At 42.5% G+C, this 144,179-nt stretch overlaps 3 protein-coding genes across 6 annotated transcripts in view; 1 reads left to right on the top strand and 2 right to left on the bottom strand.

Moving 5' to 3' along the window:
- MCEE (methylmalonyl-CoA epimerase) overlaps nucleotides 1–19,493 on the bottom strand; it is a 22,369-nt gene extending 2,876 nt beyond the window's left edge. Inside the window, exons 1-2 of one of the 3 annotated variants that reach the window (XM_009237201.4) lie at nucleotides 19,375–19,493; nucleotides 13,246–13,421 (exon numbers count right to left, since the gene is read on the bottom strand). In XM_009237201.4, coding sequence (XP_009235476.2) covers nucleotides 13,246–13,421; nucleotides 19,375–19,414 — 216 coding nt within the window. In that variant the 5' untranslated portion in view covers nucleotides 19,415–19,493. Of the gene's footprint in view, nucleotides 1–13,083; nucleotides 13,422–18,911 lie in introns of all 3 variants that reach the window. The other 2 variants (XM_002811916.6, XM_009237200.4) reach the window with 2 other exon arrangements.
- A 20-nt stretch (nucleotides 19,494–19,513) lies between these two features.
- On the top strand, nucleotides 19,514–39,110 carry MPHOSPH10 (M-phase phosphoprotein 10). Its single transcript, XM_002811915.6, has 11 exons — nucleotides 19,514–19,948; nucleotides 22,093–22,774; nucleotides 23,137–23,294; nucleotides 23,813–23,984; nucleotides 27,528–27,669; nucleotides 28,826–28,893; nucleotides 30,249–30,386; nucleotides 33,462–33,572; nucleotides 37,009–37,116; nucleotides 38,233–38,463; nucleotides 38,876–39,110. The coding sequence occupies exons 1-11, from the start codon at nucleotides 19,860–19,862 to the stop codon at nucleotides 39,023–39,025; spliced, it is 2,049 nt and encodes a 682-aa protein (XP_002811961.2). The 5' UTR covers nucleotides 19,514–19,859; the 3' UTR covers nucleotides 39,026–39,110.
- Nucleotides 39,111–71,390: 32,280 nt separating this feature from the next.
- Nucleotides 71,391–121,839, bottom strand: PAIP2B (poly(A) binding protein interacting protein 2B). Of its 2 annotated transcripts, none has more exons than XM_009237189.4 (4): nucleotides 121,644–121,839; nucleotides 90,827–90,975; nucleotides 78,526–78,702; nucleotides 71,391–77,211 (listed from the first exon to the last, which is right to left on the bottom strand). In XM_009237189.4, exons 2-4 carry the CDS (start codon nucleotides 90,962–90,964, stop codon nucleotides 77,155–77,157), a joined length of 372 nt encoding a protein of 123 aa, XP_009235464.1. In that variant the 5' UTR covers nucleotides 90,965–90,975; nucleotides 121,644–121,839; the 3' UTR covers nucleotides 71,391–77,154. The 2 variants fall into 2 exon arrangements, with proteins under 2 accessions (XP_009235464.1, XP_054404048.1); XM_054548073.2 differs by having other exon boundaries at nucleotides 121,679–121,834.
- Nucleotides 121,840–144,179: the final 22,340 nt, after the last annotated feature.

The following is a 144,179-nucleotide window of genomic DNA, read 5'->3' as shown; positions in this document are numbered from 1 at the left end:
TATAGGCATGTGCCACCATGCCTGGCTAATTTTTGTATTTTTAGTAGAGGCTGAGTTTCACCATGTTGACCAGGCTGGTCTCAAACTCCTGAACTCAAGTGATCTGCCCGACTTGGCCTCCCACAGTTCTGGAATTACAGGCGTGAGCCACCGTTGCCCCGCCTGGTGTGGTTTTCTGTTTGCCCTACTTGGGGTTGCTGACTTTCTTGAAACTATAGGTTGATGTTTTACATCAGATTGGTAGTGTCCTTGTCAACTATTTTTTCAATTATTGCTTCTGTTCTATTTTCTCTCTCTTTCTTTTCTGGGACTCCAACTATATTCTGCTAGAACTTTTGACTATGTCCTACATCTGTCTTATGCTCTATTCTGTTTTCTTTTTCTTCCATATTTTTTACCTCTTGATTTTGGAATTCTAGTTTCTAGAACTGTGAAAAGAATAATTTCTGTTTTAAGCCACTAAGTTGGTGATCATTTATTATAGCAGCCCTAGAAGACAAATACAACTACCACACATCATACCAAAATTGAACAACGAAGTAGATGGATGGCTGATAGTGGGAGCTAAGTTTCTCACTGTTGGAATGAGAAGATAAAGGCTAGTGTGGTCTATGTGGTAATGGATTAGAGCTGGAGACGTCAGTATGCACTGAGGAGTTTATGACATTTCATGAATTCTATAATATAGTTATATATAGAAATGTGTATAGATATGTGTATATACACAGTATACACACATCTCTCCCTGTTGTCCTGGCTCAGTAGGCCAACAACCAATGACACCCCCAGTAGCAATAAGCACACTTAGAACCTAGATCTTGGCTTCTAATACCATTCTCCAGTAATAGGAACCAGGGCCCCTAGATGAAATGTCTAATTATATGGCTAGGGAAAAGAGTAAAGAAGATGAATTTGGAGCATCTTATATAGAAGATGAATTCGGAGCATCTTACAGTGCCAGAAAAAGAAAGGAAGTGCTTAAAAAACAAACACAAAACCAAAAATGATGGGGGTATGTCAAAGGGACACAAGAATCAACTGAAAGAGCTCCTAACAGCCAAAGCTGGAACAATCTGAGGGGAAAAAAAATAGTATTAGATTGTAATGCAAGTCATAAAATAAATATCCACAAGTCCATACTCATATAACTCTCTATTCCTTAAGTGTGGGCCTTGCATAATGACTTCTTTCCAAAAGAGGATAGTATGGAGGAGAAAAAAAAAACAGCTTTCCAGTGGAGAAACCTGACAACACCTCCTCACTTGGGAGATTGAGGTTAATATCAACAATAAGTCAGGTTGATAGTATGAATCCTTGATATGATGTGATGAGAATGACACTTTACCTCTATGGTCTTTCTCCCCAAAATCAATAACATGAGTCTAATAAGAAAAATATCACACAAATCTCAACTGAGGGACAGTTTACAAAATAACTGACCAGTAATCTTCAAAAATGTTAAGGTCATCAGAAACAAGGAAAGGAGATCCTAGAAAAAGGTTAGAAAACAAAACAAAACAAAAAAACAAGGAAAGTTTGAGAAACTGCCACATGCAAGAGGAGCCTCAGCAGATATGATGACTAAATGTGATGTGCTAGGGGAAGGGAGAGCATCAGGATAAATAGCTAATGCATACAAGGCTTAATATCTAGGTAATGCATTGTCAGGTGCAGCAAACCACCATGGCATACGTTTACCTATGTAACAAACCTGCATGTCCTACACTTGTATCCTGGAACCTAAAATAAAATAAAAAATAAAAAATAAATGTGATGTGAAATCCTAGATGGGATCCTGGAATAGAAAAGGGACACTGGGTAAGAACTAAAGGAATCAAAATAAAGTACAGACTTTAGCTAATAATAATGAATCGGTATTGGTTCACTAATTGTGATAAATGTATCAAACTATTATAAGATGTTCATAATTTTTTTAAAGCGTCTGACGAGATTAACCACCGTTTATAATGAGTGGATCTTGCTTTTATCCTGATTAGGGCAAATCAACTATAAAAAGACATTTGTAAATCAATCTGGGAAATTTAATTTATGAACTGTGTATAGATGGTGCCAAAAGATTTACCTTTAATTTTGACTGAAGTGCCAGAAAATAAAGATGATAATGTCACCGTGGTTATTTTTGTATTTCTTAGAGACCCAAACTGAATAAGGGTGAAATGACATGTTGTTCATTTAAAATAATTTAAGGAAAAAAGAAAAAAAGATGACGTGTAGCAAGAGCTTGAAAACTGTTGAACCTGGGTGATGAAAGTACTGACATGATTTTTTTTTCTACTTCTCATATGTTTGAACAATTTCATGATATAATCATGACTTTTTCCCTAGTGCCCTTTGGGATACTCCTATGCTACATGTGATTATATTTCCATTTATGGAACATTCTATCCAAGTACAAGTATCTATAATTTTGACATTGCAACCCAATGTTTTAGTATACTCCTTCTTCAATATCCCTCAATCATGAATTACTTCAAGGCTGGGCACAGTGGTTCATGCTGGGCAGAGTGGTTCATGCTGGGCAGAGTGGTTCATGCCGGGCAGAGTGGTTCATGCCTATAATCCCAACGCTTCAGGTGGGGCCAAGGTGGGAGGATGGCTTGAACCCAGGAGTTTGACACCAGCCTGGGAAACATAGTGAAGCCCCATCTCTGTAATCAATCAGTCAGGTGTGGTGGCACACACCTGTAGTCTTAGCTACTCAGGAGGCTGAGATGAGAGGATTGCTTGAGCCCAGGTTGAGGCTGAAGTGAGCCATGATGATGCCACTGAACTCCAACCTGGGTAACAGAGTAAGACCCTGTCTCAAAAAACTAATAAATGTCTAAATGACACTGCACTAGCATCTATTTCTAGTTCTGTTACTATTTCTATCACTAACTTCGATTTTAAAGCTCTTTTACCATATTTATCCTTCTGTTAGTGTTGCTATACATTTCATGATTCTTTTAAGAGTACTCCTAATGCTTTGTTTGGCAGTAATAAAAAGAATAAAATTAAAATGTCTTAATTTTCTGAATTGAAAGCAGATGCAATAGTTGTAAGAAATGCAGGGCAATTTGATTTGGGAAATTAAATCAGTCCCTCTAAGTAATGAAAGTAACACATCAGTAATAACCCATATTTTAAAAAAAGGGAGGTTTTCAAACACTGCATGTTCTCACTCATAAGTAGGAGTTGAAGAATGAGAACACATGGACACAGGGTGGGGAGTCACATACCGGGGCCTGTTGGGGGGTGGGGGCAAGGGGGGGGATAACATTAAGAGAAATATCTAATGTAGATGATGGGTTAATGGGTGCAGCAAACCACCATGGCACATGTATACCTTATGTAACAAACCTGCACGTTCTGCACATGTATCCCAGAACTTAAAGTATTAATTTAAAAAAGGAGGGGGTTATGGTTTTTTAAAACTGCTTTTATAGTCCTTCAAACAATTACAGAGTGTACCATATAGTTCTGGAAGACTTTGCATGCCATTAATGAAAATCGGGGCTATTTACTTTTCTTATTTTTTTTTTTTGAGACGGAGTTTTGCTCTGTTGCCCAGGCTGGAGTGCAGTGGCACAATCTCGGCTCACTGCAAGCTCCGCCTCCCAGGTTCACGCCATCCTCCTGCCTCAGCCTCCCGAGTAGTAGGTGCCCACCACCACGCCTGGCTAATTTTTTGTATTTTTAGTAGAGACAGGGTTTCACCGTGTTAGCCAGGATGGTCTTGATCTCCTGACCTTGTGATCCACCCGCCTCGGCCTGCCAAAGTGCTGGGATTACAGGCGTAAGCCACCACGCCTGGCCCTTTACTTTTCACTTCAACTTCTTACCAGCTATTTCCTTTCTCTTTCTTTCTTTTTTTGGTATTTATCTGTATCTGAGAGTTTATCTTGATTTTGCCCTGTCACCTGCAAATTAAGAGTGACAATAACCCGAATAAAAAATGTTTGGATTGTCACAATCAGAATTCAAAACTTTTTTTTTGAGACGGAGTCTCACTCTGTCACCAGGCTAGAATGTAGTCGTGCGATCTCAGTTCACTGCAACCTCCGCCTCCCAGGCTCAAGCAATTCTCCCGCCTTGGCCTCCCGAGTAGCTGGGATTACAGGCGCGTGCCACCATGGCTAATTTTTATATTTTTAGTAGAGATAGGTTTCACCATGTTGGCCAAGCTGGTCTCCAACTCCTGACCTCAGGTGATCCTGCCTCGGCCTCCCAAAGTGCTGGGATTACGGGCGTGAGCCACTGCACCCGGCCAGAATTCACAATCTTCAGGTATATCTCACAACCTCTTTGGTCCTCAGCTTCCCCATCTGAAAATGGCAATACAATCTTGTTTGTTTGAAGCCAAGTAATTGGGCTAAATAACTCTAACCTTAAGGTATGTAATCCTCAATAACCAAATTTTATGAAAAAGTAATAATGTACCCCTCTTAATTGTGCATGACATTTGGACAGATTTAACAAACATAAGCTTTTATTTTATATAAAGTTGTAACGGTGCTGATATAATGAATGACTTCAATCCTCAAATTGGTATAAATCCATGAAAGTTAAAGTGAAAAGTCTGGATTAAATATTTGTTGTACTTGTTCCAACTGTATCTCCTCAAAAGCTAAAAGCTAAGTGAATTATGCAAGCCTAACACTGTCTCACTTTACATAGGGTTCAGATGGTTCCTGTCTTCTTGGATTTATTTCAGAAGGGCACATGTTACCTAAGCTTCCATACTGGCTATATAGTCTAGTGGGGGCTATGTGGAGTATCCCTCAAATGCTTGTCTCTGCTGAAATTTTCACAGTTGATAGTAAAATATTTTTTTTAAGTCCCTAGTTTATTGTGAAAAGCCAAAATGAGAATAAAATTTTTTAAAAAGGAGAATATTTTCCTTTCTTGATCGAAGAACAGACATTACCCAGTATGTAGGAAATGAGTTACCTCACTAGCCTGTTACTTTAAAGTTATAAATTTTTTCTTTCCTAAGGAATATATGCTGTTAAAAAAGATCTGCCAAACATATAAAAGCACAAACAAGAAAATGAGTCATCTATTGTCTGATCACTCAGAAAATAAAACTGTTACAATTGCTGCATTTCTCTACCTTTTGTCTTTGTTTTAAAATACTATTAATATTTTTCTCATGTGCTTTTCCCCAGCAGCCTGCAACAGTAATTTCAAGATTACCTTGAAATCAGATCCAACATCCCTGTCTGCCACTGGGAAGCCAGGCTCCCACGATCCTTACTACCTACTCATCTAACCAGCCCCTTCTCTGTCACCGGTCCCTATGGTTCTGCAGCCCCTCCCTCAGCCTCAGCACTGCACTCATCACCCTCCATGTGCTCCAGCCGCAGGGCTGCCCTCTTCATCCCATCTGAGCTCCCACTCACGATTTCAGGCCACACCACCCCTGCACAGAGGCCTGTTACCCCATGTGAGCTGGGCCACTCCCTGTGCTGCAGTCCTCCTTGCCTTTTGTGGGACTCAACATCCCGCCCGGAAGCATCCCAGTGGATACACATCCTCCTCACCCTGTGTGGCTCTGACTCCCCATACCTGCCCCCGACCCCATGTGAACATCTGCCTCACCCTTCTCAGGCCCTGCTCCCATACCAGGCCACTCCCTGCGAGGACACCCAGCTTATCCCACCTGGGCTTCAACTCCCCACATTAGTCACCATTTTCCCCTGCAACGATGCACTCCCCACGGGACCAGCCCTGACCCTGTGTTGGGTGTGCCCTCCCCACACTGTCGGTGCCCCTGCCCCCCACAGGACCAGCCCTGACCCTCCATGCTGGGCATGCCCTCCCCACAGTGTCGGTGCCCCTACCCTGCTCTGGCTCTCCCACTCCTTGCTGCCCCTGCCCCCCGCCCCTCAGATGGACGCCCTTCTCAACATCCTTGGGCTCCAGCTCCCTGCTCTGAGCTGTGTCTCAGTCCATTTGGGCTGTTAGAACAAAATACCTAAACTAGGTAGCTCAGAAAAAACAGAAATTTGTCAGTTTGAGAGACTGGGAAGTCCAAGATCAAAGTGCTGGCAGATTTAACATCTGGTGGGGGATTCGTGGTTCACAGACAGCACCTTCTCACTGTCCTCCCGTAGCGGAAGGGGCAACGGGTGTCTCTGAGGCCTCTTTTATAAGGACACTAATCCCATTCATGAGGGATAGGCCTATTGCTCATGAATCATCTCCCTAAGGCCCCACCTCCTAACACCATCACTTTGGGGGTTACGATTTTGACATACGAATTTTGAGGGGACATAAGCATTTAGTTCTAAGCTGGCCTCCCATGCTGATGCTCTCCTCACTCTGACACTGCAAGCCAAGATGCTCCCCTGGGCACAAACGCACAAACCCTGCTCAGACTCGGACACCTTGCACTGGAACTCCCCACGCATGGGCACTCAGTCTCTGGCTTCCCCGTGGCAGGCAACTCTCACTCACGGATGCCCTCCTCACCTTGCCAGGATCCCAACACCCTGCTTTAGGCCAGTCTGGTTCTCCCCATCAACATAAATGACTCTTCTGCTCTGTCCTACCTGAAGTCTTCAGGAAGGGAAGGAATGGGGAGGAGTCATAGGTACTCAATACTGTTTATTTCCCTTTTTGTTTTTGGTAAGTAAATACAGTCATGTGTCACTTGATGGGTACAAGTCCTGAGAAATGCATCACTAGGCAATTTCATTGTTGTGCAAACATCACCACACCTGGATGGTGGCACCTACTACACACCTAGGCTATAGGGTACAGCCTATTGCTCCTTGGCTACAAACCTGTACAGCATGTTACTGAAAACTGTAGGCAAGTGCTGTCTAAACACATTTCAACACAGAAAAGGTACAGTAAAAATACAGTGTTATAACCTTATGGGACCTCATGTGGACTCATCACTGACTGAAACATTGTTATGCGGTGTGGGACTGTATTTGGCTAAACTAGTAAGGTATGCTAATCATCCCTCATAGTTCCTCTTTGTTTCAACTAGCACTATTACTTCTGTTTATCCTTTTGTATTTTGTAGGCTGTGTTTTAGTCAGTCACCTTTAATCCTCTCTGGAAAATGCGGAGCATGTGTGAATAAATGAAGCAAGCAGGCAAGCTCTGGGTAGACAGGGACTTTCTACTTGTTCAGCCACATATCCCCAGCACCTTGTACAGTGAAAGACAGAGTGATACCAAAAATACTTAACAATCAGGAAAATACAAAGATACTCATCAGATAGAATTGTGCGGCTGAGCATGGTGGTTCATGCCTGTAATCCCAGTGCTTTGCAAGGCTGAGGTAGAAGGATTGCTTGAGCCAAGAGTTTGAGACCAGCCTGCGCAATATAGCAAGAATTTGTCTCTTAAAAAAAAAAAAAAAAATTAGCTGGACATGATGGTGTGCTGCTTGTAGCCCTAGCTACTCAGGAGGCTGAGGTAGGAGGGTCGCTTGAGCTCAGGAGTTCCAGGTTACAGTGCGTTATGATCGTGCCACTGCACTCCAGCATGGGTGACAGAGTGAGACCCTCTCTCTGAAGGAAAAAAATTGTAGAGGGAGAAGGGTGTCTGAAGGGTCCCAGAAAAGGGTCCTTCTGGAAAAGGAATGTTACTCGGGGGTTACAGAGCAGCAGCTGTTTACCAACCCGCAGGGAAGCATTTAAATATTTTTACAAACTCAGTACAAATTTGAGTAAGTAAGTATTTCCAGTGGCCCTTAAAGTCGTCACTGTGACACACTGTGCTGTCTGGGTAAGCTCTCTAGAGAAAGCATGGCCAGCTTTGTCTCCTCAAGCAGAGGCACGCAGAAGGCCGGGAAGGTGACCCCCTCTTGCCATCGCAGGCAGCAGGTTAGGAGCACAAACACAAGCTGTGCCAGAAAACAGTGCGTGATTCAGTCCATACTTGAGCAAGAGAAGACATGGGACAAGATGCCCTCTAAACTTCCTCTAGTGAGAGGCAAAGACACACAAGAAATATGGGTAAACCTCACAAGAGAAAGTAGAAATCAACTCAACCTCGACAGAAAAATGCTAATTAACTAGTGGGATCGTAATCCACGTATGAGAAAGGGACATTTCGTCAAGTGAGTCAACAAAAACTATGGAGCATGCACAAACAGATATATGCTAAGTCGGAGGTTTTATAAGATCCTGGTGAAAAAGGACAAAAAGTATCCCTGTGATAATTACAGAGGGGAAAACCAATTATCTGATGAGTGGTTCAACATTTTTTTTTTTTTTCCTGAGACAGAGTCTCGCTCTGTCACCCAGGCTGGAGTGAAGTGGCATGATCTTGGCTTACTGCAACCTCTGCCTCCCAGGTTCAAACAATTCTCCTACCTCAGCCTCCCGAGTAGCTGGAATTACAGGTGTGCACCGCCATGTCCAGCTAGTTTTTGTATTTTAGTAGAGATGAGGTTTCACCGTGTTGCCCAAGCTGGTCTCGAACCCCTGAGCTCAGGCAATCCACCCACCTTGGCCTCCTGAAGTGCTGTAATAAGCATGAGCCACTATGCCCAGGTGATGCACCACTTTTTAAAAATCACCAAGCGTGGCATCCATTGATGGCCTCCAGTACCTTTCTCCTTTTCCTCCTTTAATTACAGCAACCCCCAAGTTTCAGCAGGGCATATAACTGCCTAGCTAGAGACTACATTCCCCAGCCTCCCTTGCAGAGGAGTGTGTCATGTAACTAAGCTTGGGCCAATGGGATAAGGACAGAAGTGATCCTAGAGCATCTCCTTAAAGGCACTTGCCAGGTATTCCCGCTCCACCTTCCCTTCCCTTCCCTCTGGCTGGCAAATGGTGATGCCTGGAGCAACCTTGTAAGTCATGTGTCACGGACAGCAGAGCTGCCCATCAGCCTGGGATAGCTAATATTAGACGGAAAACAGGAAAATAAAATCTGACTAAGCCACTTTATTTTTTTGTGGAGGGCAGAGAATGATGATGGGGGTGTTATACTAAAATAGCACCTAACTAACCACTTTTCACACCTTTTTCTCTTACCTACCTTCATTTTATACCCAATACATTTGCATGTCCCCCTTCTAATCTCTGCTTTTGAATCTGCCATTACTGAACTTCCACTATTCCTTACTTAACTGAACTTCTAAATCACATAGCCAGCCTCCTTTGAAGGCATGGGCTCTCTTGATGGAATACTGATAGTGCAGTGTGGGAGAGAAGGGAGTGGATTCAAAGGTCCTGCTTCTCATCCTGGGGGGTGGGGTAGGGCTTAGACAAACCCTCAGGTCCACTGACAAAGACCTGCAGCCAAAAGTAACTCCCTAAAAATAAAATAAAGGCTAATATTAGGCCTTGTTTAGTTCCCTGCTTAAGGTCTTATAGCTTCCCCACCACAAATTTAAAACTCAGTTAATATAATGAAGGCAACTGGCATCATGGGTAAGAGTGCAGACCCTGGAATCAGAACCAATCTGGGTTTCAGCCCCAGCCTCGCTACCTGCTATTGATATGACTGTGGGCAAATTAACTACTCTGTCTCAGTTTCCTTTCCTGTCAAATGGGGATAATAGGGCCCTCACAGGGTAGCTATGAGAATTCAAGAAAATAGTATGTGTTGAGTTACTTTGTAGACATACTACTAGAGGACTCACTAAATGTTAGTTCTTTTTTTTTGAGACAGGGTCTCGCTCTTTCATTCAGGCTGGAGTGCAGTGGCGTGATCACGGCTCACTACAACCTACACCTCAGCACTTCCTGGGCTCAAGTGATGCTCCCACATCAGCCTCCCAAGTAGCTGGGACTACAGGTGCATACCACCACACCTGACTAGCTTTTTGTATTTTTAGTAGAGACACGGTTTTGCCATTTGGCCCAGGCTGGTCTCAAACTCCTGGGCTCAAGCAATCTGCCCACCTTGGCCTCCCAAAGTGCTAAGATTACAGGTGTGTATTAGTCCATTTTCACGCTATTGATAAAGACATACCCGAGACTGGGCAATTTACAAAAGAAACGGGTTTAATGATTTACAGTTCCACATGGCTGGGGAGGCCTCACACTCATGGCAGAAGGCAAGGAGGAGCAAGTCACATCTTACATGGATGGCAGCAGGCAAAAAGAGAGAGATTGGGCAGGGAAAATCCCCCTTATAAAACTGTCAGATCTTGTGAAACTTATTCACTATCACAAGAACGGCACGGAAAGACCTGCCCCCATGATTCAATTACCTCCCACTGGTCCCTCCCACAACACGTGGGAATTCAAGATGAGATTCGGGTGGGGACACAGCCAAGCCATGTCAAGACATGAGCCACCACACTCAGCCACTAAGTGTTAGCTGTTATGATAACTCTATGCCTTTCCATATGCAATTCCCTCTGCCTGAAATAACTTTCTCCTTTTGTTCACCTAGGGAATTCCTTCACATTCATTGTAACTTATGCTCTGTGAGGCCTTCCCAGCAACTCAGTCTGCCAGGAGCAATCAATCTCCTTCATCTGTGCTACTGCGAAGTCACATATATCAATTCTGCTTATCATAGTATATTGCACTTGGGTGTTTAAATTTCTGCCCCTCCTCACTATGGACATGACTCATGTCTTATTCACTGCTAAATCCCAAGTACTTGGCAGAATACACATTGTAGGGTCTCATACATGTTTGCAATAATGAACTGAATACATCCTTGAATTCACTCTAGAATCAAATGACCTCTCCTCTGTATTAGAAATTTGGCCTAACAGGCTGGGCAAGGTGGCTCACACCTGTAATCCCAGCACTTTGAGAGGCTGACGCAGGTGAATCACCTGAGGTCAGGAGTTTGAGACCAGCCTGACCAACATGGTGAAACCTCATCTCTACTAAAAATACAAAATTAGCCGGGCATGGTGGCGCATGCCTGTAATCCCAGCTACTTGGTAGGCTGAGGCAGGAGAATCACTTGAACCCAGGAGGCAGAGGTTGCAGTGAGCCGAGATCACGCCACACTGCACTCCAGCCTGGGTGACAGAGTGAGACTCCGTCTCAAAAAAAAAAAAAAAAAAAGAAATTTGGCTTAACAATTATGTCATTCTATCAAAAGAATTGTCCTAGCAAATTAAATCAATGCATAATTGTCATTGCTGATATTCTAAAAGGCAGTTATCTGAACATGAACATCTATAGAAATGTTCTCTAATGGACTTTTCTTGTCTAACATTTCTTCACATTCCTTTAAAAATTGTTGGCAGGTGCAATTCAGAAGATCTTAAAAATTACAGTAATTGAAAATGTATTGACTTTGTAATAACGAAGAAGTTATTAGCATTTTAAAGAGAGAAAAGAGTTATAAAGAATACTTAGCATGTACATTGAAAGCTTTAAAGTCTTTTCATTGTTTCTCCTAATTGCCTTGTGACAGTGAAAACAGCTGTCTTCCTGTTACATAGGAGGTCAAACATGAATGCCTTGTGACAGTGAAAACAGCTGTCTTCCTGTTACATAGGAGGTCAAACATGAATGCCTTGTGACAGTGAAAACAGCTGTCTTCCTGTTACATAGGAGGTCAAACATGAATGCCTTGTGACAGTGAAAACAGCTGTCTTCCTGTTACATAGGAGGTCAAACATGAATGCCTTGTGACAGTGAAAACAGCTGTCTTCCTGTTACATAGGAGGTCAAACATGAATGCCTTGTGACAGTGAAAACAGCTGTCTTCCTGTTACATAGGAGGTCAAACATGAATGCCTTGTGACAGTGAAAACAGCTGTCTTCCTGTTACATAGGAGGTCAAACATGAATGCCTTGTGACAGTGAAAACAGCTGTCTTCCTGTTACATAGGAGGTCAAACATGAATGCCTTGTGACAGTGAAAACAGCTGTCTTCCTGTTACATAGGAGGTCAAACATGAATGCCTTGTGACAGTGAAAACAGCTGTCTTCCTGTTACATAGGAGGTCAAACATGAATGCCTTGTGACAGTGAAAACAGCTGTCTTCCTGTTACATAGGAGGTCAAACATGAATGCCTTGTGACAGTGAAAACAGCTGTCTTCCTGTTACATAGGAGGTCAAACATGAATGCCTTGTGACAGTGAAAACAGCTGTCTTCCTGTTACATAGGAGGTCAAACATGAATGCCTTGTGACAGTGAAAACAGCTGTCTTCCTGTTACATAGGAGGTCAAACATGAATGCCTTGTGACAGTGAAAACAGCTGTCTTCCTGTTACATAGGAGGTCAAACATGAATGCCTTGTGACAGTGAAAACAGCTGTCTTCCTGTTACATAGGAGGTCAAACATGAATGCCTTGTGACAGTGAAAACAGCTGTCTTCCTGTTACATAGGAGGTCAAACATGAATGCCTTGTGACAGTGAAAACAGCTGTCTTCCTGTTACATAGGAGGTCAAACATGAATGCCTTGTGACAGTGAAAACAGCTGTCTTCCTGTTACATAGGAGGTCAAACATGAATGCCTTGTGACAGTGAAAACAGCTGTCTTCCTGTTACATAGGAGGTCAAACATGAATGCCTTGTGACAGTGAAAACAGCTGTATTCCTGTTACATGGGAGGTCAAACATGAATGCCTTGTGACAGTGAAAACAGCTGTCTTCCTGTTACATAGGAGGTCAAACATGAATGCCTTGTGACAGTGAAAACAGCTGTATTCCTGTTACATGGGAGGTCAAACATGAATGCCTTGTGACAGTGAAAACAGCTGTCTTCCTGTTACATGGGAGGTCAAACATGAATGCCTTGTGACAGTGAAAACAGCTGTATTCCTGTTACATGGGAGGTCAAACATGAATGCCTTGTGACAGTGAAAACAGCTGTATTCCTGTTACATGGGAGGTCAAACATGATCAATTCTAAAGCAGACTCTACATTGTGGCTAACTTTGGTGGCACTTACAGTGGTCACTGAATCCAGACTTCAAAAAAATACATTAATATTATATGTTAGAATTTTCTAAAGGGAAAAGAAATGTATGTAAGGATCCACCTTTGAGGAGGATGAATATTATTCTCCTTAAAGAACTTTACAAAAGTTTCTAATGACAGTGACCATAAGTAGACCTAAAAAGTAAAAGACATTTTTTAAAAGAGAGATTTAAAATACCAGGAATTAAAATAATTAAAATACCTCGATGCAGATGTGATGCATTCCTCCAGCCTTGTTTTTCTGCAGAAAACCTGCAATTGGACTGTCACGTCCCAATGGATGAAGCAGTTCCATCTTGGTATTTCCCAGGTTGACAAAAACAACAGATACTCCATGTTCAGGAAGAGGGACCGCTTCACTTACCTGGGCCCCCAGAATATTCTTATAAAATGCTGCAGCCTTCTCCAAATCTGGTACTGCTATGGCTACATGGTTGAGTCGACCCAGGTTCCACACAGAACCTGCCACTTGTTCCAAGGGCTGTGATGTGGAAGAAGCTCTTACTGTTGGAATGGGAGCTTGCAGTCTGGAAAAAAGCCCTGAAAAATTCAACAGCCATTGATATCCTTCTTTTGAGAATTAATGCACTTCTAAATTGAATTTTAAAAACTAAACAAATAATGCATGCAAAAATTCATTATTTATATATCTGTTCTTTTTAATTATTGAAATGAAACCAGGAGATAAATGGAAAAACTTACATCAGAATTACTCTGCTCTGCCCATTCAAATAACTGACTGGAATAAAAAAGCTAATTCTGAGCTGCAGTTAGATTTAAAACACAGAATAACATTTTTTCATAACGATTCATATTTACTGGTAACACTTAAAGAATAGTGGCATATTAAGAATTACTTGCTATTCTCTGCATTTCACAATGAAACAACATATATTTAATAAGAGCAAGCAATTTCTCTACCTGTACCCAATTTTTTGTCTTACATTTTGTAATAAGTTCATTAAAGGTATAAACATACATTAAAAGAGCACATACAGTACTCTTTAATGCTCTGTTGCCCAGGCCGGAGTGCTGGAGTGCAACAGTGCGATCTCAGCTCACTGCAACCTCTGCCTCCTGGGTTCAAGTGATTTGCTGGCCTCAGCCTCCCAAGTAGCTGGGATTACAGGTGCCCGCCACCATACCCAGCTAATTTGTGTGTGTATGTGTGTGTGTATATATATATAAATAAATAAATATATATATTTATACTTTTTTTTTTTTTTTTTTGAGACGGAGTCTCACTCTTTCGCCCAGAATGGAGTGAAGTGGCGCGATCTGGGCTCACTGCAATCTCCGCCCCCCAGGTTCAAGCCATTCTCCTGCCTCAGCCTCCCGAGTAGCTGGAATTACAGGCGCCTGCCACATGCCCGGCTAATTTTGTATTTTTAGTAGAGATGGGGTTTCGCCATGTTGGCCAGGCTGGTCTGGAACTCCTGCCCTCAGGTGATCCACCCACCTCGGACTCCCAAAGTGATAGGATTAGAGATGTGAGCCACTGTGCCCACCCTAATTTTTGTATTTTTAGTAGAGATGGGGTTTCACCATGTTGGTCAGGCTGGTCTCAAACTCCTGACCTCAGGTGATCCACCCACCTCGGTCTCCCAAAGTGCTGGGATTATAGGTGTAAGCCACCATTCCAGCCAGCTTTTAGCATTTTTAAAATTCACCGTCACTGTGTCCTCATCAGATAGTTTCTTGATCTCCACAGATAACTCTGCATTCCATTCATTTAGCAAACGGTCATTGCATGTCATTAACAAGAAGAATGGCCTGAATTTACTGTGCACCTACTGTCTGGCACTGTATTTATTTTTTTACACCAACTATCTAATATTCACAACAAACCTACAAGTTAAAAACTTTGTAAGTTTCATTGTTATCATGAAATCCAGCCAGGCATGGTGGCTCATGCCTGTAATCCCAGCACTTTGGGAGGCCGAGGCGGGCGGATCACGAGGTCAGGAGTTCGAGACCAGCCTAACCAACATGGTGAAACTCCGTCTCTACTAAAAATACAAAAATTAGCCAGGCGTGGTGGTGTGCACCTGTAATCTCAGCTACTTGGGAGGCTGAGGCAGGAGCATTGCTCGAACCCTGGAGGTGGAGGTTGTGGTGAGCTGAGATTGTGCCATTGCACTCCAGCCTGGGCAATAAGAGCAAAACTCCGTCTCAAAAAAAAAAAAGAAATTCAAGTGGATTACAACCAAGTACACATATACATAAATATACAATTGAAACTAAATTGCAAAAAAAGAATACCTTGCACCTCAGCCTCCTGAGTAGCTGGAACCATAGGCATGAGCCACTATGCCTGGCTAATTTTTGTACGTTTTGTAGAGATGGAGTTTCACCATGTTGCCCAGGCTGCCCATGTTGCTCCTGGGCTCAAGCGATCCTCCGACCTTGGCTTCCCAAAGTGCTGGGACTACAGATGTAAGCCACCACACTAGGCCAGTGAAAATGTTTTGAAATAGACAAATGTGATAGTTGCACTAACCCAGTGAATGTAATAATTACTGTTAAACTGTACTTTATTTATTTTTTTTGATACGAAGTCTTGCTCTCTCACGCAGGCTGGAGTGCAATGGTATGATCTCGGCTCACTGCAACCTCCACCTCCCGGGTTCAAGCGATTCTCCTGCCTCAGCCTCCTGAATAACTGGGATTACAGGTGCGTGCCACCACACCCGGCTAATTTTTGTATTTTTAGTAGAGACAGGGTTTCACCATGTTGGCCAGGCTGGTCTCGAACTCCTGACCTTGTGATCTGCCCACCTCGGCCTCCCAAAGTGCTGGGATCACAGGCATGAGCCACTGTGCCCAGCCTAAACTGTACATTTTTAAAGGGTTTTGTTATGTACATTTTACCAAAAAAAAAAAAAAAAAAAAAAAGATCCAACAAGAAAAATCCAAAGGTGAAATTGTGTAGACCAAGCAAACTGGGTAGAGAACACTGAATAAAGGAGTTAAGATAGAGCTTTATATTTAATAAAAATGTGTTCCTGAAAAGTTTGTTGTGAATTGAACTCTTAATTATTATATTTCTCCTTTGACTTGTAGAAACTTTTTTCCAACTTGAGGTATGATGACTAATAGAAATGGTGTATCTTTAAGGTATACAATGTGATGTTTTGATATATGCATAAATTATGAAAATGATTACCAACACTGAAGCTACCTTTTTAAAGCTATTTTTATTTCAGGTTGCCCTCCAACTGGTAGGAATTCAACAGCTCTTTAGTTTTAGGTTTCTCTGCCTCCCATTTCAGAATAGTGCAGCAGAATTGCATTATTTTGAATTCTGTAATGTTTAATTTGTGATTATTCCAATAAAGGTTGCTTTGCATGAATATACTACAGTGTAAAACCATGTGCGAATAAATGCATAAGATATTTAAAAACAGAAGTGTTAATAAAAAATGCGTGTAAAGATGAATACAGATTTAAGAAACTATTTTCACATATGTCAGGAAGCTGGTATACAAGTAAAAGATCAAAATCGGATGTGTATGTTAACTCTCATTCCAATCTTCCTTTCGATATCAATTCTCGTTAATCACTTTTAGTGTCCTGATTTAAAAATAACACTGCATTTCTTTCAGTTCAGATTTTGCATTTATTTCAGATCACACTTTTTAGACACTGTCCCTGAATACATAAAGGTTTAGCTGCAAGGATCTATACTCAAATGCATTAAGAGTACTTACTATTTAAAGACATTAGATGTTAAATTTGTATAAAAAGTATTATAAAAGTGAATAATCACTTGTAATAGGTTTTTTCAACAGCTTTATCTCTTAAGAGTTTTTAAACAGACTTAAAATTTATATACCATAAAGTTCACCCATTTGAAGTGTACAATTCATTTCTTTGCATATTTGCAAAGTTGTGCGACCTTCACATAATCTAATTTTAGAACACGTAATAAGTTTGTTTGTTTTTTTGAAACGAGTCTGGCTCTGTAGCCCAGGCTAGAGTGCAATGGCGCCATCTTGGCTCAGAGCAACCTCTGCTTCCCAGGTTCAAGCAATTCTCCTGCCTCAGCCTCCGGAGTAGCTGGCATTACAGGAGCGCGCCACCACGCCCGGTTAATTTTTGTATTTTTAGTAGAGACGGGTTTTGCCATGTTGGCCAGGCTGGTCTTGAACTCCTGACCTCAGGTGATCCACCTGCCTCAGCCTCCCAAAGTGCTGGGATTACAGGCTTGAGTCACTGCGCCTGGCTGAACATAAGTCTGAATTTTCACATATCTGCTTTGAGGAAACAAACATACGTATTTAGAAAGTCATTCATTAGAAGTGCTTTCAAGTTAGTCTGGTAAGTTTTCTCTTAAACATTTGACCAGTTAATTTCACAGCGCCATATACATATCCTCAACTTGTTTCAGACTATGATCAATTTTTTTTTATTCATTACAGTAAGTAAACAGATTACATTTCTGTTAGCCCATTTACAGACGATTAATGACCTATGCAGTCATGTAAGTTGGTCATTCTTGTCTCCCACCTAACAGATTCAATTTCCATTTTCAGAACTTTTCTACGTGTTCACTCTGATTTTTCTGTGCTTTTGTTTTTCGGCGAAGTTTTATGTTCCTTAAAAGAGGGGCCATAACATAGAATTAGCATGTAATCCAGCAATTCCACTTTTTTTGAGCATACACACCCCCAAAGAAGCGGGAATTCAGAAGTATTTGTACACCCACGTTCATAGCTGTATTACAATAGCCAAAAGGTGGGGATAACCCAAATGTCTATCAAGAGACGAATGGATAAACAAAATGTAGTATACACACACAATGGAATATTATTCAGTCTTAAAAAGCAAAAATTTTTTTTTTTTTTTTTTGAGACGGAGTTTCGCTTTGGTTGCCCAGGCTGGAGTGCAGTGGCGCGATCTTGGCTCACGCCAACCTCCGCCTCCCGGGTTCAAGCGATTATCCTGCCTCAGCCCCCCGAGTACCTGGGATTACAGGTGTGTGCCACCACACCCGGCTAATTTTTGTATTTTTAGTACAGACGGGCTCACGCCTGTAATTCCAGCACTTTGGGAAGCCAAGGTAGGCGAATCACCTGAGGCCAGGAGTTCCAAACCAGCCTGGCCAACATGGTGAAATCCCGTCTCTACTAAAAATGCAAAAAATTAGCCGGGCGTGGTGGCGGGTGCCTGTAATCCCAGCTACTCGGGAGGCTGAGGCGGAAGAATGGCTTGAACCTGGGAGGCAGAGGTTGCAGTGAGCTAACGCCACTGCACTTCAGCCTGGGCGACAGAGTGAGACTCTGTCTCAAAAAAAAAAAAAAAAAAGGTACATTTTACTTTATGTATATTCAACCACACACACACACACACAAGTGGAGCCATTAAGCTTCAAGTATCTTAATAGGACAAATCAAAGGCAATCTTTGGAATACACTATCTTCATTTTTCCTTTATGCCAAGATGTGTATGTAAGTTACAAAACAAACACGCACCTTTATCTGTATTGAGTTCTTGCAGTATGTATATGACCTGTTGGAAGTCATACTTTTTCCCAAACTGTCAATCATTAAAGTGTGCAGTTCTAAAAATAGACATAAAAATGCCTTTTCCCAAATATTCACTTATTTATATTTTTACGTTCCTATTTTGTGTATCACCTAAGAGGAGGGTATGCCTTACGGTTAAGAATGTGGGCTCTGGTGCTAGAAGGATTTATCACGAATGTCCCGGAGTAACTCTGGGGCATTACCACTTGGCACCTTCTTCCTAATAGGGAATCTCAGATTAAGGGAAATACTTGCCCTCTCATAAAAGGAGGAGGAGAAAAAAAATAAAAAAGGATAAAAAGAGGAGAAAGTGAGAGTCAGAATACGTGACAATTATTACAGTTATTTCTGTCATAACTGATTCTATGTACACATTTTAAAAAAATGAAGGGGGAGAGAACTCAAGAAAGTTTCCAAATCCACATGCTTTTATCTGTGTACGCGATAAATATATTAGTGCACGTGGAAAAACCACTCCTTTTGTATTCTTTACACCACTGACCTTTGAGTGTTCCCAACAGAACGCTGGTCATGCTTGGAGTTCGGCCGACTAGTAGTTGTTGTTTTTACAGAACGTGCTCTCCTTTCTGGTTTCTCCCCAGTCTCTTTATTGGTGCGCGGTAAAATAACTTACCGACCCGCTTCTATTTACTTCTGTCCCTGCCCTGCCTGACCTGCCAGGCAAGTTCCCTCGACTCTCCCGCCCACATACTGGAAGGTGCAGAGCCCAAGGCGCACAGCTCTCGGATGGAAATGGGACTCATGCACAAGGCAATCCCCGCTACTAAGCGGTGGCGCTTCTGGAAGGTACCCTCTGCCTAAGCGCCAGCAGCGGCCGCGGAACGCGCCCCCAGGGGAGGACATTAGATCAAGGTGCTTTGGCCACGCCGAGGCCTCCTCCGCCCCCGACCGCCGTTCCCACGCGCCCTGCCCCATGGCGAAGGTCGCCGGTGCCTTGTATTCACCTACGGCATTCGCGGCTGCAGCCTTCAGCGCGCGCGCCATTTTGGAAAGCAACCCGCCACGTCCAGACTAGCCACGGATGGTGATAGACGCACGGCAGAGGGCGGGGCGGGAGGCAGAGGGGGCGGGGACAGACAGGTCAGGGGCGTGGCGAAGGTCGCTGCTTTCCTGCTACAACGCGCCTACTTTAGCTAAAACAGAAACGTAAGGCCAGGACGGGTCACCCTCTGTGGGCCCCTGAAAAATACAAAACGAAGTTTGGAGAGAGTCGAAAGGCGTTTGGGCTGACCATGGAGATTTTTGTTTCCCACCCCCCTGCGAAAGCGCTCGCGCTGCCATTGGCTCAGGCTGAGGGCGAGTCCGGAACCTGTGCGCCGCGGAACTTTCGGCTCTGAAATCCAAGTTGCGCTGGGCGCATCTTTGCACGCGGTTTCCGGGCGGCTCCCTTCCCTTGCATGCTGCATTGTGTCGGGAGTTGCTGACAGCCATGGCGCCGCAGGTCTGGCGTCGACGGACCCTGGAGCGGTGTCTGACGGAAGTCGGCAAAGCCACGGATCGGCCCGAGTGCTTCCTCACGTAAGTGCGCAGATCCCGGGCTCGGGGTGCGACCGGGGTCTCACGTGGACGCGGGTTGCAAGCCTCCGGCAAATTGTGGAGCTGGGGGAAGGTAAGGGGAAACGTAAAATCGCTTTTCCCCAGATTTCAGAGTTTGTGCTGTCCTAGGCTATCAAAATTTTAAAAACTGTTAAAATTTGTATAGCTGGATCTCTCAGTTGAGAGTTATTGAAATCACTCTAACCTCAATTATTAACGCCTAGAAGCTTCCCTTGGGCTTCTTACTCCCCCGTCTCTCTACACACAGACTGTTGGTTGCTCCTTCCTCCTATGTGCTCCCAAAGCACTTAGCGCTTAGCATACTTAATTGAAAGTACGAACTTGTCACTTGTCTGTCCACCCCCCATGACTAAGCTTCTTGAGAAATAGAACTTCCATGTCTCTTCCCAACACAAGCGTTTTATATGTATTTTGTTGAAGAATTTAAAATGTGATCTATGAAATTATTACTCATTTATGTTTCAAACCCAACCTCTCCCTGAGTTCCCAGCTCACAGCAACTACAGACTGAGCTTAGTCTGAATTCCGTAGCACACAACTGGGATATCCGCACTGTACAACTTTTAACGATTTTTAAAATTTTGGTACTGTCAAGCATCTCAAATTCACTGCGTCCAAAATAGAGCTGTTGTTTCTGTTTAATAGAATTCTTGTTTCTACCCACCTATGCTCTGCCATCCCGTGAAGTCCTTTTCCCATGCTCCACCTGTCAAGCGCGTCCGTGTGAAGAGACCACTAAAACAGGCTTTGTGTGAGCAACAAGGCTGTTTATTCACTTGGGTGCAAGTGGGCTGAGTCTGAAAAGAGAATCAGCGAATTGTGATGGGGAAGGGGTTGCTTTATAGGAGTTGGGTAGGTAATGGAAAATTACAGTAAAAGGTGGTTATCTATTGTTAGCAGAGGAGGGGTTCACAAGGTACATGGTGGGGAGATCATAAGATTTATTGTCCAGAAGAAGAATGTCACAAGGTCGATTGATCAGTTAAGGTAGGGCAGGGACAAGTCACAGTGGAGGAATGTTGTAATGGTTAATCAGTTAAGGCAGGAACTGGCTGTTTTATTTCTTTTGTGGTTTTTCGGCTGCCCCAGACTTCTTGGCTCCTGCAGGCCATCTGGACATATATGTGCAGGTCACAGGGGTTACAGTGGCTGAGCTTCGGCTCAGAGGCCTGACACCACCACGCAAGCCTTCCCTATTTCAGTAAATGGCACTTCTGTCTTTTCAGTTACTCAAATATAAAACTAGGCTGCTACTTTAATGTCTTCATTTTTCTCTATTCTATATGTAATTCTTTAGCAATCCTGTCAGTTCTACCTCCAAACTATACTCAGCATATTCACTGCTCTAACTCCAGTCTAAATCACCATTATCCTTTGGCTGGAATGCTGCATCAACCTTCTACCTTCTAATCACTGTACTTTCCTCCTCCTCCCTCCTCGCTTTCTTCTTCCTTCGTGTAAATCATCATTTCATCCCTCTGCCTAAAATGTTTTCTCTTTACACTTTAAATGACAAATTCCTACTCCTGAACCATGCATAATTTGGCTCCCATCAGTCTCTCCAGCTTCACCCTCTGCCTCCTTCACACTCTAGCCATGCTCACCTTTTTGTTCCTCAGGCTCACCTCTAGAGGATTTGCATCTTAGAGGATTTCTTCTGCCTGCAATACATGTTTCCCAATCTTTATAAGACTATCTCCTTATCTGTAGGTTTCCTCTCAGATGTGACATCTAAGAGAGGTTTTCCTTGACCACTGTAGCCAAAGCAAATGTTGATCATTGAAGGAATAAGTGAATGAATGAATGGAGTGGTATATAATGTAGCAGAATTGATAATTTAAGGTTAATTCACTGTATATCTCCAAGCAAATAGATTTGTAATGGTTTTCCTGCCTAAAATCTATACAGCCGATTCACAGATACTTGGTTGACAGGTTTTATGTATCAGTGTAGCTCATCAGCTTATATGTTGTTGGGGGCCAGAATCTATACTTACACTTCATTCAAATTTTATTTTACAAAAGAGTTGGGTTTTTTTATTTTTATTAAGAGTGCTGTGAAATTATTACCTATAATTCTAAATCTCACTTAATTCCTTCCAATAGGATTCAAGAGGGATTGGCATCAAAGTTCACTTCTTTAACAAAAGTGCTTTATGACTTTAATAAAATATTAGAGAATGGTAGAATCCATGGAAGCCCCTTGCAAAAACTTGTGATAGCAAATTTTGATGATGAGCAGATTTGGCAACAACTGGAATTGCAAAATGAACCAATTTTACAATATTTTCAGAATGCAGTTAGTGAAACAATTAATGATGAAGATATCAGTCTTCTCCCAGAGAGTGAAGAACAGGAACGTGAAGAGGATGGTTCAGAGATAGAGGCTAATTATGGGGAGGACCTAGAAGATTTAGAGGAGGAGAAGGAAGTGTCAGACATGGGTGATGATGATCCTGAAGTGGGTGAGAGAGCTGAAAACTCAAGCAAATCTGATCTGAGGAAAAGCCCCGTTTTCAGTGATGAGGATTCTGACCTTGACTTTGATATCAGCAAATTGGAACAGCAGAGCAAGGTGCAAAACAAAGGACATGGAAAACCAAGAGAAAAGTCCATAGTAGATGATAAATTCTTCAAACTCTCCGAAATGGAGGCCTATTTAGAAAACATAGAAAAAGAAGAGGAACGAAAAGATGATAATGATGATGAGGAGGAAGATATTGATTTTTTTGAAGATATTGATTCTGATGAAGATGAAGGGGGACTGTTTGGAAGTAAAAAACTTAAGGTAAAGTTTTGAGAGAGGAGAGAGCACTTTCCTCCTCCTCAAATTAGCTTTTCTTCTGTTTTTCTAGGAGAGATTTAATTGTAGTTAGAAGATTTAGTGATAAGAAATATTGTGCTCTATCTTATCAGTTATAAATGAATCTGTACTTCCATTCAATTTATGTTCCAGTTGGTTTTATAGTTTTCTGGTAGTGTTATTAGTTGCCATTTTCACCTAATAATTATTTAGTTATTAGTTATTAGCTTGTAGTGTTATTAAGTCAGAAAGTAATATATACATACAATATACATGCAAATCTATATGCATGTGTTAATATATTTTTCTATCCCTAATTAATAGTTTATAAAATCTTTTTATTTTAGTCAGGTAAAAGTTCCAGAAATCTGAAATACAAAGATTTTTTTGATCCAGTTGAAAGTGATGAAGACATAACAAGTGTTCATGATGATGAGCTGGATTCAAACAAAGAAGATGATGAAATTGCTGAAGAAGAAGCAGAAGAACTAAGTATTTCGGAAACGTGAGTATTTTGAACCATCCTTTACATTGTAAGCTGGAATTGCCCAATCATGTATGTGTACTCGTAGTTATCACATGTGTTTGTCTTAGGAAGTTGGATTCTCTAATATCAGATATTCTCAAGATAGCCAGAGGTAAGTCTCTGAATGTAAAGGGACATTAGAGATCACTTAATGAAGAAAAATATCTCTGGTAGTAGCAATCAAACCTTCCTTACCAGGAACTTTGATTTGGTTTTGTGTCAATAAAATCCTGTTATTTTTGTGAGATAAGAGATTTGTATTATAGATTGATGAATAATGTATTTTCTATATGTTGGACACTTTTTGTTCTGTTTCTTACATAGCGTTTTACCTAAATAATACCTTTTGTTCCTTAATAACAATGATTTTGGAAGTTCTGAGTATTTGGTTGCATTAGGTATATAAAAGAAGAACTTCATTAAGGGAAAATTTGTTTCCTTTTGTTTTTCTAATGGAAAGTAGTATATTTCTTTTTATAAGAGTTTTGGTATTGTAGGGATGAAGATGATGACCTTGAAGAAAATGAAGACAATAAACAACATAAAGAAAGCTTGAAAAGAGTGACCTTTGCTTTACCAGATGATGAGGAAACTGAAGATACAGGTGTTTTAAATGTAAAGAAAAATTCTGATGAAGTTAAATCCTCCTTTGAAAAAAGACAGGAAAAGGTAATTAGTAATTTAAGGAATTTTTAATATACTTGATATTAACCATCCTTTGAAAACTATTAACCATCCTTTGAAAACAAATATCTTGGCCAGGTGCAGTGGCTCACACCTGTAATCCTAACACTTTGGTAGTCCGAAGCAAGAGGATCACTTGAGCTCCGGTGTTCAGAACCAGACTAGGCAACATAGTGAGACCTTGTCTCTACCAAAAATACAAAAATTAGCTGGGCATGGTGATGTGTGCCTGTAGTCCAGCTACTCTGGTGTCTGAGGTGGGAGGATCACTTGAGCCTAGGAGGTTGATGCTGCGGTGAGCTATGATTGCATCACTGCTCTCTAGCCTGGGCGGCAGAGCAAGACTTTGTCTTAAAATAAACAAAAAACCAAAAGTCTTGCCATATGGAAAGCATCTGATGTGCAAAAGTCAGTGCCTGCATTTCAGTTTGGGGCCTGTGAGTAAAATAGTTGCTTCTGCTGGGCGTGGTAGCTCATCCCTGTAATCCCAGCACTTTGGGGGGCTGAGGCAGGTGGATCACTTCAGGTCAGGAGTTCGAGACCAGCCTGGCTAACATGGTAAAACCCTATCTCTACTAAAAAAAAAAAATAGCCAGGTGTGGTGGCGGGCACCTGTAATCCCAGCTAATCGGGAGGCAAGGCAGGAGAATCCCTTGAACCCAGGAGGCGGAGGTTGCAGTGAGCTGAGATGGTGTCACTGGACTCCAGCCTGGGCGACAGAGTGCAACTCTGTCTCAAAAATAAAAAAATTTTTAAAGATAGTTGTTTTTTTCTCTGTCCCTAATGTCTTTATATGTATAGCATGTCTCTCCTGATAAAGCTGTCCTGTGAGCATCTTAACTGTTTTGACTGTTTTGGAGGATTCCGCATATGTCTTTTTTTTTTTCTTTTTTTTGCGGGGGGACGGAGTTTCACTCTTGTCACCCAGGCTAGAGTGCAGTGGTGTGATCTTAGCTCACTGCAACTTCCACCTCCCAGGTTCAATCAATTTTCCTGCCTCAGCCTCCTGAGTAGTTGGGATTACAGGCGCCCGCCACCGCGCCCAAATGTCTTTAAGGTGCTCCGCAGATTTTTGTGAGTGCCAAATAGCCAGAATTTTAATTTATACCATCACAAACATATCTTCCAAAGTTGGTAAAAATTGTTTCTTTGTGTCATGATTTCAGACAAGTGAAATTTCATTAAATTTTTGTAGATGTAGTCTGGTTCTAATAATTTGGCTCTATCATTTATTTACCTTAAAATTTTTATCACAATAAAAATGAGAATAGGGCCAGGCACAGTGGCTCACACCTGTACTTTGGGAGGCTGAGGAGGGAGGATTGTTTGGAGCCCAGGAATTTGAGAGCAACCTGGGCAACAGGGCAAAAGCCCATCTCCACTAAAAATTAAAAAAATTAGCTGGGAATGGTAGTGTGCGTCTATAGTCTTTGATACTCGAGAGGCTGATGGGGGAGGATCTCTTGAGTCCAGGAGTTCAAGGCTGCAGTGAGCTATGATTGCACCACAGCACTCTAGCCTGGGCAACAGAGCTAGAGACTGTCTGAAAAAATAAAAAAATTAAAAAAGAGAATAGGCAGATAATAAAAGATACCAAGAATATCAAAAGAATTGTTTTTAAAATCTAAGAATCTGAATTAAATCCGTGGTTGTCAGATTGTCCCCAGAAGATAGAGAAATTCTAAGGGAAAAAAAGCACCATTATAAAATATCAATGAGTTAGTATCCCTCCACCCCACTCCTCCCGCCCTCCCCCAACAAATAAAGAAAGGTTTGGTTTTATTGTGAAATTACATCAGACCTTCAAGTTAAGTTTCAATAAATCACAAATAATTATTTCAATTTCCACATATAAAGAATAAAGTAGAACTTTCAACCTTTTTTTTTTTTTTGAAACTGTTAGGACATGAAAACCCAAACCTCATAGAGGTAGCATTAAAACAGACACACACACACACACACACACACACACACACACACACACACACACACACACACACATACATACATGCACAGAGCACAGAGTCTCATTCATGAACAGTGATGCAAAAATCCTACAGCACAGTGGAAAAATTATGCCACACAACTGCATGAACCTTATTCTCTTGAATCAGTATTAGGAGATCTAGTATGATTCCTGACTGCAAGACATTAAGGAGAAAAAATATATAGTCACCTCCATATATGTCAGAAAGACATTTGATAAAATTCAATATTCATTTCTAATTTTTTTTTTTTACTCATAGCGGAATATAAATACATTTAAGCCAAAACTGCTATCATGCATGATGCGTGAAATTCTAGAAACATCCCTTTAAGATCAGGAATAAGACAAGATGTCCAGTATTACAATTACCACTGTTGATTAACATTCTTTTAGACGCATAGGCCAGTGTAACTACAAAAGATAAAGTTAAGAGATGAGGAAAACTGCCAGGTGCGGTGGCTCACGCCTGTAATCCCAGCACTTTGGGAGACCAAGGCAGGAGGATTGCTTGAGCTCAGGAGTTCGAGACCAGCCTGGGCAACATGGTAAGACCTCGTCTCTACAAAAAATATAAAAATTAGGCGTGGTTGCACGCGCCTGTGGTCCCAGTTATTTGGGAGTCTGAGGTAAGAGGATTACTTGAGCCTAGGAGGTGGAGGTTGCAGTGAGCTGAGATCATGCAACTGCTCTCCAGCCTAGGCAACTGAGCGAGACTGTCTCAAAAAAAAAAGATTAGGAATACTGCAGATGTATTATATTCCACTAGGAGTGAAAAATGAAAGTGTTAGTATTTGGAGAGGAAACCGAATGGATAAACTGAATTGATATTAGGAAAACAAGAGAATTCTGTAAGGTAGCTGAAAAGGCTGGCATTTTATACACTGAAGTCATCATTGTTGTCTTTTAGAAGTTAGAGATAATGGCCAAGTGTGGTGGCTCACGCCTGTAATCCCAGCACTTGGTGAAACCCCGTCTCTACTAAAAAATACAAAAATTAGCCGGGCGTGGTGGCACACGCCTGTAATTCCAGCTACTCGGGAGGCTGAGGCAGAAGAATTGCTCAGGAGATGGAGGTTGCAGTGAGCTGAGATCACACCACTGCACTCCAGCCTAGGCGACAGAGCGAGTCTCTGCCTCAAAAGAATTTAAAAAAAAGAAGTTAGAGTAAGAATTTGAGTTTGGAGTCAAAAGGTTCAGACTCCATCAGATACTAATATTCTAATCAAAGAATTACTTGACTTGCAAATAGATAGATCACTTGAATAGAATAGAGCCCAGAAACAAACCCAAAAGCTTCTGGGGGAGTTTAGTATATTATAAACTTGGCATTTTAAATTAATCAGGAAAAGAAATTGTTTGCAGCTCACCCCACCATAGGCAGCAGAAATAGGAAGTCATTGACAGAATAAAAAGATGGCAAGAACAGAATTGTAGAACGGTACGTTTCTTGCTTTCCCACTTTTTAAATTATTTTTTGCTTTTACACAAATAGAAGATTTTTATTTTCTAAATGTATACTAATTATTTTATCTCTTTCTTAGATGAATGAAAAAATTGCATCTTTAGAAAAAGAGTTGTTAGAAAAAAAGCCGTGGCAGCTTCAGGGGGAAGTGACAGCACAGAAGAGGCCAGAGAACAGCCTCCTGGAGGAGACCCTACACTTTGACCATGCTGTCCGGATGGGTACGGTGCCCTCTTCTGTAGTTTTCATGTCTGTGCTTTTTCCATGGTTCCATTTCATACAAAGATTTGGGGTGATGTTTCTTTTCCCTCAACTTTTTATTTTAAAAACTTGTAAACACATGGCTTAGCATGGTAGCTCACACCTGTAATCCCAGCACTTTGGGAGGCCAAGGCAGACGGATCACCTGAGGTCAGGAGTTTGAGACCAGCCTGGCCAACATGGTGAAACGCCGTCTCTACTAAAAATACAAAAATCAGCCGGGTATAGTGGCGGATTACAGAATCCCATCTACTCGGGAGGCTGAGGCAGGAGAATCGCTTGAACCCAGAAAGGGGAGGTTGCAGTGAGCCAAGTTTGTGCTGGTGTGCTCCAGCCTGGGCAACAGAGCGACACTCTGTCAAAAAAGAAAAAAACAACTTATAAACACAGAAGAGTTGAAAAAATACTATAGTGAACACCTATATGCTATTCAATCGGATTCACCAGTTACCATTTTGTCATATTTGCTTTCTCTCCCTAGCATATGTAAGATTGTATATGTGCCCTTTTTTTTTAATTAAGTTGCCAATCTCATGGCACTTAACTTTTAAATACTTTTGCAGATATCTTCTAAGAACTAGGACATTCTCCTATGTAATCACAATACCATTAATCCACCCAAAAAATTTAACAATACACTAATGATACCTAATGTATAGTTTGTAATCAACTTTCTTGTAGTAATCTGTTTCGAAGGCTTGCATCCTGTCACGGTCTACTGATTAAATTTTGAATTTCAACCTGAAACCGTGGTCATCTCATTGACTTCTTTCTTGTACCCATTACATCAAAATGAGTTTTCATTTTATTTCAATGGAAGAGAGAATGGAAAAGAGGGGAAGAGTCCCTGGGTACCTTGGGTAAAGTATTAGCACTTACTACCATATGTATCCTAGTTTTGTGGTTTTCAAACTTGAGGGAGCATCACAAGGCTTGTTCAAGCACAGATAGCTGTCCCTCTTCCCCACTTTCTGATTCAGGAAGTATGGGGGTGGCCCAGGAATTTGCATTTCTGACAAGTTCCTACGTGTTGCTGATGCTGTGGGTCCAAGGACTGCACTGAATCAGTGGTCTAGTGGATATCTACCTAATGAATAAACGTTGTATATCCTTTAGCACCTGTGATTACAGAGGAAACCACCCTTCAACTGGAAGATATCATTAAACAGAGGATAAGAGATCAGGTCAGTAAGAATTAAATTTAACTTAATCAAAATGTCACTGAAATTTTTAGAATAATGTGAGAGTACTTTGAGAGTAGGACTATTGCTTTTTATTTTCACTTAGTGTTCACAAACCTTAAATCTAGGCTACCTAGTCAGCTTTTGTTGTGTGAGGTACTGCTCTTCAGTAGTACCCAGGAAAGACGAGTATTGTGCCTGAGAGGAGCAAGAAGCCATTATCCTTTCTCGTGAGTCTTGCTGACCTTTTGGGCGGTGCTCAGTGAAGCTGGTGGCTGACCTGTGATGGTTGCACCCAGAACCCTTGGCTTAGGCACAGTATCTGGTGTGGCAAATTATTCAGTATATATGTCTTAGTCTTTTTTCTGTTACTTATAACAGAATATCTGAAACTGGGTAACTTAAAAGGAATACAGTTATGGAGGCTGAGAAGTCCAAGTTGGAGGGGCCTTCTTACCAGTGGGGATTCTGCAGAGTCCCAAGGTGGTGCAGGGCATCACATGGTGAAAGGGCTGACCATGCTAAGATGCTGGCTCAGGTGTCTCTTGCTCTTCTTAAGAGCCACCATTCCCCCACTAATGATAACCCATTAATCCATAAATGCAACTGCCATTCATGAGGGCAAAACCCTGGTGATCCAGTCACGTCCTAGAAGGCCCCACATCTGAGTGTTGCCACATCAGGGATTAAGTTTCCACATGAGTTTTGGAGGGGACATTCAAACCCTAGCATTGTGGTAGTACTACAACTTTAAAACCATTTCTCAATGGTGTATTTTTTTCAAATGTTAAAAACCTAGTGATTTTTGTTGAAGAATTGATCTGATTTTGTAAACTTAGAATAAAACTTAGATATATGGCATGTACAGTAAGAGATGGCTTTATAACGTGTATAATGTTTGCCTACACTTGTGGGTCTAAAATAGAAAGGGTTTGAAGGGTGAGTATCATGTGCAGAACATCTTAAAATTTGAAATGAAACATGATAAACTAACTCAAGGCTTGACTTTTAAACAAACTGTGATGGGGAAATGTGGAATTAAAGTTGGTAACCAGATAGGAAGACTCATTTAAATCAGAAAAAGATATTTGAGTAATGCTCTCTTTGCTTTCCTAATGGTTATTCTTTATGACTTGAATAGTTATTTCAGGAGTTGAAAATTTTCTTTTTGCTATAATTTGCTTACTCTGTAATAATAAGTAATAATAAATATTTATTATAACAATGATATAATTTACTGTTAATATATTAATATATTGATAATATTTATTATAATAATATTCCAGAGGAAGATTCTTAAGTGAACCTAGAAATAAATTGTAGGTTTTGTTATGTTCTACCTGCACTTTATGTTTCAGGCTTGGGATGATGTAGTACGTAAAGAAAAACCTAAAGAGGATGCATATGAATATAAAAAGCGTTTAACCTTAGACCATGAGAAGAGTAAATTGAGCCTTGCTGAAATTTATGAACAGGAGTACATCAAACTCAACCAGGTGAGGAAGCCTGTAAGGCAAAGCCATTATTATTAAAGAAATAGAAGTAGAGAACTAGGCTTTTTGTGACTGTTGAAATCATGAAACACAAATCTTGAGCTGTTCGGCTACCTCATGTAAGTATGAGACAGAGCATGCTAGGAATAGAAGGGTTCTAATATTCCCACTGGATGTGAGGGGTTGAGGGGGGTTGCTTTGCAATTAGGCTTTGGTCACCTGATACTTCTACAACTCATTAACTTTCTAGCAATTATGGTGGTGCTACAACTTTAAAACCATTTCTCATTGATATTTTGAAGTAACTGATATATTTTACATGATTATGAATTCATTCTGATTTTTAGGTCTGTTTTTTCTTTCACTTAACTAAAATCTCTGGGCTGGGTATGGTGGCTCACATCTGTAATCCCAGCACTTTGGGAGGCTGAGGTGGGCAGATTGCTTGAGATCAGGAGTTTGAGACCTGTCTGGCCAACATGGTGAAACCCCGTCTCTACTAAAAATACGAAAAAATTAGACGGGAGTGGTGGCATGTGCCTGTAATCCTAGTTACTCGGGAGGCTGAGGCAGGGGAATTGCTTGAACCAGGGAAGTGGAGGTTGCAGTGAGCCCAGATCGCGCCACTGCTCTCCAGCCTGGGCGACAGAGTGAGACTCCATCTAAAAAAAAAAAGAAATAAAGAAATCTCTGGTTAAATACTAGGACAAGGTCCTATTCCTAGGAATATTATATGCTGATATAATAATTGAATTATTCCTTCACATTTGATTTATTGGGAATGTGGTTAATATGTACTTAGGGATCAGATGGCATTTTTCTTCTGCAAAAACCATTTACGATTCCCACCAGATTTTGTTAATGACTGCCCCTCAGTTAGCAACAACAAATTGCCCTGATGCCACTGTGAAATTGAAGAACTGAAAAGATTTGAATTAAAATTCTTCCTGGCTGCCTTGCAATCCAAGATGGTAGCTGAAGGAGGATGTGTACAGTTTCATTTGAATCTTTGAGGAGATTGAGTAGATACAGAAAGTATTTGGTGACCATGAGAATTAAAAATTAGATATGTAATGCAATAGCTTATGCCAGCTCTAAATGTTAGTTTCATTTCTCTCTTAGAAGTCAACAGCCAGTTCAGAAGTTTTTGAGGATGGACTTGGAGTTCTAGTAGCTAGGCTAGTTCTAGAAGTGAAATGATGGTAAACAGCACATGTAGGAGGAGCCTTTACTCACATTTGTGCATGTAATGTGGCTCAGAAAAATGCTGTATAGCCAATATATAGCTATATATTTGATTTTACAGATATTGTTACCTAGAATGAGGTGAAAGGACATGTTTAGGATTTTTTAAAGTGTGAGGTAAGTTAAAATAGTAAGAAGCAGTAGTAGCGTGATGCCTGACTATGGCTGGAAGGTGGGTGCTGATGATGGACATTGGAAACAGACCTGAATGCATTTCTGTCATCAGGATCAGGAGGCAAAGAGCCTATCGTTTCCTAGTTCTGGTGGGTTTCTTTTTTTCATGTCTTAATAACAAACAAACAAAAAGCCCTCTTAGGCATTTAGAATAAGCATTTGGGGCCAAAGAGGACAGAGAGAGAAGCATGAAATTTTCTTTTTCTCTTCAGTAGAATTAAAATTGCTGTCAATTTTTTCAATGTAATTTGTGAGAATAAATCTTTAACACATTACATGTAAATAAAAGAACAAAAAAGTCCCTACCATCCAAATGGATATTTGGATAATTTTATGAAGTCTATATTAACACTTTACTTCTTTTTTTTCTTTTTTTTTTTTTTTTTTTGAGATGGAGTCTTGCTCGGTCGCCAGGCTGGAGTGCAGTGGTGCGATCTAAGCTCACTGCAACCTCTGCCTCCTGGGTCCAAGCAATTCCCCTGCCTCAGCCTCCTGAGTAACAGGCGCATGCCACCAAGCCCGTCTAATTTTTTGTATTTTAGTAGAGACAGGGTTTCATTATGTTAGCCAGGATGGTCTCGATCTCCTGACCTTGTGATCCTCCTGCGTCGGCCTCCCAAAGTGCTGGGATTACAAGCATGAGCCACCGCGCCCAGCCAGCCACCATGCTGGGCCTTTTTTTTTCTTTTTAATTGATGTGAGATTTATATAACATAAAATGAACCACTTAGTGAACAAATTGGGAGCATTTAGGACAGTGTTATGTAACTACTAGCTCTCTCTAGTTCTCAAACATTTTTATCAGCCCACAATAAAGCCCCATATGCATTAAGCAGTTGCTACCTTTTCCTTAACTTGCCCCAGCCCCGACAAACCCCAGTCTGCATTCTATCTCTGTGGATTGGCCTATTTTGAGTATTTGATATAAATGGAACCATACCATATGTGGCCTTCCATTTCTGACCTCTTTCAGTTAGTGTTGTGTTTTCAAGACTGGCACTTGTCAGTGCTTCATTTCTTTTTTATGGTTGCACAGTATTCCATTGTGTGTATGTACCACAGTTTATCTGCTTATCCACTGGTGGACATTCAGGCTGTTTCCACCTTTTAACTGTTAATAGTGCCATGTACATGTATTTGTTTGAGTATCTGTTTTTAATTCTCTTGGTTGTACACCTAGGAGTGGCATTGCTGGGTCAGATGGTAATTCTCTATGTAGTTTTTTGAAGACCTGCCAAGCTTGTTGCCACTGTGGCCACATCATTTTACATTCCTACCTATCAACAATGCACAAGGGTTCCAGTTTCTCCATCCTTGCCAACACTTGTTATCACTTGCTATTTTCCTTTTTAAAAAAACTGTAGCCATCTTAGGAGGAATAGCTTAGTTTTTGACAGAAGTAAATACCAAGGTAATAAAATTTTTAATTTCTGAATATTAGAGGTAATGGTTACTGTAGCTCCTAAAATGCACATCACATCTCTGGTAGGTGCTGGAACCCTCATGGTACTGCTGCTTTTAATTTTGCTTTTGGAATGTTTCTTTGTAGCTGAAGCTTTAGTGATGAGAAGATGGAAATACCCTCATTGACCTTTAGTGTTTTCTCCTGTGATATATATCAAGTCGCTTAGTTTGACATTGTTGAACTTATTTCCTAAGCAAAAAACAGCAGAAGAAGAAAATCCAGAGCATGTAGAAATTCAGAAGATGATGGATTCCCTCTTCTTAAAATTGGATGCCCTCTCAAACTTCCACTTTATCCCTAAACCGGTAAGTGTGTTAACAGTTCAGTGTGTAGCTAGAGCAGGGTGACCTTCATAGCTTTGATCCTTTGTGAGACTAGCTCTTTGTTTTGTTTCAGGATACAAACTTGTAGTTTGCTGTAAATTCCAGGCAGGGTCTCCATGAGGAAAGCTCACTTCTGGTCCCATGACAGTTCTGGCTCTACCCAGATCTTCAGTGAGCCCCTGCCAGCTGGGGCTGAGCATAGTCAGGCATCATGTTAGTACTGCCTCTTACTATTTTAACTTACCTCACACTTTAAAAGACCCTCAGCCGTAGCCACAGGGACTCCTCCTTTCCCTACCCTCTCAGTCTTCTGTTGCATTTTCATTGTATAATCGGTTTGGAGACGTATGGATATCTATACCAGCATTTATGGAGCATCTGCTATGTGTCATATTAGTTTCTTTACATACACTAACACTTAATGCACACAACACTGAGGCAGGTACTATAGTTTCCATTTCACAGGGGAGAAAACCAAGGTTTAGGAGGTGGGAGAATGAGAACTAACTCTGGGCCCAGCTGTCTCTGCATGATGTTCCCTCACCAGGCCCAACCCTCTCAAATGCTCCTCCCTTGTCTGTCTGTCACCCAGACTTGGCTCTACCTGTCTATTCCTTGGAGCCTCATCTCCTGCTTACCAGCTTCTGTGAACCCATAAAACATGCTTGTACCATCCTTTGGTACTTGTTCACCTGTTGCCCTTTGGTGCCTGTGTTGTTGTCTGAAATGGAATGTCATGAATTAAAGACTAGTCTAGAAGTCAGAACCTGAGTTGAGTTCTGCTCCTAACTAGCTTTATGATATAGGCAATCGCTTTACGTTTCATCTGTGCAGAAGAGCTAATCTCCAAGATCCTTTATTATTAGTTGATGGCTAGGTGATTCCCATGCAAATATTTTGTCTTCTCAGACAGTAAGCTTTTTTACCTGGTTTTTTTTTTTTTTTTTTTTTTTGGTATATATGTACGCTTTTAATCCAGTTGTAATTACATGCAAGTAAATTCTTGATGGCAGGAGCCATCTTTAGATTCCCAAAGTCCCTACTATGGTCTGTGTAAAATAAACAGGTGAAGAGGTGAGTGGAATTTCTCAACTCCTCTTGTCCAGCAGGTCTTACTGAGATGAAGGACGTGGGCCTTTCTGAGCCTTACCTGTGTGATCTGGCTCTTCCCACCCCTTTGGTCTCCCTTGGCTTGTTACCCCTACCCCACTGATCTTCTGATTCCTTCAGCAGGCCAAGTCCCTTGCGCTTTCTCGCTGTGCTCTTCCCCTGGCCCAGTAGGCTGCACTTCCTTTTTGGCATGGCTGGCTCCTTCTTATTGCCCAGGCTAGATGCCTTCCCCTCCTTGCAGATGTTCCTTGGCTTCTTACCTAGGGTAGACTCCCCTTCCCGCCTTGCTGCATGTCTCACCACTTGGCTCCTTTTCCTCATAGCTACATCGCACATTTGCAGTCATTCGCTGGTTGTTCATTGCTCTCTACTTGTCTTCAGACAGCACAAAATGCATCTACTGTTCCACTCTGTTCCTCGCACTAGCTAGGATCTAACACAGGGAAGCCTTTAGACATACCTTGGAATACTGGGAAGTGAAGGAGAAGTGAATGCATATGTGTCTATGTGCCCCAAATGAAACACCTTTCTTTTTTCCCTTAAGAAATGTAGAATTGCTAGTGTAGGTTCCCCTTGATATTACTTTTTTCATGTTCAGGTTGGTATTTCACACCATCTCTGTAGACTCCATTTACTAATCACAGCCATTATTTTTTGTGGCTTTTTTTTTTTTTTTTTTGAGACAGACTCTCACTCTATTGCCCAGGCTGGAGTGCAGTGGCATGATCTTGGCTCACTGCAACCTCTGCCTCCCAAGTTTAAGTGATTCTCCTGCCTCGGCCTCCCAAGTAGCTGGGACTACAGGCATGCACCACCAGGGCTGGCTAATTTTTTTGTATTTTTAGTAGAGACAGGGTTTCACCATGTTAGCCAGGCTGGTCTCAAACTCCTGACCTCAAATGATCTGCCTGCCTCAGCCTCCCAAAGTGCTGGGATTACAGGCGTGAGTCACCGTGCCCAGCCTTTTGTGGCTTTTTGGACTGTCTTCTTTTTCTCCATATTTCTCTTTAAATGCTAGAATGGAACACAGTGTTTTTAATAACAGTTGAATAGTGGTCCAGTGGAAGAAATGATTTCTTTCACACTCTCATTTTTCTCTCACTTAGAATCCAGGATCCTATTGTGTTTATGGCTTGTTTTTATTCTTTGTGAAGTTTCCTTGAGCAAATAACTCCATGGACAGGATGGTGATAAGGAAGAAAGAATGCTAATGTAACTGCAATATATAGTCACCATTTTAGTTGCAGGATCAGTATGAAACCTGTTTTAATTACTGAATTTCTTGGGTAGTTCTTTGAAAAAAAGACAAAAATCTGAAGCAGATGGTCCTTCAATTAACATTGCATTCTTTCCCCCTTTTTGTAATTGATAGCTTTTATTTATTTTGATACTGTTTTAGTTTTTCAGTATTATTTCATATTTGTTTATAGAGATGTTTTCAGTAGTTGAAAGATGAGGAAATTTATCAGTAGTCTATTTTTGACTCTTGTTCCCATAAACATCTTTCCTTGCATCTTTTTCCATATACTTCTTAGAGCTAGCTTTTTTTTCTGTAAGCAAAGTCAAGATAATATTAATAGAAATCAGTAAATCTTACCAAACAGCATTAATGGTTGCTTGAGAATGTCCTCATGCATGGTAGATAGGAATAGTTGAGGAAGAGATGGAAGAACTGATGTTTGAAGATGGCAGAAATGTTATGTAAAAATGTAGAAATACGCCGGGCGTGGTGGCTCATGCCTGTAATCCCAGCACTTTGGGAGGCCGAGGCGGGCAGATCATGAGGTCAGGAGATCCAGATCATCCTGGCTAACAGGGTGAAACCCCATCTCTACTAAAAATACAAAAAATTAGCCAGGTGTGGTGGCGGGCGCCTGTAGTCCCAGCTACTCGGGAGGCTGAGGCAGGAGAATGGCATGAACCCAGGAGAGGGAGCTTGCAGTGAGCTGAGATCACGCTAATGCACTCCAGCCTGGGCAACAGAGCGAGACTCCGTCTCAAAAGAAAAAGAAATACATGCCGTTGGAATGGTTTTGAGACAGAAAACCCTGAAATACCCAGGTCTCTGGGATCCTGAAGCAGTGCCGCCCCTCAGCACTGCCGTCATGCCAGTCCACTTAGGACTTTGGCTGTCACCATATCTGACATTTTAAATAGTCTCCATTAGGTTTGCTGACTTTCAAGCAAGTGAAAGAAAGACAATCTCCATAAAGTATTTTATATATTATACTTTGATAGGTTCACAGTTCACACGTTTTGTGTTAGAGTCCCTTCTGGCTTCCCATTGAATGTATTATCTCTTTTCTAGCCTGTACCAGAGATTAAAGTTGTGTCAAATCTGCCAGCCATAACCATGGAGGAAGTAGCCCCAGTGAGTGTTAGTGATGCAGCCCTCCTGGCCCCAGAGGAGATCAAGGTAAGAAGCCAATGTTGACACCTTCAATGTCTGTTACAAGTTAGTTCGTCATAGCCAGACTCCATTTATTTAACGTTATTTGCCTTGCACTTGTAGTTCTTATTCCAGTGTATCTCAGCAGTTTCTAAGTATAAGCAAACTAGTAATGTTGTAATACTCAAATACCAGTCTCCTATATTCTGGCTTTATTATGAGGTGCAGGTTTGAGAGTTACTGTAAGAGCAGTTTTAAGATAGCTAGTATCAATATCTTGTTATAATCCAATCCGGATACTAGCAGTGATGTTAAGTTTAAAACAAATTGCTTGCATTGCATATATACTAGCAATAGTTTAGTATCAGCATTTCACCCTTATTTTATTCATGTAGTACTAATTAGTAATGGCATCTGAATCTAGAATCGAGCATTTGGTTATCAGAAGAGGTTGGATATATCAAATGCAGCAATCCCTGCCATGTGAACGTTGAAGCTTATGCCTTACACAGTAATAATGGTTTCTGCCAGGTCCTCATCTTCCTGGCTGGCTTAGCAGCAGGGCCTTCTTTTTCCCTCCTCACTTGATTTGCTACACCTACACTCACCCCTTGTGTCTGAGCCTCTGCCACCTCAGTGCAGGTGACAGCCCTGGCAGGATAGGCTGGCAGCTGAGGAGTAAAGAGATAGAATTGATCCTCACTAGAGAGATGTTTCCCTTCCCTTTCTCTGTTCCTTGGTCTCTGCCCTCTGGCCTCAGCCCCGTTGCTGTCATTAGCAGCTCAGAGCTGAGGCTGCCTCTGGCATGTCCCTGAAGCCCTTTGGAATCTAAATGCTGTGGAGGGCTGGCTCCTCTTGTGCTGTTAGGTTGAGAACCCAACTCTCCGTGTTGCCTTCTTGTGAATTAGTTTGGGAACTGAACCGTCACTATAAGAGTCTGTGCCTGTCAAAGAATGCATTTCAGATTTTAAAGAGCTGAGTTACCAATGCTCATTGGAATGCAGGTGGGGATTGCTCTGCATCTTCGTGCATTTGGCCACAGATGCACAGCCTGCTTGCTGGCTACCCTGCAGTTTCTTCCATTCCAGTTTCCTAGTTGTTAAACTTGATGAACGAATATGTTGATGGTTATTTTTTTAATAGGAGAAAAATAAAGCTGGAGATATAAAAACAGCTGCTGAAAAAACAGCTACAGACAAGAAACGAGAGCGAAGGAAAAAGAAATATCAAAAGCGTATGAAAATAAAAGAGAAGGAGAAGCGGAGAAAACTGCTTGAAAAGAGCAGTGTAGATCAAGCAGGGAAGTACAGCAAAGCAGTAGCTTCGGAGAAGTTAAAACAGCTGACCAAAACTGGCAAAGCTTCCTTTATAAAGGTAAGGACAAGGGAAAGAAAACTGCTCAAGGGGACCTTTGTGGGGGAAGTGGATAGCAAGTGCTGGGTGACTGGAATGTCCGAGCCAGCCGACAGCCCACCTGCCGGATGGAGATGCATGATGCTGACTGGCTGGAATTGCAACCTTTAATGTTCTGGAGTTTTTCATGTAGGGTCCTCACAATAACCTGGGTCCTGGCAGCAGCTTCTCTTCCACTCCTTTCTCTCTTAGATTATAAGAACATTGTAGAAGTATAGAATACCTCTATGCTAACTGATTCAGTTTTCTGTAATTCTAGTCGTTTTTCATATTTATGGTTGTATACATTGTTGTAATGGTGATGTACTATTTCTGGCTTTTTTCACTTATAAGTACATTTTACAGCGTGAGCATGTGGTGTTTTTAATTGCAGGATGAAGGTAAAGACAAGGCCTTAAAGTCCTCTCAAGCATTCTTTTCTAAATTACAAGATCAAGTAAAAATGCAAATCAATGATGCAAAGAAAACAGAAAAGAAAAAGAAGAAAAGACAGGATATTTCTGTTCATAAATTAAAGCTGTAATATATTTTGAATATAATGTAAATATTGATGTGTAAGCTTATATTGTGTCATTGTTGTGTTTTATAATAAAATTCTTGAGAACCTTTCTTTGCATCGATGACAGATATTTGAGGGTTCCCTAGTGTGAAAAGACAAACCCCTAATCATTTGCAAAGCCCTTCCGGTTTTCACTGGTGTGAAGCAGGACCTGGCTCCTCCCCAGGTCCTTCCTGTTCAGGCACTGCCTGAGCTGATCCTGCTGTGCTCTTGCCGTGGCCCAGGCCTGTGTGAAGGCCAGGCCAGCTTGTCCACATGGGCTGGTGAGCAAGCACTGACCTGCAGGCTGAGAAAAGAACAGAGCCAGCCAACCCCCTCACAAGCAGCTGCCTACAGCAGAGGTCCTCACTCTTTGGGCTCTTGATTTCCTTCTCCCATTGCCCTGTCATTTCATAAACAGTAGCATTCTCATACCTGTGCCTTACTTCCTTCCCCTTTGGGAAATGATCTCATGTCATCTGAACAAAGGTTTAATGTAGGCTGTAGAGCACTATCCACAATCAGCTGCAGAGGACAGGTATGAGGGAGAAGTGAATCTAGAAGCAATAGAAGCTCAATACAGCCAGGAATGTAAACTGCAGTCTGCAGAATGTTCTGTGACCGCCAGGTGCTCATTGTTTCAACCTCCCCATCCAGGGAAAAATGCCTTTTGTCTGATAGGCTCTCATACTGATTTGATGGAAATGCAGTAAGCCTTAGTCTAGATGGGTAGAGAATGTGGACTAAGATCCCACCAAAGCAACAGGTAAAGCCCTTCTGGTTTTTTTTATCTACAAGGGGTCAATCAGTGGTCAAGAAGAGCCTGTGGAAGTTTGCACTCTGCATTCCTGTTAACTGCAGAAGCTGGCTGCAGCAGGGTAGAGCTAGGCTGGGGCTAAATTAAGTGCTGGCTTTTGTCCATCTGTGCTGCTATAGCAAAATACCTGAGACTGAGTCATTTATAAATAGAAACATTTCCTACAGTTCTGGAGGCTGGGAGGTCTGAGATGAAGGTGCTGGCAAGTTGAGTGGTAAGAGCTGCTCTGCTTCAAGGTGGTGCCTTGTTATGTCCTCACTTGGCAGGAGGTGGAAGGACAAAAAGCCATCAAACTCACTCCGTGAGTCCTTTTATAAGGATGCTGATCCCATCCATGAGGGCTCTGCCTTCAAGACTTAATCATCTAAAGGTCCTACCTTTTAATATCTCATTGGCCATTAAGTTTCTACACAGGAATTTTGAAGGACACATTCAGATCATAGCATAGCATTCCACCCTTGGCTTCTCAAGTTCACATTCTTAAATGAACACATTAATTCCATCCCAATAGCTCCCAAAATCTTAACTTGTTCCGGCATTAACTTTAAATTCTAAGTCCAAAGGCTGTAAACATGGGTAAGACCAACTCAAGGTATAATTCATCCTGAGCCAAATTTCCCTCCAGCTGTCAAATCAAACAAGTTACGTGCTTCCAAAATACAACAGTGGAATAGGCATAGGATAGATACTCCCATTTAAAGGGGAGAAATAGGAAAGAAGAAGTAGCTTCTTGAGGATAGTCTTTGACTTTATGTCTCACCTTCCAGTCACACTGGGGTGAGGGTTGAGTCCCCAAGGCTCCAGGCAGCTCCACCCCCATAGCTTTTACTGGGTGCAGCCCATGCCCTGGCTCTCACTGGTTGGAGTCCTGTGCATGCAGCTCTCCCAGCCTAGCATTGCACACTGGTGGCTGTATAGGTCCAGGGTCTCGGGCAGCCCTGCCCCAGTGGCTGTGCTGGGCATTGCCTGGGAAGGTGTTCTCTGTGGTGGCCCTGCCCCACAGCATTTCTCTGCCTGCATTTGATGCCCCTCAGTCCTTGACATATATCACTCACTTGGTTTTCTGGCTGCCAAGTCTCTTTTCCTCCTACTGCGCTAGCTCAGTCTCCTTTGCAGGCTCCTTCTTACTGCCCTGCCTTTTGTTAATGAAATGCTCAGTCTTTTGACCTCTTAGTTCTCTATCTACAGTCAATCCTTGGTCCCATGTATTAATACCATTTAAACCCCAACAACTCCCAAATTTATATTTCCAGTCTGACCTGACTTGATTACATCAGTTCAAGGGTTTTCATCCTCAAGAATGTCTAAGTGGTATCTCACATTTACATGTCCAAAACTGAACTCTTACTCTTTCCGCTCCATCCTGCCAGTTGCTAGGCTAAAGTCCTCAGAGTTTCCCTTGACTCTTCTCTTGTACGTTACCACCTTTACCATGAGCAAATCCTGCTGGCTCAGTCTTCTAAATATATTCAGAATATAACAATTTCTTATCAATAGCAATGCCAACATCCCGACCCAAAATGTCACCATCATCTCCCCTTGGACTACTGCATCAGCCTTCTGTTTTCCTCGCTCCCTCTCTTGCTTCCATCCTTGTGTACCCCGTGATCTATTCTTAATGCAACAGAGAAAGAGGTCCTTACAGAGCTTATGCTCAAAATCTTTGTCTCCCCTCCTCCCATCTCACTCAAAGTCGATGCTCAAATCCATACAATGACCTGCAGGGTCCTACATCAGGTGCTGGCAAACAGTAGCTGGATGGCAAGTTAGCCAGCTGTTTCTGTAAATAAAGTTTCATTGGAACACAACCACACTCATATGTTACGTATTGTCTATGGCTGCTTTCACACTACAATAGCAGTGTTGCCTAGTTATGATGGAGGCCACGTGACCCCCAAAGCCTCAAATATTTACTATCTGGCCCTTCACAGAACAAATTTGCTAACACTTGCCCTCCATGATCTGGCTCTTTGCTGCCTCCCCTGCTTTGTTTCTGCTCTAGTCTTCCAGCCTCCTTGGTTTTCTTAGAGCCCGCTAGGCAATCTTCCACCTCAGGGCTTTTTTTTTGGGGCGGGGGACGGACAGAGCCTCACTCTGTCACCAGGCTAGAGTGCAGTGGCACGATCTCGGCTCACTGCAACCTCACCTCCTGGGTTCAAGCGATTCTCCTGCCTCAGCCTCCTGAATAGCTGGGATTACAGGCGCGTGCCACCACACCCAGCTATTTTTTGCATTTTTAGTAGAGACAGGGTTTCACCATGTTGGCCAGGATGGTCTCGATCTCTTGATCTCATGATCTGCCCGCCTCGGCCTCCAAAAATACTGAGATTACAGGTGTGTGCCACTGCGCCTGACCCATCTGTCTTTTAAAAAATGTTTTTAATTTGAGGTATAATTTATATTCAGTGAAATGCACAGATGTGAAGTGTACATTTTGATCAGTTTTAACAAATGCATTACCCATGTAACCTACCTCCTTTCAAGATATAGAGCATTTCTATCATCCAGAAAGTTCTCCTGTGCTTTAATCCTGTCCAGCACTCCCCCAGCAGCTGCTGAAAGTGCCTGAGGACATTGGTACAGGACTCTGGCCTCCCCAAAAGAGCTGCTTGGACAAGTCTGCTTGGCTTACCCTAAATCCCTGCCTGCATTCTAAAAATCTCCATCTTTAAACTGGTTGTACCTATAACCCTCCCTCATCAAATAAATAAACAAACCCTGAAAAATAGAAGGACAACACCCCTTCCTGGCCCAGCAGCCCAGGACCTAATATTTACTGTATACCCAAGCTTTTAGAAGTACGACTTGCACGGGTGGGGGCTGGCAGCTCCATCCCGTTCTCCTCCTGGTAGTCTCTATCAGCCTACAGGGCCCTCAGAGCAGATCTGGCCAGGCAGCCTGAGCCTGAAAGTGCGGTGCAGCCTCCTGCTTGTTCACTCTCACTAGCGTGGCAGCTGCGGCAGCAGCTGGGCTCACCCATTAAGCAAGAAGGTGAGGGTGGGAGCAGGATGACCATTGGCTGGACAGTGACACTCAGACCCCAGCCTGGGCAAGCCTGTCTGAAAGCCCCCTTCCTTCCGGTCCAACTGTGGAGGGAGGGGGCAGAGCATACAGGGTTCTACTGCCCTCCCCATCCTTTAGACGTCCTTCCTCCTAGGAGAGGGAGCTGCTCATTAATTGGCCAAAGCCTTCTTGAGAGCTGTAAGTTTGACAGGCTGGGTGTGTGGGGGCCAACCATGCTAAAGAGAGAGGCTGGTGTGTCAGAAGGCAGCCACCTCGCCAGAGGAGGGTCAGCCCTCTTGGTGACCTCCTTCCCCTGCTGGACACAGCGCCCTGCACTCTCCCCATGTGAATGCTCCCCTCAGAGCTGCTTCCAAGGGCAGGGTTCTAACCTTGTGAGTGGGGACATTGTGTTCATTTACAATGGGCCATGGTTTCCTCTGACATCTCCAACTCAGAGGCAGTAGAGAGGAGAAGAGAAATTCCCTGCACCTCCTCCCTCCTCAGCACCCCCACCTCTGCACACGTCCACATATGGAGAGCCTGACAATGGTCCCTGGGAGTGCCTCCATCTGCGCCTCCTTTCCATGCCTGCAGCAGCCACGCCCACTGTCCAGACCCTCACCCACCTGGCTCAGCAGGTGCTGCACTGCCTCTGATCCTGCCCCTACACCTGGGCCTCTGTACCCGTCTCTTCCTCCAGTCTGGTTCTTATTTCCCCCAACAAGTAGGCAGCATGTAAGGTCATCTGTTGAGCAGGGTGGGGGGAGATAATAAGGTGGGGCTGTGAGGATGAGGAGAAGCTTATGGTCATGCTGGAGACTCAGCTGAGCAGGCCCATCAGCTGCCTACCCAGTGGTCATCCTGCTCCCACCCTTATTTCTTCTTTGTAAACAAAACCTTGACTTCATTAAATGTTGGACACCTATGAACTTCATGGACCCTTCTGCAGCCTCCCTGCCATGTAATGGTAAGTCTAAGTCAACCCTAGTAATTTCATTCCTCTGGCCAATGATTGCTGGGGGTGTGGGCATGAGCTGCCTCTTCGCCTGATCCTGAGCCACAGCTACCCTCTGCACCTACCATGCTGACACGCTGGGCCAGGGAGAGCTCCATCCCAATGGAGAAGAGCTGTGAGGGCCTCTGCTGGTGGCTGGGTGGATCAGGTAGCTATAACGGGTTTTATTCAGAAGGGAAGGTCATCCATCAGCTTCTCCTCAGCATTGGCCATGCGGCAGTCCCCTGGGAAAACACACAGACCTGCTGGGCCCTTGTGCAACTGATCCCCACGGCAGCTGACAGCCACAAAGGGGAGAGTTGAGACGGCCAGGGACCACAGGTGCCCAAGGGCTGGCTGAAGCAGTTCATGAAGGTGCTGGCAGGCCTCTCTCTCCTTGAGGACTTCAAGTGACATTCAAGAGAGAGCTCAGCTATCTCCTCCCATGCCATACCTCTTCCTCCTCCTCTTCCCTCGAGCAATAAATGGCATCCCACACTCTACACATCTGGTACAAAACTGGGTGTCTCTTCCTGACCCCTCCCTTGGTTCATCTAAGTAGCCACCAAGTCCTGTCTGTTCTCCCATCTCCACCGCTACAGCCATGTCCCTACCTCCCCAGTCCTGTCCTCCTTCTGGTCTCTCCACCCGCACTCTTCCCCTGTCATCCATGTACAATACAGTGCCAGACTGGTCTTTCTACAGCAAAATGGACTAAGGCCCTTCCCTACCCACAACTCTCGGAGCTGGAGGTGGAGTTAAAACTCACATGTTTTGGCTTGGCATTCAGAGCTGTTTCCCTCTTGGCACTGGCTTATCCAGAGCGCTCATAGTGTGGGTTTGGTGCAGAACTGGGTATGAGGTAGTGCTTTCCCTAAGAAGAAACAGGGCTGAGATGGGGGGATTTTCTGGGTTCAGAGTTAGACCTATGGAGTGCAAGGTTCCTCTGAGACACCAAATGAAGTGGTCCAGCTGGCAGCTGGCTCCTGGTCTGGAGCTTCAAGGAGAGGTCTCAGCTCAGAGCCACATTCAAAAGCCAGCTTAAATGGAGCCTCCTGCAGGGAGCCCCCGGAGCTTCCACAGCCTCAGATCTGCCCCCTGCATACCCCAGATCTCTTGCCAAGTGGCGTTCGGGTCTTCATGTCATCTCTCTCCCATGTCTGGGAGTAAAGGTGAGGTGCAGGAACTTGAGGTTGTGTACTCTGGTGTCTTCAGGGAGAATGTGTTAGGTAGAGGGGAGGCAGCTTGGAAAGAGGGAGACTCAAAGGAGAGTCAAGGACATCTGAGCAGGTGACCCTGGGAGCAGGAAAAGGGATGAGAGTGAGCAGAGGAAACTACTGGGGCAGGAGAGCAGGTGGAAGGATCAGGGAATAAGGGGGGCTGGAAAGGTGGGGGTGGGGATCCTGGTGAGGGGCTGCCTGCCTCCCGCAAGGGCCAGTTCACCTAGTTACCCCAAACCCCTCTCTCTGAGGGTGGGGCCAGAGGGCCCAGAGCACAGATCAACCCAATTGAGCAGGCCTGAGGTGGACTTGGGTGGGTGCTGGGCTGGATTCCTGGCCCTGGGGAGCAGCTGCCACCCTGCCTATTCCATCCACTTTCCAACTCGCTGCCTATTGGAGCAGATGCAATATGGGGTGCCTTGTGAAAGATGCTCCTAGTGCACTTGCTGCCTGCTGACCCTCCCCCAGACTGCCCTGAGCTCTCCAGAGGGGGTCCTGTGGAGGCTTGGCCTAGATTCTGAGCCCTGCCTTTCATACCTGGGACCCCTTCCCCAGAGGCAGCTGCTTGAGTACCCTGGAAGCCAGTCTGTAGCCTCAGGCTAGAGCTGGGTCCCTCCCACAGCCCTTCTTTAGCGTATCTATTTGGACTGACTGCTCATTTCATAGAGAGGGGTGTGTCTTGCCCCAGCCCATCTAGCATATCTAAGGCAGCTGTGGTGTCAGAACCCGCAGCTCCCATCCCCCAGCTCTGCAATACTAGGGGAGGCTGGATCCCACATCTCTGAAGTCCCACCGGACTGGTGCGATGGGACTCCCGCGTCCAGGGCTGCTCTGCAGGCTTTGGGGCTCACCTCCAGCTCCGAGCCCACCTGGTGTGCTCAAGTTGCTCACCTTTGGGCCTGTCCTGCCTCTCAGGCATTCAGCTGACCCCGAGGGACTCTCCCTCATCTTCACCACCAGTTACGGGCTCTGAGTTAGAGGTTCCCAGAACCTTAGACCATTTGGCCCAACCCTCCATTTCTCAGCTGGGCAAACTGAAACCAAAGAGGAGAAGCAACTTCCTCAAGGACCCCCAGGAAGTCAGAGGCAGAACTGGGTCTAGCAGCCTCCTCCCGACAGAGGTCCTCCCTGACCCCTGAGCCTTTACTGCCTCGTTAACTTCCCTATAAGGAGACTGCTCTGCCGAGGCTGGAAATGGTGCTCTCCGGGGCGGTGTGTGCCCGTGACTGCGTCTGTGTTTGTACTTGTGAGTGTGTATGGGGGCGGGGGTGAGGGGTGGGAATAAACAGCAGGGATGCTGGGGGCTGGAATGCACTCTGCCTCACTCCAAAAAGGGGCGCAGGGGAGCCCAGCCCAGCACATGCTTAGACTTTGCAATCTGCTGAATGCCTGTGAGGCCAGCTGGGCTCAGAAGACAAGGGACGGGCCTTTCTCCACAGATGGCAGGGGTGGCCCAGGATGGGTGAAAGCTTCCGCAGCAGCATTGGGGGTCACACCGCAGCCCATGGGCTGACAGTTAAGCAGAGAAGCCGCCACTAGGGGTCAGTCATGATCCAGCGATTCTGATGAGCAGGGGGGCGGGTACCACCAGCCTCTGTCCAGGGTCTTGTCTTCCAGGCCTCCTTGGGACAAACTACCCCCTGGCAGAAAAGGGCTAATAATTCGAGAGGAAGCTTTCATGCACGTCCTTGTGAAGAGACCACCAAACAGGCTTTGTGTGAGCAGCATGGCTGTTTATTTCACCTGGGTGCAGGTGGGCTGAGTCCGAAAAGAGAGTCAGCGAAGGGAGATGGATTATCATTAGTTCTTATAGGTTTTGGGTTAGGTGGTGAAGTTAAGAGCAATGTTTTGTGGTCAGGGGTGGATCTTACAAAGGACATTCTGAACGGTGGGGAGAATTACAAAGAACCTTCTTAAGGGTAGGGGAGATTACAAAGTACATTGATCAGTTAGGGTGGGGCAGGAACAAATCACAATGGTGGAATGTCATCAGTTAAGGCTATTTTTACTTCTTTTGTGGATCTTCAGTTACTTCAGGCCATCTGGGTGTATATGTGCAAGTCACAGGGGATGCGATGGCTTGAGTTGGGCTCAGAGGCCTGACATTCCTGCCTTCTTATATTAATAAGAAAAATAAAACAAAATAGTGTTGAAGTGTTGGGGCGGTGAAAATTTTTGGGGGGTGGTATGGAGAGAGAATGGGTGATGTTTCTCAGGGCTGCTTCAAGCGGGATTAGGGGCGGCGTGGGAACCTAGAGTGGGAGAGATTAAGCTGAAGGGAGATCTTGTGATAAGGGGTGATATTGTGGGGATGTTAGAAGAAACATTTGTCATATAGAATTATTGGTGATGGCCTGGATACGGTTTTGGATGAATTGAGAAACTAAATGGAATAAGAGAAGAAGAAAAACAGGTATAAAAGGTCTAAGAATTGGGAGGACCTAGGACATCTGATTAGAGAGTGCCTAAGGAGATTCAGCATAGTCCTGCCAGCAAAGATTATTTATTTACTTCAAGAGTTTAGAGTGGCAGTTTGGGGATAGCACCAGGAGATATCAGCTGTGATCGCTTGGAGAAACAGTGTAAACCAGCAGTGTAAACAAGAGCAGGGCATGTATGAGTAGTTGAGAATGGTGAATAGGAGTATGACTAGACAGAAGATAGTAAGGATGACAAGTTTTTTGGGGCACAGTCTAAGTTGGTCTGGTGTCGAATGAGACTGGGGCCTAAAAAAAAGGAGCGTCTATATAGGAGCTTAAATGGGCTGTACCTCGTAGCATTCTGAGGACAGGTCTGACTTCTGAGAAGGGAAAGTGGTAAAAGTATTTTCCAGTCCTTTTTAAGTTGGTGACTGAGCTTGGTGAGGTGTATTTTTAAAAGACTTTTAGTCCGTTCTACTTTTCTTGAAGACAGAGGACCATAAGGGATATAAAGGTTTCACTGAATACTAAGATCCTGAAAAACTGCTTGGCTGATTTGACTAATAAAAGTCTGTTATCAGACTGTATAGAGGTAGGAACGCTAAATTGAGGAATTGTGTCTGACAGAAGGGAAGAAATGACTGCGCTGGCCTTCTCAGACCCTGTAGGAAAGGTCTCTACTTATCTAGTGAAAAAGTGTCTACTTAGACTAAGAGGTATTTTAGTTATCTGACTCGCGACATGTTGAGTAAAGCTAATCTGCCAGTCTTGGGTGGGGGCAAATCCCTGAGATTGATGTGTAGGGAAGGGAGGGGGCCTGAATAATCCCTGAGGAGTAGTAGAATAGCAGATGGAACACTGAGAAGTTATTTCCTTGAGGATAGATTTCCACGATGGAAAGGAAATGAGAGGTTCTGAGAGGCGGGCTAGTGGCTTGTACTATAGCATAGCCTGCCTTTGCTGGTGTGTGGCGATTAGGCCTGGTGGAACTGCCATCAATAAACTAAGTGTGATCAGGGTGAGAAACAGGGAAGAAGGAAATATGGGGAAATGGGGTGAATATCAGGTGGCTCAGAGAGATACAGTCATGGGGGTCAGGTGTGGTATCAGGAATAGTGTGGGAGGCCAGATTGAAGTCCGGGCCAGGAACAATGGTAATTGTGGGGCTTAACAAAGAGTGAGTACAGCTGAAGGAGCCGGGGAGCAGAAAGTATATGCATCAGGTATGAGGAAGAAAATAGATTTCAGAAGTTATGAGAAATGTAGAGAGTGAGTTGAGCATAGTTTGTGATTTTTAGGGCCTCTAAAAGTATTAAAGCAGTGGCAGCTGCTGCACGCAGACATGAGAGTTAGGCTAAAACAGTAAGGTCAAGTTGTTTGGACAGAAAGGCTACAGGGTGCGGTCCTGGCTCTTGTGTAAGAATTCTGACCGCACTAACCATGCCTAGGAAGAAAAGGAGTTGTTGTTTTGTAAGGGATTGAGGTTTGGGAGATTAATCGGGCATGATCAGCAGGGAGAGTACGTGTGTTTTTATGAAGAATTATGCCAAGGTAGGTAACAGATGGGGAAGAAATTTGAGCTTTGGAGGGGGATACCCGATATCCTTTGGAGAATAAATGCTGAAGGAGCAGAAGTGTGTCTTGTTGAGAAGATTCAAAGGAGGGGCTACAAAGAAGGTCATCAATATATTGAATAAGGTGAGAAGCGGAGGGGTGGAAAGAAAGTAAGTCATGAGAAAGAGCTTGGCTGAAGTAATGAGGGCTGTCCCTTGAGCCTTGCGGCAGCACAGCCCAGGTAAGCTGCTCGGACTGATGGGTGTCAGGGTTAGTCTAAGTGAAAGCTAAGAGAGGCTGGGATGAAGGGTGCAAAGGAATAGCAAAGAAAGCATGTTTGAGATCTAGAACAGAATAATGGGTAGTAGAGGGAGGTATTGAGGATAGGAGAGTATATGAGTTTGGCATGATGGGATGGATAGGCAAAACAATTTGGTTGATAAGGCACAGATCCTGAACTAATCTGTAAGACTTGTCCGGTTTTTGGACAGGTAAAATGGGAGAATTGTAAGGAGAGTTTATAGGTTTTAGAAGCCTATGCTGTAGCATGAGAGTGATAACAGGCTTTAATCCTTTTAAAGCGTGCTGTGGGATGGGATACTGGCATTGAGCGGGATAAGGGTGATTAGGTTTTAATGAGATGGTAAGGGGTGCATGATCGGTCGCCAAGGAGGGAGTAGAGGTATCTTATAGTTGTGGGTTAAGGTGGGGGAATACAAGAGGAGGACGCAAAGGAGGCTTTGGATTGGGAAGAAAGGCGGCAATGAGGTTTGGCTATAGCCTAGGAATAGTCAGGGAAGCAGATAGTTTAGTTAAAGTGTCTTGGCCTAATAAGGGAACTGGGCAGGTGGGGATAACTAAAAAGGAGTGCTTAAAACAGTATTGTCTAAGTTGGCACCAGAGTTGGGGAGTTTTAAGAGTTTTAGAAGCCTGGCCGTCAATACCCACAGCAGTTATGGAGGCAAGGGAAACAGGCCCTTGAAAAGAAGGTAATGTGGAGTGGGTAGCTTCCGTATTGATTACGAAGGGGACGGACTTACCCTCCACTGTGAGTTACCGGAAGCTCGGCATCTGTGATGGTCTAGGGGGCTTCCGAGGTGATTGGGCAGCATCAGCCTTCAGCCGCTAAGCCGAGAAGATCTGGGAAGGAGTCAGAGAGCCTTGGGCCAGAGTTCCAGGGGCTCTGGAAGTGGCTACCAGGTGAGTTGAACAGTCCAATTTTCAGTGGGGTCCCACACAGATGGGACACGGCTTAGGAGGAATCCCAGGCTGCGGGCATTCCTTGGCCCAGTGGCCAGATTTCCAGCATGTGTAGCAAGCTCCTGGGGGAGGAGGTTCTGGAGGAACGCTTGGCTGCTGCGGTTCAGGCGTTTGGAAGTTCTCGTGTGCTGGAGATGTGGCTGGGGTTTGTCTCACAGTGGAGGCAAGGAATTGCAACTTTTTTCTATTATTGTGTACCTTGAAGGCGAGCTTAATTAAATCCTGTTGTGGGGTTTGAGGGCCGGAATTTAATTTTTGGAGTTTATTTAATGTAGGGAGCAGATTGGGTAATAAAATGTATATTAAGAATAAGATGGCCTTTTGACCTTTTAGGGTCTAGAGCTGTAAAGCTTCTCAGGGTTGCTGCTGAACAAGCCATGAACTGGGCTGGGTTTTTTATGTTTGATGAAAAAGAGCGTAAACACTATCTGATTTGGGATAAAGAAAAAGGAGCATTAACCTCGACTATGCCTTTAGCTCCAGCCACCTTTTTAAGAGTAAATTGTTGGGCAGGTGGGGGAGGGCTAGTCATGGAATGAAACTGTAAGCCAGACCGGGTGTGAGGAGGGGAGGTAATAAAAGGATAATAGGGTGGAGGAGCGGAGGCTGAGGAAGAATTGGGACCTAGCTCAGCCTGGTGAGGAGGGGAGAGGTCAGATGGGTCTGCAGAAAAGGAAGATTAGAAAGACTCAGCGATGCTTGGGGTTGGGACTGAGGGGACAGGTGGGAGGGAAAGAAGGAAGATTTGGGATGAGTTGCACTGGGCACAGAGACTAGAGAGGGACCGATGTGTAAAAGAATGCCTGGATGTCAGGCGCCTCAGACCGTTTGCCTGTTTCACAAGAAGAATTATTTAGATCTTGCAGGATGGAAAAACTCAAAGTGCCATTTTCTGGCTATTTGGAACTACTGTCGAGTTTGTGTTGGGGTCAAGCGGCATTGCAGAAGAAAATAAGGCATTTAGATTTTAGGTCAGGTGAGAGTTGAAGAGGTTTTAAGTTCTTAAGAACACAGGCTAAGGGAGAAGGAGGAATGGAAGGTGGAAGATTACCCATAGTGAAGGAGGCAAGCCCAGAGAAAAGAGTAGAGACACGGAGAAGGGGTGGGGGTTTCTTGCCCTCCAGAAAAGCAGAGAAGGGGTCGGGGCACAGAGATACGAGGTCGGGGTGTGGAAATAAGGGATCGGGGCACAAAGACACTAGGTTGGGGTACTTGCCCCTCCCCCAGAAAAGCAGAGAAGGGGTAGAGACATGGAGAGAAGGGGTTGGAGTACTTGCCCCTCCCCCAGAAAAGCGGGACTTGCCACTGAGGGTGAAGGAGAAGGGGTTGAGGGATTCTTGCCCCTGCCCCAGAAAATCAGAGAAGGGGTAGAGACAAGGAGAGAAGGGGTTGGAGTACGTGCCTCTTTCTCAGAAAAGCAGAGAAGGGGTAGAGACAAGGAGAGAAGGGAACAATGGTAATTGTGGGACTTAACAAAGAGTGAGTACAGCTGAAGGAGCCAGGGAGCAGAAAGTATATGCATCAGGTATGAGGAAGAAAATAGATTTCGGAAGTTATGAGAAATGTAGAGAGTGAGTTGAGCATAGTTTGTGATTTTTAGGGCCTCTAAAAGTATTAAAGCAGTGGCAGCCGCTGCACGCAGACATGAGGGTTAGGCTAAAACAGTAAGGTCAAGTTGTTTGGACAGAAAGGCTACAGGGTGCGGTCCTGGTCCGAGTCACAGCACCAAATTTCATGCACGTCCTTGTGAAGAGACCACCAAACAGGCTTTGTGTGAGCAACATGGCTGTTTATTTCACCTGGGTGCAGGTGGGCTGAGTCCGAAAAGAGTCAGCAAAGGGAGATGGATTATCATTAGTTCTTATAGGTTTTGGGTTAGGTGGTGAAGTTAAGAGCAATGTTTTGCGGGCAGGGGTGGATCTCACAAAGGACATTCTGAAGGGTGGGGAGAATTACAAAGAACCTTCTTAAGGGTGGGGGAGATTACAAAGTACATTGATCAGTTAGGGTGGGGCAGGAACAAATCACAATGGTGGAATGTCATCAGTTAAGGCTATTTTTACTTCTTTTGTGGATCTTCAGTTACTTCAGGCCATCTGGGTGTATATGTGCAAGTCACAGGGGATGCGATGGCTTGAGTTGGGCTCAGAGGCCTGACATTCCTGCCTTCTTATATTAATAAGAAAAATAAAACAAAATAGTGTTGAAGTGTTGGGGCGGTGAAAATTTTTGGGGGGTGGTATGGAGAGAGAATGGGTGATGTTTCTCAGGGCTGCTTCAAGCGGGATTAGGGGCGGCGTGGGAACCTAGAGTGGGAGAGATTAAGCTGAAGGGAGATCTTGTGGTAAGGGATGATATTGTGGGGATGTTAGAAGAAACATTTGTCATATAGAATTATTGGTGATGGCCTGGATACGGTTTTGGATGAATTGAGAAACTAAATGGAATAAGAGAAGAAGAAAAACAGGTATAAAAGGTCTAAGAATTGGAAGGACCTAGGACATCTGATTAGAGAGTGCCTAAGGAGATTCAGCATAGTCCTGCCAGCAAAGATTATTTATTTACTTCAAGAGTTTAGAGTGGCAGTTTGGGGATAGCACCAGGAGATATCAGCTGTGATCGCTTGGAGAAACAGTGTAAACCAGCAGTGTAAACAAGAGCAGGGCATGTATGAGTAGTTGAGAATGGTGAATAGGAGTATGACTAGACAGAAGATAGTAGGGATGACAAGTTTTTTGGGGCACAGTCTAAGTTGGTCTGGTGTCGAATGAGACTGGGGCCTAAAAAAAAGGAGCGTCTATATAGGAGCTTAAATGGGCTGTACCTCGTAGCATTCTGAGGACAGGTCTGACTTCTGAGAAGGGAAAGTGGTAAAAGTATTTTCCAGTCCTTTTTAAGTTGGTGGCTGAGCTTGGTGAGGTGTATTTTTAAAAGACTTTTAGTCCGTTCTACTTTTCTTGAAGACAGAGGACCATAAGGGATATAAAGGTTTCACTGAATACTAAGATCCTGAAAAACTGCTTGGCTGATTTGACTAATAAAAGCTGGTCTGTTATCAGACTGTATAGAGGTAGGAAGGCTAAATTGAGGAATTATGTCTGACAGAAGGGAAGAAATGACTGCGCTGGCCTTCTCAGACCCTGTAGGAAAGGTCTCTACTTATCTAGTGAAAAAGTGTCTACTTAGACTAAGAGGTATTTTAGTTATCTGACTCGCGGCATGTTGAGTAAAGCTAATTTGCCAGTCCTAGGTGGGGGCAAATCCCTGAGATTGATGTGTAGGGAAGGGAGGGGGCCTGAATAATCCCTGAGGAGTAGTAGAATAGCAGATGGAACACTGAGAAGTTATTTCCTTGAGGATAGATTTCCACGATGGAAAGGAAATGAGAGGTTCTGAGAGGCGGGCTAGTGGCTTGTACTATAGCATAGCCTGCCTTTGCTGGTGTGTGGCGATTAGGCCTGGTGGAACTGCCATCAATAAACTAAGTGTGATCAGGGTGAGAAACAGGGAAGAAGGAAATATGGGGAAACGGGGTGAATATCAGGTGGCTCAGAGAGATACAGTCATGGGGGTCAGGTGTGGTATCAGGAATAGTGTGGGAGGCCAGATTGAAGTCCGGGCCAGGAACAATGGTAATTGTGGGACTTAACAAAGAGTGAGTACAGCTGAAGGAGCCGGGGAGCAGAAAGTATATGCGTCAGGTATGAGGAAGAAAATAGATTTCGGAAGTTATGAGAAATGTAGAGAGTGAGTTGAGCATAGTTTGTGATTTTTAGGGCCTCTAAAAGTATTAAAGCAGTGGCAGCTGCTGCACGCAGACATGAGAGTTAGGCTAAAACAGTAAGGTCAAGTTGTTTGGACAGAAAGGCTACAGGGTGCGGTCCTGGTCCGAGTCACAGCACCAAATTTCATGCACGTCCTTGTGAAGAGACCACCAAACAGGCTTTGTGTGAGCAACATGGCTGTTTATTCCACCTGGGTGCAGGTGGGCTGAGTCCGAAAAGAGTCAGCAAAGGGAGATGGATTATCATTAGTTCTTATAGGTTTTGGGTTAGGTGGTGAAGTTAAGAGCAATGTTTTGCGGGCAGGGGTGGATCTCACAAAGTACGTTCTGAAGGGTGGGGAGAATTACAAAGAACCTTCTTAAGGGTGGGGGAGATTACAAAGTACATTGATCAGTTAGGGTGGGGCAGGAACAAATCACAATGGTGGAATGTCATCAGTTAAGGCTATTTTTACTTCTTTTGTGGATCTTCAGTTATTTCAGGCTATCTGGGTGTATATGTGCAAGTCACAGGGGATGCGATGGCTTGACTGGGGCTCAGAGGCCTGAGAGAAGCCATAGCTGGAATTCTAAACGGTGTGCGCGTATGTCCCATTTGAAAAAGCACATCCAACCTAAACATTTATATTGAAAAAATGGAAAGATATACCCATTGTTTTGGAATACAAACTGCAGAAAGTAGCAGTTAACAGAATCTTAATGGAAAGATAAGATTCTGCATCTGGAAAGGCAGAGTGATTTTCACCTGGGTTGTGTGTCCTTAACTGAGGAAGGGAAGATGAAATTTATGTTTATTAAAAGGCAGCTATGAATTTACCTTTTATAAAGAGCTTACAATATACTATTAGTGCTTCTTCAATCATGTGTCAGAATCACCCGGATGCCTGTGTAAATGCAAATTCCCAGAGATTCTGATCCTGTGAGCCTAGGATGGGGCCCAGAAATCTCTATGGGGTGGTGCAGGCTGCCCCAGGACCACACCTAAGAAACACTGCAACTGGTCCACACACACATCCAGGTCCCCAGATATGTAGGCAGGCATATTATCTCCATAAAACAGATGGGGAAACTGAGGTCCAGAATGGGGAAATCACCCAGCAAGTAGTAGCAGAGCCATGATACACCCACTGCCTGCGGACACCATCTCTGATGACAGCTTCACCTCCCTACAGGAACCTTGCCTACCCCCACCCCTACGTCCTGCCACCCCTATGGTGGGTCTCTGTCCAAGGAAGATGTAGCCCTGGTCCTCTAGGCTGACTGGGGCTCAGAGGAAAAGCCTGGCCCAGAGTGTAGGAGCTAGAAGGGCCCTTGCAATTCAGATGGGGAAACTGAAGCCCAAAGAAGGCAGTCCTCACATTTGAACTCTGCCTGGAGAAGGGCTGGGTCTCCTTCCTGAGTGGTAGGTTTGACTTCATCGTCCTGGCCCTCAGTCAAGGTGACTGTCCAGGCCCACCACACCTCGAGGTGGGTGACCAGAGGTGGCGGTGCCATAAAATGCATTTCCTGGGAGATCCACCCTGAAAGTGCAAAACATTCCAGGGCTGGTGATTTGGGCAAGCCCCCTTCCCTCTCGGCCCAGTTTCCCCATTTCTGCAATAGCTGTGTTGGAGGAGACTTCTCTCTGAGACTGAGCCATAGATTTGCTCCTGGGTGCTTACACTGCCCAGGTTGCCGGCTCCTCTGTCCCCACTCTTCAAGAAAGTCACCTCTTAGGTGAGGAAGGAGCCTCGGCCCTGTTGGGAGTGGGAGTTGGTGCACCCCCAGCCTCCCAGACCACTGGGGATGACCCGGGCTGCCTGCAAAGATGGTGTCATTCATGGCTGCTCCCCAGCCCACAGACACCCACCATGGAGGGTGACACTGGCTCTCGGTGGCTCTGAGAAGAGGCAACCCCCACTCCAAACCTCGCAGAGCCACCCACGCCTTCCCTCACCCCAAAGAGGCTTTTAGGAAAATGAATCATCTCAAGTTCATATCCATGGGGGTTGCTGAAAGAAAGGACAGTGCTGGGTGAGCTGGCACAAAGCAGTGCTGCTCTCTGCAGACTTTGCAGGGAGGTCACTTAGGAAAAGGGAGTGGAATCTGGGAGAGTGAATAGCTTAGGGTTAAAGGGAGGGGATGGGGCTGGAGTGGGCTGGCCCATGCTCCGCCTTGGGCCTTCCAGCCTGGGCTCAGTTGATTCAAGGGAGCAAGCACATCCCTCTCCCAGCCAGAGAGTTCTTGCCACATTTTGGAATCAGTGCCATCCCCTTGGGCGTTGGGGGGCAGCCCCCACCTCTGGACCTGGCTGGAACTGCTGCCTCAATTCTGGATCCAAAAGGGCCTCTGGCAGCTTCTCCATCTCCCTCTCAGTCCAGCCCCCTATCTCCTTCCCCGTGTGGACCCCAACAGACAAATCTGACAACTGGAGGAACAAGGCAGGAAGGGTAGGGTCTGAGGGGATGACCATCTTAAAAAGGCAGCTCTGCCACCTCCTCTCCAGGACTCTCAGTCTTGCTTTCACATTGCCCCTTGGATATCATTTTGCTATAATCTAACATGTTGACTTATGGTCTTTAAAAACAATAACATTGTTGACGTGGAGCAGACTTCCCCTTTGGGATGGTTTGGAGAAGTTAGGTTTGAGGGCATCCTCTCTTCTGCAAACTGCAGCAGTAATAGGTGAGATATAGAAAGGAAATAAAGGTCAGGTGCAGTGGCTCACGCCTGTAATTCCAGCACTTTGAGAGGCCGAGGCAGGAGGATCACTTGAAGTCAGGAGTTCAAGACCAGCCTGGCCAACATGGTGAAACTCCATCTCTACTTAAAAAAATACAAAAATTACCTGGGCATGGTGGTGAGTGCCTGTAATCCAAGCTACTCAGGAGGCTGAGGCAGGAAAATCTCTTGAACCTGGGAGGTGGAGGTTGCAGTGAGCCAAGATCATGCCACTGCACTCCAGCCTAGGCGACAGAGTGAGGCTCCATCTTAAAAAAAAAAAAAAATGAAGGAAATAAAAATTTTAAGTTGGAAAGAAAAATTCCTGTATTTGCAGACCATATAATTGTCTATGAAGAAAATCCAGAAGAATATACAGATAAATTATTAAGACTAGTAAGAGAGTTAGCAAGGTTGTTGAATTCAAGATCAACTTAAAAAAATGATTAGCATTCCTATACATCAGTAATAACAAATTAAGAAAATGTAATAGAAAAAGAGATTCTATTCACAATAGCAACAAAATCCTGAGAATATATCTAGCAAAATATACACAAGACCTTTAATGAAGAGTATTGCTATAGCCTGAATGTGTCTCCCAAAATTCATGTGTTAAAACTTAATTGCCAAGGTGATAGTATGAAGAAGTGGGGCCTTTAAAAAGTGATTAAGTCATAAAGGCAAGCCCTCATGCATGAGATTAGTGCCTTATAAACGGGCTTCGGGATGGTGGTAAATCTGCCTTCTGCCACATGAGACCATAGCATTGTCTGCTCCAGAGGAACCAGCATTCAAGGTACCATCTTGGAAGCAGAGACCAGGCCCTCACTAGACACTGTACCTGCTGGAGCATTGATCTTGTTCTTCCCAACTTCCAGAACTGAGAAAATAAACTTCAGTTGTTTGTAAATTACCTAGTCTCAGGTGTTTTGTCATAGCACTACAAAGGGACTAAGACAAATATAAAAACTACCCAGGGACTTAAAGGAAGAACTGACTAAATTGAAATATATACTGTATATATTATGAATGGTAGGACTCAATGTTATAAACATATTACTTCTCACCAAAATAATCTATAAATTCAAGCAATTCCCACACAAATCCCAATAGAAGTTTTTGTGGAATTTGACAGGCTGATCCTAAAATTCATGTAGTCATTGAGGGGCCAAGAATAGTGTAGCAGACACTATTGGTGCCCTCCCCATAGCCCTCGGCATTGCCAGCCACATACAGGCCTTCAAGAGGACCCTCAGTGTATTCATCATTCCTTTTCATTTCCTGTATTTCCTGATGTTTTGACAGCTGGGGCCTTGCTGATCCTGGAGAGACTCCTCCTCCCAGGGCTAGCCAGTTCCTAGAGATAGTAAAGGACTCACCTGCAAGTGCACCTTCCATATGCAAACCAGCCAATCCAAAGCCCATAGCCCCAACCACCTCCTTCATCGGGCTCTTACACTGGGCCACTGTCCATCTGCTCTCATCATCCCAGGGCCATGAGCCAGACAACTGGGGAGAGCCCTAGGTCCCAGAGCCGAGTGAAATTATTCAAACTATTAATAGCTAATCCTGTGCCTGCTTACCCTGCCTTGCCTTGTCTTTCCCTTGGATGCCACAAATAAAGCTCTTGCCCATGTTTTCCCCTCACTCCTTTGACTTCTTGACCAACCCTGGTGCCTCCCTATGTATCCCTGCATAGCATGCCGTGGCTCTTGTTTCTAGGAACCTTTGAGTATAAAAAAACTCTTTGCTTCAGGACAGTCATGTCCATGTCTGTGTGTCTTACCGTATCTGATTAAAATAAATATTCAGTGCATTTTAAAACAGCCATGAGGAATGGGAGTTGGTGGATAAATATTGCAGCTTCCCCACCCCTCAGTTGGAATGACTTTGAAGGGCCCAGTGAGATTGAACCCCAGCTACCCTTTGTGGCAACCTGCTCGTTAATGCACTGTCTGTTAGCTTTCTTCCCTTACCTATTTCACTTCCCACCCTCTTACCTGGGCTTCCTGGAATCACCTTCTAAAAAAATGCTTGCACCCAAATCCTTGACTCAGGCTCTGCTTCTAGTGGAATACAAGTGAATATATTTTTAAAGAATAAGAATAACATAGAGGTCGGTGGGTAATGGAACGTTTAAGATTTGTGTGCATACTATAATATCATAGGAATTAGGACAGTGATATGTTGTCAAGGGGATTTACAAATCGACCACTGGAAGAGAACAGGAATCCAGCAAAAGACCCATGACACATGGAAACTTGGAATGAGACAGAAGTTGCCTTGTAGATTGTTAGGGAAACGATGGAATATTCTACAAATGTTGTTGGCACAATTGATTTTCCATATGGAAAGTAAATACAACTAGATCCCTAGTTCACATCATACCAAAAATAAAATCCAGGTTGATTAAAGATCTAGCTGTGAAAAGCAAAACTTTGAAAGCAATTACAAGGAAACGTAGGGGGATATCCTTATGATTGGAGCAGTGTCTTAGTTTGGGCTGCTCTAACAAAGTGCCATGGACTGGGTGGCTTCAACAACAAACATTGATTTCTCCAAGTTCTTGAGGCTAGAAGTCCAAGATCAGAGTGCCAGCATGGCTGGTTCCTGGGGAGGGCCCACCTGCTGGTTCACAGAGGGCCATCTTCTTGTATCCTCACATGGCAGAGAGCAAGAAAGACAGGAAGAAGCTCTCCTGAATCTCTCCTTATAAAGGTACTGATCCCATCATGCGAGCTCCTCCCTTCTAATTACCTCCCAGGGGCCCTCCCTCCTAACACCATTATATTGGAGGCTAGGATTTCAACATGTACATTTTGAGGGGACACAAACATTCAGTCCATAACATGTAGAAAGTAATTTCTTAAATAAAATACTGAAAGTGGCTGGGTGTTGTGGTTCACGCCTGTAATCCCAGCACTTTGGGAGGCTGAAGCAGGAGGATTGCTTGAGCCCGGGAGTTACAGAGCAGCCTGGGCGACACAACAAGACCCCGTCTCTCTCTCTCATTCTCTCTCTAAATATATATATATATATATATATATATATATGCAAAATTAGCTGGGTGTGCTGCTGCGTGCCTGTAGTCCTGGCTACACAGGAGGCTGAGGCAGGAGGATCCCTGGAGGCTGGGAGTTTGAGGCTGCACTGAGCTATAATTGAGCCACTGCACTCCTGCCTGGGTAACAAAGCGAGATTCTGTCTCAAGAAAAAAATATTAAAAGTGTAAGTTCGAAAGAAAAATGGTGATAGATTTGACTTCAGTAAGGTATTTAAACTTCTATTCTACCAAACATACCACAATGATGATTCTGCAAAGGACCTAGAGTGAATAGTAAATCTCTCTTCTATCCCTTCCCGGTCCCAGCCCCAGCTCCCCTCCCAAGAGACAACCAGTGTCTTTTCTGAGAGTGTCTAATTCACACTCAGCATCTAGGTTTAAATAGTATTTTAAAATAATATTTTCATACAAGTATTAGTACACCAGGCATATTGTTCCTGCATCTTGCTGGTATCCTTTTTCTTTCTCGAGACAGGGTCTTGCTCTGTCACCCAGGCTGGAGTGCAGTGGCACAGTAATAGCTCACTGCGGCCTTGAACTCGCGGACCCAAGTGATCCTCCTACCTCAGTCTCCTAAGTAGCAGAGACCACGGGTGTGCACCACCATGCCCAGATAATTGTTTTATTTTCGTAGAGATGTGGTCTCACTATGTTGTCCAGGCTGGTCTCAAACTCCTCAGCTCAAGCCCTCCTCCTACCTGGGCCTCCCAAAGTGCTGGGATTACAGGTGTGAGTCACTGTGCTGGGCCATGGGATTCTTAATAATATGTCTTGGAGATTGTTTTATATCATTATATTTAGAGCTACCTCACTCTTTTAACAACTGCATATAATTCCACTGCAGGAATGTATTATAATTTATTTATCCGGTCCTTTTAAGTGGACATTTAGTTTTTTTTTTAATCTTTTCCAGTTATGAACAGTGCTACAGTAAATGTCTTTTTCATATTTTTAAGATGAGTTTTTAAAGCCAATGTACTAGAAGATGGAAGGAAGCAGGTTTCTTACCCATTCCATTTTGGACTGCATTTTTAGAGGAAATTGTGCTATCTGGAGAACCATATTTGGCTCAGAGGATCGGGAGTGCTTGGATCCTACCCTGGTCTAACTCTTCCCTCCCCTACAACCGGGCTGATGAGAGCTGGAGAAAATAAACAGGAACATCTCATTCTTAGAGGGGCTGAAAATCTAAGGCCATGCTCTCTGGGGGACACCCCTTCCCATAACCCAGGGTTTCTCTTTGACATTTCGGACTAGATAGACCTCCGTTCTGAGGGCCGTCCTGTGCACTGTAGCATGTTTAGTAACATCCCTGACCTTGACCCACTAGATACCAGCAGCACCTTCTCCCTAGTTGTGACAATATCTCCTGGCTGAGACCTACTGCTCTAACCCAACATGGCCCTCAGAACCCTACCACCCACAGGCTGGCACAGGGGCAGGAGACTGAGGCCCCGGGAGTGCTTGGCCCAGAATAGGAATGGAAGTGAGAGGACCAGGTTTGCACACCAGGATCGGCCTGTCCTGCCATAGGAGGCTCATGGAGCCAGTGGTACCCCTGAGGGCCCCAAGTGCAGAGCCTTTTCATACTAGTCCCTCTGCCCATTGGCAGACATGGCCGCATGGCACCCTGGCATCTATCCAAACATATAGTGACTTCTGCATGAAGGACGGAGTGGGAAGCTGGGGGAGATCTGGAGGCTATATTCATACATGCGCAGCGCAAACCAATGGAACTGCTGACCACAGGTGGCCTCCATCAGAATCGGGACAGTAGATGTGAACTCTGCTTTCATGTCAGGTTCTGAGGACAAAGCTGATAGAGTTGGCATTTTTTCCCCACACTTCTAGATCAGGCCATATCTGAGTCCATGATCAGTCTGTATGTCTTTAATTGACTTGAACCAGGGGTGATGGATAATCCACCCCCCATTTCCTTAGATGGTTGGTCTTCACTTTCCCCCTAGTTGGCTCATAGGAATTACGTAATTTTTTGTATTCATCTGATTTGTTGATGTGGGACACCAAGAGGGAGGAACTTGGCACTCAAACATCAAGGTGAATGTCACAAATAGAGGCCAGTGGAGGGTGGGAGGCTCCCAGGGGAGGCACTGCCCAATGCAGGGTAAAGGTTACAATGTCAGGCTAAGGCTTTCTAATGAAGCTCCTGGTTGTCACGTGGTGGCAGAGGGGAGAGCTGAAATCAGGACTGTGAGGTGTGGCTGAAATGTCTGCTGTAGCTCCAGGTGAGAGAGGCCCAAGACTTAGGATGGCAACAAAATCTCCCAAGATCCAGCAAGCCAAGCAAGCTTCTACTTTCTTGATGTTCCCCCCAACCCATAAATATCACAGCTTTTGCCAGCCACAGTGGCTCATGCCTATAATCCCAGCACTTTGGGAGGCTGAAGCAGGAGGATTGCTTGAGCCCAGGAGTTTGAGACCAACCTGGGCAACATGGTAAGACCCTGTCTCTACAATAAAAAATACAAAAATTAGCTGGGCGTGGTGGCATACACCTATAGTCCCACCTACTCAGGAGGCTGAGGTGGGAGGATCACTTGAGCCCTCAAGGCAGAGGTTGCAGTGAGCTGAGATCACACCACTACACTCCAGCCTGGGTGGCAGAGGGAGACCCTGTCTCAACAACAGCAACAACAACCACAACAAAACATAGCACACAGCTTTTGAAAAGAGATGGGGTGACAAAGATCACAGAACAAAGGGTTAACAAAAGAACCGGGTTGGGCTGAATGTGGTGGCCCACGCCTGTAATCCCAGCACTTTGGGAGGCCAAGGTGGGCAGATCACCTTGGTTAGGAGTTTGAGACCAGCTTGGCCAATATGGTGAAACCCCGTCTCTACTAAAAATACAAAAATTAGCCCAGCGTTGTGGCACGCGCCTGTAATCCCAGCTATTCTGGAGGCTGAGGCAGGAAAATCGCTTGAACCCAGGAGGCGGAGGTTGCAGTGAGCAGAATCTAGCCACTGCAGTCTAGCCTGGGTGACAGAGCAAGACTCAAAAGAGGGCAAAGGAGGTACGGCTTTTAAATATTCAGACTTTTGCAATTGGAAAATTTAAGAAAAAAGCCATTTTATTTTTAGCATGCATATACAAGTTGTATGGTTTGTGGTTTTGTTTTTATTTTGAATTTCCTCCTGGGGAGAAGCACCAAAGCATCTTCAGTGCTTAGACCTGGAAAGGTCAAAGTTCATCCTGGAGATCCAGTCGCAACCACAGGACCACAGAAGGGCAGAGCCGGGAGGGCCTGTGGAGGTCACTGCATCCACCCACCCCACTCCCAGAATCATACGGGCTGGGCAGTCCAGGCCAATTCAAGCATCCACTTCTGGTTCTATCAGGAAAGCCTAGGAGGGGAGTGGAGAGCTGCAGAGGGGAAGGAGGGAGGGGATCAGAAGGAGGAGGAGAAGCAGGAGGAGGAAGTAGAGGTGAAAGAGGAGGAGAGTGGCAGGCTGACAGAAATTTTTGCTCTTCCTGGCAGTCTGCTCCTACCCCTGGACCTAACTGAGCCTTCCCAGGAGCTATGCACTGAATGTCTGTATCCTGCATGATGGGATTCGTGCCCTTATAGGAAGAAACATAAGCAAGCATGCCTTCTCTCTCTCTCTACCATGTGAGGATATAGCAAGGAGGCATCTGTATGAGAAACCAAGAAAAGAGTCCTCATCCAGTCCCAACCATACTGGCAGCCTGATCGCAGACTTCCCAGCCTCTAGAACTATGAGAAATAAATTACTGTCTAAGCTACCTGGCAATTCGTTATAATTTGTTACAGCAGCCTGAGCTGACTAAGGCACCAGGCCACCTAAGTGACTTGACTGCCTGCTCGCTCTCTTTGCTGTCCAGACCATGGGGACCCTAGTTCTCTGCCTCTGGCCGCTCCTTCCCTGTGTGCCATCCTTCCTGCAGTCTGCAGCCTGTGCTGCTCCTTAGTCCACTGTTCTTGGCCATCTCTTCCATCTGTGAGTACTCTCTCCTCATTCCCTTTGGGATGAGCTCACTCCCTCCTTTGGTACCAATTACAATCTATGGCAGTAGGGCTTGACCTTGGACAGACCCACCCCCCCACCCCCCCCACCCCAGAGACTCTGAGTGATTGGTCTGGGATGCAGCCTGGCCATAGAGCATTCTGGAAGCTCCTCAGGGCATTCTAATATAGACCACTGGGCAGTAAAGTGTTAGTTAGCTCTAACTAGCCTCGGACCACTCCAACCCTGCACATCCCCAAAAAAGGACTGGTCCTTGACCAGCTCTTGAGAGGTCCTTGACCTCTAAGCCTTTGGAATATTCTGCCTTCTAACAATGTTTTTGTAAGCCTGAGGCTTTGGGCCTTGCTGTATCAATTTGATTTCTCTAGGGGCTGAAGCCTAAGTAGCTGGGGTCAATCCCCCAGGAGCTGCATGCCTGTATGATGACCCCTCAAGAAAAACCCTCAAGAAAAACCCTGAACACTAAGGCTTGGTTACACATTATTGCTGGGAGAATTAACCATTGTCTGTACAACTCCACTGGGAAAGGATAATTGGAAGCTAGTGCCTCGTTTCTCCCTTTTCCCTTTCTGGTTTTAACCTGTATCTTTCACTGTAATGATCCATAACTGTGGGCACAATGGCTTTTCTAAGTACTTTGGGTCCTTATAGCCAATCATTGAGCCTGTGGCTGGTTGGGGATCCTCTACACAACCACAAAGACCAGGAACACTGAGCTGCAATATACACATTCCTGGGCCCCACTCCAGAGATTCTGATTCAGTGTGTCTGGGGAGGGCCTAGGAACCCATGTGCTTAATAAGTTCCCTGGGGCCTGTGATAGGCAGCCAGTATTGAGAGACATGGATTAATGTGCTGATGACTTCCAATCAGTCTCAAGCTCTGGTATGCACACTGAACACGTCCAATCAGATGGCCCACACACCCCTCCGCTCCCGCATACCATGCTCTGCTAACATTTCAGTGAATACAGGTTGCATGGCTGCCTGTCCCCTCTCTCTACCCCATAAAGGCCAATCAGTCACCCAGTCCTCCCAACCATCTCCAGAGTCTCATCCCTTCTTCCTTTCCTCTTTGCTTCATCCACCAGTTCCATTCCATTTGGCCACACTGTAGCCAAACTGGAATCTGAGTCTGGTGTTTCCCTTTGGGAAGGTGCTCAGTGGCTCCCTATGTACATGTGGTTCAAACTCTTGGTGGCATTCAGGGTCTTTCTTGGCCTTTCCAGGCTCCCCTCTCACCGCAACACATACTGTCCCTTCCAGCCTTGGGGCATTCCTTGCAGTCTCAGAATAGGAGGCCTCCCTCCATCTGCAATGCCCTTTGCCTCCCTCTGTACATCCTGTCTTAGGCTATTCACCAGCCTGCATTTCAATTGCTCATTTTCCTGCCTGACTCCCTCTGTATGCCAGCACCTGGCAGCTTCATACAAGTCCCTTAATAATTGTATGTTGAATAAATAAATGAATGAATGAGAGTCTTGTTCATCTGAGTCCCCAGGGCCCAGCATGGCGCTTGGTACACAGTAGGCTCAAATAAATGAGAGATGAATAAATGGATTTTGCACACCCTCCCAAACCCACCTCCCCTCTTTCTTCTCCCCTTCTTTCTGTCACTCTCCTTTATCACTGAGGACCTTTTTTGGTCATACTCTGATTCTGCTATCCAGGGGCACTTCTACAGAAAGTCTCAGCTGCCTCCTCATTGTTCCTTTCAACTCCAGCCCCAGCAGATAAGGAACTGAAGGCTTGCAGGGGATCAGTTGAGAAAGACTGCAAATCAGTGACAAATATCTATGTAGAGCTGAACCTCATTTGAACCTCCCACAAGCCCAGGGAGGGTGGCGATATTCTCCTCAATTTACAGATGAGGAAACTGAGGTTCAGAGAGGTTGAGTGCTTGCACATAGTAGCGTGATAGCAGAGATGCGATGGGAGCACAGACCTTCAGCAGCACATCTTTGTGCTCTCCCTTTCAGCCAGACACCAGGGACCTTGAAGGCCACAAAAGGATTTTGGTCTTTGGGTAGTTCAGTGCTGCATTCCCTTTGCCAGCCTTTTCTTCTTAAACTGCTGCTCCTGCTGCTCAATGATTTCCAGTCCCAGGTGAAAGGAACACAATTTTGTCATTGTGTCAAGGCAGAAACAAGCTCAGCACTGGGAAAGGAAATCAAACTCTTTTTGGAGAAAGTCAGATGGGACGTACCACTTTTAGGACCACCTGGATGTGCAAGTAGGGAGCCCCCAGACCACCTGCCATAGGCCAGCTTCCTCAACAGCATGGTGTGCCCCCAGGCCCTGCATTTCTCCTTCTCCCTAGAGACCTCCCTCTGCCTGATAAAGCTCCAGCTCTTGGCAGGCACTCAAGGCCTTCTCTGATCCCAATGTGACTGTAGGTCAGACACATTCTACATGAACAGAATATCACCCATGGGGCTGAAACCCACATAATACCTTCAGTGTTTGCCAGAGGGACTATGAGGTCTGGGTTGACCCATCTCCTTGGGAACAGCTTAACTGAGAAATGCAAACTACCTTCCTGGCTGCCCTGGGGAGGAGGAGTCAGCAGGGTAGCACAGGCAGCACATCTCACAGGACTTCAAATTCAAGTCCTGCCTCTGCCTCTGTCTGGCGGCCTTCCTTTCTCTTGGTCTCTGTTTCTCTTTCTGCCAAATAAGCGAGTTAGACCAGATCATTTTTAAGAGCCCTTCTTTCTCCAGCATGCACAAGTGAGAACACACCTCTCTTAGATGCTGTTCTATTAATTACACTGGTCAGCACCATCACTTTTCAACTAAAGGCTTTACCTTTGAGGGGCCAGCCCTGGACCTTGCATTGTAAAAACTTGGCACTGACCATTTGGTTTTGAATCATTTCAAAAGGTCAAGTCCATCCCTCTCCCCTTAGGACCAGCAGTACCAAATCTTTCTCTCTGGTTTGTAAATACAGCCATTTCCTGCCTCTCTGTGGAACCTCTGCTCTGATTGGACTGGCATCTTCATTGTCCCCAATGCCTTTATGATCCCATCTTTGAGGTCTTTAGGTCCCTCTCCTCTGCCTGTCTAGATCCTCTCTGTCCTTCAAAGACTCCTCATAAAGGCCATCCCAGAGGAGAGTAAGTCCTCGCCTCTGATTGCCAGTAGTGTTTATCTGTTTCACTTTATTCATCTATTCATCCCTATATCTACTCAAGTTATTGAGTACCTGTATTAGTCTGTTCTCACACTACTGTAAAGAAATACCTGAAACTGGGTAATATATAAAGGAAATGGGTTTAATTGCCTCATGGTTCTGCAGGCTATTCGGGAAGCATGGCTGGGGAGACCTCAGGAAACTTACAATCACGGCGGAAGGGGAAAGCCTTCCAGGTTTTCTTTGGTGCTGACCCAGGGCAAAGAGATCCAGGCTCAGAACTTCTTCTCCAGCTTCACCCTGATGAAGCTGAGGCACTCCTCCGCTCTGGGTGGGGCCAGCCTAGGGGCCAGGCACATCGGGCACCTCCTCCCCATGGACTATAGCGCCAATGCCATTGCTTTCTATTCCCACACCTTCTCCTAGGGGGCTGGTCCCGGCTCCACCCACTCCAAGCTCAGTGGACACTGGGTCTGGAAGGAAAGAGTCTTTTGCTTCCTTTCTCCTTTTTAGAAAAACAAACATAGGAGAAAATAAACGCACTTTATCCACTCCCCAATTGGACTGCATTATCAAACACATGTGCTGTGTACATCCTCAGTGCACCTGCCAGCAGATATCCCAGAGGGCTCATGAGTGGATTTAGTCCAAGGTTTAAAGCCCCGCCCCCAGGTGCTCGGCATGTGATCTGCATCCACTCAGCATGCACTTGGGCAGATGATTTGTCTGTGTGCTACCCTTCCCCCCACATTACCATACATATGCACTGTGTGACTGCCAGTTAATCTGTGACCTGTTTTCCCCTGTCGTGTCAAGTGGGTGACGATCCCTGGCGACCACAGTCACCAGAAACAAGTGTTCGCCATTCAGAGCATCACAGGGAGTAACCTTAGGTATATCACACCCTCTCCTGAGACTCCCAGCAAGATTTAGGGGCTAGAGTACAATTCTAGACTGGGAGCATCTTTGCCTCACTGGATTTAGTAACTGGAGGTAAGCAGGACATTTTGCAGTTTTTCCTATGAATGAGTTGTTGAAAGGTTATGAGGATGGCTGAGATCCAAGAAGACCAACTAGGTACTGCTCACCTCGGTGGCCGACCTATTCCTGGCTACTACTAGCCTGGCTCTGCTTACAGCGTGACACTGTGTTGTGTGTTCCTGGGAATGAGGAGCATCAGTGAAGAGCAGACATGTTTCCTGCCCTCTGGATACCATAGTTCGGCCAGTGAAGGCAAACCTGAAACTTCAGTTCCACAGCCTGTGCTGCTTGGTGAAGACTAAGGACAGGAGTCTCGATCCACAATAGCTGCCTCTCCAGGTGTTTTATTAGAGGCATGTGGATCATGTCCTGCACATCAGTTCTCCAACTTACAGACATCAGTTATTCTAGAGTTTGTTTTAAAATCGGGTTTCTGTCTACTCCCCTCCCCTGCCCTGAGGTATCTGATGATAATAGGTTAAGGATGGGATGGGGAACTTTCATTTCTATTATACTAAACAGCTTGAGTAATTTCTGCTGCAGAGGTCCAGCATCTGCACTTGAGGGAGCTCTATGCTGCAGCTGGTAAGTTCTGATTAGGCCTTCTAAGACGTCTTGAATACTACCTTGATGCCCAAGTCAGATGACGCTGTTCTTTCACAGTGTAGCATTCATGTAGAACAGAATGGTAACAACTCTCCTCCTATCAGCTCTGGTCCAGTGCTGCAAGCTGGAGCTTTAAGCAATAAGAACTCCAGCCAGGTCTCTTCTGAAAGAACAGCCAGCCATCTTCACATCCAGCTATGATCAAATCACTGTGGTCTAGCACTCAGCATGTCTCCAGTCCAGCACCTGGTAAAAAGCTTGCAGAGAGAACAAGGACACAGCAGAGCATCTTTGCTATAACCCACAGTCTTGAAAAACTGTTGGGTTATTAATGAGTGGTGAGCTTTGGAGATTTTTAAAAACATGCTCTCAGGATGAGGATCAAACAGCATTTTGGTGAATATGTTATTCACCAAATGCTTTAAATATTATGTAAATATTTTATTCACCAAATGCTTATAAATTGGAGTTTATAACTACTGAGACCTACTTATGTTCTTCAGAATATGGCCGTCGCTTTTCCTTAGAATTGTCTAGACTGCAATTCCAATTGGACAGTGGAGGTTTTAGTGGAGGAGCACATCTTGACTTTTTTAGTCCCAGCATATGTGTTAAAAAAAATGCTGAAAAAAGGCAGTATTAAAGTGCATAAGGTCAGATGTGTTACTAGTTCCTGTCACATTTAGGAGATGTGATGAGGTCCTTTACTCCCCAGTTATTAAGGCTCTATTAGACAGGCTGCAGTGCAGAAAATCACAAGTGATTTTTAAAAATTTTATTTTACAGGCCCGGTGCGGTGGCTCATGCCTGTAATCCCAGCACTTTGGGAGGCCGAGGCGGGTGGGTCATGAGGTCAGGAGTTCGAGACCAGCCTGGCCAACATGATGAAACCCCGTCTTTACTAAAAATACAAAAAATTAGCTGGGCGTGGTGGCAGGCACCTGTAATCCCAACTACTCAGGAGGCTGAGGCAGAAGAATTGCTTGAACCCAGGAAGTGGAGGATGCAGTGAGCTGAGACCGCACCACTGCACTCCAGCCTGGGCAACAGAGTAACACTCTGTCTCAAAAAAAAAAAAATTTTTTTTATTTTACAGGTAGGGTCTCACTTTTGCTTAGGCTAGAGTGCAGTGGCATGATCATAGCTCACTGCAGCATTGAATTCCTGAGCTCAAGCGATCCTCCCACCTCAGCCTTCCGAGTAGCTGGGACTATAGGCATGTACCACCACGCCTGGCTAATTCTGTCATTTTTTTGTAGAGACGGGTCTTGCTATGTTGCCCAGGCTGGTCTCGAACTCCTGGCTTCAAGCAATCCTGCTGTCTTGGGCTCCCAAAGTGCTGGGATTATAGGTGTGAGCCACCATGCCCAGCCCATAAGTGATTTTCGCCGAGTTTCTCCCCCTTTAATTTTAAACTTAGTGTCCTTTCCCCAACAAACTATCAGGAGCTATCCATGGGATTTTATATTACCAAGGCATTAGAGATGTATACATTCATCTCATCTGAGCCTGCAACAGCCCTGTGATGAGACAAGAGAACTTGGAATAAGCATTGGAATGAGGCTAGCACTGCCTTATCTCCCTGTGTGATCTCAGGGATAGTACAGCCTCATCTGTCCCATTCATTCGGCAAATATTTATTGAATGTCTTGTAGGTGTGATGAGTACTCTAGGGATTAAAAATAAGTACACCTTTTTTCCAGTAGTGAAAATTCATGGAACTGCACACAAAATATCTGTACATTTCTGTAACATCATACTTCAACTAAGTTAATGAAATTTTATCTTTAATGGAATTTTTAAAATGAATACACCATCCACCTCTTCAAGAAAGTTACATTCTAATAAACTCTATATACACAAAACTACATATAACTATACTATTTTAAAAAGCTGTAAATAGGCAAGCTCAGAATACCCCAACCTCCACCCTCTGCTTTTAGGAAGGAGGCAAAGAAATGATAGGGCTCAGCAAAACCCATGGGCCCTGGGCTAGTCCCATATAATTTTTTAACCATATGATAAAGCCCCTCAAGAAATCACTGGGAGATCTGAGCAAGGTTTAAGTTGAAATAATTAGGCATCACCAAACAATAATCACAACAGCAGGGACTGTGGCTGCTGCTCCAAATCAGCCTAACAAAGGCAGCACAACCTTTAATACCTGTGCAGCTTTGTAAATGGAGACAGGATACTCTTTTTTGAAAGCTGAGATTCCCTGTCCAGTCTGGGGGAGGAAAAAATGGGCCTGGTAACCCTCGTAGCCCCTGTCCCTAAGAGAATGCTTGACATGTAGCACACTCTCAAACTTGTTCAATAGTTGAAAGGCAGATAAGGAACACTTGTTTTCTAGGTAGTAAGAGTCAGTTTTGCCCAGAAACAGGAAAACAAATGCCTAGTTTCCCTTCTAGCCCAAAGATGTCAGTGCCTCTTTGTTCAAAGTTGGACATACAATTGCCACTATTGGCGACCATGTATTAAGTGCCTATTATGTGCCAGGCAGTATTTTAAAATTCTGTCATTATAGTTCCAGGAGACAGGTGCTGTACCTTTACAAATAGAGGTTATTTGTAAATAAAGTGCAGGCCAATGGCACAAAGTAGTGAAGGTGGGATTCACTCAGGTCTGTCACTTCCAAGCCCATGTTTTCTACTTTGCAACCCTATTTGAAAGGAAAACTGCAACTAAGATTATGACCCATGAGACAACTTATGTGTGAGACAAAAAGTTTCACACCTCCCCCCGCCCCAAACACACACGGTGTAACAGTGACCCAACCTTAGGCAAAAGGGTACCACTGCCAGCAAATGCATTTAACATTTTATTGAGATTTTCACCAGCTGCCATTTGGTTTGTATAGCAAATTTTTTACAAAGTAACTTTTTTCCATTTTTGATATTTTTATGAAAATTATTTTCTTCAGTTTAAAAGCCCTGTCCCTCCCCCAAAGAAGGATTAATAACTACCAAGTAATGATTATTTAGGAGAAAAACAAAAGCAAAAACAGCTTTTAAACACTTGTGAAACAGGGTAAGTGTCTGAAGTCAAGACCTTCTGGGCCCAGTGGAGGTGCTGGGCTGCTCCGGGACACCATCACCACTTCACCATCTACAACATCCTCAAGAGCTGAGCAGCCCTGCACAAACCCTGGGGGCTTCCTGTTCCACAAGCTCCATTCCCTTTTTCCTCTCCATCTTTGCTGTTGGGCCTCACCTCCAAATCTGCCTAACAAAGGCAGCACGATCTTTAATACCTGTGCAGCTTTGTAAATGGAGCCAGGATACTCTATTTTGAAAACTGAGATTCCCTGTCCAGCCTGGGGGAGGAAAAATTATCCAATGTAGCATGGATGGTTTCACTTTCTTGTCCACTCAGACACATGCTCATACTTATTAAATGGATTTACTGGATGCTTCAAAAGTCCTGATGTGTAGTAGCACAAAAGTTCCTTGTAAAAAAAGAAGTTGCAAAATTACAAAAATTTCTGCAGCAGTTCTGGCTCTGGATGACAAAGCTCGTTCTGATTAGTAGTTTTTTTGACATGCACAGCAGCTTTCCCTGTAAGTCCTACATTCAGAGGGTTCCATTTAGACAACAGGAAGTTCGAATCCAAGTTTAAAAGGCTCTCTGCTGACAAAATGTGGTACATCCATCAGTGGAATTCTACTCAGCAATAAAAGGAACAAACTACCAAAACATGGTTATATGTCATGGCCGAACCTCAAAAACATTAGCTAAGTAAAAAAGCCAGACCCAAGAGACCACATATTGTATGATTCCATTGATTCAAACTGTCCAGAAAAGGCAAATTTATAGAGAAACTAGATTAGTTGTTGCTGGGGTTAAGAACAGGATTAACTGTAAAAGAGCATGAAGATCTTATTGGGAGGGATAAAAATGTTCTAAAACTGAGTAATAGTTATAGCTACACCACTGAGGGAAGTTACTAAAATCACTGAAATGTACACTTGAAATGGGTGTTTTATGATATGTAACATATGCCTCATTAAAGTTTTAAGAAAAGGATTCCCTGCCTCCCAAACCATCCTTCAAGCATTAAACATTTTTGAAGGCTCATAATCAACAGGACAGAATAACTACTTAGTGATGATTTGCAGAGTGAAATATTTTACTGTTTCATAGTAAGCACATTTTAGTAACTGTACACTAGTAAAATGTTTTTAAGATTTTATCTCATTTTTGTCATATTAGCCTAAAATGTTTATTTTTATTTAAAAAGTAGCCAATAGGAAGGTAGGATTGGGGAGAAAGCTCAGTAAATGTCACAAAGGAGACTCCTAGTAACAAAATCTGAGGGAGCTTTTTCTTTTAAAATAAAGATGGTGCATCTGTCCCTTTACAGATGCTCTCCTGTCCCCTGGGACTGGGGAAGGTGAATCTCCTGCCTGACACCCTGTAGAGATTAGTGTATCCAGCTGTTCTATTCCCATGATTCCTCTAAAAACCAGACTGACTGGGAACAGCAGTAGGGGTTTGGCCAGTGAGGGTAGGTGGCCAAGTGGTGTGCAGGAAACTCGCATGTTTCCCTGGGTTGGCTTCCTGCTCCCCTGTCCCTGTCACCAATAGCAGCTTCATTGTGAGAAGATTAAAACAAAGGAAAAAAAAACCCAAAAAACTGTTTCCAAATTGTAACTAACCAAGTCTGTGTAGGAAATTCACAAGGCAGCAGAGCAGAGGCTGCAGAGGTGCTCCGTCTACCGGGAGAACTAATGATCCCTGTGAGCAATGCAGGGTACAATGAGTCACACGGAGAAATGTGGACACAGGCAGAAGGACATCAAGGCCCCCACTACACACCAAATTAGAGTCAATCCTCCTGTTCTCCCCACCCACTTCGCAAACTAATGACGTCCGCGTTATCCCAGAGGAGAGCGGCTAAGGACACTCAGTCCTTCCCAATATGTGGACGTCTCCAAATCTTGGTCAAATCTGTCAGATTTCTAACAGTTCCAATACCTCAATATCACCTAAACTGAGAAAGATTATTAGCCCGTGATGGTGGGACCCTTATTGAAGGCCTGCCCCCTCCTCACAGTAGGGTAGACTCCTGGGTTCCCGATGGTTCAGGAGCCTGGGCTGTCATTTGTCTACCTGGGGTTTGTAGCTGCCCTAATACAAGAAGATTCATTCATGCTGTTTACTTTGGCAGCCTCTTCACACAACTTTCTTCTCTAACACGTGTTAATTGTCAGAGGATTCACCTCACCTCCTTACTTCCCAGCTTCTCCAAAATCAAAGCAATAGTAATAAACAATTTGGAAAATGTTGCTCAGTATTTTAAGCCATAGTTAGCATTATAACCTTAATTAAAGAGACCCCAGGCTGGGGTGGCTCACCACACCCAGCCTATAATCCCAGCACTTTGGGAGGCTGAGGTGGGAGAATCACTTGAGCACAAGAATTCAAGAGTAGCTTGGGAAATAGAGCAAGATCCAGTCTCTACAAAAAATAAAAGTAATAAAAATAATTTGCTGGCCGTGGTGGTGTGTACCTGTTGTCCCAGCTACTCAGGAGGCTGAGATGGGAGGATTGCTTGAGCCTAGGAATTTGATGCTGCAGTGAGCTATGGTCATACCACTGCACTCCAGCCTGGGTGACAGGGTGAGACTATGTCTCAAAAAAAGAGAAAAAAAAAAAAAAAAAAGAGGGACCCCAGCTGCTGTGACTTTGGAAACTAAAGGTGCTACAAAGGTCAAGCCTTTCCTTAGGATCGTTTCTGGTTTCACCCTTATGTGATTCCCAAAACTCAACTATTATTGTCAGAAACTGGCCCAAAGACCCAGGGCTATATTTGCCCAGGCCTAGGCTGTATCCTTGAATTTTCTGCTGCAGTTCAAAGGCCTGGAGAAACTGAAAATGCATTCATTTGGGTTTTTTTCCCTTGAAAAGAAAGAGATAAATTGTTTTCATCTTGGAATTTTAGAGTTGAATAAATAATCCCAATAATTACAGATCAATCACTAATAAACTAACATTGGGACCAGCCAGATTGGCAACTGTTAAAAATACATGTTCCATTTCTATACAAATTCTCAAACTTCTAGTTGCCAATTTAAAAAAGTTTAAACAAAGTAGTGGCTTAAATTCAACATCAAAATTACCCCTTATAAATACAAGTCTCACCATTAAAGGGTAAAGGTGTCCAGTATGGCTTGCTAGTTCTTCTCTTGTGAGAAAAGTCACTGACAGCCAGAGGCTCCTAGCCTTTCCCTAGTGAAGGTCCAACAAGACACACATGCATTTTCTGCTAAGAAGGTAGCAAACTCTAACTAGCCTGTGTCATGAGTGACAATTGTGCCCCCACCTCCCAACATAAATAGATGGCAAAAAGATTTGGACTACAAGAGGAACTGCTGGAAGCAGAGTCCTATGCATTTAAAAAAGAATCAATTTGCTAGCTGCTTTCTATACCTGGAGTCAGCATGTTCAGTGTCTGAAGAGGACTAGAAATGCCAGCCCTCAGTGTCCATGCTAAACTGGCTGGAAGTTTTCATAGTCCTGACCAAATATACCTTGTGAAACCAGACTGAAGACTGACATCCAAAACAGACCAGCACAGCAGAAGGAAAGACAAGCTCCTTTCTGTCTGCAATCCCAACACATTTCTAACAGCCTTCAGAATTCTGAGCTTGGACAGGCTCACGAGGATGAAGGAGGAAAAGCAGTCCCAGAAGGGAGAGATTTCCTCTATGCACTTGCAATGCCCTTTCCTTTTAAGAGGGAACAACCCAGCTGAAAGCTGAAGCTTGAATAAAGAAGTTTCTTTATTCATAGTCCTCCCTGAAAAAGAGTTAACAGTTTCATTCTCTCAACATAGAGGGTTTGGGAATTAATGTGTCTGTCTGGTAATGCAAGTTGTCTAAGCTACTCTCCTATGACATGTGACCTAACAAGGAAGGCAATTTTTTCAAATGATATAATCCTACAGACTCAAATAGGAAAAAATGTGTATTTTAAATCTGGCTTGTCACTGTTCAAAAAGTCAACGAGAGCTCATAAGGAGAATTTCTTCAGCTTTCCATACTCTAGTCCTTTCCTTCCAACCTCTGTCCCACATCCACATACTGAATTTATACCAACTTTATTTCAAGTTACATATCTTTTCCCTATTAGGCCTATCACAAGCACAGTAGCAATCAGAAAGAAGCCACTATTATCTTCAGGGCTCTCCAAGTCCTCATCCCTGGGAGAATGGCCTGGATGGCTCTCCTGTACACCACACTGCCATCTACATCTCTATACACAAAGGCAGCTTCTGGCACCCAGTTTAGTTCCTTAGGGGTAGCAACAAAAGACCCCAGCAAGTTAAAGCCAGGAAAGACAAAGAAACACACCCTAAGATTAGGTCAATCTCCGAAACTTGCAAAGCTGGGTATGTGGGAACAGTAAAATGTTTTAATAGCTGAAAAGATCCCAGAAGGTCAGGTACACAGTCACATGGGTCAAGCAGGACTCACTTTCCTAGGCTGGTTTTGAGTTCCTTTCCATAATTCTGTAATGTGGGAAGAAATATCCAAACTGTGAACTGAGCTTCTTACTAGTGTCCTGAAAAATATTTCCTTAAAAAAGTGCATAAACTTGTCTGAGAGAATTAAGACACCAGAAAGACCAAGTGTTGATGAGGCTGGAAAAAAAAAACTGTCCAAATAAAATTAAGACACAACAGATTCAAGAATGACTTCTGCAGGCTCATGTTAATTGCCAGCACAGCAGGCCTCCCCTATGCCTTTGGTAGCAGTATCTTTTCTTAAAAAGGAGGCTGGGGAATAGACTTCATGAAAGATGAGGTGGCATATCAACCCTAGTGCTCTTCTACTTACAAATGGTGAGTCTGATGGTGGTGGTGAACACAGGCTTATGAACAGGACAACAGTAACTAAATGACTCAAGTGACAACCACCATCACAGCCCTACCTTCTGATTTACAACTTTCAACAATCATCAAAAGTTACTGTAAACTAAGTACTTTAAGTCTGTGTTTTCTTGAATGGGGTTCAGGACAAACAGGCAAGGGCTCGACAGGACATTGGCTATCCGAGTTCATTGCAGGAGACCCCAGGGGTGGGGCAGCTGAGCCTCAAATTCCAGTTTGCACCACCTGCTCTTTCTGCTTGTCCCTTTTCCCATCCAACTCAACAGATTCCACAAAAAGCTCTCCAGGTGCTCACTGTCCCTGATAAGTATACAGCAGGGTGAGAGGGGCATTTCCTAAATATCCAGTTTTTCTTAGTCAGCTTATTTTGTTTAAATACACACTGCAGAACACTTCTGATGAAGGGGGGGAAATGCAATTTCCTTAACTCGAAAGAGCTATTTAAAAAAACAAAACAGGAAACTCCTCCAAACAAAAGTCAGCAGAACAAAATAGAAATACTCAGAGGCTTAGAATAAGACTGAGCATATTACTCAGAGTCACAGTATCGTGAGACCACCACTCCCCTTCCCGCTGTGCACCCCTCGCCCGCCCCATCCCCCTCTTCAGCTCCACCATTTTGTGCATTACTATCCCCAGATGTGGGGACAGACAAGTCCTCCTCAAAGCTTTCTCGGCTCAGTACTTCTCTCCTGGAATAAACTCCTTGGCATCTGGGTTCAGGTTACTTTTGCTCTGAAATAAGAACCAAGAGATAGTAAATCCTAAGGCAAGCTGCATTTTAAAACTTACCCAGTCCATCATTATCAGTACCTTCCCCTTAGCTTTAGGGAGAGAAAGAAAGAAAATTCCTTGTAACTCAGGCTGTTATTGCTAGGTTATCTCAACTGCACCTGACATAGCCCTAAGCAAGCTCATCTTCTCCTTCCTTCTTTAGACTCTTGTTTCCTTCCTGATGCTTTCCAAAATCTCATTAGAGGCCTGTAAGTTCAACTCCAAGAAGAATTTTTCAATTCATTGAGTACCTTAACTTGGTGAAAACCAGGGTACTCCATCAGACCAGGTTGGATACCACAATCTCTATTTTTCTTCATCTTTCTGTACTCTCTTTGGTTCTCTACTCTCTTGTGAATATCCAAAACCTTAGCAAACCACAGGGCAAGATTGTTCAGAATATGAGTTGTGTGAAAGCTATATTGCTCACAGACTTTTTTTTTTTTTTTTTTGAGACAGTCTTGCTCTGTCGCCCAGACTGGAGTGCAGTGGTGCAATCTTGACTCACTGCAAACTCTGCCTCCCTTTGCCTCCCAGGTTCAAGCAATTCTTCTGCCTTAGCCTTCCAAGCTGGGACTACAGGCACGCACCACTATGCCTGGCTAATTTTTGTATTTTTTTTTAGTAGATATGGGGTTTCGCCACGTTGGCCAGGCTGGTCTCGAACTCCAGACCTCAGGTGATCCACCCGCCTCTGCCTCCCAAAGTGCTGGGATTACAGGCGTGAGCCACTGTGCCCGGCCTGCTCACAGACTTCTGATATTACATAAATATGAAAGGCAGGAAATTAATTTATCTGGTTTTCTAATTCTAAGTGGAGAAAATGACCTCTCAGGAGTACATTTCTTCCAAAATGAACAGCTAATTTTTATAACAGAATCATTTAGAAGTATATTAAATGCAGATTTGAGGGATAGTAAAAGAGAAGAATAGCAGCAAATGATATTTGAGAAGAAACCTCTTCAGTGTTCAAATTGTTATCCTTAATCCCAATTCTACTTTGAAGAGCCCATTAGAAAGTAAAGGTTGGTGGCGTCCAATCTTGGCAAGTAAAAAGCTGGTGATGCTGGCAACAGTAATGTTTTATAGTGCTTTATGAGAAGCAATGCATCTTTAATGCACCCTTTATTAATAATGCCCATGAAACGAGCAAAGAAACAACAGCTCACAGGGCTCTAGACTTGTTGAGGGTTGTAGGGCTGGAAAGAAAGTCTGTCATTCCAAATCCTATATTCTTTTCACTACATAACCTGGGGAACTACATATGGCTCTTACCAAAATATCTTCAGAATCATGACCTTCACTGACTGACAGTCCATTTAACTGCTGTTGCAACTGTCCCATGGCCTGAGGCAGGTCTCGTGATGGAATAAACCAGTCTTGGTCTTCTTCATCCAGCATCTCTTGGAAGCAGCGGTCCAAGAAGTCTTGCTCCTGCAGTTCCTCCTCTACCTAGCAAGCAAAGGGGAGCAGCTCAGACTTACTGTCACAGCAAGACTTACCCCTTCCAGTTTTTCCTCCACCTCTTTCCTTCAGAAGGTATTACTCTGCAATTAAGAATGATCTAGAGCTGGGTGTGGTGGCTCACAACTGTAATCCCAGCAATTTGGGAGGCTGAGGCAGGAGGATTGCTTGAGGCCAGGAGTTTGAGACCAGCCTGAGCAACATAGCATGACCCTGTCTCTACAAAAAAAATTTTAAAATTAGCCAGGCATAGTGGTGTGTGCCTGTAGTCTCAGCTACTTGGGAGACTGAGGCTGGAGGATCACTTGAATCCAGGAGGTCAAGGCTTCATTGAGCCAAGACTGCACCACTGCACTTCAGTCTGGGCAACAGAATGAGACCCTGATTCTTTAAAAAAAAAAAAAAAAAAAGATTTTATGATCTTACATGAGGTCCAAGGGATCTAAGGATTCAATGAGCCTAACGGATCTAAGGATTCAATGACTAGCTAGAGATAACATAATTTTTATTTTTTATCAACCAAATTCTATCACTAATAAGACTAAGAAAATAGTTATTCACAGTAACAGAAATTCAAGGTATCCGCAGATGTTCTACGATCTCTAATAGGTGATACCGATATCATGAAAAATCATTTTAGAGCCTAAAATTCTTTTCTCAGTCTTGTTACAAAGTAACCCTTCTTAAATTTCCCATTTTATAAGAAATATGAAAAAGGTACGGCAAGTATATTACTAGTTCATGACCTGGCTAGTGGAGATAAAATCAAAGCCAATGCGCTCAACTTCTGGCCATTTTTTGGGTAAGGAAACCCTCAAGGGAGAAAAATACTTCCAGAACATTAGGAAGACATAAAGAACACTTTTTGGCATACCACTAGAAAATTACATAATCAATGTAGTATTCTTTCAAAAGATGAAACATATGAATATTCAAACAATTCTGCATTTCTTAAACATTGCCCTAAACTAAAGCAATATATGTCTAGGATATTTTACACTGCTTTGCAGACATTGTTAACTCTTAGTATAGAGTGTGGTTCACTCTGCAGATTTCAGTGTCTTTGATAGGCCTCTTGCTTTATGTTTGGCATCCCTTTCCTGCAGGCTGCCTAGTGACAGATTCACAGCTCACTAGCACCACCACCAGAAATGAGGTGAAGCAAAAAATAATTTCCCAAATTGGAATATACAGTTACCTAATGAATTCAGAGGAAAAGTTACCGGTAGTGAGACTTAAGAATAGTATTTGAACACTACAATTAGCCACACATGAAAACTAGACAGTTATGAAGTGCTTAATAAAATATTCTCATGCCACAAGATGTAACATGACCATTTAAGAGCTGCCCTGACTCTACAAGAGCATAACAGCATGCTAGCTCTTATTAAATTTACCCCTGTTCACTGGCACAACCAATGAAAATGGTTGCTGGGCACAGAGGTGTAACAGAAACATGCTACGTGCAATTCACACAGATCCCGACAGAGCCACATTAGGTGGAAACTGCTGTCTGTCCCCTTTAAACTTGTTTCCTTCTTCCCAGAGCACCAGGCTGTTCAGTTAAAATCACATTTGTCACCTTACATGCTGTATATGGCCAAGTGACTATTCATCACAAAATGTTCCCACAAGGGACATGGACACTTTGGCATCCCTTGGTTAAAAGAAGACCCCTTGCCATGGCCTTTGGTGCTCTCCCTTTCCCAGCTGCTGGACTTCCCAGTTTTCCCTCAGCCACGCAGCTGATATATGCCCTGGGGGTGGCAGAGCAATACCGTGGAAGGGACCAAGTGGGCACCAGATCACTTGTCTATCCAGACAAGGTATGCTTACCTTGGACTGTTAACCTCACAGATATAAAACAATGCATTACTGCTGAATCTTTGCTGAAGTAGTCTAGCCAACCCCCACCTCATGTACTTCTCTATTTCAGACTCACATCCTGCCAGTCCTGAGTTCCCATTTGAGGCATGCCATGCTGACCTGTCTGCATATAGCTGCTGTTTCCCACAAATCTACACCCAATAACACAGGGCATTAGACCAAAACAACTTTCTTTCATAAAATAAATTTCCTCACCTTTTCCCATAACACAAATTTTCCATGAAAACATCGCAAAAGGAGAGCAGAAACTAGATTTTTAGGAACTGGACTTAACCACGTATGATTAATAAAGAATATTATATATGGGCACATGTTTTATTGCATTTTGCTGTATTTTGCTTCACAGATACTGCATTTTTTTTTACAAATTGAAGGTTTGTGGCAACCTTGCATCAAGCAAGCCTATTGGCGCCTTTTTATCAACAGCATGTGCTCAATGTCTGTGTCACATTTTGGTAATTCTCTCAATTTTTCAAACTTTTTCATTATTATTATATCTGTTATAGTGCTCTGTAATCAGTAATCTTTGATGTTATTTTTTTTAAATTTTAGGTTTGAAGTACACGTGAAGGTTACATAAACACATGTCACAGGGGTTTGTTGTACATATTATCATATCACCAGGTATTAAGCTCAGTATCCAATAGTTACCTATTCTGCTCCTCTCTCCCCTCCCACCCTCCCCCCTCAAGTAGGCCCCAGTGTCTGTTGTTCCTTGTGTTCATAAATTCTTATCATTTAGCTCCTACTTATAAGTGAGAACATGTGGTATTTGGTTTCCTGTTCCTGTGTTAGTCTGCTAAGGATGATAGCCTGCAACTCCATCCATGTTCCTGCAAAGGACATAATTTCATTATTTTTTATGGCTGCGTAATATTCCATGGTGTATATGTACCACATTTTCTTTATCCAGTCTGTCACTGATGGACGGGCATTTAGTTGATTCCATGTCTTTGCTATTGTGAACAGTGCTGCAATGAACATTTGTGTACATGTGTCTTTATGGTAGAATGCTTTATATTCCTCTGGGTCTACAACCAGTAATGGGATTGCTGGGTTGAATGGTAGTTTTACTTTTAGCTCTTTGAAGAATCACCATACTGCTTTCCACAATGGCTGAACTAATTTACACTCCTACCAACATTGTATAAGCCTTCCCTTTTCTCCACAACCTCACCAGCATGTGGTTTTTTTTTGTTTTTTTTACTTTTTAGTAATAGCCATTCTGACTGGTGTGAAATTGTATCTCACGGTGGTTTTGACTCACATTTCTCTAATGATCAGTGATATTGAGCTTTTTTTCATATGCTTGTTGGCTGTATGTATGTCTTCCTTTTGAGAGGTGTCTGTTCATGTCCTTTGCCCACTTTTTAATGGGGTTGTTTTTCTCTTGTAAATTTGTTTAAGTTCCTTATAGATGCTGGATATCAGACCTTTGTCATATGCATAGTATGCAAATATTTCCTCCCATTCTGTAGGTTGTCTGTTTACTCTGTTGATAGTTTCTTTTGCTGTACAGAACCTCTTAGGTTATTTAGATCTCACTCATCAATTTTGGCTTTTGTTGCAATTGCTTTTGGTGTCTTGCCATTAAATCTTTGCCCATTCCTATGTCCAGGATGGTATTGCCTAGGTTGTGTCCAGGGTTTTTACAGTTTTGGGTTTTAGCCGGGTGCGGTGGCTCCGCCTGTAATCCCAGCACTTTGGGAGGCTGAGGCAGGCAGATCATGAGGTTAGTAGATCGAGACCATCCTGGCTAACACGGTGAAACCCCTTCTCTACTAAAAAATACAAAAAATTAGCCGGGCGTGGTGGCAGGCACCTGTAGTCCCAGCTACTCTGGAGGCTGAGGCAGGAGAATGGCGTGAATCCGGGAGGCGGAGCTTGCAGTGAGCGCTCCAGCCTGGGCTACAGACAGAGACTCCGTCTCAAAAAAAAAAAAAGTTTTGGGTTTTACATTTGTCTTTAATCCATCTTGAGTTTATTTTTGTATATGGTGTAAGGAAGGGGTCCAGCTTCAAACTTCTGCATATGGCTAGCCAGTTATCCCAGCACCATTTATTAAACAGGGAGTCTTTTCCCCAGTGCTTGTTTTTGTCAGCTTTGTCAAAGATCAGATGGTTGTAGATGTGTGGTCTCATTTCTGGGTTCTCTGTTCTGTTCCACTGGTCTATGTGCCTGTTTTTGTACCAATACCATGCTATTTAGGTCACTGTAGACTTGTAGTATAGTTTGAAGTCAGGTAACGTGATGCCTTCAGCTTTGTTCTTTTTACTTATGATTGCCTTGGCTATTCGTGCACTTTCGAGGTTCCATATAAATTTTGAAATTTTTTTTCTAGTTTTGTGAAGAATGTCGTTGGTAGTTTGATAGGAATAGCATTGAATCTGTAAACTGCTTTGGGCAGTATAGCCATTTTAATGATATTGATTCTTCCTATCCATGAGCATGGGATGTTTTTCCATTTGTTTGTATCTTCTCTGATTTGTTTGAGCAGTGTTTTGAAATTCTCATTGTAGAGATCTTTTACCTCCCTGGTTAGCTGTATTCCTAGGTTGTGTGTGTGTGTGTGTGTGTGTATGGCAACTGTGAATGGGATTGCCTTTCTGATTTGGCTCTCAGTTTGGTGGTTGTTGGTGTATAGGAATGCTAGTGATTTTTGTACATTGATTTTGTATTTTGCAACTTTGCTGAAGTTATTTATCAGCTAAAGGAGCTTTTGGGCTGAGACTACGGAGTTTTCTAGATATAGGATCATGTTGTCTGCAAACAGATATAGTATGACTTCCTCTCTTCCTATTTGGATGCCCTTTATCTTGCCTGATTGCTCCAGCTAGGACTTCCAATATTATGTTGAAGGTAAGTGGTGAGAGAGGGCATCCTTGTCTTGTACCGGTTTTCAAGGGGAATGCTTCCAGCTTTTGCTCATTCAGTATAACGCTGGCTGTGGGTTTGTCACAGATGACTCTTATTATTTTGAGGTATATTCCTTCAATACCTAGTTTATTGAGAGTTTTAAACATGAAGCAATGTTGAATTTTATCAAAAGACTTTTCTGCTTCTATTGAGATAGTCATGTGGCTTTTATCTTAATTCTGTTTACATGATGAATCACATTTATTGATGTTTGCATGTTGAACCAACCTGGCATCCCGGGGATGAAGCCTACTTAATCAGTGTGGATTAGCTTTTTGATGTGCTGCTGGATTTGGTTTGCAAGTATTTTGTTGAGGAGTCAATGTTCATCAAGGATATTGCCCTGAAGTTTTCTTGTTTTGTTGTGTCTCTGCTAGGTTTTGGTATCAGGATGATGCTGGCCTTGTAGAATGAGTTGGGGAGAAATCCCTCCTCCTCAATTTTTTAGAATTGTTTCTGTAGGAATGGTAACAGCTCTTCTTTGTACGTCTGGTAGAATTTGGCTGTGAGTCCATCATGTCCTGGGCTTTTTTGGTTGGTAAGCTATTTATTACTGATACAATTTCAGAGCTCATTATTAGTCAGTTCAGGGAATCAATTTCTTCCTAGCTCAGTCTTGGGAGGGTTTATGTGTCCAGGAATTTTTCCATTTCTCCTAGGTTTTCTAGTTCGTGTGTGTAGTGTTTGTAGTAGTTTTTGATGGTTGTTTTTATTTCTGTGGGTCAGTAGTAACATTCCCTTTGTCATTTCTAATTGTGTTTATTTGGATCTTCTCTATTTTCTTCTTAATTACTGAAGCTACTAGCCTATTTCATTAGTCTTTTTCTTGAGATGAAGTCTCGCTCTGTCACCCAGGCTGGAGTGCAGTGGTGCAATCTCAGCTCCCTGCAACATCTGCCTCCTGGGTTCATGCATTCTCCTGCCTCAGCCTCCCATGCAGCTGGGATTACAGGCGCATGCCACCACGCCTGGCTAATTTTTGCATTTTTAGTAGAGATAGGTTTCACCATGTTGGCCAGGCTGGTCTCAAACTCCTGACCTCAAGTGATCTGCCCACCTCAGCCTCCCTAAGTGCTGGGACTATAGGCATGAGCCACCATGCCTGGCCTATTTCATTAACTTTTTTCAAAAAACCAATTCCTGGATTCGCTGATCTCTTACATGGTTTTTCATGTCTCAATTTCCTTCAGATCAGCTCTGAATTTTGTTATTTCTCGTCTTCTGCTAGCTTTGGGGTTGATTTGCTCTTGCTTGTCTAATTCTTTCAGTTGTGATGTTAGGTTGTTAATTTGAGATCTTTTATCACTTTGTGAGGTGGGCATTTAGTGCTATGAATTTCCCTCTTAACATTGCCTTAGCTATGTCCCAGAGATTCTGGTATATTGTATCTTTGTTTTCCTTATTTTCAAATAACTTGATTTCTGCCTCAATTTCGTTATTTACCTGAAAGTCATTCAGGAGTATGTTGTTTAATTTCCATGTAATTTTATGGTTTTATTTTCAATGTGTTGACTTCTATTTTTATTGTGCTATGGTCCAAGAGTGTGTTTGGTATGATTTTGGTTCTTTTACACTTGTTGAGGATTGTTTTATGTCCAATTATGTGGTCAATTTTAAAGTGTGTACCATGTGGCAATGAGATTAATGTATACTCTGTTGTTTTTGGGTGGAGACTTCTGTAAAGGTCTAGCAGATCCATTTGTTCCAATGGTGAATTTAGGTCCTGTATATCTTAGTTAATTTTCTGCTTCAATGCTCTAATATTGTCAGTGGAATATAGAAGTCTTACATTATTAATATTATGTGGGAGTCTATGTCTTTTTGCACCCAGATTCATAAAGAACTTGCTTTATGAATCTGGGTGTTCCTATGTTGTGTGCATATGTATTTAGGATAGTTAGGTCTTCTTGCTGAATTGAACCCTTTACCATTATGTAATGTCCTTCCCTTGTCTTTTTTTATCTTTGTTGGTTTAAAATCTGTTTTGTCTGAAATTAGGATTGCAACCCCTGCTTTTTTCTGTTTTCCATTTGCTTGGTAGATTTCTCTCCATCCCTTTATTTTGAGCCTATGAGTGTCATTATGTGTGAGATGGGTTTCTTGAAGACAGCATGCTATTGGGTCTTGCTTTTTTACCCAGCTTGCCACTCTGTGCCTTTTAAGTGAGGCATTTAGCCCATTTACATTCAATGTTGGTTTTGATATGTGTGGATTTGATCCTGTCATTGGGCTGTTTGTTGGTTATTATGTTGGCCTGTTTGTGTGGTTGTTTTACAGTGACACTGGTCTGTGTGGTTAAGTGGGTTTTTGTATTAGCTGGTAGTGATCTTTCCTTTCTATATTTAGTGCTCTTTTCAAAGTCTCCTGTAAGGCAAGTTTGGTAGTAATGAAGTCCCTCAACATTTGCTTATCTGAAAAGGATCTTATTTTTCCTTCATTTAGGAAGCTTAGTTTGGCTGGATATAAATTCTTGGTTGAAGATTTTTTTTCTCTAAGAATGTTAACCATAGGCCCTCAGTCTCTTCTGGCTTATAGGGTTTCAGCTGAGAGGTCTGCTGTTAGCCCGATAGGGATCTCTTTGTAGGTGACCTACCCTTTGTCTCTAGCTGTCTTTAATGTTCTTTCATTTTGACCTTGGAAAGTCTGATGATTATGTGTCTTGGGAATGATCTTCTTGTGTGGAATCTTGCAGGAGTTCTCTGTATTTTCTGAATTTGACTGTTGGACTCTCTAACATGGTTGGGGAAGTTTTCATGGATGGTATCCTTGTATTAGTCTGTTTTCACACTGCTGATAAAGACATATCCAAGACTGGGCAATTTAAAAAAGAAGGAGGTTTACTGAATTTATAGTTCCATGTGGCTGGGGAGGCCTCACAATTATGGCAGAAGGTAAAAGGCAAGGAGGAGCAAGTCACATCTTACATGGATGGTGGCAAGCAAAGAGAGAGAGCTTGTGCAGGGAAACTCCCGTTTTTAAAACCATCAAATCTCGTGAGACCAATTCACTATCAGGAGAACAGCACGGAAAGACTCACCCTCATAATTCAGTCATCTCCCACCGGGTCCCTCCCACAACACATGGGAATTATGGGAGCTACAAGATGAGATTTGGGTGGTGACACAGAACCAAACCATATCAATCCTGAAATATATCTTTCAAGTTATTTACTTTGTTCCCCTCCCTTTCAGGGATGCCAATGATACATAGATTTGTCCTCTTTACATAATCCCATACTTCTTGGAGGTTTTTGTTCCTTCCTTTCTATTCTTCTTGCTTTATTTTTGACTGTCTTATTTAATTTTTTTGAGATGGAGTTTCATACTTGTTGCCCAGGTTAGAGTGCAGTGATGTGATCTCAGCTCACTGCAACCTCCACTTCCCAGATTCAAGAGATTCTCCTGCCTCAGCCTCCCAAGTAGCTGGGATTACAGGTGCCTGCCACCACGCCCAGATAATTTTTGTATTTTTAGTAGAGGTGGGGTTTCATCATGTTGGCCAGGCTGGTCTCTGACTCCTGACCTTAGGTGATCCCCGCCTCAGCCTCCCAAAGTCCTGGGATTACAGGTGTGAGCCACCATGCCTGGCCTGTCTTATTTTAGAGAACCAGTCTTCAAGTTCTGAGATTCTTTCCTCAGCTTGGTTTATTCTGCTGTTAATACCTGTGATTGCATTGTGAAATTCTTGTGTTATTCAGCTCTGTCAGACCTGTTAGGTTCTTTTTTATACTGCCGATTTTGTCTTTCAGCTCCTGTATCACTTTACTATGATTCTTATTTTCCTTGGACTGGGTTTTGCCATCCTCCTAAATCTTGATGATCTTTGTTCCTATTCATATTCTGAACACTGTGGAAATGACAACGAAGGATTTAGAATATTACATAATCAACTTAGTTAGCAGTAGCAGGGTTTGAGAGAACTGTTTTTTCCCTTCAATTTTCACTTTATCCAGTACTTATATTGCTTTGTGTTTGAAATTTCCTGATATTTTCTATCTTCATTATTTTATGTTTTCCTTTTCTGAAGCATTTTAATTCAGATGTTTCTCTTTTAGGTTCTTTACATGTGAACCTGTTTCCCTTATTGTGGAAGTAATCCATTTTCTTTGCATATGAGTTGGGAAATCAGAACTAAGAAAACCAAATTGGAAGGAAAAAAAAGCCCCCTTAATCTCAACACTCACATGTAATGAATATTGTTGACATTTCAGAATATATCTACCCTGATTTTTACTTAATAGACACCCCATGGGAAAATGACAGAAGCTTAGAGTAAAAAAAAAAAAAATTCTCCTAGTTAGAAATGACCCATAAGATTTTAAAGTTCACTAAGCATTTCCCATCTTTTTCTGTAGCCTGAATAGCCAGTGAGAGTGTATCTTGCAAGTTGCATATAATTACATTTCTCCCTTTTTTTTCCCCCTTAACCCAACTGCGTCCATTTTTTTTTTGAGATGGAGTCTTACTCTGTCGCCCAGGCTGGAGTGCAGTGGCGCGATCTCAGCTCACCGCAAGCTCCGCCTCCTGGGTTCACGCCATTCTCCTGCCTCAGCCTCCCAAGTAGCTGGGACTAAAGGCGCCTGCCACCTATCTTCTCTCTTAAAAATTCTAGCCAGGCACTGTGACACATGCCTGTAGTCACAGCTAATCAAGAGGCTGTAGTGAGAGGACCACTTGTGCCTAGGGGTTCAAGTCCAACCTGGGCAACATAGCAAGACCCCATTTCTTAAAAAATTCTGTATGTGCGTGGGTGTTGGAGGATATAAGCCATTCACAATTATAACTAGTATGTTAGGTCTTACTTCTTCTTTCCTGAGTTACTTTAAAATAAAAGTCCCACTACTTTTCTTGAGACTTAATCCTTTTTCCCCTCAAAACTACATTTCAGTCCACTTCTATCAGCCTCACAGTCAATGAAAATCTTTTCAAAAGACCAATGAATGTCACTCCTAGTTTGGGGGGTTGTAAGCCATTTTCATCTTATTCTATGTTTTGTTAGATATTTTATTAGAAAGTCAGAAGACATTATATCATGGTTGCTAGCTAGAAACTAGTTTCTACTCCTTAAGATCCAACTCAAGGTACGTGGTATGCAAAACCACTTCTGAATTACCATGAAAACTATGCTAGTAATGGAATGGGGGTTGGCAGTGGTAAAAACTGTACAGCACACCAAAGTGTAACAGAGTAATATACAGGTGTTCAGAAAGAACTGACATCAATCATATCCCAGATTCCTAAACCCTCCTGCTCCCAAATGAAGGATAAAGAAGGCTTCTCCGAAATACTTAATCCTATGACCTGAAATCATATAACAGTTTCAAAATTATGTTGCCAGGCCAGGCACGGTGGCTCACGCCTGTAATTCCAGCACTTTGGGAGGCTGAGACAGGCAGATCACTTGAGGCCAGGAGTTTAAGACCAGCCTGGCCAACATGGCGAAACCCCATCTCCACTAAAAATGCAAAAATTTGCCAGGGATGGTGACACATGCCTGTAGTCCCAGCTACTCAGGAGGCTAAGGCAAGACAACGGTTTGAGCCTGGACTGTGGAGGTTGCAGTGAGCCAAGATTGAGCCACTGCACTCCCGCCTGGGCGACAGAGTAAGACTCCACCTCCATAAACAAACAAACAAAAAACAACAAAAAAACTCAAAATTATGTTGCCAAGCTAGTATTCCCTGTAAAACATTAGGGTTGGGGGAATTTGAGCAAACAATTGTTTATCTGCTCAGCCCTTCTTAAGGCCTGGTATTTACTGCAATATTGGAAGCTGCCATGCATATATCTGTCATTGCTTACCTAGATCTCCAGAAAAAAAGTTATAATTTTTAAAGCTTCTCAACTGTCTTTCCTCAATCTCTTTGTGTGTGTGGGGTGTGTGTGTGTGTGTGTGTGTGTGTGTGTGTGTGAATGTGTATGTGTGTCTCTGCAAGCACCTAGCTTTCCAGCACTTTTCCATGTACCTTGTCTCTGAGTTTGCTAAACTCCTGAATGTAGGAGTGCACAGCTGATCCACAGCTCAGACATCTGGCTTCTAATAGTCCTGGTGCAATCCTGATCACTGGGGTTAAGAGCATGTCAGTGAGTGTTAACAAAGCTAGTGAAAATTGTTTTATGTTTTCAACAACATGTATTTCATTCAGAGGCTGGATAAAGGCAGACTGAAACCATTAGGTCAACAAAAATGCCAAACATGACTGTTCTAAAATCCCATGGAAAACATATTTACCTTCAGTGAGAGTTCATAATCATTTTTTTTTTGAGACAGAGTCTTGCTCTGTAGCCCAGGCTGGAGTGCAGTGGTGCAATTGGCTCACTGCAACCTCCACCTACCAGTTTAAGCAATTCTTGTGCCTCAGCCTCCCAAGTAGCTGGGATTATAGGAGGATGCCACCATGCCCAGCTAATTTTTGTATTTTTAGTAGAGATGAGGTTTTACCATGTTGGCCAGGCAGGTCTTGAACTCCTGACTTCAAGTGATCTGCCCGCATTGGCCTCCCAAAGTGCTGGGATTACAGGCATGAGCCACAATGCCTGGCCTTAAACTTCTTTTATGTCTTCATTTATTTTCAAAATGAAATGCAGAGTATCACATTTCCTATAAGCAAGTGAAAGCAACAAACTACAAAGTACAGAAAAACCTCACTACCATTCTGTTTTTTAGTGCTCCACTGTTCAAGCAATTAATTTCACATTGATCACTACAGAGAGTTATACAACCACTGTGCTTCCTAGGATTAAAGGCAGAATCAGGGCAGGATAAAGGACCTCAGCTACCATGGTTTGGTACAAGGGTTTTATGTCAATCCTCTAAGATTGAGAAGAGTCTTGTTTGATTTAAATTCTGGGAATATTCTAGAATGGTCTACAGTTGCTGAGAAAAATGTTATAAACAAATCTAGCCAGAACAAGGCTGAGGGCAGGGACCCTCTGCAGTAGTTACTGTGTAATGTGAACTACACTTAGAAGGCGTATCAGAGTGTGGATATATGCAAATCTATTTGGTTATACATGGGCTCTCACGTGAGGATGTTCAGATATCAACTAATTAGTCTGATATTTGTTTCCTCTTTTAATCAACATGGTAAGAAAAATACAAATATCTTCCTGCAAGGTACTATCACTCTGGTCTCTTACCAGATGAAGATGTTTCTTGGTCATTCCAGATGAGGCCCCCCACCAATGAATTTTTAAGTTATTCTAAAGCTAACTGTATCCATTTCTTTTGTAACAAACTGGCAGTAAAATATTATAGCTGTTGAGTTACATGTATCATCAACCTTCCACTTTTCTACTTCTTTCTTTACCTGTCTGTTGAAATCCTCTTCATTCTCCATCCACATGTACTCTGCAAATGGGTTTTCCTTTTCATCGTGCCCACTTAACCCCTGGTCCTCTTTGGATTTTACACTGGGTGATGTATTTGCCATATTGGATCCATTCATTATGATGGAACCTAAAGAGAAGCAAAAGAAAAGATAAAATGAATATAAGGATAAAGGAAATGTAGACCTAAAACCTGCAGATTCTGTCAGAAGCTTCTGAAATTCTAAGTCAAAGATTTTAACTATAGATAAACAGAAACTTAGTCTGTAACTCTTATAAAACCATCCATATCCTGCAGTTATCAACTAGACAGATGTACAATTATTTAAGAGCTAAAAGAAAAGATGTCTATTAACACTTAGGCTCACTTAGTCTTTCTAGGCAGGTGGGACAGGGGTGGGAGGGGTAGGAATCTTCCCATGCCAAATTTCTGTAGGTCCTGGAACCTAATCAACATCATTAAAGCTTCCTTAACATTGAAACAGCAAAAATGCATTCTTAATGAACATTGTAAGCACCTACTCCTTATTCTAATTCTCAAGCTGTTTTTGTTTAAAATGTATTTATCATATTGATAAGCAAAAAGGAAAAAACAAAAGCCACCTGTTGTCCAGCCATCCAGAGTTAAGAACAATTAACAATGTGGCACATATAACCTTCCTGAATTCCCATATGTTTGTGTATATACAAACATACACACACATTTGCCAAGTATCCATTCTCAATAGTAATAGGATCATGTGATACAAGATGCCCCATCATTTGCTTTTTCTCATTCCTATGTTGTTTAATAACATAGCCATACCATCTTTTGGGGGTGTTTCCAATGTTTCTGTTTATAAAGGTTCTGCTTTATAAAGGTCTTCTTTTCTACTTATTTCTTTTTATCTCCTAGAAATGGAGCTGTTACATTGGAGAGTATGCTCTCTTTTTTAAGGCTCTTGGCATTGCCACACTACTATAAGAATTTAAATTCCCACCAGTAGTGTGGAAGTGCCCGTTTCCCAACATTCATGAGTATTATCATTTTTTTTTTTTTTTTTAAGCTCTTGAGTTTAATTAGATCCCATTTGTCAATTTTGGCTTTTGTTGCCATTGCTTTTGGTGTTTTAGACATGAAGTCCTTGCCCATGCCTATGTCCTGAATGGTATTGCCTAGGTTTTCTATTTTTTTTTTATTATTATACTTTAAGTTTTAGGGTACATGTGCACAATGTGCAGGTTAGTTACATATGTATACATGTGCCATGCTGGTGTGCTGCACCCATTAACTCGCCATTTAAAATTAGGTATATCTCCTAATGCTATCTCTCCCCACTCCCCACACCCCACAACAGTCCCCAGAGTGTGATGTTCTCCTTCCTGTGTCCATGTGTTCTCATTGTTCAATTCCCATCTATGAGTGAGAATGTGTGGTGTTTGTCTTTTGTCCTTGCGATAGTTTACTGAGAATGACGATTTCCAGTTTCATCCATGTCCCTACAAAGGACATGAACTCATCATTTTTTATGGCTGCATAGTATTCCATGGTGTATATGTGCCACATTTTCTTAATCCAGTCTATCATTGTTGGACATTTGGGTTGGTTCCAAGTCTTTGCTATTGTGAATAGTGCCGCAATAACATACGTGTGAATGTGTCTTTATAGCAGCATGATGTATAGTCCTTTGGGTATATACCCAGTAATGGGACGGCTGGGTCAAATGGTATTTCTAGTTCTAGATCCCTGAGGAATCGCCACACTGACTTCCACAATGGTTGAGCTAGTTTACAGTCCCACCAACAGTGTAAAAGTGTTCCTATTTCTCCACATCCTCTCCAGCACCTGTTGTTTCCTGACTTTTTAATGATTGCCATTCTAACTGGTGTGAGATGGTATCTCATTGTGGTTTTGATTTGCATTTCTCTGATGGCCAGTAATGATGAGCATTTTTTCATGTGTCTTTTGGCTGCATAAATGTCTTCTTTTCAGAAGTGTCTGTTCATATCCTTTGCCCACTTTTTGATGGGGTTGTTTTTTTCTTGTAAATTTGTTTGAGTTCATTGTAGATTCTGGATATTAGCCCTTTGTCAGATGAGTAGGTTGCAAAAATTTTCTCCCATTTTGTAGGTTGCCTGTTCACTCTGATGGTAGTTTCTTTTGCTGTGCAGAAGCTCTTTAGTTTAATGAGATCCCATTTGTCAATTTTGGCTTTTGTTGCCATTGCTTTTGGTGTTTTAGACATGAAGTCCTTGCCCATGCCTATGTCCTGAATGGTAATGCCTAGGTTTTCTTCTAGGGTTTTTATGGTTTTAGGTCTAACATTTAAGTCTTTAATCCATCTTGAATTAATTTTTGTATAAGGTGTAAGGATGGGATCCAGTTTCAGCTTTCTACACATGGCTAGCCAGTTTTCCCAGCACCATTTATTAAATAGGGAATCCTTTCCCCATTGCTTGTTTTTCTCAGGTTTGTCAAAGATCAGATAGTTGTAGATATGTGGCGTTATTTCTGAGGGCTCTGTTCTGTTCCATTGATCTATATCTCTGTTTTGGTACCAGTATCATGCTGTTGTGGTTACTGTAGCCTTGTAGTATAGTTTGAAGTCAGGTAGCATGATGCCTCCAGCTTTGTTCTTTTGGCTTAGGATTGACTTGCCGATGCGGGCTCTTTTTTGGTTCCATATGAACTTTAAAGTAGTTTTTTCCAATTCTGTGAAGAAAGTCATTGGTAGCTTGATGGGGATGGCATTGAATCTATAAATTACCTTGGGCAGTACGGCCATTTTCACGATATTGATTCTTCCTACCCATGAGCATGGAATGTTTTTCCATTTGTTTGTATCCTCTTTTATTTCATTGAGCAGTGGTTTATAGTTCTCCTTGAAGAGGTCCTTCACGTCCCTTGTAAGTTGGATTCCTAAGTATTTTATTCTCTTTGAGGCAATTGTGAATGGGAGTTCACTCATGATTTGGCTCTCTGTTTGTCTGTTATTGGTGTATAAGAATGCTTGTGATTTTTGTACGTTGATTTTGTATCCTGAGACTTTGCTGAAGTTGCTTATCAGCTTAAGGAGATTTTGGGCTGAGACAATGGGGTTTTCTAGATATACAATCATGTCGTCTGCAAACAGGGACAATTTGATTTCCTCTTTTCCTAATTGAATACCCTTTATTTCCTTCTCCTGCCTAATTGCCCTGGCCAGAACTTCCAACACTATGTTGAATAGGAGTGGCGAGAGAGGGCATCCCTATCTTGTGCCAGTTTTCAAAGGGAATGCTTCCAGTTTTTGCCCATTCAGTATGATATTGGCTGTGTGTTTGTCATAGATAGCTCTTATTATTTTGAGATACGTCCCATCAATACCTAATTTATTGAGAGTTTTTAGCATGAAGGTTGTTGAATTTTGTCAAAGGCCTTTTCCGCATCTATTGAGATAATCATGTGGTTTTTGTCTTTGGTTCTGTTTATATGCTGGATTACATTTATTGATTTGCGTATATTGAACCAGCCTTGCATCCCAGGGATGAAGCCCACTTGATCATGGTGGATAAGCTTTTTGATGTGCTGCTGGATTTGGTTTGCCAGTATTTTATCGAGGATTTTTGCATCAATGTTCATCAAGGATATTGGTCTAAAATTCTCTTTTTTGGTTGTGTCTCTGCCTGGCTTTGGTATCAGGATGATGCTGGCCTCATAAAATGAGTTAGGGAGGATTCCCTCTTTTTCTATTGATTGGAATAGTTTCAGAAGGAATGGTACCAGTTCCTCCTTGTATCTCTGGTAGAATTTGGCTGTGAATCCATCTGGTTCTGGACTCTTTTTGGTTGGTAAGCTATTGATTATTGCCACAATTTCAGATCCTGTTATTGGTCTATTCAGAGATTCAACTTCTTCCTGGTTTAGTCTTGGGAGAGTGTATGTGTCGAGGAATTTATCCATTTCTTCTAGATTTTCTAGTTTGTTTGCATAGAGGTGTTTGTAGCATTCTCTGATGGTAGTTTGTATTTCTGTGGGATCGGTGGTGATATCCCCTTTATCATTTTCTATTGCGTCTATTTGATTCTTCTCTCTTTTTTTCTTTATTAGTCTTGCTAGCGGTCTATGAATTTTGTTGATCATTTCAAAAAACCAGCTCCTGGATTCACTAATTTTTTGAAGGGTTTTTTGTGTCTCTATTTCCTTCAGTTCTGCTCTGATTTTAGTTATTTCTTGCCTTCTGCTAGCTTTTGAATGTGTTTGCTCTTGCTTTTCTAGTTCTTTTAATTGTGATGTTAGGGTGTCAATTTTTGATCTTTCCTGTTTTCTCTTGTGGGCGTTTAGTGCTATAAATTTCCCTCTACACACTGCTTTGAATGTGTCCCAGAGATTCTGGTACATTGTGTCTTTGTTCTCATTGGTTTCAAAGAACGTCTTTATTTCTGCTTCATTTCGTTATGTACCCAGTAGTCATTCAGGAGCAGGTTGTTCAGTTTCCATGTAGTTGAGCGGTTTTGAGTGAGTTTCTGAATCCTGAGTTCTAGTTTGATTGCACTGTGGTCTGAGAGACAGTTTGTTATAATTTCTGTTCTTTAACATTTGCTGAGGAGAGCTTTACTTCCAAGTATGTGGTCAATTTTGGAATAGGTGTGGTGTGGTGCTGAAAAAAATGTATATTCTGTTGATTTGGGGTGGAGAGTTCTGTAGATGTCTATTAGGTCCGCTTGGTGCAGAGCTGAGTTCAATTCCTGGGTATCCTTGTTAACTTTCTGTCTCGTTGATCTGTCTAATGTTGACAGTGGGGTGTCCAAGTCTCCCATTATTATTGTGTGGGAGTCTAAGTCTCTTTGTAGGTCACTCAGGACTTGCTTTATGAATCTGGGTGCTCCTGTATTGGGTGCATATATATTTAGGATGGTTAGCTCTTCTTGTTGAATTGATCCCTTTACCATTATGTAATAGCCTTCTTTGTCTCTTTTGATCTTTGTTGGTTTAAAGTCTGTTTTATCAGAGACTAGGATTGCAACCCCTGCCTTTTTTTGTTTTCCATTTGCTTGGTAGATCTTCCTCCATCCTTTTATTTTGAGCCTATGTGTGTCTCTGCATGTCAGATGGGTTTCCTGAATACAGCACACTGATGGGTCTTGACTCTTTATCCAATTTGCCAGTCTGTGTCTTTTAATTGGAGCATTTAGTCCATTTACATTTAAAGTTAATATTGTTATGTGTGAATTTGATCCTGTCATGATGTTAGCTGGTTATTTTGCTCGTTAGTTGATGCAGTTTCTTCCTAGCCTCAATGGTCTTTACATTTTGGCATGATTTTGCAGCGGCTGGTACCGGTTGTGCCTTTCCATGTTTAGTGCTTCCTTCAGGAGCTCTTTTAGGGCAGGCCTGGTGGTGACAAAATCTCTCAGCATTTGCTTGTCTGTAAAGGATTTTATTTCTCCTTCACTTATGAAGCTTAGTTTGGCTGGATATGAAATTCTTGGTTGAAAATTCTTTTCTTTAAGAATGTTGAATATTGGCCCCCACTCTCTTCTGGCTTATAGAGTTTCTGCTGAGAGATCCGCTGTTAGTCTGATGGGCTTCCCTTTATGGATAACCCGACCTTTCTCTCTGGCTGCCCTTAACATTTTTTCCTTCATTTCAACTTTGGTGAATCTGACAATTGTGTGTCTTGGGGTTGCTCTTCTCGAGGAGTATCTTTGTGGTGTTCTCTGTATTTCCTGAACCTGAATGTTGGCCTGCCTTGCTGGATTGAGGAAGTTCTCCTGGATAATATCCTGCAGAGTGTTTTCCAACTTGGTTCCATTCTCCCTGTCACTTTCAGGTACACCAATCAAACACAGATTTGGTCTTTTCACATAGTCCCATATTTCTTGGAGGTTTGTTCGTTTCTTTTTATTCTTTTTTCTCTAAGCTTCCCTTCTCGCTTCATTTGATTCATTTCATCTTCCATCACTGATATCCTTTCTTCCAGTTGGTTGCATCGGCTCCTGAGGCTTCTGCATTCTTCACGTAGTTCTCGAGCCTTGGCTTTCAGCTCCATCAGCTCCTTTAAGCACTTCTCTGTATTGGTTATTCTAGTTATACATTCATCTAAAGTTTTTTCAAAGTTTTCAACTTCTTTGCCTTTGGTTTGAATTTCCTCCTGTAGCTCGGAGTAGTTTGATCGTCTGAAGCCTTCTTCTCTCAACTCGTCAAAATCATTCTCTGTCGAGCTTTGTTCCGTTGCTGGTGAGGAACTGCGTTCCTTTGGAGGAGGAGAGGTGCTCTGCTTTTTAGAGTTTCCAGTTTTTCTGCTCTGTTTTTTCCCCATCTTTGTGGTTTTAACTACTTTTGGTCTTTGATGATGGTGTTGTACAGATGGGTTTTTGGTGTGGATGTCCTTTCTGTTTGTTAGTTTTCCTTCTAACAGACAGGACCCTCAGCTGCAGGTCTGTTGGAGTTTGCTAGAGGTCCACTCCAGACCCTGTTTGCCTGGGTATCAGCAGCGGTGTCTGCAGAACCGCGGATTTTCGTGATCTGCGAAGGCTGCTGTCTGATCATTCCTCTGGAAGTTTATTCTCAGAGGAGTACCCGGCCGTGTGAGGTGTCAGTCTGCTCCTACTGGGGGGTGCCTCCCAGTTAGGCTGCTCGGGGGTCAGGGGTCAGGGACCCATTTGAGGAGGCAGTCTGCCCGTTCTCAGATCTCCAGCTGTGTGCTGGGAGAACCACTGCTCTCCTCAAAGCTGTCAGAGAGGGACATTTAAGTCTGCAGAGGTTACTGCTGTCTTTTTGTTTGTCTGTGCCCTGCCCCCAGAGGTGGAGCCTACAGAGGCAGGCAGGCCTCCTTGAGCTGTGGTGGGCTCCACCCAGTTCGAGCTTCCCAGCTGCTTTGTTTACCTAAGGGAGCTTGGGCAATGGCGGGCACCCCTCCCCCAGCCTCGCTGCCGCCTTGCAGTTTTATCTCAGACTGCTGTGCTAGCAATCAGTGAGACTCTGTGGGCGTAGGACCCTCCGAGCCAGGTGCGGGATATAATCTCCTGGTGCACTGTTTCCTAAGCCCCTCGGAAAAGCACAGTATTCGTGTGGGAGTGGCCCAATTTTCCAGGTGCCGTCTGTCACCCCTTTCCTTGACCAGGAAAGGGAACTCCCTGACCCCTTGCGCTTCCCGAGTGAGGCAATGCCTCACCCTGCTTCGGCTGGCACACGGTGTGCTGCACCCACTGTCCTGCACCCACTGTCTGGCACTCCGTGGTGAGATGAACCCGGTACCTCAGACGGAAATGCAGAAATCACCCGTCTTCTGCATCACTCACGCTGGGAGCTGTAGACCAGAGCTGTTCCTATTCGGCCATCTTGGCTCCTCCCCCGAGTATTATCATTTTCTAAACCATTACCAATCTCATAAAACTTGCATTTTTTTACATTTCTTTAATGTTTACTGAGGCTGATTATCTTAAGATATGTTTACTGGCCATTTATATTTCTTATTCTGCAATTTTACTGCTAAAGTACTTTGCCCATTTTTCTATTGGGGTATATATCTTTTCCTTATCTTTTGTAAACACATTTATTATATTTGTTATAATATTTATTTTTTATAAAATAATTTAAATGAAAGTTTATAACTAAAATAAATATGTTATTCATTACATTTAATTTTTTATGGCAATTTTTGCTGGCCTTAATTTTTTTCTAGCTCATGTATATGTTTCTGTCTACAGCTTCGTAAAATTGTATGTACATGAAATTGTTTATTTTGGCTTCTAAACCCATTATGATGTTTTTTGCTATCATTTAGAATACATCTTTTTCTGTTATTCATCTAAATCTTAACAATTCCTCAAAAATCATTCCAGTCTTCATTCACTACTTTCCTTCTCTATTTATTCACTGCTTCCCTTCTGTACTTAGTACAGCATTAACACTACTTAATTGTTGTTTGATATACATAATTTTTCTCCTTCCAATTAGATTCTCAATTCCCGACAAGCAAGATTGAGTTTTATAGATTTTGTAACTCACCACAATATTATGAGTTCCATAAATACCTGAGGCTTAATTGTATTTAGGCAACTTTCCCTCTCTAACTTATCTCCCTTCAACCTTGACTCCATCTCTACCCCAACTCCCACCTTCCTTGGGGCTTAAGTTTCTATAACAAATTATTTCCCAGGGGTTGTTTCCATCTTGGCAACACTCGTGAATAAGTTATTTTCTGTTTCTGGATACAGTAAAATATTCTTTCTTAGTTCTCTTTAAAGGTTTTTTTGTTTTTATTTTTTGTTTGTTTTGTTTTGCAATTTCCTAACCTGTTATGGATATTAGAAATGTAATATTCTAAAAAGACAAGGTAAAATTGTGAAGAGTAAAGAATAGATGGAAAAACAACTCAGTAGTACATAGTTCTAAAAGAATTCATTTAAAGTAGAACCGATTTAAATCACTGTAGGTTTAAATAAGACTACTAATATGAAATATATCTGCTTAACATATTTTAAATAGAAACAAAAGAAATCAATGTCTATTCCAAATACAGATCCATAATAATAATTTCATAAGCTATAGAGGGAAAGAAACCAGTTCTTTATTTTTACCACTTCCATCTGTAGCATAACAATGATAGAAGCAAGTCTGTTCTAAATGCCAGGGCAATTGTATTTGCCCTGTAAGTAAGAGGGGTATTCCTAAGCACAGAGACTCTTAAAGGTCCTGAACCTTGCTGGGTAGCAAGATATACTGTACTATTATTTCCAAGGATTTGACAGTTGTTTGCAACTAGCACACTGATTTCTCACCACCAATATGGAAAATCACTACAGAGAATCAGATATCAGAGTTCAGTTTTTTTAAAAAAAAATCTTCCTGTGCCCAAAAAATAAGTCCTGAGTGCACATGATTGTAAGGAAAAAGAGAAAAGGAAGGCAAAGGAAGAAAGAAAGAAAAAAAAAACCTTCTAATTCAAGAGCAAGGTGGAACACAGATAGCAAATTCCAGGATGTGCTTATTCATGAGAAAGGGAGGGGGGAATTACCATAAACTCTACAAAAACTGTTAATGAACTTAACACAAATACTTCACAGAAGTTGAAAACACTGATATGGTATTGTCAATACTACGCAAGTGATTCTCTTACAATATTATACAGTGTTGATTTGTATTTTGTACTATTCAACCTGTGTTTTCCACACAATTAGAAAGTTTTGTGTTTCCAAACAGCAGCATTCCAACAACTTAATTTTTATACTGTTTAAAAATTAATAAATGATTAAAAATTAAAAATTCATACCCACACTTTAAGGCACATAGTTCAAGAACAACATTGTTTTGTGGGCCTACTGGGTGTGAGTGAACTGGTGCTTAATGTGCCCTGGCTTTAGTAGCTAGATGGCAATAGGCAGATTTTTGTTGGAGACTGGTAACTCCTAGGGAAGGCATTTGGATGTTTCCAACTTGGGGAAGACACAAGGGAAGACAGGATCATCACCCTTAACTTCCCTGAAGTTCCTGCTCCCAGTTTCATGTAACATTCTCTGTTTCCAGCTCTTCCCCAGCTCACTGTCCACGGTTGAGCACTGTGTTTCTCTAGTCATTCCATTTCACCATTTCACATTCATTATTTCACTTGATCCTCATCCACACCAAGGATGAAAGTCTAGTGTAGCGAGGACAAAGAAAATATGCCCAAGCTTCCAGAGATGGGAGGAATGCTTGGTTACATAAATCAGGTTAAGAGGCTGAATGGCTGCCATGTTGTGAGTTACATTAGAGAGAGGCTCATGGGAGAGGAAATGAACCATCACATAAGTGAGCTTAGAAGTGCATTTTCCTCCCAGTCAAGCCTTCAGATGAGATAGCAGCCCCAGATGACAGCTTGACTGCAACTTTGTAAGAGTCTCAAGCACAGGCACCCTGCTAAGCTACTCCCAGATTCCTGATGCACAGAAATTATGAAATAATAAATATTTGTTGTTTTAACCTGCTAAGCTTTGGGGAAAGTTGTCACCTAACAATAGCTTATACAGGTATTCAATAAACACTGGCAATTAACTCACCACACAAACCACTATGTCACAACATCTTTTTATCTATCAAGAAGACAAATGTGCAGTTTGAAATAGGTCACTGCTTGAGAAGCAGTTCTTTAAGAATTAGACCTCGACAGTAGATAAAGGAGTTTGTGTCTGGTCTGTGACTATATTGCATCTTGAAATCTAAGAACAATTTGAAACTTATTTCCCCTTCACCCCATTTTCCCTCTTATACACATGTCAAACACGCTGAAAATAAGAAATAACAGTTGTCACTTTGGCTGAAAATGGGAAAGCTCACAACCCTGTTAATAGTCAATACAGGGGTGCTAAGGCCTGCCAAGCATTTGAGTTGGCACTATCATGGTCAAGGGTCAAGACATATTTGTGTCTAAAATATGTGGCTTGAAATAGGGATTTCTGTTCCAAGTTAGAAAGAACTCCAGGACTTTTAATGTATCTAGGATATTTCAAGGATACATGCTTCATCAGTTTAACACTTTAAACACCCACAACTTTCAGATCCAACATGCTCATGCCAAAAACTAGCTATTCTTTGAACTTAAATAATATTTTTCAGAAGTTACAAACCTGCAATGTGCCTATGATAACAGTTTGCTAAGAGTACTTAGGACTTTTGACTGAATTACCTGGAAAAAGTCTACTGAACAACTGAAATAAAAACTACTCCCTCCTATTTTGTTTCCTACAGTTTCATTACTTCCTTCAGTCTGGTTAATACCATTTTAAAAAGTAAATATGGTGGATGACAGCTTTAAATTTTATTTCAAATATTCTGCCACAGGATTCGGGTTTTGCTTTCTCTCAGCTACATCTTAACAACTAAGATCATTAAATCTATTCACTCATTAATATCTGAGTGCCTATTGACCCTCTGTGCTGAGGCACTGGGCTTGACTCTTGCTTTGACAGGGCACACAGCCCTTGCCCTGGTGATATTTACATTCTCTCAGGAGACAGACAAGAAAATAGTTAAAAATAATTATGATCCATGCTATAAAAGGGACTATTAGAAAACAACAGGGGGCCCAATCTAGTCCAGGAGAGGGGGATGGTTCAGAAAGGTTTCCCTGAGCAAGAAACATTTTCATTCATACCTAAAGAATGTAAGTTTACTAGCAATAGGGAGGAGAGAGAAAAGGACGTACAATGAATCAAAGGCAGGAAGGAATTTTCGGGAACTATAAGAAGGTAGGTACGTATATAGCCGGAGAATGACAAGGAAGAGAGATGAGGTTGGAGAGGCAGGTGGGGCCAGATCAGATCATTCAGGACCTTAAGAGACCACATGAAGGATTTTGGATTTCATCCTAAATAATAGAAGCCATTATAAGGAGTTCTGAAACTCCTTAAAATGCACTGTAGCATGATTCAACATATTTTGAGATCACAGGCTGCCATGTGGAAAATGGATTGCAGAGACTGAGTTAATAACGAGAGACTGGTAAGGCAGCTATTGCTCCAATCCAGATGAAAAAAGGGTAGCTGCTTGAACTAAGATGATGGCAGTAAGAAGAAAGGAGGTAGACTCCAAAACTATTTTAGGAGGTTTTTGGTGATGAACTAGATGTGGGGAGTCAGAGTGAGGGAAATATCAAGGATAATTTTGGCACAAGCAACTGGGTGGATGGTAATGTCATTCACTGAGCTGAGGAACTCTGTGGGAAGGGCAAACTTTTCTTGGGTGGTGATAGGGGCGTGGGGGTAAAAAAGGTGATGAGTTCTATTTTGGACATGTTAAATTTGCAATGCTTCTGAAACACTCAAATGGTGACGTTAAGTAGGTTGGCTGTATGCACCAAGAATAGGAGAAGTCTGCCTAAATATAGGAAGTTGGAGTAGTCGTTTATATAAATGGTAACTGAAGTCATAGGAATAGAAGATATTGCCTATGGAGAAAATGCAAAGTGAGATGAGAAGAGGGCCCATGACCCAGCACTCATGTGTGTGAACATTTTAAAAAGTCAGGTAGAAGCCAGGCACTGTGGCTCATACCTGTAATTCCAACACTTTGGGAGGCCGAGGGAGGTGGATCACTTGAGGTCAGGAGTTCGAGACCAGCCTGGCCAACATGGTGAAACCCCATCCCTACTAAAAATACAAAAATTAGCAGAGTGTGGTGGTACATGCCAGTAATCCCAGCTACTTGGAGGCTGAGGCAGGAAAATCGCTTGGACCTGGGAGATGGAGGTTGTAGTGAGCTGAGATTGAGCCATTGCACTCCAGACTGGGTGACAGAGCGAGACTCCGTTTCACATAAAAAAAAAAAAAAAAAAAAAAAAAAAAAAGTCAAGTAGAGGAGAAAGGCAACATGAAAAGGAAACTGAGAAGAACCCAGAGAGTTCAGAAGACAATCAGAAGAGTGTGACATCACAGAAATCAAGAAAATACAGAACCCAGTGTTCTGTATTTTCTTGATTTGGATTAAATGGTAGCCCCCCCCCCCAAAATATGTCCATGTCCTAATCCATGGAATCCGTGAAGGCTACCTTATTTGGAAACAAGGGTATTTGTATATATAATTAAGGAACTTAAGATAAGCAGATCATCCTGAATTATTCAGGTGGGCCCTCAATTCAATGATAGGTATATAAGAGAAAAGCAGAGGGAGATTTAACACACACAGAAAAGGGGGAGGCAATGTGACCATGGAGGCAGAGATGGGAGTGCTGTGGCCACAAATCAAGGAATGCCTGCAGCCATCAGAATTTGGAAGAGGCAAAGAACAAATTCTCCCCTAGAGCCTCCAGAAGGAAAGTGGCCCTCCTGATGCCTTGACTTTGGACTTCTGGCCTCCAGAACTATGAGAGAATAAATGTTGTTATAAGACACCAGTTTGTGGTAATTTGTTACAGCAGCCACAGGGAATGAATCCAATTCCAGTAAAGTAGGAACACAGAAGGCTGCTGAAAGGTCAAGTAGAAAGAAGACTGAGAAGTGTCCGTAGAATTCAGGACCATGGAGTCTCTGATGACCTTAATGAGAGCAGTTTCCACGGAAAAAATGAGAATGAAAGCCAAATGGAGGTAGGATGAATCGTAGGTGATAGCAAGTATGAGATAACTCAGAGTCCAGCTGCCAAGGGAAGAGGCAGGAACGGACAGAAACTGGAGGGGTATGAAGTCCATGGAAATGACATCTTTAAAGATTAGAAAGTTTAGTTCATGTTTAAATGTTCATAGAAAGGGTCTAGTGGAGAGGGACAGGTTATACATACAGGAGGGAGAAGGTATAGTTGATAGTGTAGGTCCTGGGAAGGCAGAAGGGAATATTTGTTTATTTTCGAATAGCTAATACATTCCCACCATTCAAAACCCAAATGCCTGGGATGCTTAATTAGTAAAAGATGGTTGCATGGTGAACACGAAATCAGAGCAGTGGGAAAAGCATCAGGAGAAAGATTTTATCCATTACAAAGCCACATGAAACATCCTTACTCCACGGTAGGAAATTTCACTTCCCTGGTGACAGGAATGCTTATACCCCCCAAGTGTAAGTTGGCCTGCCCAGACAGCTGCTGGATTAATGCATCAAACTCCACTTTCTGACTTTCTAACTTTTTGTTTATTCTTTTAATTTTTCACAGGGTCACACACATAAACACAAATAAACATTTTAAAGCTACATAAGCAATACAAGAAATAATTTTATAAAGCCTTTTAAAATCACATAGAACTTTTTTTCTTTTTTTTTTTTTTTAAGATGGAGTCTTGCTCTGTCGCCCCAGGCTGGAGTGCAGTGGCGCAATCTCGGCTCACTGCAACCTCCACCTCCTGGGTTCAAGCGATTCTCCTGCCTCAGCCTCCTGAGTAGCTGGGACTACAGGTATGCGCCACCACGCCCAGCTAATTTTTTGTATTTTTAGTAGAGACAGGGTTTCACTGTGTTAGCCAGGATGGTCTCGATCTCCTGACCTCGTGATCTGCCCACCTCAGCCTCCCAAAGTGCTGGGATTACAGGCATGAGCCACCACTCCCAGTCAGAACATATTTTTATATACCATGTCATACTTTGCACTAAAATAATTTCTCTCCTTGTTTTACAAGATTTTCTTTTACTAAGTAAATAAACCTATCAGATTTTCTCCATTATTTGGTGAAGGATCAAGGGAAAAAAAGAGAAAGGGGGAGTAGTTCAGCTTTAGGTGGGGTGAGGAGACGTATGACATGTATATGAAATTTTTTTAAAAGGTTCCAGGTAAATTTCAAATTAGAATGGTTTTGTCCCATGTACTTCCATTTCATTTATTTCCAGAGCAGCTGCATGGACATTAACAGAAAACAAATAAGTAGTAATTCTGCTAAGTTTTCCTATATTGACCTCAATGCACAAATGTTCCATTGGTTATCTTCCATTTGATGCAAGAACAGTGCTTGCAAATATAACGTCAGTGAGCTTAAGCAAACAGAAAATGGAACTTACCTGCAATTACAAGTTAGCAAGAAGCTTTCAAAAACGTATTAGTTGACAAGGAAGTCAGGAAAAAGAGGAAAATCACTTATGTGGTCCCTATATTTGTAAAATGTATCAAAACAAAGGTAAATTACAAATAGAGGCATTTTCTAAATTAAACTCAAGGCTGCCAAATGAGAAAGACAATATAAATACAATGCAATCTCTTTTTCATTAATGTTTAAAACTTGTCCTATACTGATCTATAAGTTTGCCCCACTGATGAAATGGAATCTGAAAATTGGGATACAGATACTCTGGGAAGAATAATAAAACTGAACTTAATTACAGCAACAGTCTAGTCCCTGGACCAGACCCAAGAAAACAAAACAGAAGCATACTCAAATAGGATTAAGAATGCATTTAGCTGGCCAGGCGCAGTGGCTCATGCCTCTAGTCCCAGCACTTTGGGAGGCCGAGGCGGGTGCATCACCTGAGGTCAGGAGTTCTAGACCAGCCTGGCCAACATGGTGAAACCCTATCTCTACTAAAAATACAAAAATTAGCCGGGTGTGCTGGCAGGCGCCTGTAATCCCAGCTACTCGGGGAGGTAGGGGTGAGGCGAGGCAGGATAATCGCTTGAACCCGGGAGGCGGAGGTTGCAGTGAGCCGAGATTGCACCATCGCACTCCAGCCTAGGGGACAAAAGCAAGACCTGTCTCAAAAAAAAAGACTGCATTTAGCAAGTGGCAAGAAGGTCTATTCTAATTGAGCGGTTTTCAGTCTTAGGAGTATATAGAATCACCTGGAAGTTTTTCCACATCCATGCTTTGCAGATATTCTGATTTGTTAGGCCTGAGCCAAGCCAATTTTTGTATTTCTGCTTTTCAATTTGCCATAGGTAATTCCGATATATAGAAAGACTAAAGACTTAAGAACAATTCCTCGAATATAGTGACAACCTCTACCTGGAATAGTCCAAATCCTAATTACCCTAATTCCTACACCAACAGTTCCCAAACTAGTGTTCTACAAGCTCCAGTCTTGTGAATGCTCTTTGAAAAAAAAAAAAAATCATGGCCATGTGTAAATTCATTGTCCTGAGAAGTCCTGTTTAATTTACCAAGCATTTCCCAAATTTATGTATTAATTTGTTACCTTTATTACATATATTACATTTTTAACCTAGTAACTATTAACAGTCCCAAACTTTTAGAAACAATGCCCCAAGGATGTTCTGTGATATTACTATCATTCTACTGGAAACGTACAGAACAGTCATAAAATGCACTCCACAAGGCATTTAAAGGCAGTTTCAAAGGTAGAATCAAAAGACCTGCCAAAAGTCAGTGGCAAGATCTCTAGACTCACACCCACCTTTGAGTTCCAACTCCTTTCCCCAAAGCCAATCAATTGTCCTCCCAGAATAACATCAAATAGCAATTAGCATATGGTCCTTGACTTCTCCAGATCAGCTCCAAAAAGATATAGACTATTAATGGGGGAAATTTTGTAAAGTCTTTAACAGATAACGTTAATCAGAAACATTCCTATGTGTAAATTATTATATATAAAAAACCTTTCTCACCAACAAGTGTCTCTATACATTTCAGACTGATGTGATGACAATTTGTTTTTTAAATGCATAATTATATCAAATAAATGCCACTATAAAAGCCTGAATACAATCTCCGAGCCTAAGGTCTTCCCCATCTTCACCTCCATCTCACATTTGATTATATGTATATTTGAGGGAGCACCACTCATTATTTGTTTTGGGACTAGTCTATAACCTTGGAAGTTTCTCGAGGGCAAGAATCAACTCCTTTACAGCTTCTAGCATGCCTCTGTGCACCCACCAGGTCCTTAATAAATAATCTGTTGATTAACTGCCATTTTTAGAATGCTGTATTCTAAATCTCATTTCCTCAGCAGGAAGCCCATGCCCTTAGGGGTTAGGATCTGTGAGTGAGCACTCTTCATTGAGTACGAACAGTTGTTCCCCACAGTCAGTGATAGCACTACTCTGGAATCTGTTTTTGACAAATCAAGTTACTCAAGAGGGATTAAAAAACACTTATTTATATTTTTTTTAGAGATGGGATCTATGTTGCCCAGAATGGTCTTGAACTCCTGGACTCAAGTGATCCTCCTGCCTTAGCCTCCCAAAGTGCTGGGATAACAGGCATGAACCACTATGCCCAGCCTATTTTTTAATTTTTATAGAGACAGGGTCTCACTCTGTAGATCAGGCTGGAGCTCAGTGGTGCAATCATAGCTTACTGCAGCACTGAACTCCCGGGCTGAGGCAATCCTCCTGCCTCAGCCTCCCAGGTAGCTAAGACTACAGGTATGCACCACCAGGCATGGCTAATTTTTTTTTTTTAGAGAAGGGGTCTTGCTTGCTATGTTGTCCAGGCTGGTCTCAAACTCTTGGCTTCAAGCAATCCTCCTGCCTCAGCCTCCCAAAGTGCCAGATTACAGATGTGAGCCACTGTGCCTGGCCTGGGGAGCAGTGGGGAAAAACACTTCTAATCTAGAAAATTTTGTGTTCTTGTTTACTATTTTAGCATTAATAACACCAAGTGACTGTAACATTCTCTTTACGAGCTGTATAATAAGAATAAAAGCTTGCAACAGTGGAATTATCTAAACTAGAAGAAATCCATACAGTGAATCCCAACAAAAATCACAAAAAGGGATCACATGTTCATTTTCTTTGACATATTTCTGGAAATAAAGGTTTGCCACAACCAAGTGGGGAGAGGGGAGCCAAGCAGCATAATACATCTGTAATGAGGTAGAGAAAACAGTATCCTCTAGAAATCTTTTCAGGAAGGGTGCCATTTTGGGTTGGAAAAGCTCTTTGAAAGTTAATCTGGGGGAGAAAGAGAGTCCTTGAAGGACCAGGGTAAGGTCAGAACATTTCCTGGGAGAAAGGGGAACATTTATCTGGCTAATGAGGGCACAGTGCTAGACAGAGTGAAGAAGAAAAAGTCAAGAATCGTACATTTCAGAGTATGAAAGTCCTCACACTGTGTAAAATGGACTACACCTTAAGACTTCCAATTTTCAGTAAGACTATTAGGCCCATATAAAATTCAGGAGTCTGTGGATTTTTTGGTGTGGAAACCACTCAAGAGGCAGACTTTATGTCTAAATTGCAACGGTGAGACTTAAGTATGAATTGGGAATTATGTCTCAATTTATGAATTGGGAAAGCATTTAAGACAAGTTTCTTCAGGCCTTTAAAGGAATCAGAACCTCACTGGACAATTAAGTTATATAGAAAAAACAACTATTGTAATCTATCCAAATACAAGGGGGAAAGGACAGCAATAAAATAATAGCTCTTCTAAGTACTTCAGTAACAGTCTCTCTTTTAATCTTCATAACAATCCCACAAGGCAGGGACTGTTAGTCTCCCAGTTGTTTTCATATAAATACTCTGCCTTTCATTTATTTATTAAAAAAAATTTTTTTAGAGACAGGTCTCACTATGATGTCCAGACTGGACTTGAACTTCTAGGCTCAGGTGATCCTCCTACCTCATCCTCTCAAGTAGCTAGGATTACAGGTATGAGCCATCAGAGATTCATTAAACACCTTGCCTAAAGTATAACCTAGTAGTACCAGAATTAGTGCTTCAGCTTAGGTCTTTCTGGTCCCAAAGCCCATGCTCTTAACCACTTCCATGTAGTGACTACCCCATACTCTCACACTTCCCACTTCAGGTCCAGAAAGGCTATAATAGAAAACTCTGATTTGATCTCAAATATTAAAAATGGGGTTCAGCGAAGCATGCTGAAGAAAAATGCTATTCAACAAAAGTACTGAGGTCTTTGGAAAGAAAACACAAACCAATCACAGCACATGGTAGTTTATTTAAATCAAAATAAATTACATTCCCTACCATGAACATATGAAGCTCCACTTAATTTGAAGCTTGCTAATACTTTTAGGATGAGAAAGCAAACCTCCAAATAGGTCTACAATCCATTATGTACAATTCCAATATCCAAACAGCTCTAAAAACCAAGAATTTTTCAAATGTTTTATGTCAAAACTTACAGGACAGTAAAACTTGACCCGAACTGATATGAAGCTATATACAGCCTTTATCTACCCACTTAGTGTGAATACTCCTGTTTTGCTCAGAAATATTAATGTATGTGACTAAGGATGCTGCACCAGACACACTGAGGCATTCGTAACAGAGAAAGCATCTTCCTAAACCTGAAAAATTCTGAATTCTGAGAGTTGTCTAGTACCAAGGACTTTGGACCCTCTATGGACCTGTATTCCAAAGAATTTAAAAAACAATTTCCAAGAATGATTAGATAGATCAGAGGCACTCAGTGTTTAGGATTTCATAAACCAGGAGATTTTTAAAAATATTGAGGACAATATAGGATTCCAATTAAAAACCATACAAAGATGGTAAAAACATCCTTATCAACATCATTCTATAAAAGGATATTTTAGCACCAAAAAAACAAAAGAAGGTCTTAATTCAATGCAAAAGACAATTCTTTAAACTGAATAAATTTAATGTTACAAAAACTACTATGTGGTCCTTATATTTCTTATTTCACAATAAGCTAGTGAAAATTCACCTGGGGCTGGCACTGATCTAATCTGAGGCATACAGTCCAGGAGCCTACATAAAATTACCTGGGAAAGTTATTAAAAAATGCAGACACAACCAAGATTGTGCCACCATACTCCAGCCTGGGTGACACAGCGAGACTTCATCTCAAAAAAAAAAAAAAAAAAGCAGACTCCCCCCCAACTCCCAGAAAGGTCCATCCTAGGAGATCACAATTCAGATGGTCTAAAGGTGAGGCGCAAAATCTGTATCGTTTTCTAGAAAACAGCCTGGATTGTTTTTGATGTACAGCCAGGCTTCAGAGCCACCAGTTTAATCTGTGGGTTCTAGTTCTACCCTTCTTCACTCAAACTCTTCTCTGAGGGGTAAGGGGAGAAAAACAGAAATGTTTCCAAGTAGGGAATCTGCCTAACCCACTGTTTGTAATACTAGTTATTCCTTCAAACAGTCTAGGCTGAACCAGCTGGTCAACTGAGGCTATTAGCCGTGGAACGATAGAAATTAGAGTTGACAAGCAAGAAAAACTTGTTAAAGCAAAACTCCTCTATGAAAAGGTGTGGCTTCCACAGTTTCTCTTCTCTTCAACCCAAAGATTCTACATATGATGCCTAAGTTCAGCACAGATATCTTTGTGCTGACAATAATAACAATAAATAAAACTTTAAAAATATATTTGTGTGTACTTTATATATCTGTGTATCTATGTGTGTGTGTATCTATGTGTTCCTTCGAAGCTGTCTTCATTATCCAGCTTCTATGCCAGGTCTTTGATTTTGGCCTTGATTTTTCATCTTCAAATGGAGTACAAGAATTATCAGTATTACCTCAGTTGAGGTACAAATCCTATAAAAATGGAAAACCCATAGCATGCTTGATGATTAATGAAGGAGACTATATTATCCAACATTCCAATAAGATAAAATAATCATAGTGGTTTTTCTTTTTTGGAAAAAGTTTCTCTTATTCTCCTACATTACTGTTTAAAATAATCTCAAGAAACATGTCTAATATCTTTAAAAACACACAAAGGTTTCAACTTAATAAGCACTCAAAGCTCTTTACCAGTTTTAAAAAATACAAGGCCCTTCTAAAGTAAGGCTAAATGCTAAGTGATGGGGGAGAGAAAAAGGACATAAATAACTCCTACTTTCATGGGGTTAATCACTAAATCCCATTTGACTAGAATCTCCTGGCCTCTCTAAGCCTTGCAAATGAAATGGAGTTTCTCACTAGATACTTGGCTATGACTTCCAATCATAAAAAAACAAGAATTTTGTTATGTCACTGTGTATTGCTTGTAACCTGAACTCCACACTAGGCTGGGATCAAGGGTTGAATCTGTCATGATTTGCTCCATAACCTGTGTGTTTCTCATCCCAGACCAAAGAGCTTTCTTCTAGAGTTCTACAATTTTTAGTATACAAGAATGGCTCTCAAAAATGTAGTCTTTGGACCAGCAGCATCGGAATCACCTGAGAACTTGTTATAAATGCGAATTCTCAGGCCCCACCCTAGACCTGATGAATCAGAAAGTCTGGAATAGGCCCAGCAATCTGTGTTGCAATAAGCCCTCCAGGTGTTCAAGAACCTCTGGCATACAGCACTTAGAAAAATGTGTTTCTTTCTGTAGTCCCAAAGCCAGGGATACTGTATGTTCTATCTTGATATGAAATAATGACATCTAATTAAAAGACATATATCTCCTTTCTACTCTCACCCTCTATCCAATGTGTTTTATTTTTATGAGTTAAATAAGAACAAATGGCAGAGACTTAGTCTAAAAAGTATATTTACAGGTGTCAGTTCTCATCCAGCCTGCTCTGATACAATACTATTTATATCCTCTTACATCTAAAGTTTTAGAAAAGGATCTTCACAATGTAAGTCTCAGGCACACTAGGAGTTCTATAATAAAACACCAAGTAGATCTGAATGTCCAAACTTACTGAGAAGAAAAGTGGAATTATTGGCTATACATATATATTTTAATTTTTTTTGAGACGGAGTCTCACTGTCATCTAGGCTGGAGTGCAGTGGCATGATCTTGGCTCACTGCAACCTCCGCCTCCCAGGTTCAAGTGATTCTCCTGCCTCAGCCTCTCGAGTAGCTGGGATTACAGGAGTCCATCATCATGGTCCAGCTAATTTTTCTATTTTTAGTAGAGACAAGGTTTCACCATTTCACCATGTTGGTCAGGCTGGTCTCAAACTCCTGACCTCAGGTGATCCACCCACCTGGGCCTCCCAAAGTGCTGGGGTTACAGGTGTGAGCCACCAAGCCCGCCTATATTTTTGGATTGCATTCTACAGGAAATTAAAGTTTTGAATTTTTTTCACCTTCATACTTCCAAGTTAATAGAATTAAACCAGAATACTCCATTCTTTCAAAGCCTCTACCCAGGCAAAGTTTTACTGTATTGCTTCTTGCTTTCAATGGATATGAAGCAAAGTCCTGGTAGGCACATTGTGTTACCTGCAAAGATGCAGAACTAAACAGTTCCATCTGTTCAATATTAAAAACAAAAGTCCTTAAACCTCAGATGGTGAGGGTAATACCTCAGCACTAGCAACAAAGCCTCAAATATGAAAAGATACCAAGAACACCACTAGCAAACAAAAGTAAGCTCTTGGCTGGGAGCAGTAGCTCACGCCTACAATCCCAGCACTTTGGCAAGCCAAGGGGGGGAGATTAATTGAAGTCGGGAATTCAGGACCAGCCTGGGCAGCATAGCGAATTCTTATCTCTACAAAAAATTTTTCAAATCTGCTGGGCGTGGTGGTATATACCTGTAGTCCTAGCTACCTGGGAGGCTGAGGCGGGAAAATCACTTGAGCCCACGAGTTTGAGGCTGCAGGAGCTATGATCATGCCACTGCACTCCAGCCTGGGTGACAGACTGAGACCTAAATAATTACATTCTGCCCTACTCCTGTTTACACTAAAATCACTAAGTTAAAATGCTTTCATTCAGCCCAATAAAAATAAAGTGAAATGTGACTTTGGAGCTTGGCTAGCAAAAAAAGAAAGAAAAAATAAAGCAAAATGACAAATTACTTACTGGGAGACAGTTTTGGTAACCTCAATGACAGATAAAAGTTTGTATCCCTAGCCTATAAAGAAATCTTTAAAATTACTCAGAAAAAGAAAAATGATAAAAAAGATAAAATTATTTTATAATTTTATAAAATTACTCAGAAAAAAACAAATAATGGAGAAATAAGGCACTTCCCACAAGAATAAAAATGGCCAATAAGCATATAAAAAAGACTCAAAAGCACTGGAAATTAAAGAAAATGTAATTAAAACAATGAGATTTTCTGCTTAAAGACAAGCAAAGATGACAAATGGAAGGGGCAAACTGGAACTCTGTCACTGTTGGTGGGAGTATATACTGAACCCATTTTCCTGCAGGATAATTTGAAAATTTCTATTAAAAACCCTAAAACTGTTTTTTTGTTATTTTCCTCCAGATATTCTACTTCTATGAATTCCGTCCAGAAATGCTTGCTCAAGTCCGTTAAAATGTATATATAAGGAAATTCACCTCTGGAGTGGCAATGATTCACTTAATATACAGCCAGCTATTAAAAATGATGATGCCAGGATATATTTACTGCCACAGAAACATGCCCAAAATATAATAAGTGACAAAAGACTATATTTTATGATTCTACTTTTAAAAATGTTTATATGCATAAAAAGGTATAAAAAGCAGCAAACCAGAATGTTTTGAGTGGCAGAATTAAAGGTTTTTCTTTTTTTTTCTTTCTTTTTTTTTTTTGAGACAGGAGTCTCACTCTGTCGCTCAGGCTGGAGTGCAATGGCGTCATCTCGGCTCACTGCAAGCTCCGCCTCCCGGGTTCACACCATTCTCCTGCCTCAGCCTCCCGAGTAGCTGGGACTACAGGTGCCCGCCACTACGCCTGGCTAATTTTTTTTTTTTTTGTATTTTTAGTAGAGACGGGGTTTCACGGTGTTAGCCAGGATGGTCTCAATCTCCTGACCTCGTGATCCGCCCACCTAGGCCTCCCAAAGTGCTGGGATTACAGGCGTGAGCCACCGCGCCCAGCCTAAGGGTTTTTCTTTATATTTTGTTAAATTATTGTAAAAAGAATGTGATTTCCTTTACAATCAGGGATAAGCGTTATTTTCATTTATTTTTACATTTCTTTTCTTTTTCTTATTTTTCTCATGTATGTATCCCATGTAGGCTAGAGAGCTTGACTCCTTGCCTCTTGAGGTGAATCAGCCCATTTTCGAGATGTGCACTACACAAAGCTGCCCCATATTCCTTTTATTTTACAAGTTCTGGAAACATTTTTGTTTTAAATTGTTTTACTGTTCTCAGAGTATTTTTTAAAATATATGAAATTGAGGAAAAGACAAAGGAAAGGCTGATTCCCCACCTTCCTGGGGCTACTCTTCCAATTTTTGCTGCTATTGCTATGTATTAATATTCTCTAGGTACTAAAAAGATAGGCAGCCCCGTAGAACCTGTTTTCTTATCTTGTTCTCATAATCCCACTTCATTCCTTCATTCACTTATTTTTAAAAGGGTAATGTGTGCAAATACATAGTTCAAAAAAATTTAAAATATAACTATCTATAAATGTATGTGGCAAAATCCCATTCATAGTCCTATTCTCCCTCCACAGCCAAACACTTTTAATTGGTTTCTTATTATCATTTCAGAAGTTATCTCTGCAAACACACATGTATATTCTTATTCTACTCTTCTCTCTCAACACAAAAAGTAGCATACCATATACACTATGCCATCCATATACCATTCCTTGTTCCTTTTTTAAAAACACACACAATATCTAGTTCTTCCACATGAGTACATAGGTCTTTCTCATTCTTCTTTACAACTACACAGTATTCCATCATTGGGATGCACCATAGTTAACCAGTTCCCTGATGGCAGGCACTGAAGTCATCCCTATCATACTAGCACAAACAATGATGCCAAGCATAACCACCTACACACACCAAATTCATTTCCGAAGGTGGCTCTCAGGAGGCCTCTATTTAAATCACTACAAGCCCACATGGTCACTAGGCTGAAATGTTAGCCCCTTTTTCAGTTTTCATTATGTACAGCAGCATGTAACAAAAGATTCCCTTGGACAAAGCAAATGTACTCTTGGATTTATTTCATAAAAATAAAGGGATAAACAGAACACCTACGATGAACCATTTCTATTTAACCATGCATATGTATGTATACAATACATGTATATGCATAGAAAGTATAAAATAAACCCATCAAAGCACTAACCACTGTCTCAGTATGGTGGATCTGTGGAGTGCTTTGTAGTCCCCCGCTCCTTGCCAATCAATTATTTCTAATTTCACAACAGTGAATATGTACTATTTCTGCAATATAAAATGTTTAAAAATGTTAACTCGAATTAAGGTGGATACATTCCTTCAGTCTGTCCTATATTTGTATAGTGCTCCAGAGTGCTCAAGTATCACTTCGTTTTAAAAAAATATTTATTTTTTCAAATATAGAGACAGGGTCTTGCTCTGTTGACCAGGCTGGTCTTGAACTCCCGGATTCTCCCACCTCTGCCTCTCAAAGTGCTGGTATTACAGGCGTGAGCCATCATCACACCCGACCAGCTTCGTTTGAGAAATCTTTCCCCAGCACTCCATATATTACTAATTATTCCTTTCTTCTTGTTTAGATAGCATTTTTGTTATACCTCTATTACCTCACTTGTCACATGATAATCAGCTGCTCACCCATATGTCTCCCTTGATTGCTCATGAGCTCCTTGAGAAGAAGTCTCATTTTCAGGACCTTGAACAGTGTGCAACACACGTATGCTTCACAGGCAGAGAAGAAGTAAATGATTTCACTACAGTGTAATCATTCCCAGAATTCAATTACCTGTATTTCTAAATTGTTCTAGATACTCTGCCAACAACCTGAGAATGTTATACTCTTTCCCTAAAACTTCCATCCATTACTGAGTATCTATGGTCATAGCTAACTCAATTGTGACATGCCCTCTGGCCAAGCCCATTCACAGTTTTTCCTCTAGATGATTTTTAATTTTTGTTTTTATTTGTTCTTTGTATTTTTAATACAAACAGCACATAAGTAAACTTCACTATCTCTGTATCTCTGTGCCTTTGCACCTGCTAGTCTCTGTTTGGAATGATGTCTGAAGGTTTTATTCACCTGGAAAGCATTCCTACTCACCCTTAAAGATATCAGCTTAAATAATACCTTCTCTAGGAAGCCTTTCTATCCTCCCATTCTTTCAGTAAGAGTTCAGAATTCCTACAGTTGAAACTGTAGACCCTGCCCTCACAGAGCTCATGGTCTAGTATGAAAAACAGCCATACGAACAAATAACCACCCTATAATACTAAACGCAATACCAAAAGGGAGATGTACTGAATATTTGACATGTGTCAATTACCTTGTTAGGTTCTTTATTAATAATTATCTATGATTATATTAGGTAAGTATTTGAATTGGACAAAAGGCCATGAAACTCTAGAACTGCTATACTCTCAACTGTCTTCTAAAGAAACTCTCCAAAGGGTTCTTTTAAAATATGCTATAGTCATACTGAGAGGTGAGGCCAGCTGGACTTCCTGGGTCGAGTAGGGACTTGGGGAACTTTCCTGTCTTACAAAAGGATTGTAAAATGCACCAGTCAGCACTCTGCAAAACGCACCAATCAGCGCTCTGTAAAATGCACCAATCAGCAGGATCCTAAAAGTAGCCAACTGCGGGGAGGATTGAAAAAAGGGCACTCTTGATAGGCCAGAAAGGGAACATGGGAGGGGACAAATAAGGGAATAAAAGCTGGCCACCTGTGCCCACAGTGGCAACCTGCTGGGGTCCCCTTTCAGGCTGTGGAAGCTTTGTTCTTTCACTCTTCATAATAAACCTTGCTACTGCTCACTCTTTGGGTCCGTATCATCTTTAAGAGCTGTAACACTCACCATGAAGGTCTGGGGCTCCATTCTTGAAGTCAGTGAGACCATGAACCAACAGGCAAGAACCAACTCCAGACACAACTATTGTGTGACTGTGGCATACACAGAAAAGCATATCTGTAGCATATCTGTGTGACTGGTAATGCATAAAACCAACCTTACTTCTTTGGCCACAAGTGACTGGACCAGGGCTCAGTGCTTCAGCTGAGGACAACATATAGGCTGAACTTCAGGGAGATCAATCACCAAGGACATGATGGCACAGCTCAAAATTCTCCCTAGTAGGGGCCTTCTGTTTTTAGAAGGTGACAGACTAATCCAATCAGATATTCTCTCTTGGAAAATACAAATGTTGAGTGAACAAAGGAAAAGAGGGCAGGTCTTCAGAGCTCAAATACTAAATACTGCTAAATTAATGTTCTGTGAAGTTTTAAAAGTACTAGGGCCAAGAGACAATATGGCTGCTTAGATGAATTTCCATCCAAGTTTACATACAGCCCTCATCACCAAAGCTGATATGTGTGTGCCTCTTTCTTGCAACCCACCAGGGACTAACACATCATATATCACTTTTGGAATTAGGAAACAGGCTCAGAAGTCCAAGAGCTTGACCAAAGGAACTCAGTTGGTAGGTAGCAGAACCAGAATTCAAAGACCCAGGTCAGCATGATTCTTCTATAATATCCTGCCACTTACATGGGCAAGTGGCCTCAAAATCAACAAGACAAGTAGAGGTTGACATGTGACAATGGAGAGAGGCTCAAAAGGAAGAGTTTGTACACAAAAATACAAAAGGAAATGTTCTGGAAGTATGTCTGGGGATGTGAAGTAGGAGCAGGCACACCAGGTTTACCTTGGTCAAGTGAATCTATAATTCCAACCTGGACCTTTCCCTGGAGCTCCTGACTTAGCTCTTATCTGTCTTTCTTAGGCAAATATAAAATCCACAGGGCAGGACCTTAATCTCCAGATTGTTCACCACAGATTAAAGCAGAGTTTGAGGTTGGATGCAGAGGCTCACGCCTGTAATCCCAGCACTCTGGGAGGCCAAGGTGGGTGGATCCCCTGAGGTCAGAATATCGAGACCAGCCTGGCCAACATGGTGAAACCCTGTTTCTACTAAAAATACAAAAATTCGTTGGGCGTGGTGGTGTGAGCCTATAATCCCAGCTACTTGGAGTCTGAGGCAGGAGAATTGCTTGAACCCAGGATGCAGAGGTTGCAGTGAGCTGAAATCGTGCCATTGCATTCCAGCCTGGGCAACAAGAGCGAAACTCCATCTCAAAAAAGAAAAAAAAAAAACACAGACTTTTTTTTTTTTTTTTTGAAATGGAGTCTCACTATGTCGCCCAGGCTAGAGTGCAGTGGTGCGATTCGGCTCACTGCAACCTCCGCCTCTTGGGTTCAAGAAATTCTCTGCCTCAGCCTCCTGAATAGCTGGGACTACAGGCGCCTGCCACCATACCTGGCTAATTTTTTTGTATTTTTAGTAGAGACAGGGTTCCACCATCCTGGCCAGGTTGGTCTTGAACTCCTGACCCCGTGATCCACCTGCCTCAGCCTCCCAAAGTGCTGGGATTACAGGCTCACGTAAGCTACCGCGCCCAGCCAAGTCTGACTTACGGTAAGTGCTTAATATATGATAAATGAACAAACTGAATGAATGAATATATGATAACTGAATAAATTTATGAATAAATGTACAAACTATCAAATAAGCTAAAGAAATAGTCCACATCGTTGGGGAAAGGGGTTACCATGAAACAGACCCTAGCAGTCACTTACAAATACAGTTCATCTTCATTATTTGTGGATCCCATATTTGCAAATTTGCTTACTTGCTAAAATGTCTTTGTAATCCCCAAATACTTGTGGAGCTTTCAAGGTGACTTATGGATATACACATAGTAGTGAAAAATATGTCACTCCTTGCCCAAGTCCCAAGCTAAGATCAAATAAGGTGACCCTCAGCCTTGTCTCAGCTCTCATGCAAAGATGACCAGAGGACAGAGACAGCAGAGGGCAGTGCAGCGTAGTGCAAGAAGCTCTGGCTCTGGGGCCATCTGGACGAGTCTGAATCTTAACTCTGGCACCTGTTAGTGGAGCGGCCTCAGGCAAATCGCTTAACACCGCTGTACTTCCTTTATTTTTTGTAAATAAAGAAAATTCAATCTACCAGGATGAGTTGTTTTTAGGAATTAATTTTGTAATCTATGTGAGATATGTATATATGTATATATTTTCCCTGGGAACAAGGGTTGAATATTTGATAATTCAGTGTTCTTGGCAACTTTATAGACTATAACTACTGCAAATAATGATAATTGACTATAATTATTTATAAAGAAATAACAGAGAAGTAGGCAAAACAATTATTTGGATGAGGCAGAGGCAGGCTTCAAGATTTTGAAGAAACAGAATTTCACGAGGCACATAAGGTGTGGAAAAGGCTTGCAAAGAGAGAGAACGGTGCCTACAGAGAGAGGTCCAGATGGTGGAAAAAAACAGGTAGGTTCAGGAAATGGCACTTCAGAAGGTCTAGAGCAGTAGGAGATGAGGTCAGAACACAGTGCCATCGTGCTTCTCTGCACCCTGTATATACCTTGTACTGCAGAACCTCACTCTCTGCATTTAATTATTGGTTTCTAGTTCTCTCTTCCATTAAACTGTGAGCTCCTCAAGGTCAAGGTCTCTAAGAAGAAATCATAGCTAGAGTCCTCTAAATTTGCAAACAAGTTATTATTAAACACAAATACTCCCAAAAAAGACTGTACAAAAATAACTTTGGTTTTCAGCTGCAGTCATAGCAATTCACAACTGTTACAGATTTGCAATTTGTCCAGGATTTTTCTCTGATGACTGCCATAACTCTGTCATAAACTCTTTTCATTGTTTTAGACACCCAGACATTTGTTGGAACAGTTTTAAGATCTTGCTCTTTTTAGTGTAACTGATTGATTGGTTGATTGACTGAGGTGGGGTCTCACTATTTTGCCCAGGCTGGTCTTAAACTCCTAGGTTCAAGCAATCCTCCTGCCTTAGCCTCCTAAGTGGCTGGGATTACAGGCACACACCACTGTGCTAGGCTCTAGTGTGATTTATTAACAAGGCTTAAACATATGGTCCATTAGACAAGGCTGCCACCTCAGAGTAAAGATTTCTTTTAATTCACTATAATAGACTTTTTTCTTTATATGCAAGATACAATTTTACCACAGTAAAATACAAGGAAGCATATTGATACATACATTACAAACAGGATAAAGAAAGCAATGTAATTTTTTTCCACAAAAGCTTGCAAAATCCTGGCCAAAACACAGTGAACATGATGTTACACTCATAGCTTACATTTCTCCACTGAAAGCTAGGAAAAACAATTCCAATTTTTGTAAAGTCAGGAAACTAAACACTGTGAGAATTTACAAGATTTTGTAAACTTGTATATTCTCCCCACCCTGATATACAAGTAGCCAAAGGAGCCTATCAGTCTTACCCCAACACTTCAATCTCCTCCAACCTCCAAAATAAAACCCTCACTGTCCAATATCTGAATTTATATTTTCAAACGTCTAAAATCTTAATCAAAACTAAGAGCAGTGCATTAGCTTTTCCCCATAAAATTGTTGGTATAATTTTACTTAGGCACAACATAGTTTGTACTATTATCTAAAAACATATGGCTAGAACCGACATTACTAGAAACCAAACGAATATACTATGAAGGTGAAAAGGGAACAGGGAATGTTGTTTTCAAACAGATTCAATGCTGTTATTATCCATTCATAGGCTGGGTGTGATCAAATCACACTGTGCTATACAATTAAGTATGTTCTATATTTTATGACAAAGTAGGGTAGCCAGGCCCTTATACTACAAACTCCCAGAAACCCCAGTTAAGCTGTTTAAAGTATAATCCAATTCAATTTACTTAAAATAATAGTAACAAAATTTAAATCCCTTACTTCTAGTTAGCCCTTTTCAACTGCATTTTCAGCAATTACCACCAAAAGAACTGCATTAGGACAAAGATTCTAGAGCGGGTATAATGGTCAAATGCCATCTTAAGGAAGGCAAAAACAGTTTACCACGAACAAAACCGATTAAAGTTCCCAACCTTGCCAAACTCCCTGTTCGGCGTATTCTGCCTCTCTCAGTTCACCTTCCAGCTGCCTGGAAGAGGCAAGTGGAAAATGCTAGTTTTCTGGAGATATGAGAATGGAATTTAGGGGTTGGTAGGGGGTGATGGACTCACTCACGGACCGCAAGGCACAAGAGAAGTGGGGAACGTCTCCCAGGCAAATGAGGCATGAAGAATGAGGGCGGGAGTCAAGGGGGAGACGGAGCAAGTATAAAAAGGCAGACGACGCGCAGGGGCCCGCGAATGGGGGAGGGGCACGACGCGCAATCCCCTACCCCTTCAGCCCGGGGAGAGGGGCAGGGGATGTCGCGCGGGTCAATTTGCCTAGCATTGTTGCACCTGGGTAGCAATGGGACTCAGGCCAAGAATCCGGTTCGAGCGTTAGGAGGACGCTAAGGGGAGTCAGGAACTTGGGTGGGGGTGGAGGGAAAACAGATCACCTGTGCCGGGGGGAAAGGGACGAAAACCCCCTATCGCCCCCGAGGGGCAGGGGCTGACCCCAGCGGACGCCCCTTTTCGCCGATGGCCGCGACGTGGGACCCCGCGCGCTTTCCCTCCCTACAGGAGCTCGGGCAGGCGCATGCCGCCCCTCACAGCCCCGACGGCGGCAGAAAGGGAGGCGCAGGGCGCCCCCAGAGCCGGGAGAACGGCGTTTCCCTCGAGTCCTTTCCCCAGCAGCCCGGGCACCCGAGCCCACCTGGGCTGACCAGAAGCCCCTCCTTCAGATCGTACTCTGCCACTCCTCCGAGAGCGTAAGCCGTTGCCGTAGAGGTCGCCGTCGCCAGAACAGTCTCGGCCTTTAGTACCAAAACGTGAAGCACAGCACCCGAGAAGCGCCACTACCACTTGCCAGGTTATCTCTTACTGCACACTGCCTCCTCGCCCCGCCCCCGAACCCAAGCCATTGGTTGCCGGGCACCGCCCCATTCGTCTATTGGGCCAAAGAAGATGCCGTTCGGTCACCTAGAACGGCATATGTGGTTTTTATTGGTCTAAATGTGAAGCAGTGCCCGCCCGCTCCCTCAGAAGTTTCAGCTTCTGATTGGTTTTAATGTCTGTCTTTTCTCTTCCTTCATTTTTTTTCCTGTGATGGAACACCTCCTTGCGGGAGACGCCGGCTCTGATTGGCTGAAAGGACGCTACGCTAGTCTGGGATAGGCATTGGGCCAAGGATGCGCCCGGCCCACTCGTGGGGGAGGAGACCAAGGCGCCGCGCTCTGGGTTTGTTTACACAGACTCTTGCTCCCGCTTCGTCTATTGGCTGAGCTGGAAGCCACTGCCACCGAGTTTTGCCTGTCAGCCTAGCAAGGAGGAGGGTGGGGGTGGGCCTCAGTAGGATTTCCCCCAGCTGTCAATTACCAAAGGAGGAGCTTTGATTCAGGCTGCTTCGGACCTGGTGCTATTCTCTGTAGGGAAAATTAATGAATTGGGCTCCTTGGGAGGCTGGAAGGAAGCGAAGAGACGCTGGAAGGAAGCAGACGGATGCTTCCACGTTTCTAGAAACAAACCTAACTTCTTGAGTGCTTTAAAAAAATAAAACTTGGCCGGGCGCGGTGGCTCACGCCTGTAATCCCACCACTTTGGGAGGCCGAGACGGGCGGATTACAATGTCAGGAGTTCTAGACCAGCCTCGCCAGTATGGTGAAACCCCGTCTCTACTAAAAATTCAAAAATTAGCTGGGCGTGGTGGCGGCCACCTGTAGTCCCAGCTACTCGGGAGGCTGAGGCAGGCGAATCACTTGAACCCGGGAGGCAGATGTTGGAGGCAGATGTTGCAGTGAGCCAAGATTGCACCACTGCACTCCCGTCTGGGCAACAGAGTGAGATTGCGACTCAAAAAAATAATACATAAATAAATACAAATTAAAATAAAACTTTATTTCCCCCCTTGGATTTAGAATGTCCAATCTGCTTGCAAAGGACTTCGAATTGTATTCCACAGGAAGTAGGGATTTCTTTGTGGAGCTCTTACTTTATACATTTTTCTCTCCCCCCACCTCTCAAGCTGACTGTATACATGACACAAAGTTAAGGGATTGCAGAATGAATGGAAAAAATATTAAAATGAAGAAGATAAACTCAAATAACAATTATAAATATTAGCTGTATACTTTGATATGGTTTGGCTCTGTGTCCCCACCCAAATCTCATGTTGAATTATAATTCCCAATGTTGGGGGAGGGACTTGGTGGGAGGTGATTGGATCATGGGGGCAGATTTCCCCCTTGCTGTTCTCATGATAGTGAGTGAGTTCTCACAAGGTCTGATGGTAAAAAAGTGTGTGTCACTTCCCCCTTAGCTCTCTTTCCCTCTTGCTACCATGTGAAGACGTGCTTGCTTCCCCTTTGCCCTGATTGTAAGTTTCCTGAGGCCTCCCCAGCCATGCCTCCTGTACAGCCTGAGGAACTGTGAGTCAATTAAACCTCTTTTCCTTATAAATTACTCAGTCTCAGGTAGCAATGTGAGAATGGATATTTATAGCAATGTGAGAATGGACTAATACATACTTCATATTAAATGATATAATAAGTAAATGCATAAATAAATACTTTCATTCAACAAATATTATTTAGCATCTCCTATGAATGTTCTACACTCTGATCATGGAACTGGGTATATGATATGAATAAGACAGTGAAGATGCACCCATGGTGTTTATACTGTAGTGAAGGAGACTGACAACAGAAAAGTAACCAATAAATAATAAAATGGTATGTTGTGAATAAATGCTACAAAGGAAAATAAAGCAGAGTTATGGGATGGTTGGAGAAATGGCTATCTTAAGTAGGATGGTTAGTTTAAGAGCTGTTTGAGGAAAGAGCACTGAACAGAGATGTGAATAATGTGAAGAAGTGAAGAGTGGGAAGGGGGCTAATAAGCAGAGCCACTACAGTGCACAACTCCGGGATCACTATTCACATTGCTCCATGTATTTTGAAGTTGTGTATTAGGTGTACATCCATTTAGGGCTGCCTACTCTGGTTTAAAGCTTTATTTGATTACATAATTTAAATGAAGCCTGCAAGAAACATGTGTCTTTTAGAAAAAAAAAAATCTCTCTCAGATAGCATCCCCATACCCTCCACTGCTTCTTTCCCTGAATTGGCCTTCAGGTGTATGATGAGAGAAAGTTTACACAATCTCATAGCTTTGAAAAACAGGCTCTTCTGGTCCACATGGTGTCCTTGAGCAGTCAGAAATACTCCTTGAGGATGAACCTTTATTACCAGGATAGCAATGGGATGTAAGGAAGGGTTGATGAACTTCTCTTGTCTCACTTCCTACCACTGGTGCCATCTATTATAAATTCATGGCTGGCTATTACCAGTGATAAAGAGAAAAGTCTTAAAAGCAGGCAGAAAAAAAATATGGCCATTTTAAGTAGAATGGTTAGTTTAAGAGCTGTTTGAGGAAAGACCATTGAACAGAGATGTGAAGAAGTGAAGAGCAGGAAGGGGCTGGGGAACATACAGAGGGGAAAAAAATAGATAAGAATTACAGCAAATTTCTTATCAGAAACTATGGAAGCCAAAAGACAATGAAGGAATGAGGTAGCAATGTGGGTATCTGGTGGTGGTGTGCAGGGACAGATATGAGACAAAAACCAGTCATAAAGTTGTAGGAGATGATGTCAATGAGAGGGAGGGAGGCAAGAGAAGCCCATCACCCTTCCCCACATCCTATTGCTATTAGGGCAATAAATCTTCAACCTTGAAGAATACATCATTTCATTGTTTAAAATTTAATTGTGGTAAAATATATATAAAATTTACCATCTTAACTATTTTAAGTGTACAGTTCAGTTACAGTAAGTACATTCACATTTTTGTGCAATCATCACCACAATCCACTTGCAGAACATTTTCATCATTCCTAACAAAAATTCTGTACCCATTAAACACTAACTCCCCATTCTCCCCTTACCCCAGCCCCTGGAAATCACCATTCTGTTTTCTGTATCTATGAATTTGACTGCTCTAGGTATCACATGTAAGTGAAATTATGTAATATTTGTCCTTCTGTGTTTGGCTTTATGTATCCCACGTTTAACTATCAGAATTTCTTTTCTTTTTAAGGCTGAGTAGTATCATTATAGGTATATGTCCTATTTTGTTTATCAATTCATCCATTGATGGACATTTGGGTTGTTTCTATCTTTTGCCTATTGTGAATAATGTTGGTATGCAAATATCTGTTCAAGGGCCTGCTTTCAATTATTTTGGGTATATATCCTGAAGTGGAATTGCTAGGCCATATAGTAACTCTATGTTTAATTTTTTGAGGAACCACCGTACTGTTTTCCACAGTGGCTGCACCGTTTTGCATTCCCACCAACAATGTACGAAGTTTCCAATTTCTACACATCCTTGCCAACAGTAGTTTCTTTTTTTTTTAAATAATAGCCATCCTAATGAGTGTGAAATTGTACCTTATCAAGGTTTTGGTTTGCATTTTATTTTGTTTTTCCCATAACTCAGAATGCAATTTTATTTCATTTATTTTTCAAGACAGGGTCTTGTTCTTTCACCCAAGCTGGAGCTCAGTGGCATGATCATGGCTCACTACAGCCTCAACTCTTGGGCTCAAGCAATCCTTCCACCTTGGCCTGCCAAGTAGCTGGGACTACAGGCACATGCCACCATGCCCAGATAATTTTTAAATTTGTTGTAGATATGGGGTCTCACTTTGTTGCCTAGGGTGGTCTTGTGCCTGGACTCAACTGATCCTCCCAACTCAGCCTCCCAAACTGCTAGGATTACAGGCATGAGCTACCACTCCATTTGGTTTGCCTTTACCTAATGATTAGTTATGTTGAGCATCTTTTTTTGTGCTTGTTGGTGACTTGTACTTCTGTTTTGGAGAAATGTCTATTCAAGTCCCTTGCCCGTTTTTGAATCAGATTGTTTTATTTTTGAGTTGTAGGGGTTTAAAGAAATATATTCTGGACGTTAATCCCTCATCAGATATATGATTTGCAAATATCCTGTGAGTTGCCCTTTCTCTGTATTGATAGTGTCCTTTAATACTTGGGGACTATATTTCTGAATGTGCAAGTATATCATCTGGTGCTAGAGAGCTTATTTTTCAAAGCTGTAAGATCTCATAAGCCCTCTCTTACCATACTCCTGAAAGCCACCTTAGGGAAAGAAGCACTGCTGGGTATGGAGAGATTATTACAGAGACAGATCACTTTTTCCCAAAAGAGCTGAGCATTTCTTATAAGGTTCATTTTATTTAACCAGACAAAGCTTTAAAGTGGAGTGGATATCTAGTTGGTTTTTGGTCTCCCCTCACAACCTAGAGAGGTTCCTGGAAGAAAACGAGATAAGCTGGGAGATAAATAAATCAGTGGATACACCAACAGCCAACCAAAAGATTCTTCTAGACATCTTCAGGTACCCCAAGAAGAAAGTGAAAAAGAGAAGAGTCTTTGACTCCTCTCTCAAGAAAGTTGTATTATCCATTCATGCTAGAATCAGGAGGACTTCTGCAACCGAGGATCACTAACCCTGGGCAATTTCCACTTGAACACTTCAACACTTCTTTTTGGGCACCATCATCCACTCATCTATGACTTAATCAGTCCAAGCACCCAGGCCTATACTGGCAGGCAAATAATCTTTCTATGGGGACATTGACTAACCCACGATAAAATACCTAGAGATACTGGCATTTAGAAGTACCCAAGAAATTTCTGGATCCCACCTTATTCCCTGTGGAGAGACCAACTAGTTAACAAGCCCCATTACACACTGTTATCTTTATAGTACCTCATTCTTTTTTTCTTTCTTTTTTGAGACAGGGTCTCGCTCTATTGCCTAGGTGGAAGTAGAGTGACACCATCATAGCTCACTGCAGTCTCAAACTCCTGGGCTCAAGTGATCCTCCCTCCGCAGTCTCCCAAGTAATGGGGAATACAGGTGTACATTGCCATGTCCTGATAATTTATTATTTTTTTTTGTAGAGATAGGGTTTTGTTATATTGCCCAGGCTGGTACTAAACTCCTGGCCTCAAGCAATCCTGCCACGTTGGCCTTCCAAAGCCCTGGGATTACAAGTGTGAGCCACTGCGCCTGGCCTAGTGCCTCATTCTTTAATATAAACAGACAGTTAATGATTACCAGAAAATTGAGGAAAGCCTCTAACATAAATGACAAAGATCAAAATAAATATACAGAAAAAAAATTAACTCAGTGGTAACAGAAATAATGCAAGAAACAGAGGAAAATGGAAAAAAACCCTTAATATTCTTTAAAAATAAGATACTGTATCACCAAAAAAGAATAAAATGCTGCTTTTAAAAAGAAACATTCAGAGGACAAAAAAGCATTCTTGGAAATTAAAAACAAAAACTCTTCAAAATTTAGAGCTTTATTTTGCTCTCACATATCAGTAGCCTGGAAGTAAGAAACTCCGGGGCTTCCACATTCCACAAAGCAGGCAGGAGCAAGAAGTAAAGAAGGATATGTCTCTGCCCTCAAGAGACTTCAAGGAAGTCTTTCACTCACCATTTCCATCCAGCTAAATAGAATGTAGTCATCTGGATAAACTTAGCTTGCCGGAGTATTGGGGGAACCAGCCCCCAATATTTCAATGTAGGTTCTTTTCTATTTTCCCTAAGTGTCAGCCAGTCTGAGAAATAAAGAGAAAGAGTACAAAGAGAGAAATTTTACAGTTGGGCCTCCTGGGGCATCATTACATATTGGTAGGACCGTGATGGCAACCCCAAGCCACAAAACCAGCAAGTTTTTGTTAGAGATTTCAAAAGGGGAGGGATGCACGAATAGGGAGTGGGTCACAGAGATCACATGCTTCAAAGGGCAATAAAAGATCACAAGGCAAAAGGGCAGAGCAGGATCACAAGGCAAGGTTGAAATTAGAATTACTGATGAGGGTCCATGTCCCGCTGGGCATGCATTTTCTTGATAAACATCTTAACAGGAAACAGGGTTCGAGAGCAGACAACCGGTCTGACTAGAATTCACTAGGCTGGAATTTCCAATCCAATCCTAGTAAGACTGAGGGCACCACAGGAGACCTGGGCGTATTTTATCCCTTATCTCAACCACATAAGACAGACACTCCCAGAGTGGTCGTCTATAGGCCTACCCCTGGGAATGCATTCCTTCCCCAGGGTTATCAATTATTAATATTCCTTGCTTGGAAAAGAATTCAGCTATATTTCTCCTACTCACACATCCGTCTACAGGCTCCCTGCAAGAAGAAAAATATGGCTCCATTCTGCCCGACTCCTCAGGCAGTCAGACCTTATGGTTATCTTTCCTTGTTCCCTGAAAATCGCTGTTATTCTGTTCTTTTCAGGGTGCCCTGATTTCATATTGTTCAAACGCGCGTGTTTTACAAACAAACAATTTGTACAGTTAACGCAATCATCACAGGGTCCTGAGGTGACATATATCTTCAGCTTACAAAGACGATGGGATTAAGAGATATGTAAAGACAGGCATAGGAAATTATAAGAGTATTGATTGGGGAAGTGATAAAGGTCCATGAAATCTTCACAATTTATGTTCAGAGATTGCAGTAAAGACAGGCATAAGAAATTATAAAAGTATTAATTTTGGGAACTAATAAATGTCCATGAAATCTTCACAATTTATGTTCTTCTGCCGTGGCTTCAGCAGGTCCCTCCGTTTGGGGTCCCTGACTTCCCACAACACTGGAGAGACTGGGAAATGAGTTATATGACCAGGTGACTAGTTAAACACAAGTTTTACTATTAGGTAAAAAGAAGAGAATGGATCTAAAGATCACAGAAAAACTGGAAGACAAAGACATGAAATTTTATGTCTCATAAAGCAAAATAAAAAAGAAAGTTAGATGGAAAATAGGAGAGAAAGTATGATAAATGTTCTAGAAGGAGAGAGTAGTCCCCAAGAGAGGAGGATATAAATTAAATATCAAAACCATGCCTCATAACTGAAATAATCTGAGTCCCTTAATTGAAGGAATTCATCAAATGTCCAACACTTTGAATAAAAAGGGCCCACACCAGTAATAAGTAACACTTGTTAAATTTTAACTGTGTGCCAGGTATCACTTTAAGCACTTAACATGTATTAACCCCATTTAATTTTCAAAACCACAGTGTGAGTACTGCTATTATTCCCATTTTACAAATGGATAAACTGAGGCAGATCATTCAGCTAGTAAGTGGTGGTGTTCTGTGTTCCTGCAGAGGAGGAATGCATTCAGATGTCTAACCTGATGACACCACACAAGTACCAAGAAGGCACGAAGAGATGTATTGTACATATCATGAGATTTTCCATGCTTCAGGCTTCCAAGCAGGTCAGCAAATGAGAGAGGCAGGAGGGGTGACTGGTTTTGGGTTTAATTGTGGCTAGCTGGGGTAAGGGTGTTCATTAACAGGTTAGGGCTTGCAAGATTTGAACTTCCCAAAGGAGGGTGCACTTTTTTTTAACTGACTTGCCTACATGTAGGGCAAGAGGGTAAGAGGGAGGATGGTGATTAAAAGCTGTCAGCTGGCCGGGTTTGGTGGCTCACACCTGTAATCTCAACACTTTGGGAGGCTGAGGTGTGCGAATCACGAGGTCAGGAGTTCGAGATCAGCCTGGCCAACATGGTGAAACCCCATCTCTACTAAAAAAACAAAAATTAGCTGGGTGTGGTGGTGCAGGCCTGTAATCCCAGTTACTCTGGAGGCTGAGGCAGGAGAATTGCTTGAACTCTGGAGGCGGAGGTTGCAGTGAGCCGAGATCACGCCACTGCACTCCAGCCTGGGTGACAGAGCCAGACTCCATCTCAAATAAATAAAAATAAGTAAATAAATAAAAGCTGTCAGCAGTCAAATATTAAAAATGGAGTCTGACTCTTTATTAAAAGCTGCAATTCAAGTCAAAGCACTTGCAAAGCTGTAGGGATAAGGACAAGATCCTAAAAGTTTTCAGAAAGAAATAGGTCACACACAAACAAGTCAGGAATCAGAAGAAAATCAGACTTTCCACAACTAACACAGGAAGATAGAAACCAGTGGTGCGATACCTTCAAAATTCAGAAGGATAATGATTTCTAAGCTAGAAATCTATACCCAGCCATACTATCAATTCAGTGTGAGGGTGGAATAAAGATATTTTCAGAAAAGCGAAGTCTCAAGAAATCTAATTCTCAGATACCCTTTATCAGGGGGTGCTGGAGGATATGCACTACTGTACTGTATATTTTGTATATTTTCAACTTTCTGTATATAATGATGTTTGACATCTTTAAAAATCTGGCTGGGGGCTGGGCTCAGTAGCTCATGCCTGTCACCCTAGCACTTTGGGAGGCTGAGGCAAATGGATCACTTGAGCCCAGGAGACTGAGACTAGCAACATAGCAAAACCTCATCTCCACAAAAAATACAAAACGGCCGGTGTGGTGGGCAAGCCTGAAGTCCTGGCTACTGGGGGTGGGGGAGGGGTGGGGCTGAGGTTGGAGGATCTCTTGAGCCTGGGGAGGTGGAGGCTGCAGTGAGCTGTGATGGCGCCGCTGCACTCTAGCTTGGAGGACAGAGTGAGGCCCTGTCTCAAAAAAAAAAAATATATATATATATGGGGAGAAACTGCCCCTCCTGGGGCCAGTCAATTCTTAGAGATGGCAAAGGGCTCAGCAGGAGCTGTACTTTCTCTGTCTGGTCCACAGACCCCAAGAAGCAATATTCATCTGCTTTAATCATGCCAGAGCCAGGTATCAGGCAACTAGAGACCATCCCTATAGCTTAGAGCCTACCCAAATCATTCGAATTTGCCATTCCTAAACCCAGCCTTGCCTTTCCCCAGGAAATCCCAATTAAGGTTCTAGCTTAGGCTTTTTCCCTGTTCCTGTCTTGGGCTACCAAGCCAAAACCTGGTGCCTCCCGCTGCGACCCTGTGTGGCATGCAGTGATCCCCTCTCTAAGCCTTGTAAGTATAATAAGCTTTGTTTTCATGAGCCTCTCCTGTGCTTCCTCTTGTGGCTGCACCTGACTGACCATGTCACAAGAACACAAAACCATCATCAAAATTAGAAAGCAAGAAAGAGGAAGACACATAACTAAGGAAAGCAGGAGAGCTAAGAAAAGAGAAGAATGGGGGGTATTTCTCAGCATGACAGTGAATGGGGCAGGACCTGTCCCTCAGGCATAGAGTGCGGGCTGCCTGCAGTGAGATGAGTGCTCCAGCAGTGATGTCTTCCAGAAAAACAGGAACTGATACGTCACCATTTAAAAAAAATTCATGGCCATACTGACAGGTGATTTCAGTGCTGGGAATGAGTTAATGATAAATGCACAGAAGACTAAGATGGCATTGTCAGTTCAGGAAAAGATAAAAGAAAAGGCACGTAATCATACTACTACTCTTTGTAGCATAGCTACAAACAATAATAAAAAACACACATGCAGCATTTGGTGTGTGCTAGGCACTGTTGTAAGTGTCTTTCATTTATTAACTCATTTAAACCTCCCAGCAGCTCATTTTACAGATCAGAATTATTTGGCAAAGACGTTAAGTAAAGGTACTTGTCAAATATTACACAGTATATCAGTGTCCTGCTGCTAAAACAAATTACCACAAACTTAATAGCTTAAAACAATACAAATTCATTGTCTTATAGTTCTGGAGGCCAAAAAGAGGTTTCTGTGAGCTAAAATCAGGGGGTTGGCAGGCCTGTATTCCTTCTGGAGCTGTAGGGGGAACCCCTTTCCTAGTCATTTCCATCTTCTAGGGACCACATGCATTCCCTGGCTGGTGGCCTCTTCCTCCATCTTCAAAGCCAGCAGTGTAGCATTTTCTTGCCCTCTGACTCTGCTTCTGTCCTTACAACTCTCTCTGATTCCGATTCCTCTGCCTTCCTCTAACAGGGACTCTTGTGATTAGATTCGGCCCACCTAGCAATCCAGGATAATCTCTCAATCTCAGAATCCTTAATTTAGTCACATCTTCAAAGTCCCTTTTACCATGTAAGTTAACATATTCATAGGTTCTGGGGATCAGGGTGTGGGCATTTTTGAGGGGACAGTATTCAGCCTGTCAAACACAGCTAGGGGTAGAGGAAAGATTCAAACCTAAGTAACTTATTTCCAGAGTTCTTACTCTTAATCACTATGCTCTGGGGCCTTTATGACAATACTCACATAATCATCATCATCTGAATACCAAATATGCTATAACGAAATTTGGGATATAACCACATTGGGAGGATAGGGAGTAGGCTAGGGAGCTCTCTAATGCCACTCACTACATAGCATTTAATATTTGCTAGGCAAAGAACAGTGCCTAGCACATACCAAATGCTATGTAGTGAGTGGCATTAGAGAGTTAATTCTTCATATTTCACAGCAGAAAGGTAAATGGATAGACTAGACTACTCTAAAACTAAAAAAAAAAAAAAAAAAAAAAAAAAAAAAAAAAATCCAAGAATAAGTATATAAGCGTTTCTTAACATATGAGAAATATGTATCTCAAAAGAAGCAGATAAAAGCAGAAAAGCAGGCCGGGTGCAGTGGCTCACGCCTATAATCCCAGCACTTTGGGAGGCCGAGGCGGGCGGATCACCTGAGGTCGGGAGTTTGAGACCAGCCTGACCAACATGGAGAAACCCCATGTATTTTGTAAAAATACAAAAAATTAGCCAGGCATGGTGCCACATGCTTGTAATCCCAGCTACTTGGGAGGCTGAGGTAGGAGAATCACTTGAACCCAGGAGGCAGAGGTTGCAGTGAGCTGAGATAGCACCATTGTACTCCAGCCTGGGCAACAAGAGCGAAACGCCGTCTAAAAAAAAAAAAGCAGAAAATCATTGCCTCAAGGGTGGCAGGGGGAACTGGTGATTTTTGTTATCAGCCGTGAAAAACCAATTGATTTTACAAACTGTGTGTAGGTATTTCTTTGATTAAACACATTTCATTAGAAAACCCCAAGGTGTGAATATGGGACTCTGTTTAAGGAGCTTCTGTTTGCAGTGTCCTCCCTGCCAGTCTTCACTGTCATGTTTCCCAGTTCCCTGACCTTCTTTCAGGATCCTGTTTCTTGTCTTTGGCTCTTTGCATGATAGCTGGGTTTGGCTGACTTACCTCAGCCTTAGCACTCTCCCTTGGACACAGCTTTGGTATTTGTCCTCCAACTGGAAGTCCTGGGACTCTGGGTGTCTAAACCTCTGCTTTCAGAAGCAGGGCTAAACAAGGACTTACCTGGCTTTGGTGAGTTCCAGGCATGGCTTGTGGACAAAGCACCTCTTTCCCATGTTTACGTGGTCCAAGCCAGAAGGCAAATATCAGAATCAAAGGCAAAATTATAGTTCATACACTGGGGAGTTAATCTTAGGGGCAACACAGAGAACAGGAGCAAGGTTGTAGAGGCAACGTGAGATGAGTGAACAGCAGTAAAGGAATGGAAGTGCCTTCTGAGAACAAGGAGTGGCAGAGGGGACTGAGGCACTGGGTTGGTCCTTGAGAGGGGGTGACAGCAAATGGGCCATCCGAAGGTTTGGGTCCTGGACCTGTCATTCCAAAACCTCCAATAGTTTTTCTAGACTCATGATAGATGGCACTTTTCTGTCCCTTTTGAAGTTAGGCGTGGATATGTGATTTTCTTTGGCCAGTAAAATGTAGGAGAAGCGTATGTGCTTTGGACAGATTTTTTTTTTTTTTTTTTGAGACTGAGTTTCGCTCTGTTGCCCAGGCTGGTGTGCAGTGGTGCAAATCTTTGCTCACTGCAACCTGTGCCTCCCGGGTTCAAGCGATTCTCTTGCCTCAGCCTCCAGAGTAGCTAGGATTACAGGTGCCTGCCAACACACCTGGCTAATTTTTTAATTTTTAGTAGAGACGGGGTTTTGCCATGTTGGCCAGGGTGGTCTCCAACTCCTGACTTCAAGTGATCCACCCACCTTGGCCTCCCAAAGTGCTGAGATTACAGGCGTGAGTCACCATGCCCAGCCTGGACAGATATTTTAAAAGCCAGTGCATCATATTCCACATCTTCTTTGTATCACAGTGATCAAGTAGCAGACTTTAAGATGGAGCCTCCATCAGCCTGGGTCTCTTGAGTAACTACAGTGAGAGAGGCCCCTGCTGAATCACAATGAACATAGAGCAAGAGTGACAAACTTTTGCTGTATTAAGTCTCTGAGACTTTAGGATTGTTTGTCATCACAGCCTGGTCTAACCCATGATGCCTGATATAGGTCCTGAAGTACCAGTCACTGTTCTGAAGGCAGTGACTTTGCCTTAAGAACTCAATGAGCAAGGCAAGGGTTTTGGCTTAAGAACTCAATGGGTCAAGTCCAGAAAACCAAGTTCATTCAGCGAATCCAAAGGACAGGAGCAGTGCCTCAAATGATGGCAAAGTCAAGAGCCAAGAGCTGAGAAGAGCTGGACTGGCATGAGAAAAGATTAGAAGTAAAACTCAGAGAATGCCTGTTAATTCCTAGGGAAGGAAGTGAATTAAAGTGAGTAATACCTGTCTTTATTATTTTCTCAGCTCTGATCCACAGGGCGGTCTGGTAGGTTTGAAGGCTCAAGGTCAAGTGGACATGAGGTTGGTGGAAGCATCAGTCCTATGCAGTTTGTGGAGCTTCAGGTTGGTAGTACAGGGAGATGTAGGAATACAGTGCAGGTGCTCTGATTAGAGAGAAGGAGCAAAGTGTTGAAAACAAACCCTGCGATGATGAGGAGCTCTGTAGAGGCACACAGATGCTGATGATAGGTTCCCTTTGAGCCACTGAATAAGGTGCTCCATTTGGTCATCACTGTGTGTAGTGGGCAGTATTCAGCTGGACAAGGTTGTAGACTTCTAAGCTGGGAGATGAACTGAAAGTGAGGTCAGAAGTCAAATGACTGAGTCCTCTGTAAAGGAAGATCAGATTAATAGACTGTCTCCAGAGGTGCAAATTGAGGCTAATAGGAAAAACGTCCTTGTTAGAAAGTTGGGTCAGGAACATTCAAGGCAGCACTGAGTGTTGGACAGGACACATTAATTCCTTACATGTCTCAGGTGTTCCTTCAGTGTGTAGATGTCATGTAGCAGTAAGGTGTAGGATGTCATTTTTGATTGTGGCCTTTGGAGACCATATTCAGGGCTAGGTATAACTAGTCAGGAAGCATGGTGGCAGAGCATCAACCTGAACTCATGCCCCCTGAGCTTTAGGGAAACAGTGTCTACCTGGCAGTTTTGACTGCCTAGGGTATATGATATTGGAAACTCAGAATAGTAAAAAGAGGCAGCCTGCCTTGTATCAACAGAACTGCCCTGCACGTGGCAGCTGCTATAGGCTATGATGAGATGTATGAGATGTATGCCCTACTCTCAGATGCTGAGACCTCAGGAAACAGTGGCTAAAAGCTAAAATTTCCATTCCCTGGGATAATATTTTGTCTCCACTGGGCTCAGTTTCCATGCAAAATGGGAACAGGGTTGCAGTTAACAGATCTGATGTCCTTCTGAGATGCAGGTACACCTATAACTTTGCTGTAAGCTAAGAGTCTAGAGACTATAAAATGCCATACTGGCTCAGACAAGGTCAAAGCAGGGACAAACAAACCCTATAGCCTCTGGATTATAGAGCTGCTTCCTGGGAACTAATAAATCACTTTACCTTCTGAATGAGTCAATTAGTGGTGCTGTGAGGGTAGGAAAGGAGCGAATGAGCCTCTAGTAACATCCAATGCCCCCAAATATGGCTATGAGCTACACTGAGGCCTTGGTAGTCCTGGTAGGAGCTCTTTACAAAGGTCGCTTGGGGCTGGCTGAGGAATTGGTGTTATGGTTTGTGAGAAGAGTTTCAGCTTCAGAAAAGGGAGTGCAGCTGCTTGGCTAGATCTCAGGCTGGGCACAAATTCAAGTGGACATTTGTACTAGAGAAGGGAGTGATGACAGGGCAGCCCCTCAGCCTCCCTGTAGGTAGTATGCATCCGAAACCTCTGGCATTGATGTGACAGAGGAACTGATGCTCCAGGTCCCAAGCCATGCTGGTGGGTGGCAGGCATGAGTCCTTCAGGAGATGCTCTGGTTATTGGCTTTCAGCTTGGAGAGGTCAAGACCCTCAGACAGTGTGGGCAGCATGTGACTAATAGGAGCTGGCTCTGGACACAGCCTCCACGAACAGCTGGATACATGTGGTCCTCTGGGTCACTGGCCTCTCTCCCTGCCTGCCCCCTACCCCAACATTTCAACTTCAGCAATATTGCTTCCTTTCTTCTTCCCAAATGTTTTTTTTTTCTTTTACAGAAACTGGGTCCAGTCAACCACAAGGCTTTGTTTTGCTGAGTTGAGTATGCAAATACACAAGGACCTGTAGTCCTTCCCCACACAGTGCTTAACTTTTTCTCTAAAGAAACACTGTACAAATACTCTTTAAGCACTGATTTAATGGAACATCAAATCATTGGCTTCCTTGGGTACTTGCATGTACTGATCTGCCCTCTCTATCTGCCCTAAGAAGAGGATTCTAAGTATAATTGGAATGCAGAAAAACTCTTCTTGTATTTGAGGTCTAGAGCACAGCACCAAACAGATAGTTCAATGAAGCAGCAATGTGAAGATGCCAGGCAGAGACAAGGGAGCCAGGAATGGGGCCATGCAAGAGTAGCCAGCCACAGTGAGGCAAGGCAAGACTGGTGTGGCTGAATCATGACAAATCCTCCATGGTACTTGAAATCCCCTCCACTCCACCCATCATGGACTAAATGAAAAAATGTCCCATCCCCCAAGATAGGGGCCCCAGCAGACCTCAAAGGCATAATCTGGCTGATGTTGGCATTGGCTAAGTCAGTTAGGATAGAACAGCTGACAGAAGACATCCAGAGGGAGAGTCCAACAACTGTTCAAAAGAGAGCCAAGGCTAAGATTGGAGAGGGAAAGTAGTGTCACGTCTGAGAGGTGACAAAAGCAAATAAAGCTAGAAGATTAGGAGCCAGATGAAAGGAAGGTAAGGAATAAAGGCAAACAACAACAACAACAACAACAACACAAAAGGGAAAGAGGACCTAGCTAGAACTTGTAGAAAGGGTCAAGATAGCCAGGCCGGGCGTGGTGGCTCATGCCTGTAATCCCAGCACTTTGGGAGGCTGAAGCGGGCAGATCATGAGGTCAGGAGTTTGAGACCAGCCTGGCCAATATGGTGAAACCCCATCTCTACTATAAACACAAAAATTAGCCAGGCGTGGTGGCACACGCCTGTAGTCCCAGCTACTCTGGAGGCTGAGGCAGAAGAATCGCTTGAACCTGGGAGGCGGAGGTTGCAGTGAGTCGAGATTACACTACTGCACTCCAGCCTGGGCAATAGAGCAAGACTCTGTCTCAAAAAAAAAAAAAAAAAAAAAAGAGGGGGGCAACCTCAAGATGCTTGAGTAGGCTGGCCAAACTTAAATGCACAGGTTAGGAGGGAACATTATATAACTAAGAATACACATGATACTGTGATAGTTATTTAGTGGTAATGGTGATATCAATGACCATTTATTTAAATAATAAGCTTTAAAATACCTTTGATACATTTGGAATAGTTGAGAAAATACAAATATGTACTGGAGATGTTAGATAGCATTAAAGAATTATTGGTAATTTTGTTGGTTGTAATGGTGGTATTACAGTTAATAGGGAGAATATTCTTAATGTTTTCGAGCTCTAAGAAAATATTTAAAGATTAACTCATGATAACTGAAATTAACTTTGAAATGGTTTAGTAATACATATTCATATATATATATATGAAGTAAATATGACAAAAATTTTACTAGTTTTGGATGCAGGTAATAATTCCATGTACTATTCTTTTGTTTTTCCTGTTTAAATATTTTTCTTAAAGCAGTTATAAATAAAAGCTAAAAATTAGTTTTTATCAATAGATCTACCAGAAGCTAAAATACAGCTAGGTATAAAATGATTATGCTAATGAACAATCAAGACTGTGTGGGTGAAAATATGTTATCAATTATAAATGTCGACCAGAAACATTGGGAAAAGGTCTTTATCATAAGGAAACTTTGCAGAGCAAATTTGAGATTAGAGATGGCGATAAAATAGTTTCTAAAGTTCTCTAGCAGTTTCTTAGGTCTCTCCTGATTTCAGTAATCTAAATATTCATTTGCAAATGCATCTATTTTAAGGGGATTGGGAGTAATAATTTCTTTTTGCAAGTACTTTTATCTGTTATATGATCTTTATCACTTTTGTCTAGCATTTTTAGTTATGTCTTTGTGACTGTCTGATTTATTCCCCAGCAAAGTTGCCTTTTCTTCAAGGTTCATTTTTCAGAATTCTTGATTTCTCTATTCCACATGTACATGCCCGACAAATACTTATTTATTAAATAAATATTTATTTAAGATTCATGTCCTGAATACATTTCCAGAACACATAAACCTCACTACCATTATGCAATTTATCTTCTGCAAATCATTATTTTTCTGTGGTAGCTTGCATGCTGAAAGCAAAGTGCATCCACTTTCCCAATGATCCCAAGTGTCCCACTATACTCTGGGAACCAAAATTCCAAGAATACTTCCAGGTTCCAAATTTACCCCTCCTGTAATGGAAAATCTCTCCTGCTGAGGTGGTAGTTTCTGATTGCCCAATATTTTGTTCCCTTTCCAGGGCTGCAGGAGCCCAAACACTCTTGAAAACCTCTCTCCCTACTAGAAACACAGGCTGTTCATTTAGCAATTATAGCTGTCAGCACAGCAAGCTGGCAGGAGAGAGAACAGCATCTGTTTCTGGGCAGGGAGCCCTTGGCAGAGCCAGGAGTTGAGGGCCTGGGGAAACAGGTAGGACAGTGGCTCTAATTTGTCACTTCCCCAGCACTTGTGTATTTGCATCTTGTATCCTGAAAAGTGATATATGTATTAATTTCACCTATATACTGGAGAGAAAAATTAGAAAATGTGGGAAGTAGATAAGAATAGGAATGGTCTGTGGGTCTCCAAGGTCTTGTACACAGTGACACTGCCTCATCCATTCATCTCTTCATTCAACACTCACCTACTGACTCTCTTTTCTATATCTGCTGCTGAGCTTGGTGCTGTGGATCCACTGGTGAATGTGACATGGTTCTTGTCCTTGAAGGGCACACAGTGAGTGGAAAAAACTAAAGTATAAATGAGAACTACAAAGGGTTTCAGACTGTATGGGACGTGGGGAAACCATACAAACAGGAATGGAATAAACTGTGGGTCTCCAGTTTCCACCTGCCCTTTTGTTCTTAGGAGCCATATTTCCTAACCATTTACCATGTGAATTCTTTCCAAGCTGCTGCTTTAAGGTTTTCCATTATCTAACCAGAAGCCTGAAATTCCTCAAATTTTTATGGCATATGCTATTTGTCCATAGCTATTTAGGTGTTGTCACCTGAATACATAGTATAAATCTTGCATCCTGAGATAAGTTCCTAATGATTGTGGTAAGTGTCCTGTACTTTTACATAATGGCTAATTATATAATAGCTAGCAAATATACTTTTTGAATACTTTTGACATTAACTTGCTGTGTGGCCATTTGGCAAGGTCCCTCATCTGTCTTCTAGCTCTCAGATATTCCATCTGAAAAATGAAGAGAATTGTCCTGCCCCCCTTATCCTCTCCTTGAGTTGATGACCAAGGGCTCTGAAGAATAAATATATTTTATCTAGACAAGGATGTCTATTTTTCTAGACAAAATGATAGTTTATATTAATAAACAAATCTAATGAGCCAGGAAAATATTAAAAGGCTGGCAAACCAGAAAAATATTAAAAGGGTGGCAAATGTGTCCAGAAATATCATTATCCAGAGAAAATCTGTTTCCTTCCATATAACTCTCTCTTTAAACACCCCCTATCACACACAGCCACAGATGGGACTGTGGTATACATAATGTTCTCTAGTCTCCTTTTTTCATTTGAAAAAAATATTGAGCATTTTTTTCATGTTAATATATCACAGCTATCATTTTTCTTTTTTTTATTATTATACTTTAAGTTCTGGGGTACATGAGCACAACATGCAGGTTTGTTACATAGGTATACATGTGCCATGTTGTTTTGCTGCACCCACCAACTCATCATTTACATTAGGTATTTCTCCTAATGCTATCCCTCCCCCAGCCCCCCACCTCCCGACAGGCCCTGGTGTGTGATGTTCCCTGCCCTGTGTCCATGTGTTCTCGTTGTTCAACTCCCACCTATGAGTGAGAACATGCAGTGTTTGGTTTTCTGTCCTTGTGTTAGTTTGCTCAGAATGATGGTTTCCAGCTTCATCCATGTCCCGGCAAAGGACATGAACTCATCTTTTTTTATGGCTGCATAGTATTCCATGGTGTATATGTGCCACATTTTCTTTTCTTTCTTTTTTCTTTTTTTTTTTTTTTGAGACAGAGTCTCGCTCTGTCACCCAGGCTAGAGTGCAGTGGCGCCATCTCGGCTCACTGCAAGCTCCGCCTCCCAGGTTCATGCCATTCTCCTGCCTCAGCCTCCAGAGTAGCTGGGGCTACAGGTGCCCACCACCACGCCCGGCTAATTTTTTGTATTTTTAGTAGAGACGGGATTTTACTGTGTTAGCCAGGATGGTCTCGATCTCCTGAACTTGTGATCCGCCCGCCTTGGCCTCCCAAAGTGCTGGGATTACAGGCGTGAGCCACCGCGCCTGGCCATGTGCCACATTCTCTTAATCCAGTCTATCATTGATGGACATTTGGGTTGGTTCCAAGTCTTTGCTATCATGAATAGTGCCACAATAAACATAAGTGTGCATGTGTCTTTATAGCAGCATGATTTATAATCCTTTGGGTATATACCAAATAATGGGATCACTGGGTCAAATGGTATTTCTAGTTCTAGATCCTTGAGGAATCGCCACACTGACTTCCAAAACGGTTGAACTTATTTACACTCCCACCAACAGTGTACAAGCATTCCTATTTTTCCACATCCTCTCCAGCATCTGTTGTTTCTTGACTTTTTAATGATCACCATTCTAACTGGTGTGAGATGGTATCACACTGTGGTTTTGATTTGCATTTCTCTGATGACCAGTGACGATGAGCGTTTTTTCATATGTTTGTTGGCTGCATAAATGTCTTCTTTTGAGAAGTGTCTGTTCATATCCTTTGCCCACTTGTTGATGGGGTTGTTTTTTTAATTGTAAATTTGTTTAAATTCTTTGTAGATTCCAGATGTTAGTGCTTTGTCAGATGGGTAGACTGCAAAGACTTTCTCCCATTCTGTAGGTTGCCTGTTCACTCTGATGATAGCTGCTTTTGCTGTGCAGAAGCTCTTTAGTTTAATTAGATCCCATTTGTCTATTTTGGCTTTTGTTGCCATTGCTTTTGGTGTTTTAGTCATGAAGTCTTTGCTTATGCCTATGTCCTGAATGCTATTGCCTAGGTTTTCTTCTAGGGTTTTTACGGTGTTAGGTCTTACCTTTAAGTCTTTAATCCATCTTGAGTTAATTTTTGTATACGGTGTAAGGAAGGGATCCAGTTTCAGCTTTCTACATATGGCTAGCCAGTTTTCCCAGCACCATTTATTAAATAGGGAATCCTTTCCCCATTGCTTGTTTTTGTCAGATTTGTCAAAGATCAGATGGTTTTAGATGTGTGGTGTTATTTCTGAGGCCTCTGTTCTGTTCCATTGGTCTATATATCTGTTTTGGTACCAGTACCATGCTGTTTTGGTTACTGTAGCCTTGTAGTATAGTTTAAAATCAGGTAGCGTGATGCCTCCAGCCTTGTTATTTTTGCTTAGGATTGTCTTGGCTATGCGGGCTCTTTTCTGGTTCCATATGAACTTTAAAGTAGTTTTTTCCAATTCTGTGAAGAAAGTCAGTGGTAGCTTGATATGGATGGCATTGAATGTATAAATTACCTTGGGCAGTATGGCCATTTTCATGATATTGATTCTTCCTATCCATGAGCATGGAAGGTTCTTCCGTTTCTTTGTGTCCTCTTTTATTTTGTTGAGCAGTGGTTTGTAGTTCTCCTGGAAGAGGTCCTTCACATCGTTTGTAAGTTGGATTCCTAGGTATTTTATTCTCTTTATAGCAATTGTGAATGAGAGTTCACTCATGATTTGGCTGTCTGTTTGTCTATTATTGGTGTATAGGAATGCTTGTGATTTTTGCACATTAATTTTGTATCCTGAGACTTTGCTGAAGTTGCTTATCAGCTTAAGGAGATATTGGGCGGAGATAATGGGGTTTTCTAAATATACAATCATGTCATTTGCAAACAGAGACAATTTGACTTCCTCTTTTCCTAATTGAATACTCTTTATTTCTTTCTCTTGCCTGATTGCCCTGGCCAGAACTTCCAACACTATGTTGAATAGGAGTGGTGAGAGAGGGCATCCTTGTCTTGTGCCAGTTTTCAAAGGGAATGCTTCCAGTTTTTGTCTATTCAGTATTATATTGGCTGTAGGTTTGTCATAAATAGCTCTTATTATTTTGAGATACATTCCATCAATACCTAGTTTATTGAGTGTTTTTAGTATGAAGGGCTGTTGAATTTTGTCGAAGGCCTTTTCTGCATCTATTGAGATAATCAAGCGGTTTTTGTTGTTGGTTCTGTTTATGTGATGGATTTGTGTGATGGATGGATATGTGATGGATTTATTGATTTGTGTATGTTGAATCAGCCTCACATCCCAGGGATGAAACCGACTTGATCGTGGTAGATAAGCTTTCTGATGTGCTACTGGATTTGGTTTGCCAATATTTTCTTGAGGATTTTCGCATCGATGTTCATCAGGGATATTGGCCTAAAATTCTCTTTTTTTGTTGTGTCTCTGCCAGGCTTTGGTATCAGGATGATGCTAGCCTCATAAAATGAGTTAGGGAGGATTCCTTCTTTTTCTATTGATTGAAATAGTTTCAGAAGGAATGGTACCGACTTCTCTTTGTACCTCTGGTAGAATTCAGCTGTGAATCTGTCTGGTCCTGGACTTTTTTTTTGCTTGGTAGGCTATTAATTACTGCCTCAATTTCAGAACTTGTTGTTGGTCTATTCAGAGATTCAACTTCTTCCTGGTTTAGTCTTGGGAGGGTGTATGTGTCAAGGAATTTATCCATCTCATTTAGATTTTCTAGTTTATTTGCGTAGAGGTGTTTATAGTATTCTCTGATGGTAGTTTGCATTTCTGTGGGATTGGTGGTGATATCCCCTTTATCATTTTTTATTGCATCTATTTGATTCTTCTCTCTTTTATTCTTTATTAGTCTTGCTAGCAGTCTATCAATTTCGTTGATCTTTTCAAAAAACCAGCTCCTGGATTCATTGACTTTTTGAAGGGTTTTTTGTGTCTCTATCTCCCTTCAGTTCTGATCCGATCTTAGTTATTTCTTGCCTTCTGCTAGCTTTTGAATTTGTTTGCTCTTGCTTCTCTAGTTATTTTAATTGTGATGTTAGGGCGTTGATTTTAGATCTTTCCTGCTTTCTCTTGTGGGCATTTAGTGCTATAAATCTCCCTCTACAAATTGCTTTAAATGTGTCCCAGAGATTCTGGTAGGTTGTGTCTTTGTTCTCATTGGTTTCAAAGAACATCTTTATTTCTACCTTCATTTCGTTATTTACCCAATAGTCATTCAGGAGCAGGTTGTTCAGTTTCCATGTAGTCTTTCTTAATCCTGAGTTCTAATTTGATTGCACTGTGGTCTGAGAGACAGTTTGTTGTGATTTCTGTTCTTTTACATTTGCTGAGGAGTGCTTTACTTCCAATTATGCGGTCAATTTTAGAATAAGTGCTATGTGGTGCTGAGAAGAATCTATATTCTGTTGATTTGGGGTGTAGAGTTCTGTAGGTGTCTATTAGGTCCTCTTGGTCCAGAGCTGAGTTCAAGTCCTGGATATCCTTGTTAACCTTCTGTGTCATTGATCTGTCTAATATTGACAGTGAGGTGTTAATGTCTCCCATTATTATTGTGTGGGAATCTAATTCTCTTTGTAGGTCTCTAAGGGCTTGCTTATGAATCTGGGTGCTCCTGTATTGGGTGCATATATAGTTAGGATGGCTAGCTCTTCTTGGTGAATTTTACCATTATGTAGTGGCTTTCTTTGTCTCTTTTGATCTTTGTTGGTTTAAAGTCTGTTTTATCAGAGACTAGGATTGCAATCACTGCTTTTTTTTGCTTTCCATTTGCTTCATAGATCTTCTTCCATCCCTTTATTTTGAGCCTATGTGTGTCTTTGCACGTGAGATGGGTCTCCTGAATACAGCACACCAATGAGTCTTGACTCTTTTTCCAGTTTGCCAGTCTGTGTCTTTTAAT

The sequence above is a fragment of the Pongo abelii genome, chromosome 12 (assembly GCF_028885655.2).
Source record: "Pongo abelii isolate AG06213 chromosome 12, NHGRI_mPonAbe1-v2.0_pri, whole genome shotgun sequence".
In the NCBI taxonomy this organism is placed as follows: Eukaryota; Metazoa; Chordata; class Mammalia; order Primates; family Hominidae; genus Pongo; species Pongo abelii.
This window is presented reverse-complemented; position numbering and strand designations above follow the sequence as displayed.

Excerpts from the sequence above, each read along its gene's own strand:
- MPHOSPH10 (XM_002811915.6), top strand. The coding sequence starts at position 19,860 with ATGGCGCCGCAGGTCTGGCGTCGACGGACCCTGGAGCGGTGTCTGACG. Across the intron at positions 27,670-28,825 it reads TGACCATGCTGTCCGGATGG|CACCTGTGATTACAGAGGAA; the intron begins GTACGGTGCCCT and ends TATATCCTTTAG. Across the intron at positions 37,117-38,232 it reads TGGCCCCAGAGGAGATCAAG|GAGAAAAATAAAGCTGGAGA; the intron begins GTAAGAAGCCAA and ends TTTTTTTAATAG.
- PAIP2B (XM_009237189.4), bottom strand. The coding sequence starts at position 90,964 with ATGAATGGATCCAATATGGCAAATACATCACCCAGTGTAAAATCCAAA. Across the intron at positions 78,703-90,826 it reads AAGAGGATTTCAACAGACAG|GTAGAGGAGGAACTGCAGGA; the intron begins GTAAAGAAAGAA and ends TTTGCTTGCTAG. Across the intron at positions 77,212-78,525 it reads ATGATTCTGAAGATATTTTG|AGCAAAAGTAACCTGAACCC; the intron begins GTAAGAGCCATA and ends TTCTTATTTCAG.